The 144,179-nt window shown below is 36.2% G+C and overlaps 6 protein-coding genes across 7 annotated transcripts; 5 read left to right on the forward strand and 1 right to left on the reverse strand.

Moving 5' to 3' along the window:
- Positions 1-10,157: 10,157 nt before the first annotated feature.
- LOC138323236 (MICAL-like protein 2) lies at positions 10,158-26,569 on the forward strand. The gene is made up of 13 exons (XM_069267666.1): positions 10,158-10,231; positions 10,631-10,735; positions 11,210-11,462; positions 14,184-14,232; positions 15,021-15,162; positions 15,691-15,806; positions 16,298-18,415; positions 18,667-18,781; positions 19,259-19,352; positions 20,119-20,192; positions 20,530-20,644; positions 21,156-21,202; positions 22,153-26,569. Exons 3-13 carry the CDS (start codon positions 11,314-11,316, stop codon positions 22,173-22,175), a joined length of 3,042 nt encoding a protein of 1,013 aa, XP_069123767.1. The 5' UTR covers positions 10,158-10,231; positions 10,631-10,735; positions 11,210-11,313; the 3' UTR covers positions 22,176-26,569.
- A 1,419-nt stretch (positions 26,570-27,988) lies between these two features.
- Positions 27,989-53,963, reverse strand: LOC138323238 (TBC1 domain family member 16-like). The gene is made up of 11 exons (XM_069267668.1): positions 53,865-53,963; positions 48,426-48,705; positions 46,298-47,501; positions 45,686-45,858; positions 44,879-45,046; positions 41,524-41,672; positions 38,822-38,956; positions 38,097-38,283; positions 37,681-37,778; positions 36,034-36,262; positions 27,989-35,767 (listed from the first exon to the last, which is right to left on the reverse strand). Exons 2-11 carry the CDS (start codon positions 48,627-48,629, stop codon positions 35,567-35,569), a joined length of 2,748 nt encoding a protein of 915 aa, XP_069123769.1. The 5' UTR covers positions 48,630-48,705; positions 53,865-53,963; the 3' UTR covers positions 27,989-35,566.
- A 118-nt stretch (positions 53,964-54,081) lies between these two features.
- On the forward strand, positions 54,082-66,231 carry LOC138323237 (coiled-coil domain-containing protein 40-like). Its single transcript, XM_069267667.1, has 21 exons — positions 54,082-54,134; positions 56,211-56,280; positions 56,504-56,618; positions 56,788-57,015; positions 57,155-57,259; positions 57,693-57,958; positions 58,307-58,390; positions 58,675-58,894; positions 59,224-59,381; positions 59,786-59,926; positions 60,145-60,248; positions 60,632-60,875; positions 61,354-61,536; positions 61,923-62,168; positions 62,627-62,840; positions 63,130-63,299; positions 63,566-63,657; positions 63,935-64,123; positions 64,456-64,576; positions 65,036-65,194; positions 65,435-66,231. The coding sequence occupies exons 1-21, from the start codon at positions 54,115-54,117 to the stop codon at positions 65,678-65,680; spliced, it is 3,375 nt and encodes a 1,124-aa protein (XP_069123768.1). The 5' UTR covers positions 54,082-54,114; the 3' UTR covers positions 65,681-66,231.
- Positions 66,232-70,830: 4,599 nt separating this feature from the next.
- LOC138323239 (cyclin-F-like) lies at positions 70,831-82,625 on the forward strand. 2 transcript variants are annotated; one of them, XM_069267671.1, is made up of 12 exons: positions 70,831-70,990; positions 73,903-74,078; positions 74,365-74,471; positions 74,749-74,816; positions 75,114-75,298; positions 75,609-76,165; positions 76,542-76,846; positions 77,188-77,275; positions 77,831-77,930; positions 78,218-78,354; positions 78,687-78,838; positions 79,333-82,625. In XM_069267671.1, the coding sequence occupies exons 1-12, from the start codon at positions 70,984-70,986 to the stop codon at positions 79,740-79,742; spliced, it is 2,292 nt and encodes a 763-aa protein (XP_069123772.1). In that variant the 5' UTR covers positions 70,831-70,983; the 3' UTR covers positions 79,743-82,625. The 2 variants fall into 2 exon arrangements, with proteins under 2 accessions (XP_069123772.1, XP_069123771.1); XM_069267670.1 differs by lacking the exon at positions 70,831-70,990 and adding an exon at positions 71,945-72,084.
- Positions 82,626-98,109: 15,484 nt separating this feature from the next.
- Positions 98,110-100,984, forward strand: LOC138323240 (tubulin alpha-1A chain-like). The gene is made up of 3 exons (XM_069267672.1): positions 98,110-98,244; positions 99,275-99,497; positions 99,695-100,984. Exons 1-3 carry the CDS (start codon positions 98,242-98,244, stop codon positions 100,822-100,824), a joined length of 1,356 nt encoding a protein of 451 aa, XP_069123773.1. The 5' UTR covers positions 98,110-98,241; the 3' UTR covers positions 100,825-100,984.
- Positions 100,985-107,941: 6,957 nt separating this feature from the next.
- On the forward strand, positions 107,942-114,255 carry LOC138323241 (tubulin alpha-1A chain-like). The gene is made up of 3 exons (XM_069267673.1): positions 107,942-108,101; positions 109,416-109,638; positions 113,009-114,255. The coding sequence occupies exons 1-3, from the start codon at positions 108,099-108,101 to the stop codon at positions 114,136-114,138; spliced, it is 1,356 nt and encodes a 451-aa protein (XP_069123774.1). The 5' UTR covers positions 107,942-108,098; the 3' UTR covers positions 114,139-114,255.
- The last annotated feature ends 29,924 nt before the right edge of the window (positions 114,256-144,179 follow it).

Consider the following 144,179-nt stretch of genomic DNA (forward strand, 5'->3'; position numbering starts at 1 on the left):
CTTAACATAACATATTCACCTTAACATAACACAATCCCCTTAACATAACATATTCCCCTTAACATAACATAATCCCCTTAACATAACATAATCCCCTTAAGGATGTACACCTCTGAGAAGTCAAAATTTTCTTGTATTAAACTTTTTTTCTCATATAGATTTTTGGAAAAAGGAGTTCATACCATACAAGAAAATGGAAGAAAAAAACATATGTCGGTGTGCTTGTTTTTGAGCTATTGTCATTCAAAGATACCAAGTTGACAAAATCTTAGATTTTTTTGGATTTTTGCCGTTTTTACCATATACATCAGAGTTTAAAGCCATAATTTCCTAATGAGATGTTTGATATGTATGGAAGTTTGAAGAATTTATTTTCCTGTAGTCTTCTTTAAAAATATACAAGTTTTGATTAATAAGACTCATATTTGTTCTCAGAATAACAACATATGCTACCCCTACCCCTTAAATTTGAGCTACAAAATACACTATTTTCAGCCATTTTTGCCAAATTTAACCCTTTATAGATACAGTTGTGGTATTAAACTTTTGTTAATATTTTGCATATCAATAGGGAATGGGTTGTTCTTTCTAAATTAGGCAGAAAAATGGGGGGTCAGTGTGCTTACTTTTTGCCCTATTTGAATATGTGTTATTTTTCAGTATTTTAGAGTAAAAAATAAATGTGCTCAAATTACCATGAAATGTAAAAATAAAGTGACAAAAGCGTATCACTTCACGCAATAATGCTCAATATTTTAATAACCACGAACCTAGTAAAGATTAACAGCAAAAATTAGCTCGATAAAGCTAAAAATGCTGGTGCAGTGATGATTTAAGTAAAAACAATTTCAGTAAAAAATGGTAAAACTATGGCTCTACTCAAAGAGGAAAAAGACACAATTTCAAAATGGCCGCCAAATGGGCCATTTCTTAAAATCCCTGTATAAAAAAATCTACTGAAAATAGAAATGTAATTTTTGACAAAATTTGCATCTTGCAACTTGCTACAGATATTGATAAAATATATTTGAAAATCTCATAACTTCTTTGATCTCTGTCGACTTTAAGACTTCAACGGGACTGAAACCTCAGAAGAATACATCCTTAACATAACATATTCCCCTTAACATAACATATTCCCCTTAACATAACACTTTCCCCTTAACAGAACATATTCCCCTTAACATAACATAATCCCCTTCAAGACCAATCAGGATTACATGGCCACGAACGGGACTGAATCCCCCATTGTGTGCAGTCAGCCATGGAAACAAATGCTGTAAGAGAGGGGAGATAATCATTTCTCATCTTGTTTTAATGATTATCTAGATTAAACAATAGACCAACTAACCAATGCTGACACTTTTTTTAAAAATACAATGCAATAAGACAATCACATTTATTTAAATAAACTTCATTAGTTATTATTTCGATTAATTATCATATGATATCAACTTCGTATTGTAAGGAAAAGTGTTAACTCCTTAGGAACCTTTATATCAACAAATGATATGCCTTGGAATTGATATATATACATTCTATCTATTAAAGGCACAGGATCAACTTTATCAATAAAATACTTACATCTAAAGTTTCCGACAATTTCTCTTTTTCATTTACTTATTTTTCTTGCAATCGCTGAACAGAGCTTGATAATAATCCAATTGTTTCATACTGTACATATCCCCTAAAATATTTTGATGCAGCAATTAGCAGAGTCAAAGTTTTTATTTCTACATATGGCGAAATCCTTGTGCTTCTTACGATGGACAAGGAGCTGTGAACTGTCTTTTCCCTACCCTGGTTAAAGACACAGTTATCTTTTCCCTAGCAACCGCGGGATAACACTGTCGAGTATGGAAGAAGAACTGATCATGATGTATTAACATTGAGCTTAGAACCCCTAATACTGAGAAGCGCTCTCAAGTATAATACGTACAGGTAAATCAAAACAGAGAACAATAGGAGAGTGGGGTATAGCGATGGCAAGATGTGCATTTTCCAATCAACCTGTCTTTTTGTTCGAGATTAAGAAGCATGCAGTAAGTCAGTTATTGCATGAGTTCTCGTCACTCAGGACTTATTACCCCCTCGTTTCGCTCGAGTGTAATATATCCCTTATTACTCGTAAGCCATGCAACAACCTTTAGTTACTGCATACTTCCAAACTCTCACAAAGGAAAAGTGTGGTCAATAAAATTTATTGCTACCACAGTTTAGTCCAAACACAACAGGTCTTTCATGGGCAATCGGGATGTGAATACAAGTCAAAAGGGAAAATCCATCACCTCCCTCGTCTATGTTTCCGAGGAAACAAGAGAACTGCCTGCTGGCGTCAACTTATCGGTCACGCCAATTATCCCACGCCATGTACAGAACATACCAAAACTCGAACCAAATAGTTTCTTGTGCTTAATTTTCTAAAATGTCCACACAGCAACTAATTTTTAATTTTCGTTCTCAAAATCCAGAGATCAACCAAACATCAGACATCAACTGAAAAACGTCTCGTGCATATTTTTCAGACATGCACCAAATAACTTTGTTTTCGTTCTCAATATTCAAACATGAACTTACGGCACAGATATCAACCGTACTTGTCGTGTACAATTAATGGCCAGACTTCAGTCAAATAAGTGAATTATTAATATATCTCATGATCCTTTTTCAAGCCAAATTATTCTCTAAACAAACTTCAGTCAAAAACAGATTTAAGTACAAAGCATTACATGAGATACATATGAAGTGGCTTTCGCTTCTAACTTCTGTGCTTTTGTTCCGAGATATCGGGGCCTGATCCCAAACAAGGGCCTCACTTCAGTACAGTGTAGTGTATAGCGTATTTAACTTTAATGCCCCGATCACACACCGAATTCGCGTTTTGATTGTCGGATAAAGCTTCGCGGCGATGTGTCAACGGAATGAGTCTACGAATTCGAATATACTGAGGATGGTTAACGAAAACAGACATTTGGCAACAAAAGTGCACTGAACATTACTTGTTTGTGATTCAGAACTGAGAGAGGAGCTATTGTCGTTGGCAAGACCATTCTGTAGGAAGTCTTAAGAAACCAAGATCTCCTACGTGCGTCGTAAATTTTAAAGTAGGTTTGTCATCTGGGGTGCTGTTGGCATGCTGAATAATCCATTTTCGAAGTCTTTCGCCAAGACGATCTGGAAGTTACCAAATAAGCGTCTTGTGGCATTAAATAATCATTTATGTAATGTATATTGCAAAAATATATAATGGCTTATCAATCAAGCAACGTCTCCAGCGCTACGTTATCCCAAATATCAAGTAACTTTCTTCGTGAGCAATAATGCTTATAAGGCAAAAAAAATAATATGTCTGTTTAAGGGTACCCTACCGACCCTATTTTTTGCCAATGTAACCTTAAACAGACATATTATTTTTGGCCTAATATGACCACTCCGCGCAATGTCTAATATTGAGACAAACGATGTCTATTTAATCATTTCTTCAGATTATATTTTTTATCTCGTGAAGGTTAGAGTTTATTTTTACGCACTTTTATGTACTTACTTACGAATATATCAATATGTACTATATATAGTGAGAAATACCCCCGACAACGTTTTGGGGTTAATTGGCATTACCATCATCAGAATACGAAATGTCGTTACACAAGTATAGTGCCGAATTAGTTAGTTAAAAAAGCCTTTCGAGTATGTTATCACGATACAGCTGTATTACATATTATAAACGTGTTACCATATCAGAGTAATGGGCCTAATAAAAGCGGCCTTTCCGCAGATAGGTTGGGGTTAGGTCGAGTTATAACCGAGTCTGGTGCTCACACCTCGTGTGACGAGGTATCTTTACAATTAGAATTTCGAAATGTCATTATCAGATCACTAAATTGTTATTGCGGTATGCAATAAAGCTATTAACTTATGAAACCCGGACATGGTTTATGATGCTCAAGAGACTCAAGCGTTTACATAGGGTTAGATGTTATATACAGTATATAGGGGAGGAGGATCCCTTCTCCTCAAGTCGTACACATTGAAAATTGTAAGAAAAAATAGCAAGACATTGCATTATTATTTCGCTAAATTTTTACATCTATCTAAATTCAAAGAAATAATCTATGTATAGCGGGTTTCCATATTTCGCCGGGGTTCAAATTTCGCCATTTTTATAATAACAAGTCATATTTTGGCAATCATGACATTGGATGAGCAGCATAGTTCAGTAATAAATAGAAGTTATCTTCATAACAATATTTGAACAAAATAATTTCATTCCACATATGTAGTCAGACCTTTTTTTCTAGTACGGTTCTTGGGAAGGGTGACAACATCCTGTGTGGATATCAAAGAGATTGACTTGATAGAAAATGTTGTTTAATTGTTGTTTATTGTGTCTGATTCCACATTGTGTTGAGTGAGTAGCTTTGATAATCAAATGACAGTGCATGCAGGACATACATTTACATATTATAATTTTTATATCTACATTTAAATCGTCTTTATTTACCAAAATGGCGAAATATGGAAACCTTACGGGAAAACGTATCTGAATTTGGGAGGTATTGTAACCTTTCCATACAAAAAATATAGTATTCACACTTTTGTAAGTATTTGAATTTTGTAAGAAAATGAGTAACCTTTCTATTAGACTGTTGCTTGTATCTCTTATACAAACAATAAAAATCTGTCCTGGTAAAAACAAATAAAAAACGGCGTATATGGACACCCGCTCTACATGATGGTAACAAAACTTGCTCTCGAATTGCTCTGAAAATTGCGTAGTGAAGAGTGCATGACAAAGTCTTGTCAAGATAAGGCGTCATGTATGGATATTTGATTTTTGTTCACAATAAAAGATTCGAAAATAACTCTTTGTGATAATGAGAAATAAGAAACTTCGCAATTTCAAATAAACAGAAAGAATAATAACAAATTGACAATAATGATTTCATATTTTAGATACCGCTTTCTAAATCTCTTCTTTCGTTATGAAATTATAATTAAGAAAAAACAAAACTTTTTTTGAAGTAACTATAGGCCTAGTTACCTGATAGAACTGTAATTGATCAGTTTATCGCCATCAAGGTTTTAGGATTCCTAGATCATCGTCATTACGTTACTGTTAGTGGAGCGGTTAATATCGATTTTTCGGCAAAATCATTCAAAATTTGAAGAAAGCATGAAACTTTGCATATGGCTTCCTTGGGAACATCTGGATTCAGGAAAAAAATGGACCCCAAAAAATCACGGCCTCTGGCGGCCGCCATATTGGTTTTAAAAATGGCCGCCAAAAGCACCATCTGCGACCCAGAACTCGCGTTCTATACCAGCTAGACCCAAACTTTAAACGTGTACACCCATATCATATATACTTTGGAACATTCTGGCAGTATTAAACGTCACGTAAAAGGACCGCCATTTTGTATTTTAAACACTCTTAAAATGTTCATACGTATGACATGCCTTGGATGATATTGGAATAAATTCCTGTATTGCAACTCTACGTGCGTCATCAGAGGATCATCTTTATGACCTTTATCGACTCCTCAACTGGAACTTCAAGTCGCAAGTCAACAGCGATTGTACAAATCACTGCCCATTTGCAGATAACACCCAACGCATACCTTGTCACTTCTACTACGATCGATCAGGTGCCTTTTCTCCTGTTTTTTAGAGTAAATTAACAGTTGATTTGTTATCACTAACCACTACTTCCAATGTTGGCAATAGCTTTTAAGTTCAACATTCAGGAAACATGAACACACATTCCTACATTCTAGGGTATTGATATCTTATACCAAACCTTAATACTTCGTCTTCCTCCTTTAAAATTCTTCATCACAGCGTAATTCCTAGTATGGAACTGTCAAATCATCCATAACCACTTGAGAACATCTAGACACACCTTTCACCTTATGGTGTATGAGAACACAATCCACCTTACTAACATGTGTATGTATGAATTCCTTCTTTAGATCATACAGACGTCTGTCATCCCTATTTGCCTTTAGCAAAGTTGATGAAAGTATTTTCTTTTAGAGTCTAAGGGTTTTTTTATTTTTCTTTTCAAGATGTCTGCCAATTTATTAGCATCTTCTCAGGGCAACTGAAATAGTTTTTAAGAAAACGCGCAAGAGTTTCTGTTGGCACAATCAGCAGCCTGCACTATCAGTCCCACTTTTTGTCATAAAATTGTATATTGACGTCAACAGAACTAAATTCGGTAAGGTTCCAGATGACCAATATCTGACTAAGTTAGTTTGCTGGTTATGTGGTCGCAATCTTGTTTATACTCTCTATTTTCTCCATTGTTTGCTCTTAGTTTGAAGGCGGCGTACTGTTCTTCTGTCCTCCATCGCTGCAATTCATTTTCTCCCAGTCCTTGGTGCTGTATGCATGTTTTACTGATGGTGGCTATGTGTTCTAAGTGGATTTAGTTTACATATACTGCACTGCTAGCATAGTGCTTCATATCTATTCTTAATACAACACATCATCTGTCATGTCTTCGCCATCTTTATCTCCTAATCCAGAAATGAGATTGGGAGTTCTCAGAGGCTCAGCTAACATTTGCAAAGTTTTGACATAGAGGTACTCATGGCCATCTTCGCAAGGACCTGTATGTGGTCAATTCTAGTGTCACTACCGTCAAATTGATAGACGTCAGATGAGGTAGACATCCAAGCTTTGGCAGCAAAACCGTGCTTTGAACTTACTCGAAGTCCTTCCTTTAGTGGCGTCTTCTGATGTTGTTGGAGTCGCTCACGATTTCATCGAACCAATTTTCCTGACATTATATCTTATTATTAACAACCAGGGGAATATCTTCCCCTGAATCCACATCAAACTTATTGAGATGCAGTTGACGGCCGGACATGAACGTGCTTTTTCAATAGAAATGCGGCCATCTCATCCATGGAGCGTCCTTTGTAAGACGAATTCCAAATGATATCCTTGCATTTAGTAGGTCTAATATTGGATGACTGTTAAAGTGATTTTGTTTAGATATTTCCTGATAATTTCCTTGTAGTGGTCAGGAATAGGAATAGTAGATATCATATAATCCATATGCATTAAATAGTTGCAGTCATAATAAACAATTTAAAGCCTTGAATGCCTTCTTGCTTTAGCCAAAATGTTGTCGTCAGCCGTCATGAATATTTCCATTCTTCTGGCAAATAATATCTTACATTTCACATTCAAAAAAGGAGATGATCCTCAATTGGTTTTTGTTGTCTACAATTTGTATCTTAAACACCTCCTCTGCTCTCTACAGTTTTTCAGATATCCTATCTTTCTTCCAAATGATATTTCTGAGTTTCTACAGTATCCTTTATAAGGTGTTGGCACATCTTACATTTGTAGATAGTGTAAGGTCATTGTGCTGATGTAGTGAAGATCTCCTTCAGGATAGGGCATTTCCAATTACATGATATAGACAATTTCGCAGAGCAACTTGTGATTTTGCATTGAATATGAATTTACATTTTGTGTTCAAAAGTCTCTACCAAAGCCTCTTTTTAGAGTTAAAGCATTAATACTGAATTCTTGTATGCATGTTCTTTCCAGAATGACAGATACTCCTATTGTGGAAAACTTGATTATAGAACTATACAATGCAATTATCTTTTAGGCATGAAAATGGATGTTAAACATTTATGTTTTTCAAGCTAGTATAGACTGAAAGGGTTAAAGGTCCGATACCTGTCCGAAAGGATGAAATGAATAAAAGTTTACTAAAAAAAACAGTGAAAGCCAACCACGGTGTGTTTATAAGGACGACGTCGGGGATCATAAACGACCCGCTTTATTACAATTAACGTGTGTATTTAATTTATCTATTCTGATTGGTTCAGAGAATAATGCTAAGTGTATAAAATTACAGAAGTTAATAATATTTCGGACTCAAGTTTTAAAGTAATGTTTCAGAAATTATCACCCGTTTTGGTTAATTTATTTACATTGTCAAGCCAAGTTACTTTTTATTCCAATTTCCGATATCGGAAATTCTAATTTCCGATATCAGAAATTATCAGAAATTCTAATTTCCGATATCGGGAATTCAATTTCCGATATCGAGAAATCAATTGCCGATATCGGGAATTCATATTAATTTTTGATATCGGAAATTCTAATTCCGATATCGGAAATTCTAATTCCCATATCGGAAATATGAAAACAAATTCTGATATGGGTAATTCTATTTCCGATATCGGTATTTCAATTTCCGATATCGGTATTTCAAATTCCGATATCGAGAATTCAATTTCCGATATCGGAAATGAAGTATAATCTGCAATGCAAATAATGAGTAGAGAGAATTTCCGATATCGGAAATTGTTTTCTAATTCCCGATATCGAAATTAGAACTTTCAATATCGGAATTAGAATTTCCGATATCGGAATTAGAATTTCTGATATCAAGATTTTTTGTTCTAATTCCGATATCAGAATTAGAATTTCCGATATCGGAATTGAATTTCTGATATCGAGAATTCTAATTCCGATATCGGAAATGAATTTCTGATATCGGAAATCGGAATAAAAGAATAAAAAGTAACTTGGCTTGCCATAGTTTCTGGTGGCCATTTTGAAAACCAATTAGGCGGCCGCCAGAGGCCGTGATTTTTTGGGGTCCATTTTTTCATGTTTCATGCTTTCTTTAAAATTTGAACGATTTTTATGCTTAGCTGCTCCACTAACGTCATTGTACCCAAATTGATACCAATACACACAGATATCTCTTATATGACATTTGTTGCCTGGTGTGTTTCATTTTTTCTGATTTGTTTTTAAGAAGAACGTACAATTTTTATTTTGATGCTTTGTTTTTGATATTACATTGCTTATGTTTACTGTTAGAACGATTAATAGCTTCTTTCGAAATTTCTAGTTTTGTCACATTATGTGTACCGAAATTGATACCCAGCAAGAAAAAATGTATTAAAGTAAGAAAAATCAATATATATAGATTTTTGTGATTTTACTACATAAATGGGGTGTGGTTGCGTTTATTTAACTGACTTATACTGAATGCAGTGATACATTTTACTGTAAAAATTGTGGTTTCACAACAGTACCTGCGCTAATTCAGTACCCCTGTAAGACCAGGTAATGACTTATGTTATATTTCAATTATCTAAATTCAGTTTTCTGTGGCATTCACCAAAGCCTATATTGTTCCAATATGGTATATATGTAATAAGAACACTATCAATTATTTTTAATGATTGTAAAAAAAATCAATGTAAAAATACTGCAAGCATAATTATGGATCAATCAAGTAAAGATACTAGAATCTAGGAACAGTTTTAGTAAGAATCAAGATGGAGAAATAACGCTATACAGAGAGCAATATGCACTCAAGGACGTATATGAGAAGTCCTTGATGCACTTGATTAATTAAAAATAACGTAAGACAACTACGTATTTTTTCTATATCCGTTGAGTGTTTACATCTTAAATTTCATAATTTAATAAAATTTTCTTTGAGGAGGCTTTACGCTTTGAAAAAAAACATGATTGAAAAAAACATGATTATAGTACAAATAGTAGGCCTACATGTAATTGTCGCACGACCACATTTCTAGGGATTAACACATTTCAGACCAAGTTATCAATTTCAAAGTTATATTCAGGGAAATAACCGAATTAGTTGCATGAAACGAAGCGTAATTATCAATAAATAATGCATATTTTGTATCAACACTGAAAAATGAGCTAAAATTTAACAAAAAATTGTTTCATCTTTTTTCTCAATTAGGGTATCAATTTGGGTACAGTATCGGGTACAATGACGTTATGTACTGTAGCAGAAACGTATAGGCTAACGCACAGGGACCTTGGCACGAAAATTTTTTAACATATGGTATCGATACTATGTGTATATAATACTGTTAGTAAAAAAAATCGTGCCAGGTCCCTGTGGGCTGACATTACATGTACATTTAGGTCTATGTTAGGCCTACATACAATAATATGTTTCTGACTAACTTGATTAAGTAATACCGTTTGCACTATTTGTCAATTTATCTCTAATCAACGATTAATGAAATCCATAACGGTTTACTGACTAGCTAAGTTCCCTTGTGTTGATGTATCGCCTATCCCTAGGTAGTTTTATCATTATATCAGGTCAGTCTACCCGATAAACAACCGCTTAACACAAGACTACCAACTTCCGGTTTTAAAGTGACCGGGCTTCCTGATTCACGCAATTGAAGTTGATTTAGAACAGGTAAAACGTCATTTTTGTAAAGTTGTCACACCTAAATTTGTCAGAAAAGGGGGAGAATATCAGTCTCTTGTTTAAATAGACTAACAAATGTATAAGATAAAAGTTTGTAAAAAGTAAAAACGTGTACGTGTGTATTTGACATCATTTAGACATCTTGTTTTCATTTTGATGTAACTCTTAACAGTCAGATGTAACTGTGTATATTTTATATAGGCCTAAGTCACGCATAGCATACATGCTTCTTTTCACGTCGTTGACCTGACGACCCCTTGGTTATCAGCAGCCAGCCATGGTGTAAAGACCTGACTGGTGTTTGTACTCACTTATTATCTTTTACAAGAGTAACGTTATAAGATACCTACAGTGTAACGTTATACGTATATGTATTTCACTTTCTAGCACAATAGTGACAACATTAATACATCACCACAGTTGTGAGGAATCACGAATACATGGTCGTAAATGAAATTCCAGCAAGTGATATGTTGAGGTACAACGTACATTGTAAGTATCAGTGAAAGTTTTATTGATAAATAAACTGATAAACTTTATAATCTACACGTATATAAGTGGATAAGGCCTATATTCAGTCTGATAACCTATAATGTGTAATTATTTAAAGATACAAAATGCTTGATAAAAGTATGTGTAATATTTACTAAATTAGATGTAGATCTAGCTACCACCTTGTATTAGATAATTTAAACAGATTTTATTTGGAAATTACATGTATGTAACTACAATTTTTCTGTCTCAGCTATGTTTTGAATACTCAATGGATCATGCTATATAATGCTACAACCACTCCCGACCATGAGTGATATAAACCAGTATTTTTGTTTATGAACTGTGATACCTGTATGGTACAGGAATTTGTACCAGATGTGTATGATCACTTTTCAAACCAAACTTGCTATCAGCATACTTTAAACTTATGATTCATATTGTAATACAGGTACATGATATTCTATTTTCCAGATACATTTCAAAACAAGAATGTGATCCAGATGATAACATGCAGTTTTACTGCTAGAACAGTTTTGTGTTAACCCATATAGTGAAGATATATTCACAAACTCAACATGGCGATGACGAAAGTAAAGAAACTGCAGATGTGGTGTAAAACCATTGTGGATGGGTATCGTGATGTTTCAGTGACTGACATGACGTCATCCTGGAAGGATGGACTAGCATGCTGTGCTATCATCCATCGATATAGACCAGACCTAATGTAAGTAGCTTAGGTCATAACTCTTAACAAAGAAGTGAAGTCCTGAGTCAAAATGTGAAGGTTGGATTCCTGGGTCAAAAGGTGAAGGTCAGAGTTGTTAGTTAAAAGGTTGCCATAGTCCTTAGTTAATAGGGGAAGGTCAGAGTCCTGAGAAAAAAGGTGAAGGTCAGAGTTCTTAGTGAAAAGGTGAAGATCAGAGTCCTGAATAAAAAAAGTGAAGGTCAGAGTCCTGAATAAAAAAGGTGAAGGTCAGAGTCCTAAGTAAAAAGATGAAGGTCAGAGTCATGAGTAAAAAGATGAAGATCAGAGTCCTGAGTGAAATGGTGAAGGTCAGTGTCATGAGTAAAAAGGTGAAGGTCAGAGTCATGAGTGAAATTGTGAAGGTTAGAGTCCTGAGTAAAAAGGTGAAGGTCAGAGTCCTGAGTAAAAAGATGAAGGTCAGAGTCATGAGTGAAATGGTGACTAGGTCAGAGTCATGAGTGAAATGGTTAAGGTCAGAGTCATGAGTAAAAAGGTGAAGGTCAGAGTCATGAGTACAAAGGTGAAGGTCAGAGTCATGAGTGAAATGGTGAAGGTCAGAGTCATGAGTAAAAAGGTGAGGTCAGAGTCCTGAGTGAAATCGTGAAAGTCGGAGTCCTGAGTAAAAAGGTGAAGGTCAGAGTCCTAAGTGAAATGGTGAAAGTCGGAGTCCTGAGTAAAAAGGTGAAGGTCAGAGTCCTGAGTGAAATGGTGAAAGTTGGAGTCCTGAGTATAAAGATGAAGGTCAGAGTCATGAGTGAAAAGGTGAAGGTCAGAGTCATGAATAAACAGATCATAACTCTCTAGGAAAAGAAATGAATATCTGATCCATGATTCAAAAGGTGAAAGCCACTGAATTGCATGCATAAAAAGTCAAGGTCAAAGCCTAATGTGTGAGGTCATAAACAAAATGCTTGATAAAAGTATGTGTAATATTTGCTAAATTAGATGTAGATCTAGCTACCACCTTGTATTAGATAATTTAAACAGATTTTATTTGGAAATTACATGTATGTAACTACAATTTTCCTGTCTCAGCTATGTTTTGAATACTCCTTACTTACACCACTTGTGATGTTTTGGTTTGAATTTTATATAATTAAGACCAGCAGATAGGATAACGAGTACGTGACTAAGTGACTGTAAGTCTAAAAAATACAATCTAATGATTGTTAGATTGCACAGGCACTTATGAAGTAAGTTTGAAAGTGGCTTCTTTTATACAGGAATATCCATAGCATACAGTAAAAGGATATATATCACTGCATATACATAAATACACAAATAGATATCAGAAAAGATATCACACTCCTGACGCTGTAACAATAGCTACATGTATATCGTACATAACACTGAAGAATGCGATCATCTTTTAGGGAAATGCGTATAATACGACTCTATGTATGCTTCTGTTGTAATCCAAGATTAAATCTGTTATATGTTCCCCAATTTATCAACACTTTTCCTGATTTCTAATCTCTATTTCAGTATGGTACCAATTCCAAAAAGCAACCAAACACTTATACATGTAGAATATAGCTTTTACCCCTTCGGGGCCCCACTCACCTTATAGAGACGAAGCGAAGTCAGTCTATGTGGTTTTGGTAGATCATTCACAAATCATAGTTGTTGTCATAGCTCGAATTCGTTTCCATATAATATTCTCAGCAATTCACAACATTTTAAAGTTTAAATAATTTCCTTATTCACTTCTAATCAGCAGTTGATTCTCAGCCGGCGAGCTTTCACTGCAAATCTTGCTTCATTGCGGTAAACAACTTTTATTTCCGGACATGCGCAAGGTAGCATTTCTAAGCTTTGGAGGCGGTAACTTTTGACTTTCTGTCGGACCGCTCATAAGTCTAAAATAAAATTTTGCATATTTATATCTTTGGACCTCTTAACTTTCTAGACTTGTAATTTGTGGAAAGTTCATAACTTTTTAGGGCTATTTCACCATATCTAGTCATTGTTTGTTTCACGGACCCTGAAAGATACGGATTATGCAGCTTTAAACATGATGCAGGTTATGCTGAAATAGGAAATATAAAACCTGTGGATACAGTGAGGTAGAAGATCACTTACCTCTGATGAAAATTTCATTTAAAAACACTTCAATAGAAGTTTTGGGAACAGCAAGGAGATCAGGGCATTGTTTTAATCAAAACGGCAGAGATAAAGTTGCAAAATCAAGCTAGCATTCGATTATGTCTGGTACTCAATGACATATATTCAAATTTACTATTGTTCAGTTTGAGTTAACAAAATTGACATTGTATCAGTTCATCTACCGGCATTTGGCTATTTGTCCAACTAATTATCCCACCAGTCTATCTCTAGCTAGAGTTAGACAATTTATCCTCATTTTTACATATGCTTTACTCTAATGCTTTGATTGACTGTGGCTGTCAGTGCTCTTTTTCTAGTTGTTGTGAGGTTCATTTGTGATTCTTATGTAGGTATATACTGACCTCCACAAAAATGAAAATCTTTTGGAAAAAAGAAATGTTCAATTTTCAAATGCAAAATTAAAAAGATGTTTTACAATTCATTCTTCAATGAAATGCAAAGTTTGTTAGCACTGTTACTTATGAATAAGACTGTCTGATGTTGTGTGGTGTATCAAATGGAGAACTTGGATTGTATTTTTTGTGTTTTGAGTTTGCATGCTGTTTATACTGGAATTATTCTAATTTTTTTCAGAGATTTTGATTCATTATCAAAGGAAAATGTTTTGGAGAACAACCGCTTGGTAAGAACTAAAATATTTTTTTCCCAAACCAAAATAAATTTTTGATATATGTATAAATATATATATCATTAGGTCATCTGACCTGAAGGTTCAGGATGACCTATAGTCATCATGTTTTGCCCATGGTCATGCACCATGCGTAAACTTTTTACATTTTGAACTTCTTCTCAAGTTCTCAAGTTTTACCAGTGTGATTTAGCTGAAACTTCCATGAAATGATCCGGACATGGACCTGATGACCATGTGTTGTTATTTTTTTTTATTTTTTTCGGGTCAATCTGAAATCCAAGATGGCAACCACAGCCCCCATCTTGAAAACATATTTTGAACTTCTCAAGTTCTACTAATGCAATTTGGCTTAAACTTGCCAGAAATGATCCCCGACATGGTCCTGACAGAGTGTTGTTATTTTTCGGGTCAATCAAAAATCCAAGGTGGCCGCCACAGCTGCCTTCTTGAAAACATATTTTGAACTACTTTTCAAGTTCTACAGGTGTGATTTGGCTGAAACTCGCCTGAAATGATCCTGATATGATCTTGACAAAGTGTTCTTACATCTCTGGTTGATCCCAAATTGAAGATGGCTACCATGACACCCTATCTAATTAATTTCCTATATGACTATTGCCAAGGTTGTCAGATGACCACTAAGGCCGTTGGGCCTCTTGCTATATGTATATTTATGACAAGCTGGCTGATCAATTGATGAGGGTTTTATTTTAAATGTATTTACGATACATGTAGCTATTGTCTATTTGTATAATAGTTATAAGGGATTTGTTTTACAGGCATTCGAGATAGCTGAGAATGAGTTAGGGATTCCAGCACTACTTGAAGCTGAGGATATGGTAGCGATCCGAGTACCAGACAGACTTAGTGTGGTGACCTATGTCTCCCAGTATTACAACTATTTCCATGATAAACCACAGTGTAAGATAGTCATACATCAAGCTTATTGGTGTATGTTAGTCTGCATTTACTTAATTATACTCCCCAGAGTTGGTCATGTCATCCCAAATTGTCATAGGTTGTCATGATTTACTTACAGTAACTAAAAGTATTTTATTGACATACAATTTAAGATATTGATTTTTTTTTAAGTTTGTGTAGAGAAAATTTCATAATTTACAGTTTTATAAAAATACTAGGAGAGTGTTTAGCATATTGTTAACTTTTAACAATAGTAAGTCATACAGATACATGTATATATATATGTTTATTGTCAATTTCTCCATTTTATTCACGGATATTAAAGTTTATATAAGTTAACTTGATTGCTAAAATAGCAAAAAAAATTCCCTGCAACTAAAAAATAGTTAGTATTGTGCCCTGTAACATGCATGATTGTATATGAAAGGGAAATTATGCAGTAGTAGGTGTAATATTCACAGAATTAGTTTACGTTAGATATTAAATTATATATAATCATAGTATAATTATAGACCTATGTTTTTATAGTAGGAGGTCCAGGGGTGAGGAAGACTACTTTGAAGAGACAACAAAGTCCTGTGGATTTGGCAGCCCCTAAACCCAAACGCCTTACAAAGCAAACAGAAAATATAGACCAAAAAACAGTAAGGATATTATATTTTGTCAATATTACATGTATATCTGATTGATAATTACTTCTTATGAACCTATTTACCCTTCAATTTCCATGTTGAGTTGCCCCAATAGCCCTAAAGTAAGGAGGTTTCAAATTAGAGTTGGTGAATGGTTTAACACTTCAGTTCAACCTATGATCACTCTTTTTAGATCTTTGTCATAACAAATCTAACATGGTCATAGAGGTGAAGAATTTATTATTCGGAGTGAAACTTGTGTTTATATGTGTATTGCCATAAAGCTTACAAGACTTCAATATATGAAACATTAATTTGTTTTAATTATAATGATGCTGTATCATGCACGTTAAGTCTTTGAACTGATCACTTTACAGAATATTTTTGTGTTTATAACTCTTAATTGAACACAATAACAAAAATAGTAAAAAATTTGAAGTTTGAGAGAAAAAATTTGAAGTTTGAGAGAGAGTAACAGACATTTTGTTTTAATTCTATAACAGGAGAAGAAGGGCTCTATTGGTGACAAGTGTACAATCTGCCATGAGAAAGTTTACTTAATGGAGCGCTTGATGGACGATAACAAACTCTACCATCGTGCATGTTTTCGACAGAGTGACCTATCACACACTAGTAAGATGTATTCTCGCCCCTGTCCAGGATCGCCGGATCAAACAAGTTACTTGAAGCAAAGATCCAAAGGTAGCGAAAAAGCTACAAATCTTGCTGCTAGATTAAATGAGTTAAAAAAAGTAACCGCTTCCCCTAAACCATCTGTTGCTCCTACTTACAATAAGATGGACACTGAAGACTATACACAACAAAAACAGTTACCATCTAAATCAGACGTAGGATCTCGCAGGACTGATGTAAAAGGAGGTGAAGAGTTCAATGTGTCACCAAAGCAACAAAATGAAACTCGATTGATGGACACATCACCTGTATCATCACGGGTTAAGTCTCCTGTGATCTCACATGTCAAATCTCCCCGCTCCCCCCGCGATAAGCCCTTGATATCCCCAAGGAATAAGTCCCCAGAGACCACACGGAGTGAGTCTCCAGAGTCAGGAGGGAAGCTCAAACCTAGAGCAGCTCCAAGAGGCAGTCTTAAATCTAAAGATAGTTCCAAACCAGTTGTCAAGGAGACGGAATCTGTTGCTGCTCCTCCAAGGAAAAAGTTTCCTAAGTCGTCGGTTGCATCATCTGGATCTCCACCTCCCTTACCAAAGTCTACACCACCCTCCTTAGCAGGGAGTTCTCTTGTTCCTACTGCTAACATAAAAGATTCACCAATGGAAACGCATCCATCTACAACGATCACGTCTAATAGATCACCTCCAGCCTCCAAGTTCAGGTTTCCTTCTGACACTGACACTCGTAAGGAAAGCTCAAAACCTCAGATAAATATGAAAAGTGAGAGAAATGGAACAAATTTGCCAACAAATTCAAAGTCTTCTAATGATCTTAATTCTAAAAACAGCACTGTTGTATCTTCCAAGATACAAATACATGGCCCATCTGTAGATGATATGCCGCCCCAGAAGCCACCGAGATCACTTCCAAGGGGAACAACTCCCAAAGATATGGAGCAAGCTGTAAAATTATCAGATCCTGAACAAGGGAATACAGGGAGCACACAACCAAAGGAAGGCAAAAATGTACTCAAAGGACTCCTCAAAAATCTAGCAAATGTACGAAACAAGGGTGACAACGCCTTGAACCAGAAGGACCAATTGGCTGATGATTCTAATTTTCATGGTGATAGACAGACCAATGACAAGTCACATGCTGATAGGCCAACCAATGACATATTAAGTACTGATAGGCCGACCAATGGCACATCACATGCTGATAAGCCGATCAGTGATACTTCACATGCTGATCGACCAACTCAGCCTCGTATTCTGAGAAAAGCAGTAATACCACCCAGTAAACCAGAGACAGCAAAATCTGCAGAAATAAACAATACAAAAGTTTGGCCTCCTAAACAAACTAATGAAAACAAAAGAGAGACGGAAGTAAAATCATCTGATAAAGATCCTCCATGGAAGAATCTGAAGCTCAAGAAAGTTAATGAAGATGGAAAAAAGCAAGATCTCTGGAGGGATGACGACAAAACAAACAAAATTACAGACAATAAAGATTCTGATATAAAGACAAAAGATAAAATAGGTATTAAAATGGAACGACCACCACGGCCAAAGACTCCAGAGATTGTGTCAAGGAAACAGGTGAAAGACGATGTGAAAAAGTGGTACGGGGAGAAAACTGTGCCGGATACAGACACACAGACAGGGGCAGATAAATCTGTGGTAAAGCAAACAGACAAACAAAAACCCACTGAGAAACAGGTAGAGAAAGAGGAGAGGAAGGCACCTCCAATTAAAAACAGAATTTATCCTCCATCAGACACTGATAAAACAGAAACAGGGTATAGGAAAAAGAAGATAGCTGTAAATATTAAGTTTGATTTTGAAGATCCTGGCTTTAAGGAAGGGTCCAAATCTCCACCGCCTCGTCCTCCACAGCCCTCACCTAATGACATCAAAGAACCAAGGAGGTCCATCAAGAAACATAAAGGCAAAAGTGTTCCAGGCTCACCTGGCAGTTGGGTCAAGGATGTAAGTGTTTGATCTTTTATAAGGTGTTTTAAAAAGGGTTTAAAGTAAACAAGAGACTGTACATTATCAATGAACTTCAACATAATTGCTTGGAGTTACTTTTTATCAATTAGAAAATAATATCAGATTTCAACATGATTGCTTATTATTGTTATATTCAATTGCTTTCGGTTACATGACACAAAGTCTCAATTAATTTATAGAAGTTGTTCCTGATAAATAGTTACATTTTTTAGCTTTCAATCTTCCAGGGAGATTTCCGAAAGATGTCGCCACTTGAAATCCAAACTCAGCTTGCCCATATTGATACAAAGCTTACTGATCTTGAAGTACGAGGAAGGCGTTTGGAGGACTCCATTAGAAAAGGTAATTAATGTATCTCTTTTTCAGAGGTTCAGTTTATAATATAAGAAAACAAAGTTTCTTAAGTGCCATCAAGCTGTTCTTATCACTAAGACTCTTTTATTAAAATACACTGATTTCCCTTGATACATAAATTGTGTATACATTTTCTAAACAAAAATTGCAATTTTCTTCTAGTTCAATAGACTGATATTTTGGTTTTTGTCTTGGGTGGTGCATCACTTGATCAGTATAGACAAATTATATCAACAAATTGAATCTTAAAAACAGAAAAAAATAAAGTGTTGCCAATTATAAAGGGCTTCCAAGTTTGTTCAAATGAAGGTCATAGACTTATAGGGATGTCAAACAGTCTATTTCTTTAAACGGTAAAACCAAGCTGCCTACTAGTATAATGGTAAAATTCTTGTTGCTCATTTACCCTAATTAGACTGATTCATTGGTTTCCTTCTTTACTAATATTCCCCATTTCTATTTCAGCGGTGGATGAGGATGAGACCATGATGATGGAGTGGTTCCAGATGGTCAATGAGAAAAATGAACTTGTGAGGAAAGAAGCTGACCTGATATATGCGTAAGATTTAGTTTATGTTAATTGTCGTAGATTAATGCATGACATTCCTATGGAATTACAAGATGGCTGACAGGCAATCATCTTGGATTTTGATGGTTGAAGTTGTTGCCACAATTTCTTAGAAAATGCTAGAGAAATCCGTCTAAATTTCAATTTTTTGTACCTGGTAGGTGCCTTTTAGATGCATTGAAGGACTGATTAGCAAACAAAATGGTTGATATTTAAGATTGTTATCACTAGTTCAAGTACTGAATGGATCTCAGATTTAGGTTATTCATGATCCCTTAATTGCTTTTTTTAAATGAACAGGAAACTACATGGCTGATCAGCAGCCATCTTGGATTTTGACACTTTCTCAAAAACTACTGAAGAATTCTTCATAAAACTAAATCCATAAAGTCTGCTTTGAGTTTTCTTCTGTTAATTTCTCTGTATTCATGTTGAAACAATTAATTGAAGTACAACATGGCAGACAGTGCCATACTAAATTTGACAATTGATGAGTCATGGTGCTATAAGCAAACTTTATGTCAAGTTTTCCCTATGCGTATGCAATATTTCAAAGGAAAAGTGCAAAGTAGATCGAGACAAGCAGAGAAATGATTCCTCTTTCCATTGTCTGCCATAGATCATTCTAGGGGTCCTGTCAATATCTCTCAAGGTTCTCTTGTAATATGGTATCCTTACATCTTACTTACATGTGATTAAGGTTAATTTGGGAAATGGAACACCGATCCTAAAACTATGATCAATCTGTTATTTTCAGATCAAGGACACAGGAACTTGAAGATGAACAGCAGGATATTGACAGACAGATCAGGGAACTGTTGGAAAAACCAGGTACACATAATGTACTCGTTATAATCTCATTGATTAAGAACAAAACTAAAAAAAATAATTAATAAGCTGCTACAGAATTTTGACTTGAAGGTTTGTTATCTTTTGTTTTCATCATACAATGTTAATGATAAAGGCCTATTGAGTGCTTGGATATTGTGACATTTAACCATTAGTCTTCCATCACCGGATTTTGAGTTTGAAATCAGGCAGCTGTCAGGCATTACAGGACATTGATTTTTTCTCCGTTTCCAACTGAAGCAAATAAAAAAGTTGTCGTATAGAAAAAATGAGAGGTCTCTGAAGACTGAACATTACATCTGCACTGTTGTGTTGACAGATGGAGAGAAGACAGAAGAAGAGAGACAAGAGGAAGAATTATTGCTACAGAAGCTGATCGATGTTGTAAACCAACGCAGCATCATAGTGGACAGTCAGGACGATGACAGAATCAGGTTAGTAAGACATACACACTCTGATTTCTGGATTGCACTCTCCAACAGGATGTCATCATCACCGGCTCTTGGTAACCAAACCATGTCCTTTTACATGAGTCAGTCCAGTTTAAGGTTATCTATGAAGATATCATTGTGTAAAAGGTGCACTTTGATTCTCCATGTTTGTTGGAATTCTTTGAGACTTGCCTTTTTACCACTGTTGGTTATTGAAGGTGATTACTATGGCAAATCTAGTGATGGTCAAGTTAAATAAAAAATGTCCACCATTTTATAAATGTGATGATGTATGTTGATACCATTGAAGAAAAATATCCATCATTTTATATCATCAAAAGTTTGTCAAAATTATCTACTGTAACCCTTTTTCAATCCTCTTTATCATATGATTAAAAGATTTGATTTTCTTTCATCATCCTCCAGTATATTCATACAGAAAAAAACAAATAAGCGAGTACAATCATCTTTTAATAAAATCAGAAATATTATTTTCATTAATAATTTTTTTCAGATATTTGGAAGAAGATCGGGATATAGCAGTGGTGCTGGAATCCAAAGGTAAGTTATTTTACCTGTAAGGCAAAAAGTTCTAATAAATGGAGAAAAAATAGTTCTGAAGATCCAGACATGATAGAATCAGATTCTCTCAATAGATGGACTTTACCCTTTCCAAAATTATCGTTTAGGCATGCACACCCAACACCCATTACTGCCTGTTTGAGTTACAACCCTTTATTAACTCTCTCAGAATATTGTTGCAGCTAGTTACCTACGTATGCCTAGCATTAGATTCACTGATACCATACCATCTCTTGTTTATAAAAATAAAAGCTACAGGCCGGCAGGATAAGAAAGGAAACAATTACTAAATTGTGCCTTTATGTCAAATGTGTACTAAAACACACATATATGATACCACATATTTGTACCTGTGATTTAGTGTTTAAAGATGCTCCACCACCGACAGAGTATAAATGATACCCGTCATTTGAACAATAGTTGGTGTTTAATCGTGTATATATATGTCTAATAAACACAGAAAATAATATGAAATGCATGAACTTTATTTTGCTTTCGGTGCATGCTTAATCAGTACTCCATTCCATATAAAATATAATACCACCGCCAGGAAATTATTTCGGAATGCAATAATTTATTTTCAATATTTTTATCTAGAAGTAAAATTAGAAGCTCAAAATTTTTAAAGGTATTAATGGTGCAAAGTAAGCAACTTTTGTAACTGAAGAAAAATACTTATTCGCCTGCTCCTGTTTTTGATGGAGAAGAAATACCGTTTCTCAGCAGTGGAGCATCTTTAAATAATTTCTTCCTAAGACCTTAACATTTGGTAACCAAACTTGAAATATACCTTTAATCTAATGAGCAGAATTTGAATGTTACCATGGTGTGATTTACTAATGTTATATATTTGTACTTGTTCAAATAAATCATTTATCAAAACTAGCTTATGTGTGGTCGACCAATGATAAAGATTCTTTATACCATAGGTTATGCAAAGAAAGTGGACTAAGATATGGAGACCCAAATACAGGGACTAAATGGATGTGTTCAGGATCTTACCTATCTGGATCTGTGTTTGAATCTCTATAGATCTACGTGGAAATCTGTTTACCAGAATGTTGATCTCTGTGAGTCGGTACAGATTTCTCAATAGCAAAAGATATTTCCTGTAGTGATAAGAGTAAAGTGTACAGATTGTTACTGTATCACTTTCTTGAAATGCACTCAACATTCCTCTGATTTGATTTATTTTGTTACACGTGTAATATTTTCTACAGTATAAGGGACTGAATTGTTTGGATTCCTTTGTACGTTATAAATTATGAACAACACTGCTAGAATCAAATCTGCTCTTCCAGAGTGGACAATACGGTGCTTTAACTGTGTGCTGTTCTCCCGCTGGAAGGGATATCATTGTTATTAATATATAAGTTTGTTATGGTTGATAGGAAATGATAATCATTATATAGGTGACTGTTGTTAAGACATTTAAGTGTCTGTTTGATTGTATAACTTGTTAAAGAGTCTGAGTTGATCAAAAGCATGCATCTCCAAGTATTATACATTCCATAGTTATCACTATTTAATCTTGAAGAATTATTGATAACAGAGTCAGTACCTCAAGTGCCATCCATCCTACCATGAGACCAAGGCCAGAAAATGTTTTGTTGATAACATTCAATCTCAATCATTGTACATCCCTGGCCTAATGAATTCATTTTTGGATTTTTTTCCTAAAGTTTGTTTTATTTAGAATTATGAATTCTATAATTATCCCTGGTGCAAGGACGATTTGTCAAAAAAGGTGTCATTTTAAGTATCATACATATTACTTAATGATAATCACTTAATATTAACTGGTGCACTTGAAATGCAACACTTGCCATCTACGCAAAATATGAAACAATGAATTATTTTCTTTTGTGATATTCATACTTAATTTCATGAACTAGACTTTTAGTGCTTGTATTATTGCCTGCCTTTCTGTTGTAATTTCCTACACTAAGTGAATTCTGTTCTATGTGATATTCATACTTGACTTCATTGACTAGTGCTTGGTATTTTTGCCAGTCATTCTGTTGTATATTCCTACACTAAGTGAATTCTGTTCTATGTGATATTCATACTCGACTTCGAATTCATTGACTTGTGCTTTGTATTTTTGCCAGTCATTCTGTTGTATATTCCTACATATAGCGATCAGAACTGATCGCACTATGATTGTATCTTCCTACACTTAGTGATCATAACTGATCTGACTGTGATTGTATCTCCCTACACTTAGTGATCAGACCTGATCTGACTGTGATTGTATTTCCCTACACTTAGTGATCAGAACTGATCCAACTGTGATTGTATCTTCCTTCACTAAGTAATCAGAACTGATCAGACTGTGATTGTATCTTCCTACACTAAGTGATCAGAACTGATCAGACTGTGATTGTATCTTCCTACACTAAGTGATCAGAACTGATCTGACTGTGATTGTATCTCCCTACACTTAGTGATCAGAACTGATCTGACTGTGATTGTATCTTCTGACTGTGATTGTATCTTCTGACTGTGAATGTATCTTCTGACTGTGAATGTATCTTCCTACACTTAGTGATCAGAACTGATCTGACTGTGAATGTATCTTCTGACTGTGATTGTATCTTCCTACACTAAGTGATCAGACCTGATCTGACTGTGATTGTATCTTCCTACACTTAGTGATCAGAACTGATCTGACTGTGATTGTATTTCCCTACACTTAGTGATCAGAACTGATCCAACTGTGATTGTATCTTCCTTCACTAAGTAATCAGAACTGATCAGACTGTGATTGTATCTTCCTACACTAAGTGATCAGAACTGATCAGACTGTGATTGTATCTTCCTACACTTAGTGATCAGAACTGATCTGACTATGATTGTATCTCCCTACACTAAGTGATCAGAACTGATCTGACTGTGATTGTATCTTCCTTCACTAAGTGATCAGAACTGAACTGATCTGATTGTATCTTCCTACACTAAGTGATCAGAACTGATCTGACTATGATCGTATCTTCCTACACTTAGTGATCAGAACTGATCTGACTGTGATTGTATCTTCCTACACTAAGTGATCAGAACTGATCTGACTGTGATTGTATCTTCCTACACTAAGTGATCAGAACTGATCTGACTGTGATTGTATCTTCCTACACTAAGTGATCAGAACTGATCTGATTGTGTATCTTCCTTCACTAAGTGATCAGAACTGATCTGACTGTGATTGTATCTCCCTACACTAAGTGATCAGAACTGATCTGACTGTGATTGTATCTTCCTTCACTAAGTGATCAGAACTGATCAGACTGTGATTGTATCTTCCTACACTAAGTGATCAGAACTGATCTGACTGTGATTGTATCTTCCTACACTTAGTGATCAGAACTGATCTGACTGTGATTGTATCTTCCTACACTAAGTGATCAGAACTGATCTGACTGTGATTGTATCTTCCTTCACTAAGTGATCAGAACTGATCTGACTGTGATTGTATCTCCCTACACTAAGTGATCAGAACTGATCTGACTGTGATTGTATCTTCCGTCACTAAGTGATCAGAACTGATCTGACTGTGATTGTATCTTCCTACACTAAGTGATCAGACCTGATCTGACTGTGATTGTATCTTCCTTCACTAAGTGATCAGAACTGATCTGACTGTGATTGTATCTTCCTTCACTAAGTGATCAGAACTGATCTGACTGTGATTGTATCTCCCTACACTTAGTGATCAGAACTGATCTGACTGTGATTGTATCTTCCTACACTAAGTGATCAGAACTGATCTGATTGTATCTTCCTTCACTAAGTGATCAGAACTGATCTGACTGTGATTGTATCTTCCTACACTAAGCGATCAGAACTGATCTGATTGTATCTTCCTTCACTAAGTGATCAGAACTGATCTGACTGTGATTGTATCTCCCTACACTAAGTGATCAGAACTGATCTGACTGTGATTGTATCTTCCGTCACTAAGTGATCAGAACTGATCTGACTGTGATTGTATCTTCCTACACTAAGTGATCAGAACTGATCAGACTGTGATTGTATCTTCCTACACTTAGTGATCAGAACTGATCAGACTGTGATTGTATCTTCCTACACTTAGTAATCAGAACTGAACTGACTGTGATTGTATCTCCCTACACTAAGTGATCAGACCTGATTTGACTGTGATTGTATCTTCCTACACTTAGTGATCAGAACTGATCTGACTGTGATTGTATCTTCCTACACTAAGTGATCAGAACTGATCTGATTGTATCTTCCTACACTAAGTGATCAGAACTGATCTGACTGTGATTGTATCTCCCTACACTTAGTGATCAGAACTGATCTGACTGTGATTGTATCTTCCTACACTAAGTGATCAGAACTGATCTGATTGTATCTTCCTTCACTAAGTGATCAGAACTGATCTGACTGTGATTGTATTTCCCTACACTAAGTGATCAGAACTGATCTGATTGTATCTTCCTACACTAAGTGATCAGAACTGATCTGACTGTGATTGTATCTTCCTTCACTAAGTGATCAGAACTGATCAGACTGTGATTGTATCTCCCTACACTTAGTAATCAGAACTGATCTGACTGTGATTGTATCTCCCTACACTAAGTGATCAGAACTGATCTGACTGTGATTGTATCTTCCTACACTAAGTGATCAGAACTGATCTGATTGTATCTTCCTTCACAAAGTGATCAGAACTGATCAGACTGTGATTGTATCTCCCTACACTAAGTGATCAGACCTGATCTGACTGTGATTGTATCTTCCTTCACTAAGTGATCAGAACTGAACTGATCTGATTGTATCTTCCTACACTAAGTGATCAGAACTGATCTGACTGTGATTGTATCCTGTTCCGTTTGTTTACATACTGTAAATTCACTTCCTGCCGACTACCTACGCATTTCATGCCTAATAACTTTTTCAATCTAATCTAATTTCATGATTTCAGAATCTCGATTAGGTGTCTACTGTACCTGCCCTATGTTTGACACATACTTTTATATGCAACAATTTTGCAATGTCTCTTTTTACACGAACTTACAGGAAATTTAATTGTATTCACAATTACCATATTCGACCCAATAAGCGCCCAGGGTAGATAAAAAAAATGAAGGAGACTTAAAAGAAGCTAATTTGGGCTAACATTTCATGAAATTATTACACAGAGTAAGTCTTTAATCAATTTACAACAGAAAACAAATAAAGATATTTAAGTCAAGTAAGTGAAATAGAGGCCTTAAAAAAAGAGGAGGGGAAAGGGCATTTAAGGGATTGGGGTGCTTATTGAGTTGAATATTGTAATGTGGTACAGTGTCTGCTACATGTTGTCAATTCTCTAGTGGCCATATTTCTATACATATCACTGTTCAAATGCAGCAAACAAATGCAGGATAGTACAACATTTAGGTAGTTAGGGTAGATTTAAGGGGCATTGTACCTGGTGGTAGTTACTGAGATATCGGTCATTCTGTAGTATAGTAGGATAGTATTGCTGTTTTGTTTTATACATTAAGTTTCCATGTTTTTAAAAGTATATTGATAGATCTGATGTTTTTTTATATGAATAAAAAAGTTAATTATTTGACCTAGTTATTAATTACTCCTCATTGCATTTGTTCCATATGGATGCCATTTGGAAATATTCATTTTTTGTTACTGGTGTTCCATTTTCAGTGTTTATCCACAAGTTTTTGGCTCTATAGATATTTTTCTCTATATACATTTAAGCATTGATATCACTATTTTTTTTTATTTCATGTATGAAATTTTTTTTGTTACACATGGTCTATGAAAAAAATAGTGAAATCATGCTTGTAATTAATTTTATAATCTATTTGATAAAATAAAGTTTGTAAAATATACCATTCTCATGATTTTTCAAGGGATTCTTTTTCTGAAACAAAACACATCATCAATGTCTCTATTGAGACGTCACGATAACGTTGAGGTTTCGTGGTATTCTCGGATTTTATTTATTAGGTATGCAAAAAAATATTGGCCAAACAGAAAGCCACATTTATTTTGAAAACAAAGAAAAATTAATTAATACTGACTTACATGAAAAAGAATAATATCTATAGAGCCAAACACCTGTAGTTTATCTGATGAAAAGCATTCTGTAATGGCTAAAGTACTCTGCTAAAATGGCAAGATAAGACATTGACTTAAGTCGCCAAGGAGGTCTCAGACATCTGAAACAAAAGGCAAACTATTTGAGTTACATACACACCAAAGTGGCACTGATTGCAATGTCATAGGATGTATTTTTGTATCTGCAATTATATCGGACTTACATATAATCCACAATGAAACCTTCCACCTTTGTGACAAATCTAGTGATCCCAAGGCTGGAGCATTACTTGTCAGATAAGATTGTCCAACCACTGTTGTCAGAGAAATGGATGCTTGTCTGGGATACTAATAACATTAATCTCTACCCCAAACAAAATCTGAATGTTAAGGGGTATGTGTTGTACCAGAAGTAAAATTTGACCAAAATTAATGGAAAGATATCATTTCTTTCAGACACGAGTTGTACAGTAAATCATGTTTATAATGAACGTCTGAGGACCAACAAAATAAATTCATCAATAATCAATCATAATTCGTTATACACATAATATTATTAGGAACCCTGATGGGAAATGACAATTACTATGTTAAAACCATCAATTGGTTGTACAGTAAGTGTGTTTGTTCGTTATATAGGTGTTTTTAATGGACAATTACTCCAATCACACCAATTTGATAAGAAACAATGCCAGAGTATAATTTCTTACAACCAACTTTAATAAATAAAACTAATGAAATCATTGATAACATAATAATGTAGACTATTGCACCTTCTTTATCAGCATAAAGACGTCCATAACGCCAGTGTAAATTCTGTCACACCCGGGGAATATCATACAAAGAAACAGTGTGTCCAAGTAATACAGATTTGTACAATAACATATAACAATCTACATATTGATATCATTCACAATGTATCTGTACAATTCGTTCCGAAAAAAGGATATTTATTTATAGATACTCATGATTGTACAGAAAAAACAATTACGCAATGTGAACGCACATAATACAAACGTAAAATTCAGTAAATTATGCAGGAGTCTTTGATATACGAATTTCATTATATGATATAATAAAGACTTCAAAGGGACAATCTAGTGTTATTTGCCTTTACAAATGTATGAATGCAAGTCACAAACTAAAACTACATTGTGTATGTCATTATATCACTCAAAATCGATCAATTTTTATTATATTTTTAAATGTCAGATAGATCTATATGTATCAATACTTAGCTTTTATGGATATTTTGATTGGAAATTTCAGATGATGAGTTACTCAGTCTGTGATAATCTGCTGATATCTCAATAACCTGGTTTAATCAAATATGTAATGTAAATATAAAACTAATGTTTTGATGTTAATTACATATTTTTCTTGCATTTTGACCAATAACAATTCAAAAGGCTAAATTAATACAGTGGTGTAGTCACCATAGAATACTGATCAAGATGTAACACAAATAGTTTGCCTTCTGATTCTTACTAGCAGAGTTACTCCCCTTTGTGTCACTCCCATTAGATGATTTAGCATTTTTAGAATTGATCAAAATTAATTGATTTAATTAATTCCAGAGTTAAAATTTCAAGCCCAAGGATCTTAAACTCATTTTTATTGACTGATTAAATTTGGCTTAACGTTTTAAAAGTCACATTTATGGGATAAACTGAAACTTCCTTACAATTTCAATATCAAGGGTTAAAAAGTATACATCAAGATGCAATTTGATTGATGAATTAAAAAGATATACATTAATTATGTATTATGCACCACTTAATGTTTTTTGAAGACACATAATGATTTTAAATTTTCCCAACTTTGATTTGGAGTAGCACCATACTAACATCAAACTTGACTAAATTGTCCCTTTAATCTACAATTGTGTAAAGGCGCTAAGGGCTGTTCCAGTAAAACATATATGGTAGGGGGGGAAGGCACTTTGAAATTGGGAGACCCACCGATAGAAGTGATTTTCTATTTTGTTGACCCACACACATATCTATTTTTTTGTAAACGAGACCATGGCATAGAAGCAATTTAATTTTTTATTTCACTCTGATTTGTTTTTGGATTTACACATTTTGATTTCTAGCATCACCAAAGAGTCCTAGGACAAAATTGCACTGTAAATGGTGTCAGTGAACTTTTGTTTGATATGCTGCATCTATTACTAAATTTGTATAAGGGTACAATCCTCGTAGAACCAGGGTAAAATCTACTAAACATACTGAAGTGTTTCACAAGCATAATGCAAAAGTAGACATCTGAACATTCACACTTAAGCTTGTGAACTGCAACTTTTTCCTCGACTTAATACCAGTGAATTTAAATAAAGATCTGTTATTTTGCCAAAACTAATCTATTGTTTCTTTGTACCATTGTCAAGTTTGAATGAATATAATATGTTTTAGATAAATAGTCTATCATTATTATATCAAAACACTCAGAAAATAAAATAATTGTTCTTTATTGAAGATGAATTAAATATTGTCAGAAATTAACATTTTTTTTCAATATTTATTTTTGTATTTTTGTAGTCAGGATGACTGAGCAACATTATAAAACATAAAATTTACATTTTATTTCAAAAGGTTACAAATGCTTCAGATAGACCCACCCACAGAAGGGATTTTATTGAAACGCCACTCTGGCACAGAAGTGATTTTATTTTGAACCCACCATGGCACATGCTATTTTTTAAAGTGCCTTCCCTGGGTGCCATATATGTTTTCCTGGAACAGCCCTAACAGCATTTATGGTGTTAAAGCTAAATAAATACATAGTTTAATAGTATTCTAAATACTTGTTTGACAGAGCTGGTGACAAGCCTATAACATCATATTCAACTATAAATTATACATGATGTGATGTTTAACACATACAATCATGATTATGCCTATAACATTATTCACAAACAGCAATCAGGAATGTCTTTAATATCATTTTTACCTATATATTAAAATGTGTGATGTCATGTTTGATAAACTATAATGAACAGATGTGTATACAAGTACAGTGAACATGTTTTTCCTAACTTACACTTTGTTAACAGCCATGGTCATTTAAGGATGTGTTGGGTTCATGAGGTGGAGAAAGCAGAATTAACCAGAGGAAATCCACCAACCTACATTCAGTACAAGGGCCCAGTTCCATTAACATTCCTTAACTTTAAGGAATTCCTTAACTTCAAATTCTTCATAGGAAAGTATTACAAGAGTTAAGGAAAAATCTTAAGTGAATGACCTTCCAAAAAATCTGTTAGGCTTTCCTGTGGAGAATTTTAATTTTAGGGATTCCTTAAAGTTCATGGAACTGGGACCTGGAAACACTGTCCCATGGAAGTTTCAAACTTGAAACTCTGAGATGGAGAGTTATTGGTAATATGTCAGGAATACCTTCACCATTTTGACATCTTATACAGTTTATCTATCATGTAAGTGTGTCTATAGTGTTTCAATCAGAAATCTAAACTAAACTGTTGTGTCTGGTCTAACATTGGACACAAGGATAATGATAATATATGACCCTAAATGATTTTTAATTAATTAAATAACAGCTACATATCTTAATTTATTTATAAACAGCTTTGAGATGACATACATTTCAATGTCATCTAAATAACATTATGTTTTATTGACATATAAATATATGATTTGTTCAATCTAGCAACAAACAAATATTAATATCTCTACCACCTGGGTATGTAAACAAATGCTCTTGGCATGGAGTATTGAAACAACACAACTACTGTAACAGTAAATAAATGTTCAGTAAAACATATCAAAATACAATGTACTGCAAAAAACAACAGAAAATATTACACAAGTACTGTAAAACACAAATGAACAATTTCACTTGAAAAAATATTGCAAGAAATAAAAAATGCTACATTTCCATAAAACTCTAGGAAACTGAATGTTTTATTATTATAAGACATCCATGTAGTTACAATGCCATGGTTTCTATTGCATTAAAAGCTTTACATTGGTATAATTCGGAGTGTAGATATATGGAATGTTTTGCTTGGATAAAGATTACCGGTAGACATTACTAGATTACTAAGTCAGAAAAGAATTTCAATGAGATACAGACAGATCGACACAAAGACATACACTTATTACAAGTTATATCTTTTATATAGATTCCAAAATAAAATAAGTTTCATCTCCAAAACATTTTTGTAATGCACCACAACCTTTTTGTGATTTCAGTAGTTTTGATCATACAGCTAATATCTTAAGTTATGAGTAATGAAACAATCTAACAAGCAATATTTGTCATGAGGAAATCAAGGGAGGTAAATCTATTGCAGCTTACAGAACAAAACATGGGAAATATTTCTGCACAACTTTGGGTATTCTAGTACAAGTCAAGCGACTTTGGTTGCAGTTTGGTTACATTAAATTCATGCATGTAGAGAAATAAGAATTTATAATGAGCATGTTTAAATTGGGGAAAAAAATACAATACAGCTACACTTCTAGGCTGAGTTTCTACAATAGATTTCGTTTCCACATGCATACATAAGAAAAATGGGGAGATAACTACAAAAACACAACCATCTACATTAACAACAGTGTATATATAATGTCATCACAAAATGTAAATATGTAAACTCTGCTGTTTGGTAATGTATACTAGGTAAAAACTATATCACTATCATATTTCATCCAGTGTTTTAAAATATAAGGTGTCCTCTAAAGTGCCATTTATTGATGTGGTCCAGTAACACTTTAACTCTTACAGTCAACTCCCACAAAAGTTCAGTATATTGGGGTTGCTATAGTAATGGTTCAGTGGGATTGGGGTACCAAGGTTGCTATAGTGATGGTCCAGTGGGATTGGGGTAACGGAGTTGCTATTGTGATGGTCCAGTGAGATTGGGGTACCAAGGTTGCTATAGTGATGGTCCAGTGGGATTGGGGTAACGGAGTTGCTATAGGAGATTTCAGAAAAGATGGCGATGACGTCACACAAAGGTACATCCGGGCGCTCAAAGGTACAACTCTGTATATCTGTACACATTAACATGGTGGGAACACAGCCGCTTCGATTTTTGTTTACGTTTTATTGTAATAAATAGTACGACCATCCGAGAATTGTTACTTTATCTTAATTTCAAAAGGTGTAAATAAAAATATGTAACAATAATATACAGATATAAATATATGGTATTCATATATTTTACGATGTTCATACTCCATTTTCGGCCGCCACGAGAAAAACACGATCGCCATTATGTGTAAACATTGACAGAATATTGCAAATATCAGCTTGAAATTACAAATTAAATTCCAAGTTCCGCAAATATAGTACTGAAATTTTAATAAGCGATCACTGTTTTCTTAGTCTTACTTTGTAAAACACCTTAAGATGTGTGATTGTCACCAAATTAAAGTTTGCTTTCGTAGATCACCCCAAGCGCACGGCAGCCATTACGTACAGTACTGCCGAGATCTCGAATTTCGCCCTTTTTTAGAGTCACAAAATTACGTATTCTAGATAATTTGTTCGTCAGAAATTTTGGATTTTAGCTCATGACATACAAATGAGTCAGTTTATAGTTACTTTTTATCGTATTTTTAAACAAACTTTTAGTATTTTAGGATTTTCGAAGCCGTGCGCAATGTGTCCTGGTCGGCATTTACAGTATTACGATCTGTATTCATAAATCTAAATGTAGTCTATCTAACATGCATTCAAATTATTTTAAAGTAATATCACTTCAATTTGAGACTTCACTAGCAGTCCATGGAATAAAAGCGACTGACATTAAAAAATAAACTCTACAGCATTAAAACTGAACGATTTCACCATTTTAATTTTCGAGATCTCGGCAGCCATACGTTTACGTAAACATGTACATTGCGAAGATCTGCATATAAGTGTAGCACAGTGGTTTATAGCATTCCTTTAAAGGAAGATATACACGGAAAAGAACGAAATATATATCTTTTACAAGTACTTATTGAGATATGTGTTGGTAATTACGTATTTATATTATTAAATTCCCAACTATGGGCTGTGTCCTGAGGTGATCTACCAGCGAAGGCTCCATGCACGAGCGGCCGTGGTCTGGCAATGTGGTTCACATTTCGTTATATTTAATAGTATTGTGAACAAGTTTTTCATGTATAACAGAAACGTTACACAATAAAATCAATGATCTATTCATAACTTTTCACAACAAGGATTTCTACCTGTGAAGAAAAAACGGGTACTGTGACGGCCCGACACCGCTTGGCAAGCTGGCTTCAACACTCTATCTACACAAATTAATATATTCAGCAATAAACAATTGTAAATACAAAAATATAAATGTCTGTAACCTCTGAAACAATAAGAAACAATTTTAAAATCGGAATTTGCAAGTATGAAAGTGTATACTTTTGTCAAAGTATCAATTGTGTAGCAGCGATATACGTATCTGTTATTGTTTTTATTAGTCGCCATACTGTGTTTGTACCTTTGAGGACCCGGATGTAAACTTTCTGTGACGTCACGCCATCTTTTCTGAAATCTCCTATTGTGATGGTCCAGTGAGATTGGGGTACCAAGGTTGATATATTGATTATCCAGTGAGATAGGGATACTGAGGTTGCAATAGCAACAGTCCAGTGAGATTGGGGTACTGAAATTGCTATAATTATGGTCCAGCGAGACTGGGATACTGAGATTGCTATAGTGATTTTAATTTAATTTCAACAAATTTAATTTCAAATATTATTTGAAAAGGGATTGAACAACAGGCATAGCCTTTATAAGTTCTCTACCTAAACTCTCTCTATATATCGCTATAGTGATGGTACAGAGAAATCGGGGTACTAAGATTGCTAAAATGATGGTCCAGTGAGACTGCGGTACTGAAATTGCTATATATGCATATATAATAATGGTCCAGATAGATTGGGGTACTGAGATTGCTATAGTATGGTACAGAGAGATTGGGGCACTGAGGTTGCTATAGTGATGGTACAGAGAGATTGGGTACTGAGGTTGCTATAGTATGGTACAGAGAGATTGGGTACTGAGGTTACTATAGTATGGTACAGAGAGATTGGGTACTGAAGTTGCTATAGTAATGGTATAGATAGATTGGGATACTGAGGTTGCTATAGTGATGGTACAGAGAGATTGGGTACTGAAGTTGCTATAGTAATGGTATAGATAGATTTGGGTACTGAGGTTGCTATAGTGATGGTACAGAGAGATTGGGTACTGAGGTTGCTATAGTAATGGTATAGATAGATTTGGGTTCTGAGGTTGCTATAGTGATGGTACAGAGAGATTGGGTACTGAGGTTGCTATAGTATGGTACAGAGAGATTGGGTACTGAGGTTACTATAGTATGGTACAGAGAGATTGGGTACTGAAGTTGCTATAGTAATGGTATAGATAGATTTGGGTTCTGAGGTTGCTATAGTGATGGTACAGAGAGATTGGGTACTGAAGTTGCTATAGTAATGGTATAGATAGATTTGGGTTCTGAGGTTGCTATAGTGATGGTACAGAGAGATTGGGTACTGAGGTTGCTATAGTAATGGTATAGATAGATTTGGGTTCTGAGGTTGCTATAGTGATGGTACAGAGAGATTGGGGTACTGAGGTTGCTATAGTGATGGTACAGAGAGATTGGGGTACTGAGGTTGCTATAGTGATGGTACAGAGAGATTGGGGTACTGAGGTTGCTATAGTGATGGTACAGAGAGATTGGGTACTGAGGTTGCTATAGTAATGGTATAGATAGATTTGGGTTCTGAGGTTGCTATAGTGATGGTACAGAGAGATTGGGGTACTGAGGTTGCTATAGTGATGGTACAGAGAGATTGGGGTACTGAGGTTGCTATAGTGATGGTACAGAGAGATTGGGGTACTGAGGTTGCTATAGTGATGGTACAGAGAGATTGGGGTACTGAGGTTGCTATAGTGATGGTACAGAGAGATTGGGGTACTGAGGTTGCTATAGTGATGGTACAGAGAGATTGGGGTACTGAGGTTGCTAAAGTGATGGTACAGAGATTGGAATGCTATAGTGATGTTCCAATGAGAGTAAGATACTGAGATTACTATGGTTGAAGACAATATGGTAAGTTTTGGATACTTGAGTAGCTTTAAGGTATAACTGAATTTGATAGTGAGGTTGGATTACAAATGTTGATGGTTTGGTGAGATGGTACTGGGGCTGCTGAAGTAGTTGATGGCTTGGTGAAATTGGAGGTGCTATGATTGTTCATGATTTTGTGAGCTTTGAGTTGCTTCAATGTTGATGGTAAGCTATGATTCTTGATGGTCCGGTGAGTTAGGGGTACTCGGGTTGCTATGGTAAGGACAAACCCCATCAGGATGATTTCCAACACAGGCGACTATTGGGACATGGCCACTATCCCACATACCAGGTCCACACAGGGTACACAGACCATGTAGTGTACACGGAATCTTTGGTATCCTTCTGTACTGGTGTAATAAACCTCGTGCCTTAAAACAAAGAAAATATCACATATAACAAGACTTCACAATTTGATGGCAAAACAATTACAAGTACTGCAAGGCTAAAAGGAAAGGTTTAACTAGAAATGTCTGCAATACACAAATGTCCCTGCCTCTACCAAACATGTATGAAATCAGAACAGAACCTGACAGGATGGACATAGGTAATTAACATGCCCCCATGTTATGGCAGGCAGTTGATGAGAGACATAGAAAAATGTCTTCATAGGAATTATTAACAGAAATGGCTGTACCTTTCTGAGCACCATGTCACCGTTCATATGCATGGCAAGGCTACTGAAGTGGAGTAAAATTTCATCAGCTGGAAGGCCCTGGTCGATGACATCATCGCCATAGATACTGACAATGGCAACACATATAAACAGATGGAAATAGTCAGTCTGATAATGGGCCCAGCACGACTCCCAAATCTTCAGGGCATCACCTTCAGGGAATTCTCGTTTAAAGCAGAGCAGGATCCACCTGTACAAAGATAAGAACAAAATGAAAAACCTTTTGTATGGCTTGATCTACAAACCTGTTAAGACCTCATACAGTAACCAAGTTCCTACAGACCTATTAAAAAATATTTTGTTTGTTGAATAGTTTCTACAAATCTTTTCAATGTCTTTAAACTTTCCAATATCTATACAGTCCAATCTGTCCATGCGACCATCTCTATTAAGCAACCCTCTACACTCAGCGACCATTTAAATTCCCCCAGAGCGTTTTTATTTTAACTCTTTCAAACAACAAGTTCTTTTAAGAGACCAGCGACCACATTTTTCCTTCCCTGTGAGTGCCAAAATCTGTATTCGGCAACCAAATATTTCCAAAATGACCCCATTCTATCGTTTTGCCATATACTAAAGGAACCTAAGCAAATATTGGGAAGATATCATTTGTATTTTTCAAAAATTAGGAAAATATCATCAGCATAATTTTAGATAGTATCAAAGTGGAGAAATAAAAATAACAAAAAAGGCTTAGCTTTTTCTTTAAATGATATTTAAATAGTCTTTAACTTATTCAAGATATTAATTTTACTGATGCCTCAGGTTATTAATATGAAGATATCATTTGGGGTTTTAAGTCAATTTAAATGTGATTGGGAAAATACTGACTGAATTTGGGAAAATAAAGTGCTATTTTTTAATTGAGATGCGTCCTTCTACCGGACCCTATAAAGGCCTGGCAAAAACCCTGAATGTATATATACAACATCACAACCTTAAGTCAACCTTTACACATGGTACAGTATGATAGATTCCAGATTTTAGCGCTCACCATCACTATCAATCAAAACACATCGCTCTCCTTTCAGTTATTCTTCAAAATATTTCTTTAAATTAAATCACAGTAATAACAAATTACTGGGGACCAAAAGGATTACTATGTATTACAGCACAGTCTTAAATAAATATTGGACTTGATTCTAAGAGCTCCATTCTATAGAGTTAATAGTAATGTAAGTCTTTGGGCTAATTCATGAAAGGGTTTGCTGTGGCCGAATAGTTAAGATGTCCAGCCATATTATCATGCACAAACCCATCACCTCTGTTTTTCCCCCGTGCATTCCAGCTTTTCTCCAACAACAAACCTGAAACGGCATAGCCGGTTATTTATGCAAGTAAAATTTTTCACTATTTCAGTTAAAACGAGAAAATCAAATAGAATTTTCTAGCTTTCAGGATATAAATGATTAAACTGTTTCTCAATGTTTAAAGGACTAAATAGTCTTGATCATAGCCAAATTAAATACCATCCCTGCGAAAATAACTAGCTATACTGTATATCCTTAAATGACCTTGGCTGTTAATATGAGTAAAAGTAATCAAACCAATCATGTTAGGTCAGAAAATTAAAGGTGACCTAGATGTTGGCTAAAGATGTCCACATACCTGTGACAGAACAGCAGTTCCATGGCGTCCTGTCCAAGTCTCTTGAGATGCATGTAGAAATCTGGTATCATAATGCGTATTAACTCCCGCAAGTAATTCTGTCAGAAATAACCATAGATACAGGGTAATAAACACAAATTGTCCTATCCAGGTAAACAATAGGATAGCCATTCTTCTTTCATCTGAAATGAGTATGACTTTCAACATTGATGTCAAAGGTTTACAAACAGAATCAGAATAAGTAGATAAGAGTCTGTGATTCAGATCATAACATTGAGTATTGTGCTACTTAAATTTTATTCCATATCTTTGACCATCCACAAGCTGTGCTTGAGAAAGTGTCTGGAAATTTAATAACTTGAGACAGAGACCTTGGATAGATCCTACAAGACTTGCAGTTGTACTTGAACACCTACCAACTGTTTATCCATGTCTGAATCTTTGGGTGAACTGACAAATAGTGTACGCTGCATGAGTCCGGTGAAGCACCAATAAGCATCAGCCTCGTTCTGGATCTCTGCGAGGACCGGCGCCAGCAGGTCGGACATTCCCTGTGTGTATCCCATATGGGGGTTTGCCATTGCATAGTTCAGCAAAATATTTCTAGTAAACAAGTAAAAAATGTCAAATACAAAATTCCAAGACCTCTGGAAATGCTCAGATGTTTAAATGAATTCTCAATACCATATTCAACTCAATAAGCCGTCCCTCCCACCCTACATCCCTATAAGCCCCCCTCCCCTCCTTTTATGGCTTTAACTTCACTTACCTTACCAGGTAAATTAATTGTAGACTGAAGACATGAAAACTATGCAAGTTTCTTCATTGATTTCTATTGCAAATAATTTATGGCTTACTTTATGCAATAATTATATGAAAGACGAGTGCAACTTTGGTTCTATATGTTAAGTGTCCTTTATTTAATTCAATTGTTTAAGTGACCTGTGTGCTCAATTGGTCGAATATGTCTGAACTAGAAAATATGCTGATTATTTAATCACGTTCATTCTATACCAGTTAATTTGAAATATAATTTATGTACAATAATGTACATTGTATATGAAAACTTACACTTGGCTAAATTCATTGTTGTCCTAAAGGAAGTAAAGTAGGCTATGCTAATCTGAATATCTGTACTTACTTAAGCACCTCGATGTTTGGATTGTCTTCTCCACGAAAATACGGATGTGTTCGATCAGTTCTCACCACGTCTTTCTCTACAATCGACTGAATCTTACGCCAAAACTCATCTTGTTCTTCCTCTGTCATTAATTCCCTAGAAACCAGAAAAAGTTATTACAAATATATGTTGATATCAATCAGTTATTTCTTACCATATTGATCAAAGATAGGAGCAGTTTTATTGTATCCGACCCACACCCATTAGTTAACTATTTTCTTGCATAAAAATCTTACCTCATTGGCAAATTTAGTGTTGACACTTGAACTTGTAAACTCAAAAAACAATGTAAAACAGACGCACGGCCCAGTCTTAATTAACACAAGTGTTAGGAATCAGTTGAAATTTTATGATCGATAATCAGTTTTCAATAACCAATCGATGATCAATTAAAATCGATTATATTTGACGGCATACCTTTTCCAGGAAAATTGTACAAACTTTCTTCTTCATATTCATGTAATGCCATGTTCTCAGGTCGCTTATGTTTTCACAAATGAACGTTTACATTACTAGGTAGTGCTTATGTGTTCTTCAATTCGTTTAGACGCTTGATATTTGAAATGATATGAGCGACAACACACACAAGTGATTGATTGTGACAAGTTTTATAAGGCATTTTTTGCATGTTTCACTGACCAGCTAATTATACACTTTCGTTTATCATGACGCCGGGCAATTCTGACGAAACCTAATTACAGAGTTCTTCCTCAATTAATTGATCAAACACCCCAAACCAACAATACTCGACGAACTTGATTAATTCAGAACACAACCACTTAACACACTCATATTTCTCCTAACTCATGTCCTCACGTTAAATGTAAAACCAAAACAAGAGGCCCAGAGGGCCTGTATCGCTCACCTGGTTTGTAATGCCAAGTAATGTTCTGAAAACAGGTTCATTGTTTCTTTTCTGAAGTAATTTTAATATTAACCTCTAAACCCCCTATTGCGCCCCACCACTCCTGCCCCCAGGGGGTCAGAGCCAAAATTTATACAAGTTCTGTTCCCCCTCCCCCAAGGATGTTTATGGCCAAATTTGGTCACAATCCATGCAGAACTCTATGACAAGTAGCGATTTATAGGATTTACCTCTATTTCCCCTATTGGGCCCCATCCGTCCTGCCCCCAGGGGGCCAGAGCCAAAATTTATACAAGTTCTGTTCCCCTTCCCCCAAGGATGTTTGTGGCCAAATTTGGTTACAATCCATGCAGAACTCTAGGACAAGTAGCGATTTATAGGATTTACCTCTATTTCCCCTATTGGACCCCGCCCCTCCTGCCCCCGGGGGGTCAGAGCCAAAATTTATACAAGTTCTGTTCCCCCTCCCCCAAGGATGTTTGTGGCCAAATTTGGTTACAATCCATGCAGAACTCTAGGACATGTAGCGATTTATAGGATTTACCTCTATTTCCCCTATTGAGCCCCGCCCCTCCTGCCCCTGGGGGGGTCAGAGCCAAAATTTATACAAGTTCTGTTCCCCCTCCCCCAAGGATGTTTGTGGCCAAATTAGGTTACAATCCATACAGAACTCTATGACAAGTAGCGATTTAAAGGAAATGTTGACGGACGGACGGACAGACGGACGACGGACGGACGGACAGACGGACGACGGACGACGGACGGACGGACGGACGCCGCGCCATGATATAAGCTCACCGGCCCTTCGGGCCAGGTGAGCTAAAAAGAGTTCTTAGAGATGCTCCATCGCCGACAGAGCATAAATGATATTCATCATTTGAACAATAATTGGTGTGTAATCGCGTATATATCTGTCTAATTAACACAAAAAGTAATATAAAATAATAATTTATTTTGCCTTTGGTGCATGCGCAATCAGTACTTCATTCCATATAGGATATAGTGCCACGGAATTTTTTCGGGATGCAATTAATTATTTTTCACATTTTTACCTTGAAGTAAAATTAGAAACTCAAACTTTTTAATGGTGGTAATGGTGTAAAGAACATAACTTTTGTAACTGAAGAAAAATACTTAATCTTCTGCTCCTGTTTTTGATAGTGAAAAAATATCATTTGTCAGCGGTGGAGCATCTTTAATCATCCAAATACGATTATGTTAATATGGATTCATACATAGAAACTCACTGATGTCAAGGAAGGGAGATAAGTTGATTCACATCTACCACAAAAAATTGTTACAAGGAGCTAATCTACAACACAGCATACCACACAGAAAATGTGCTTTTGATATGCTTTTAAATATTAAACCATTATATGGAAACAAATTCTCACCAAGAATTTCAAGAACTAGACATAAGTTCTGCAAAAGAGCCAAAATAAAAACATTAGGTCATGAGCCACACTATATAAGGATAGATTGAGTATATACAAAATCTACATAACATCAAAATACCTGAATTTGAATTGTATTTTTATGAAAACTTTTGTGTGGGCTAGTAAACAAACAATACATTAACAATAGATTAAAACATTTGACTAAATCTGCCAATCTTCTTGAATACTATACTCACCTAATCTTTCTGATGTTCTGGTACTCGATGTAGCGATCTTGAATACTATACTCACCTAATCTTTCTGATGTTCTGGTACTCGATGTAGCGATCTTGAATACTATACTCACCTAATCTTTCTGATGTTCTGGTACTCGATGTAGCGATCCTGAATACTATACTCACCTAATCTTTCTGATGTTCTGGTACTCGATGTAGCGATCATTACGAATATGTTCACGTTCTTCATAAGTTGATCGATATGGGTAATAATGTAACAGGAAAGGCCATGTTTCATGTCGCAGTGAAGGTTCCAAACCACCAAAGAAAATACTCTGTAACCATGACAACAGATTACCTTATAGTAAAATTACTTTGAAGTGACTCTAATATTAAAATAATAATATAAATAAAAAAATTTAAACTGGATCTAGCCTTTGAATCCTTGATTGGATAGTTAATATGTATTATAATATTATCATAATTTCTCTAAAATTTCTTCGATGATCACACATTTTTATTCCATGTTTGCATATTACAGACTTATCTTTCCTGCGGTAAGGTAATAATTGTAATGCCATTATTTTGTGAGTAATTTCATGTCATTTTTTATGAAAAATATGACATTGCGCTTGCAATCACATGTTGTCACAATCAATATATACCATTCTAGGGTTAGATAACTCTGTATTATACAAAGACAGAATTTAAAGATGCTCCACCGCTGACAAATAGTATTTTTTCTCTATCAAAAGCAGGAACAGACGATTTAGTATTTTTCTTCAGTTACAAAAGTTACTTACTTTACACCATTACCACCATTGAAAAGTTTGAGCTTCTAATTTTACTTCAAGTTAAAATATGCAAAATAATTAATTGCATCCCAAAAAAAATCTGTGGTACTATATCTTATATTGAATGAAGTACTGATTGCGCATTCACCAAAGGCAAAAATAATTATTTCATATTATTTTTTGTGTTAATTAGACATACATGTACACGATTAAACGCTAATTATTGTTCAAATGATGAATATCATTTATGCTCTGTCGGCGGTGGAGCATCTTTAAAAGGCTATCCCATTAAAACTTTTGTGTCTAACAATCTCCCATAACCAAAATTTTAACACATCATCAAAAACAGCACAGGAGCATTGGAGATGTGTATACTGCATTTGTAACCTCGGTAAATACTAGCCGCAATATACCGCTTAGCTAGAGAGAACTTCTCTTTAGCTTGAACAGTTGAGTGTCATACAAGTAACCCAGAGGTCCCGAGTTTGAATCCTGGCAGAGGCAGTGATTATGTTTATATCAAATCTTGCCCTCTGTTACACATATACCAAGGGCTGCCACTAACCTTACGGAGCTGGAAATCTTCCTCTATAATCCCATCCACAGTCATATGGCGTTTCCACATCTCATCACAAACAACCCCATACACACCTTCCTCTGGGTGGCATTGCTCATCTGTTACCTGTGGTCGTACTATCAGAAACTGACTATAGTTTCGGTCAGTCTCCTTGTTCTAGGATAGAAATAAAGCAAACAATAAGAAATTGACAAAATAGTTTAAGTCAATTTTCTTTGTTGAAGGAAACAAATATACTGAAAAGTGAAAATAGTTTAGTCTCCTTATTGTGTGGTAAAAATATATGACAGATTATATATAGCTATCAGAATGTAATTATAGTTTTAGTTCGGCTCCTTGTTATGGGATAAAAGACAGTCAGAAATATAAGTATATTAGCGGATGGTAACCAGCTGCAAGCCCCAGTTTTCAAGAGCTGTTTTTTCTTTTCCTTTCACGACAAGAAACTTTTGAAACAACTTAAATGTGTTTTGTAGTAACATATTGCTGAGTTATCTGCTATAGTAGGTCGTTATTGCTTGTTTACTACAAGTGTTTGTGGACTCAAGCATATCTTTTTGTTCCATAGGCTAATGACGTGATAATCAATATCTAACATGAAAAATGTGTCAGAGCCAAAATGTATACAAACTCTATTCCTCTTCATCCATGGATGGTTTGTGGTCAAATTTGGTTTCCAATCCTACTGCAGAACTCTAGGACAAGTAGCGATTTATCAGATTTACTCTCTATTGGGCCCATATTGGGCCCCAACCCCCCCTGCCAACAGGGGGGAGTCAGAGTCAAAATTTATACAAGTTCTGTTCCCCTTCCCCCAAGGATATTTCTGGCCAAATTTGGTTACAAATCCATGCAGAACTCTAGGACAACTAGCGATTTTATAGGATTTACCTCTATTTCCCCTATTGGGCCCCACCCCTCCTGCCCCCGGGGGGTCAGAACCAAAATTTATACAATTCTGTTCCCCTTCCCCCAAGGATGTTTCTGGCCAAATTTGGTTACAATTCATGCAGAACTCTAGGACAAGTAGCGATTTATAGGATTTACCTCTATTTTCCCTATTGGGCCCCACCGCTCCTTCCCCCATGTGTCAGAGACAAAAATTTATACAAGTTCTGTTCCCCTTCCCCAAGGATCGAAGGATGTTTCTGGCAAATTTGGTTACAATCCAGCAGAACTCTTAGGACAACTAGCGATTTATATTCTGGATTTACATAGGAAAAAAAAATTTAAACTTGGATCTAGCCTTTGAATCCTTGATTGGATAGTTAATATGTATTATAATATTATCATAATTTCTCTAAAATTTCTTCGATGATCACACATTTTTATTCCATGTTTGCATATTACAGACTTATCTTTCCTGCGGTAAGGTAATAATTGTAATGCCATTATTTTGTGAGTAATTTCATGTCATTTTTTATGAAAAATATGACATTGCGCTTGCAATCACATGTTGTCACAATCAATATATACCATTCTAGGGTTAGATAACTCTGTATTATACAAAGACAGAATTTAAAGATGCTCCACCGCTGACAAATAGTATTTTTTCTCTATCAAAAGCAGGAACAGACGATTTAGTATTTTTCTTCAGTTACAAAAGTTACTTACTTTACACCATTACCACCATTGAAAAGTTTGAGCTTCTAATTTTACTTCAAGTTAAAATATGCAAAATAATTAATTGCATCCCAAAAAAAATCTGTGGTACTATATCTTATATTGAATGAAGTACTGATTGCGCATTCACCAAAGGCAAAAATAATTATTTCATATTATTTTTTGTGTTAATTAGACATACATGTACACGATTAAACGCTAATTATTGTTCAAATGATGAATATCATTTATGCTCTGTCGGCGGTGGAGCATCTTTAAAAGGCTATCCCATTAAAACTTTTGTGTCTAACAATCTCCCATAACCAAAATTTTAACACATCATCAAAAACAGCACAGGAGCATTGGAGATGTGTATACTGCATTTGTAACCTCGGTAAATACTAGCCGCAATATACCGCTTAGCTAGAGAGAACTTCTCTTTAGCTTGAACAGTTGAGTGTCATACAAGTAACCCAGAGGTCCCGAGTTTGAATCCTGGCAGAGGCAGTGATTATGTTTATATCAAATCTTGCCCTCTGTTACACATATACCAAGGGCTGCCACTAACCTTACGGAGCTGGAAATCTTCCTCTATAATCCCATCCACAGTCATATGGCGTTTCCACATCTCATCACAAACAACCCCATACACACCTTCCTCTGGGTGGCATTGCTCATCTGTTACCTGTGGTCGTACTATCAGAAACTGACTATAGTTTCGGTCAGTCTCCTTGTTCTAGGATAGAAATAAAGCAAACAATAAGAAATTGACAAAATAGTTTAAGTCAATTTTCTTTGTTGAAGGAAACAAATATACTGAAAAGTGAAAATAGTTTAGTCTCCTTATTGTGTGGTAAAAATATATGACAGATTATATATAGCTATCAGAATGTAATTATAGTTTTAGTTCGGCTCCTTGTTATGGGATAAAAGACAGTCAGAAATATAAGTATATTAGCGGATGGTAACCAGCTGCAAGCCCCAGTTTTCAAGAGCTGTTTTTTCTTTTCCTTTCACGACAAGAAACTTTTGAAACAACTTAAATGTGTTTTGTAGTAACATATTGCTGAGTTATCTGCTATAGTAGGTCGTTATTGCTTGTTTACTACAAGTGTTTGTGGACTCAAGCATATCTTTTTGTCCATAGGCTAATGACGTGATAATCAATATCTAACATGAAAAACAGATAACTCAGTATTAAATATGGAAAGACAAAATCAGTACCTGGCAATAATATAGACTTAATTACAGAAGCTTTACTGTATTGATATGGAATGAGCATAAAATACATTTTGTTAGAGAGTAATTTAAAGAATATTAAAGTTTATTTAGAACCTAGAATTCAAACGAATATTGAAAAATCTGAGTTAGGTACCTTTTCTTGTGTTTTGGCAAATAAGTTCCAATCATCGAAGATTTCAGCAAGTTTATCAAGGCCTCCGTGATGGAAATGAAGAATTTTATATTGGCTCTCTCTGCTGGCGATGACGACTTGTCCTTTACTGCAGCCCCGATCACTGTAGAACAGGCGCAAGGACCGCATCTGTCCTGTAATAATAAAACTACTTATTAGTATGGTTATCACTGCTTCTTGGTGTTTAATGGATTGATTCATCTACCAGTCAATAGCTCAAGTCATTTTCAGATTGGATTTCATTTAAGTAGATATTGGCTATGTTACAGTACTTTGTTTGTATACTGAATTTGCATTAAATAACATTTCAAGAGAATTAAATTTCTAGTTTTTAACAAAAAGTTTACAGTGTTAAGACAATAACGTATAAAACGTAAAGTCACAGGTGAGGTATGACTTATAATATAAGGCAAACCTTTAGTCTACCTATGGTTAAGTTTGAATGTTTGTCACAAGAGATAGCCTTCAAAATGCCATGAAATGTGTTTTGATGTGTTAAAGAAATGAAATTTACAGTCTAAGCCTACTCAGACATCTTAAAGAGCCCTATATACTTCATACCATGCTACCTACCTAAGTCAACAGAGAACACCCCGCATACTTGGTCCTTGGCACACTTGTGATCTTTTCGTACTCCACCTATACCTAATGAGTTGTTAGGGAAGGTGAGGTTGTGTGCACCTGACTCACAGCTTGAGGGTGTATCGGGGGGCTGTTCCCAGTCCGGGGACGAGATGAGCGACGGACTAGGGGGACCAGAATCGGGACCAGATGTACTGGTGGAGGAGGAAGACAAACGATACCTTGTTACACTGATGTCTGGTGTTGTCAGATCATGCTGGTAAGTTTGATTGTCTGTGACAAGGTTCAAGTCAGTAGGAACATTTGGGCCTGCCTTTGGTGAGTCTGTAGTTCTGTTGGCACCAATATCGTCATGGAGCCCCTGGGCCATATTACCATAGCGGCCAGCTGACGGACTTGGATGAGTTGAGTCTGAACTTAGACTATTTTGTTCTGCATCGGTAGAACTGCTGCTGTCAAATTTGCTGTCATTTTTGTTGATGTTACAGTCCTGGAAGTCATACTTTTCCGCCCTGTCCACCTCCTCTGTCACCACCACTAAATTGTCACCGTTCATTTCAATACTGACAGACTTATTGGAGTCAATACGTTCGCGAGTTGGCTTTGCACGGAGTTTATTCCTATTGAGCATAGCAGCCAGTTGCTCCTCAGGGGTTAGGCCATCACTTGTATCTGGAGAAGACGAATCACGACAGGGCGTCATCTTTCCGTTTGTGTTGCCCTCTTTCTGACAATGAAGATTATTGACAGTGAGTCCTACGCGGACCCCTTTACTGGGAACAGGTAACTCATTATTCTGTAAAACTTCATCAGGGCCTATCCCCGAGTCTGTTTGTGACTTGTTACTGGTACTAAGTTTGCGTCCGAGGTCTTCATGAGGGCCCCAATTATCTCCATAATCTTCACGAGAACACTCAGACACAACACTTCCATTGTCAATACTGATACGTTTGTGCACTTTTGAGCTGGCCATATCACCAACGTCACTACTAACAGACACACACGACCCTCTGGGAGAACTGCTGGGGGAGGGTGTTGGCTGGTCAGACCGGGCAAAGTCTGGCCTTGGAGGGCGGCGAGGGCTAACTTTAGGGGTGGAAACATCAGTACGGTTAGGACTGTTCTCTATGCTGCGAGGATTTTTCTTCAGAGAAGAGTTAGGTATCCATGTCAGAATTAGTGTTGGACCATTGTTCTGAAAGAAAAGGTAATTCATAACTTTCATAATGTTGAATGAATTTCTAGAGAAGATAGGAAAGTACAGGTTTGTTTGTTTGTTTGTTTGTTTAAGTTTTACGGCCCATCGACAACTAAGGTCATTTAGGGCCAAACTACAAGTCATGCATTAATATCAGGATAAAAGATCAGGGTAAGAAAAGGCAGGTAAGGACTAAAACACAGATTGTAAACGTTTATTTGATAAAAAAAAGGTTTGCATTGGATAAAATAGTTTTGGCTAAAACACATGAGAAAACTCATGTACAAAGTTGATGAAACGATGAAATGTTGAGTTGATACGATGATATGATGAGAAAACGTTTATATTTTGTTTAAAATACCGGTAAAGGTTAATCAAATGAGCAAGGCCCTCATTGAGATTTTTCATTTCTAGCTGTTTTATCTAATAATAATATTTAATAATAAATTGTTATACAGTATTTAATACATTTGAATCAACAGACTATGTTCCGTTAAGCAATATATTGTTCCTGCTGTCCAGTCAGCCTAGTTATATTTATAAACATAACGAGCGCCAACTCTCCCCACCTAACATATACAACTCTCCAGCAAATCTGTGCAGATAGCTTCACAGTTAATATTTTGTTACACTTTCATCTTAATGACTGTGATATCAACTCTACATCAACCTAAACAAGTATCAATGACATTTCAATAAAATCTCCACCTGCCAAGTCGGGCATGTCACAGACATATCTTCTAACTTGCCTGACAAGAGGTCTGACCTGCCCCGGGCAATCTGGCAATGGTTATATAATGTCAAGCCCTTTACTTTGTCTCAAGTCTTAAATGTTACCTAGAAACTAAGTTGCAGTGGTCTTTTATGCTACCTATGTTAATCATACACCTGTGACATTTAACCTTGTACTTATGATCTTACCTCTTCGTTTTGTGACCGCAGAGTGAGGTAGCCAGGGTGGTGTTCTGTATCCATTGTCATCGGAGCTGGAGGATGAACACACACATTATTCTTACAGTATATTATCTCGCCATCAAGTGGTGGGTGTTTGGGCGAGTCAGACCCAATCCCCAGAAAGTTAGAGGCTTTCTTAAAAATGGTGCTGAATGCCATCACTGGATCCATGAAGATGTGTGTTGGTTATATCTTCCTGACCATACACTATATGGCTGGTAACCCTGAGAGATCAAATAGCTACTTTCTGGAAAAAAAAAAGTTTTGATGTTTTGGATGACTTAATGAAATATGTCAAGGGGATCAATGACAACATATATACAACAAAGTCTGTAACCATATAAGGACATAGTCATTCAGATCCCCCGCCAATGGAAATATCAAAGCTGAAGTAAGTTTGATTGTGGAGACTTATGTGTATGAAAAAAAAACAGGAAAAAGGAAGTTGAGCTAAAGAAAGTTGGAGTATAATTCAAGTACAGCGGGGCTGCAATTGTTGAATCAGGTATACAGCCTTGACATTTATATTAGACTATATACACAAAGATGGGTGGAGTTTTGTAAAGTAACATTTACCATTTACCATGATATTTTCAGCAACGTTTCCATGGTAACGGAAAAAGTGCAAAAAATGAAAACCTAAAAATAGCAAAAGGTACTACTAGACCATAAAAAGAATGTGTCTATGAAGTTTAGTGGAAATATCTCTGCTGGTTTTAGAGTTGTGCTCCGGAAACGATTCTTACACAAAATCTGCCATTTTCAGCAATGTTTCCATGGTTACAGAAAAAAGTACAAAAAGTGAAAACCTTAAAATAGCAAAAGGCACTACAAGACCATAAGACCAATGTGTCTATGAAGTTTCGTGGAAATATCTCTTCTGGTTTTAGAGTTATGCTCCGGAAACGAACCTGGTACAAAAATATGATATTTTCAGCAATGTTTCCATGGTTACGGAAAAAATGCAAAAAATGAAAACCTAAAAATAGCAAAAGGCACTACTAGACTATAAGACCAATGTGTGTATGAAGTTTCGTGGAAATATCTCTACTGGTTTTAGAGTTATGACGGACGGACGGACGGACGGACGGACGGACTGAACCCATTTGTATATAATAATCTTGAAAACTTTGATCATATGTATCATTAAAAATTGATCGTATACACAGACGGTTACGTGCAAGGGTGCATGGGCCTAACTTTTAGTTGCAACTTATTTACCAGTGTGACTTATATGTGAACGACAACTGAAAAAAAAAAAAAAGGCCTTTGCGACTTATACACAGGTGTGACTTATTGTCCGGAAATACGGTATTCTGGTACATGACAAATCTGGTCTCAAAAATAACTTTGCAAATATAATTTTAGCAATATATGATACTACTGTATATATCAAGTTTAATTACCATCTATGATATCTAAGAATTCCAGTACAATTTACTTTCCTGATAACATTTATCAGTACCGAAACGTTTTCTTTAAGTGCCAAAACAACTTTCAGATTTAAGTACTGAAAAGTTCTTTATTTTGAAGTACCAAAACTACTCAGGGCCGAAACTACTGTGCCCCATATCTACATTTAACTACAGTATGGTTTTTTTCTTCTTTTTTTTCAAAATTTACAACAGTCATTGCTTTTTTAATGGTTTTTTTTATCGCCAATGCATGTGCGTGAATGATGAATAAAATCACCTTGTACTTTGATGGAGGTATAATAAGAGGTTTCCACAAAATATTCTTGAAAATTTGTGTATAATCATGCAAATACACAAACGATGACAAGAATGGGTATTTGACAGAATTGGTTGCTGACCAGTAAGGGGGAGAGGGGGATTTCGAGTATTAATGCATACAGGATAGGACCATGAACTTGCACGGCACATGATCTTGTACACTTGTGAATTCAGCTAATTTGAATTAAGCAACAAATTTATTCAGACATAAAAAGTACAGAATTATAGTGTAAATTTTAATACAATCTCAGTTTTACAGGGACAATTCATTCTAAGAGAACATTAAAATTTGTACATATATCAAAAAAAAACCAAGTTCTAATGGAAATTAGATCAGTCAGTTTTACTGTGATAAGCATGAAAAGCCCATAGTGGTGACATATGTGTGAAATGTTCAAACTCGCTCGCTGTCCGCCATTACACACTGTGGTCAAACTTCTTGTATATATATATGCTGAACCCTGTCCCTTGCTCGTAGAGTAATGCAACTTTTGTCTAAAATTAAATCGCTCTGACAATAGTGTGTTTACCTTATTAGGTGAATTGTCTTGCCTAAAATCATTTTATCACCTTCTCAGTGGTTATGTAGTTCATTTGTTTAACGTGCGTTACTTTGGCTCCGGTATGGGTACAGCGTCCATATTGTACCTGCTTATTCGTATTGATCAACGATTCGATATTTCAACGATATTAATTAAAATACTTAACAATGTCGAGGAATTTGTCAATGTTTTACGTTATATGTTTCATAAGAAATGTAGAACAATACATTTATGCTATATTTGGCTTCTTGGTTATGTAAAAGAATTAGCCTGAGTGAATTGTATCTTTAAGTCTAAGATGCAGACGTACCATGTTACAATGGGGCGAATGTCGATAGTGGAAGAATGGCAGAAAGTGCCGTCTGATTTGAAAAGTCCCCAACATTTTTTGTTTGATACTTATTAAAATTACAAACTGATTTATAATTCTATTTTTTTTTAGTTTTTCATTGAAATTTAAATGGCCAGCTAACTAAATTTAATATCATAATATGATTAAAATTGGATTATATAGTGTATTGCACTAGATAATGAGCCGTGTTTAATTCCAGTTCTAACATGGTGTAAGGTCAATTTTTGGTAAACTGAAAAAATACCATTTATTTTTGTAAGATACTGAAAAACAAATGTTTGGTCCTTGCTGTCACTATGATATAACAATAAATAAATACTTAATTAATTATCTATTGGCTGTGCCGGCATTGTATTAATACATATTCTTCCATATTCAGATAGACAGAAAAAATTACGCCTTCCAACCCTAGCCTATAGAAGAACCAGAGGTGATATGATAGACTAACAAAATTTTCAACAAATATGATCAATCAGTCACCATCAACCTGCAACGTAACCACAGCTCTACTATATAGCTACTAGAGGTTTCACAACTATAAATTATCTCTAAAAAGATCTCAAAGAGACACTGGAAAATACTGTTTTAGTTTCCGCATTGTATCTCTATGGAATAATCTACCACCCGAAGTTGTTAACTCACCAAATTATCAAAACTTTTGAAGCACGTCTTAACAATTACTAGAAAAATGAAACATGCTTATTGACTAACCCCACCCCCCTCCCCACCAGGAAAGATGCTAAAGAAGAAGCTGAATATAGAGGCTTAAGCCTGTGTTCAGAAATCATCCTAAGGTATAACGATGCATAACATTATTTGATAGCCTGTTTTAGTACAGTATACATTAGCCCGAGATACTCTGACCCTCTGGTTTAGGGCCAGAGCGCAGTAGTACTCGAAAACCTGGAATAAGCCGACACCGTTTGGTATCGGGCCAGGTACTCTCCGATTCAGACTACTTACAAAATATTACCACCGGGAATCGCCACTTACCTTGGTTTTTTAAACAAATGAATAATATTTCTACACATAGCCATCCATTTCATCACGCATGCACGTTCTATTGTGTCAACACACAGTAGTTTCTTTTCCCACAATTTTTTCTCGTAGTATGCAAATCATCTTTAATCTCGACAGATTGCTATATTTGGGTAGATAAGATATTCATTTGTTGTATAGAATAAGGTTAGTGGTGCTTCTCGGTGGTCAGTCTGAATCGGAGAGTACCTGGCCCGATACCAAACGGTGTCGGCTTATTCCAGGTTTTCGAGTACTACTGAGCTCTGGCCCTAAACCAGACATCTATCTGTCATAATGTCTAAGTCTGGTGTCAGGGCCAGAGTATCTCGGGCTAAGTATACATAAATTGCTGTACATATTAAAGGTAGGTTTCGCCCAACCAAATAAATATTTTTTTTGTGAATTGCGATTAGCGGAAGAAAAGATGAAAAAACATATTAAAATATCTCAATTTAATTTCTTTATGTGTTTGAGATTCAACAAATGTGTCTTGAATACAAAATTGAAGGAAATCCTTGATTTATAACGGTGTCCGTCAGACAAAATAATATGCAAATGAAGCTGCGATGGATTGTGTTGTCGAAGTTTGGCGCATGCGCATTGTCACGCACTAAAAGTAAACAAAATGGCTGAACGAAAGTGTGTGCGATGAAAAAAATATATCTGAATCGGCAACAAAGTGGAGGAAAATATAATGGATTCGGTAGCACCCTAGGATATCTATAGGGAATTAAATTCAGAGATGGCATGTAGCATAGAAGAAACAGAAGCCACATCTCAAGCGGAACTTGCCGGGATCTGTTGGGACTTGTGTAACGGCATTGCACGTGGTGAGTTAAATTTCAACACATATGCCAGCGCACAAACAGCCGCAGACTAACTACATGTATATTTGGTGTACAAAGTTAGCGAGCGTATGTAAGTAACATAAAGTGTTTTAGATTATATGATATGTATAAACAGTCCCTCGCACTTCGATTTGTTGTTGTTGTTTTTTAACTAAACATGCCGTGGCAATACTGTCACTTCTATCTGACATATTGTTGCACGCATCCGTTTGTTGCTGCGGCCTCGTTTTGGAAAAAATACGTCATGTTCTATGTAAAGCTTGACTTCGCTCTATTTTTAGAGGAGTATTTTCTTGGTCAAGCTAGGCAACTGACCACCCATATTGTTCGCTGTATGCATTGAAAATGATCTGAAGATTATATCTATGTATAGGATAAATTTCAATTTCGTAGTCTTTATATTTCATTGGGCGAAACCTACCTTTAATGAAGGTCTTGTTTAAGAAAATAAGAAAATAATGTCATGCTCTCAGAGACTTATTCATATCTCTGATGCTATGAATGGGTCATCTTCTTACTACTTTGGCTGTTGTCATCATGCTAGCTTGTCCTTCGTACATCATAGATGGCTGTGCTTGCATGGTCAGATCATCAAATTCTCGATCAATATGCCTATATACAGTTCGTAAAAACTTTCCAGATGGTCAAAATTAATAGACCTCTTTTATAAAAACTCCCACCCATCTTATTCAATCGATATTACAGACAATCGCAAAATCAGCACGCACCACTGTTGTCTCTACAGTTGACCTAAGCTTACATGATTATTGACGAATTTGTATCGATCGACTGCTACATCATCAACTTCTGACGTTGTGACTTTCTGTTTTGTTATGATTGTTTAATGGTCCAATAGTCGTATCAACAGAAAGGATATGGAAGAATAAAGTTCTTCGCTGCAAAAGGCTTACCAAGCGTTTCTCCATTCTTACAGAAACATCACCATAAATTAATGGCATGCTGATGAAAATGTGGTGTTATTTTGTTTCGGAAAGGCATCTAATTATATCTACTGATGTAACACATTATTTGATTGGCTGATATTTACTGTTCGAACTTTTCTGAGAGCATTAAGTAAAACATATGTAAGATCTAGAGAAGATCGAATGAAAAATACCCACAATACCCTGTAATGTTATTTCCTGCTTAGCAACAAACAACATGGCAGACCAAGAAGAGAGGTAAATAATATTTAGCTATGTGAAATTATAAAGTTTTCGGCACGCAATCGTCATTGCATTACAGATTTCAATAATGTATTCGCTGTGTTTCACTGAAAAGAAATACATTCTCGTCATAAATCTTATTTTATTTAGCCGTTAATGGAACCGTCTTAAAATTCCTCAGTGAACAAAGAATAATTTTCAACTTTCGCTCTTTAGCAGTTATCCACTGAATATTTTATACTCCATTCGACCTGTCCTACGCTGTGTACTAAATGTAATAAACGAAGACGAGACGGTAACCAACCTTATCTGTGACTCTGTCTGCCCCCCACCCCTCTCCCACTATAAGAGGGTTGCAGAACAGCAATGGTAGTTGCATGTATATGATTGTATGAGATTAAAAGCTAACGTTATACTCAGCACTCTGTAATACATATATAGCTACATATGAATGTCATTTTAGTAAACTCAAAAAATTAATGGGAGTAATTCATGTACCCTTGGAGGACCAATATTGGTCAGGGTAATCAAATATATACCCTCGGATATCAACAAACCACCAAGAAATAAAATGTACCAGTTTTATCAACACAAATATATAATATTTTACCTTATCTTTGTACAACAAGTTGTCTATCAATTCGTTATTTACCTATCGCGGTACAGAAGATTTCTAACCACCGGTCACTAGGTGATGGCCGACACAATAGGGACCTATTTTCGTCAGGGGGGCTGCTTCGCTTACTACGCAAATTGAGGTCATTCCAAATAAATGATGAGCAGCAGGCACATGTGAGATCGTATTACAGCTGAAAATTTCTTGTAGTTACATCGATTTTAAATCTTTAAACCTATTGGTTATGGAAAGTGGCGAAAACCTCTATTTGCATAGAATAACGTTATGTTCACAACAGTACCGCACCAAAAATTTCAGGTAAGTTGAATCGTCAATATAATTTGTAATAACCCAAAAATTGGGCAATGAATCTTATGATCAGAAACGTGACTTCCGGTACTTTGTTGACATGCTGCTGATCAGTGCACACGGACAGTCAAATGCTGACAGTATTGTTTTGAAGTTTCATTTAAAATTGACTTAAGAAAATAGCTTCATTTTGGGGTATATTGCTACATTCACATTGTATTTATAAAATCACTTGGTTATAATACACACTCACTTTTAAGCAAGACCAATCTTCCTTGATCAAATCTGCTTTGGCAGACGACACTCTTTATGAAATCACGCAACAGTTCATGAGATATTAGCAAAATTGTAAACATGACGAAAACAGGTCCCTGACAAATTTAGGGCACTTGACCATACCATATGATACCTCATAACGTTTGTGCGGGACTAGTATCTCCAGTGGTGATGGAACGTAACTCTTTGTAATCTTCCCGCTGAAATAACGTTCTCCCACGATAACGTCATTTGACGCCATTCCATCTCCAATAGAAACAATAGTCCCGCACAAACGTTATCGGGTATCACGAGGTACATGTATGAGTCCCATTGTAAACCTGATATAATACTACTAGCAGTCGACCAGTTCTCGCAGAGTACCAATTCTCACCATTGCCTGTGTATCTACGTTTACCATGCAATTAACCTCAATAAAGTAAATTTTCAGATAAAAGATACTTCCATGTGGAACTCCACAAAAAAAATCTTAAAATTCATGTGTGTTTACACAAATTTATTCATGTGCTGGCGAGAATTGGTACTTGGCGAGATCTGGTTGCCTGCCAGTAGAGTAGCTGCACTTTATCACTTTGCTGGAGAATACTGGCAGGTTTTCAATTCCTACCTTATTGTGTATTGTATACATAAATTTCAATGATAAAGTCATCTTCTGTTTGAAAGCACTAAGTACCATGTAAGTCTCCACTTAACAACTAGTTTGAAAATTTCCAGGTAATCTTACAAATACACAATGTAACACATATGTGATGGAAAGAATTGTTATTGGGCAAGAATCCGTCGCTGACCAGCAGCTTGGTAGAGATAATTTATCAAACAGTTACACTCTGTTACTTTTTATAATCATTATTAAAAAAAACATATAATAAATCTTACTTTTTTCACAACAGACCACCTTCTGGGGAAAAACCTGGCCTCGAAAATGTTGTGTCCGATGCAACAGTAAAAGCTTTGCAAGAGGTGAGTACCATAAAGATTGTCAACACACACAATGTCATATTAACTGAAAAATTGGTAAGTGTTTACATTAATTGGCCTCTGAATTTGCAAAATGCTTTTTAAAATTTCCGACCAAAGGATTTGTTAGGTTGTATAGAATACAATAAAACTGAGAACATTCAATATTGTAATAACATCATGTTTGGTGTCTCACTCAATGATATTATGATTCGTCTATTGACAGTTTGACACTGGTGACATGGAACAGACAGCGGCTCCCGCTACACAACAAGAAACAACAGAGCCAGTCCGGCCTGCCTCAGGGAAGCCGGGATCTCGCCCCACTTCAGCCAGGCCAGGTATTGATAGATGACTTTTTATTGCATATATATATATTTGGGTCTAAATGGCACAAATAATGACACAAATAAAAATAAGCCAGAGATACCTCTTAATAGAATTTCACGGCCTTGTACTAGTGAATTAAAAGAGATATTTTTCATTCTGTTTTTGTTCTGCATTGTATAGGATCAAAAGCAGGTTCCCGTCCGACATCAGCCAAGCCTGCCTCTCCTGCTGGCAGCGGGAGAGCTTCAGCTACAGGAGAGAGACCACCTTCAGCCACACGGCCTGGTTCTGGACAGAAACCGCCATCTCAAATTGGCAGTCGTCCTACATCTGCTGCCAGACCGGCATCAAAGGCAGGGTCAAGGCCAACCAGTGCCAGATCTAAGTCACGACCAACTAGTGCTAAACGTAAGTTTATACAAGGAAATGTTTATGTGTTTTGTCAATTTTGTAAAGAGTATATTGTTTCCTTATCATTTTTGAATGGTGATATATCATTATAATTTGATGAAATTTTTAACTCTCCAGTATGATGTTTTGTTTACAGCTGAACCTGACCAGCAAGTAGAGACTGTTCAAGAACCACAAGTTCAAGGGGAAGAACTGGCTTCACCACAACATGGCCTTACAGCTCCTCCACAAACTGCAGAGGGTGAGAATCTTGTTTATGCCATGTATTATGAATTTGATTCATGTATATTTAGAATACAGATTTGAATTGGGATTAATATGAGTCCATCAGACAAAAGAATATTGACATGGTGAATTTTTGAACTTCTGTATTCAGGTGAAAATACTTGATTTTAATATTTTGAAAAGTAATTACTTCAGTTGGAACATTATTAAAATACATATGAATGGAACAAAACTTACCTATTATGTCAGTAAAACTGACATGAAGCCTAGTGGATGTCAATTATTAAAATACATATGAATGGAACAAAACTTACCTATTATGTCAGTAATATTGACATGAAGCCAAGTGGATGTCAATACCTTAGGGTATTAAGTGTGTATATACTGTATCAGGATATATGTACTGGTGATGGTTGGTATATAATATTTCATAATTGACATTTGATTAGGAGGACCTGGTGCCCCAGCTGAACCATTACCAACATACTCCTACGAGGCTCCAATGCCTCCATCACTACAGGCCCCAACCACAGACTATGGAGCTCTCACTCGCCATCCTATTGCTGCAGGTGGAGGTGACGGAGGTGATGGTGGCGATGGTGGGGGCGACAGTGATGGTGATGAGGATGATGAAGAAGAAATGGAGGATGTTGATGAAGGAGGATCTGAAGGAAGCGATGAGGAGGGAGATATGGTTGTCCTTGATCCTGACCATGTAAGCTTCAGTTAATATTGGTACATTTTGTATAATCAAATTAACCTGCCTTTATATAATAAGGTCAATTACAGACTCTTCACTCAAATGACCTTTTTTATACAGATGCAGTTCTGTTCCTGATTTTAATGTTTTGTTGGTCTTATCTATTGCTGGAGAAGTATCATACTATTTATTGGACACATCTGGAAAAAACCTGATGGCTCAAAAAGAAAATTTCAATAAAATATTTATCAAAATTGTTTTCATGGTTTTTAAACATGGAATGTATGTATTTACTTATGATAATTATAGCCTATACATTTTATAAAATTTGATTCTAATGACACGATTTGTACATTATTTCAGCCATTGATGCAAAGGTTCCAAAATGCTTTGAAATCCCACCTGAACAAACAAAATGAGAAAGTATCCTTGGAGCTGAGAGAACTGGTAAGTATTTATAACTTTGTCCATATTTCACTAATAAATCAAGAGCCTATCTTGAAATTCTTACTTTTGTGAAGTATAAAAAAAAACAATTTTCTAGGGACCCAGTAGGTGAAATAGAGTAAGTTTGATATTAAACCAATTCCAGCTAATGAAATATTCAGATGAATCATGCAGAATTCAATAAAATATTTTACATCTAAGTATAAGTTTACTTATCATGATGAAGGTAATTTGTAGTAGTTACTGGTTTGACACATACTAAGTGTTTGTGTTTTATTTTATAGGAAGAGGCATTAAGGAATCGTAAGAAAGAGAGAGAAGATCTTGGAGTGGAGTTGTATGGTGTCCAGCAGGAACTGGCACGTTACCAGATGATGTTGGAGAAAAACCATGATGAATACTCCCAACTAGCTCAAGCACGAATTCAGGAAGAGCAACAGCTCCTGGATGTTAGATCAATGTACAAAGATTCTCAGACAACCGTCAACAAGGAGAAAAAGAAATGTGTGTATTATGAATGATGTCTGATTTCTTTCCAATATTAAAACAACTTAATTCAAGAATAAAATCATATCAATGACATCTTTGTCCTCCACATATTCTGAGCTCCAGAATAAAATGAAAAATACTATCCATCTGTTTGTATTTAACTACCAGAAGTTTGTTTTGTTCTACACGTATTCTTAGCTATACAGAGTGTAAAAGTTTATAGCTGTATTGTCCATCTATTTTATTTGATATACCATCTAGTCTCCCATATATTCAGAGCTGCAGAGTATAAGGTTAATAAGTGTATTGTCTCTATATGATGATACATGTTTTGTCCTCCACAGATTCTGAACTCCAGAGTGAAGTGGAGAACCTAGCCCTTCGTCTGTTTTACATGCAAAATGCAAAGGAAGATGTGAGGTCTGATATTGCTATAATGAGAAGGGCAGCTGAGAAAGCAGAGACTGAAGTAGCCAAGTCAGAGATAGAAAAACAAAAACAGGTAAACAAAGATTCCGTATGTATGGAATAAAAACCTAAACATAGTCAATATTTATCAATATCACATTGTTATTGAAGATTTCTCACAGCAATGAAATATCAAATAAAAGTGATATAAAATGTTAATTATCTAGTTTTGATGCTAAAAATTAGGAAATTATTAGAAATACCTTGGACATATTTTTACAATCAATATATATGTTAGAATTTCCTGTACCATAATCGGCTAGTACATAATTAAAAGGTCCTGGACATGTATTCCTGTGACCCAGTTTAAGCTGTTACACCCAGGGGTTGAATTTTATGATTAATGATAACTATGATAAGGAAAACTCTTAGGATATCACTAACAGATAGAGTTCATTTTATCACTGATGGCGATAAATGGTTGTTTGACTGTTGTAGGATTTGTTTGTTGATCGTCTGGTAGAGAGAGTTGACAAACTGAAGGAGGAGATTGCCATGTACGAGGCTCAGATCACAGCACAGACTGAAGAAACATTGGCAGCCAAAGAGGCTCTTACTGAAGCTCATATGGAGATAGAGGTAATTATCGCAGAATATCGCGGATGTTATACAGTGTGGATAAGTATAATTTAGTAATACTTGCCAATTGTAAATTTTTGTTTAAAATATGTACGTTCAGTCTGAGGAATGTTCAGCTAAGTGTAGAACAGTGAAAATTCAGAATACAAGTGTTGAAAATTGTGGCACTGAGACTTGCACAGTGTGATAATTGTACATTTGATAACTATACATTACAGGCGATTGGTCTTGAGAAGAAGCAGCTTTTCCAACAGTGGAACAGTTCACTGATTGGGATGAGGAGGAGAGATGAAGCTCATTCTGCCATGCAGGAAGCTTTAGAGTAAGTTTGATCAATTACAATAGGGAAAGGGGAGATAATTCATATGCTAGAAATATTATGGAGCTATATCAAATCAGTGTAAAAAATGTTTAAAGTGCAAAAGGACTTTCTAACAATACGATACAATAAACCAAACACAAGATTCACTAATGATATTTTATCATTTTGCAACTCATCAGGGAAACTAAAATTTAATCATTTAAATTCAAAGGGTATTGAAAAGGCACATTTTTAGCAATCATTGATTTTTATTGTACATTCCTATAGCCAACTCTAGGTACAATATATCAATAATTCAAATACAAACTTTTAGCATTTTAATCATGTTTTTACATTTCTGTTAAATTTGAAATCATGTTTTCATGTCACTGTGTATCTTTCAGGCAACAACAACAAAAAGTATTATCTCTTGAAACTGAAATTGAAGGATATAAGAAGTCAATTTTCAAGGAACAAGAGCAGAATGAGAAATTAACTTTGATATTGAATAAGACAGAAAGAGACATTGAGACAGTGAGAAAACTACTCAGTCAGTCCCAGGCCAAACACGATGCTCTCAAGGCAGAATATGCGACATATACACGCATGTTACACGAGACTGAGCAGGCACTCAACCGTGCAGTTACGGTATGCAGATAACATTTGTTTTAACATTTTTCTTGCCATCTTTAATATTTACCTTGGAAAGCTGAAATAATGTTTTGAATTTTGTACAATGATAGGTTTTTAAAGACACGTGTTCACAAATAGATATTAATGCAAAATGAATGTGTAAATAGCAAATGTCTTTTTACTCTGCAAGTTTATTTACCAGTATTTTAGCATTTGTCTTTTTCCATTGGAAAAAAATGAGGTGTTAATTAATATACCAGTCTGAGATAGTTATGAATGCAATCTGCAATAAAAAGTAAACATGTCAGCTATTATATAAGTTATGGATTGGTACATGCTAGCTATCAAATATACTTGTATGGTATAATAATATTTTAAACTTCCTGTACAGGTATGCTGTTATTATGACATCACATCAGCTTTATCATATACACGTCTGTTTCAGTCCCAAATAATGTAACATTTTAATCAATATCTGATGTGAATTTTGTAGGACAAGACACTTCGTATGAATGAGCTGAACGCCCTCAGAAAGCAGATAGAACGAGAATACTTGGAGAAAGTTCAGCTAGAGGACGCCATTATGGAGAAGATGAGAAGTCAGCTGACCATGGACAAAGCTTCTCAGTACACTCGTAAACTCACCTCTAAAAAGAGGGAACTCACCAAACAACTTGTAAGTAAAAACAGGCCTTATTTACTGAAAAAGAATTACCTCCCCTTTATCTCAACATGCTTGCAATTAGAACATTAAAACCTTCTACATTTGAGCAATAATAAGTAGCTTTTTTTATTCTTTTCAAATACTTTTAAATCAATTTTATTACCATTCTTTGTCAATGCAGATGCTTTTGTTCTATATATTTTTCAGCATTTCAGTAACCAAAACACTTTTTTTTTTTATAAAATAAGTAAATATTTTAATGAAATGATAGTTAAGAATAAGTTTCAAATACATTTGAAGCTCATTGAGTCCAAATACTACTATATTATGTTTGTATCAGTTTGCGAAAGTTTTCTATAAAGTGAATTACTATTGATTTATGTCTTTTCTATTTGCAGGAGACACAAATGGCAGAAGTAGAAAACACAATATCATCAGAAACATTAGAAATTTCGAATGTCCAGACAAGAGTTGAAAGACTCGACAAAATCATGAGAGGGTTGGACGATGAAATCGGTGCTAAAAATGACATCATCAATCGAAGTGAGGCTGAGATTGTAAAACGAAATGCAATTATTGAAAGGAAGCAGAATATTATCGATCAGTACAACAAAAAACTGGAGGTTCTAATCAGCAATGCTGGGGTAAGTCAGGATCATAGCAGGTCTCAAATACTTCCTGTGCACACTTTTTGAAACAGTCTCATTCTTAGTGTTAAGCTAAGTATCTGATTTCAAGCAATTTAATACATTTTTCTTCCTCTGATGACTGTAGATCAGGAATAACAAAGGAATAATTTTTTTCAGTTATCCTGTCATAAATTTAATGTTGTAGGTCTCTCTGGTCAAAAATATTTGAATTATTGTAAATACATCTTTTGGAGGATATTGATGATCTTCCATCTCCTTGAATATTGATGTTTCTTTAATCTTATTGTACCCCTTTTCTAGGGTGTCGAGCTTGGACCACTGGAGATAAATTTCAAGGTCTCTCTGGTCAAAAATATTTGAATTAGCCTAAATACATCTTTTGGAGGATATTGATGATCTTCCATCTCCTTGAATATTGATGTTTCTTTAATCTTATTGTACCCCTTTTCTAGGGTGTCGAGCTTGGACCACTGGAGATCAACATCAATTCGCTACAGAAATCTATTGAGGCCCGTCTTCAAGAGATCGCGGAACTACAACAGCTTTGGCTCCGACAACAGACAGAACTAGTCCATCTAACCAAGGAGAAGGATAGCCAATCACAATCTGTTGAAAAACTGAAGAAACAGTTGACAATATTGTCTCAGAAAAAGATCAGAACACAAGGCAAGATTTGATACAATTTAGAATAATTCACCGCTGTTGTTTTCAGTACTCAATAGCATGTGGTTTAATATACAGATTTACATGAGAAAATGATCTATTGTACTAAAGATGTGACAAGGTCTAATTTTCTTTGAAATTTTTTGAAGTGATATTTTATTAATAGTTAGATGAATAAAAAAATTATTCAAAAACTAAAAAATATAAATATAAATAAATTTTTATGCATACTAATCAGTATTTACCATTGCCGAAGATTGTTTGATTAATGTTTAAATATCTTTTTTTACAGGAAATATAGACGAGGAAAGACGGGAGACCTATGATATCGAACGTAACATCACCAACATGCAAAACGACATGATTAAACTGAACCAACTGCTCCACAAGGAAACCAACATTCAGACCAACTTGCAACAGGATAATATCCTGCTGGAGCAAGACTTTATCAGGGCACTCAAGGTATGACCTCTCAATAGGCTTATTGGGTACTTCTCTACCAATAAGTCAGTATCATGTAATAAGCATTGAGCTTGCATAAAACCTATTAATATGTGTTATCCTTGTGCTTATTGCAGGATAATTACAGTTTCTCCAGTCTGGTAGAATGATGACTTCCTTCCATAGATTTGTTTAAAAGGTCCAGTTATTGATTTGTTTACTTATTATTTGTGATAAGGAGTATAACTGAAGGATAGATAAACAGTGTTTTTACCATTATGTTTCAGGAAGCTGAACTAGACTCAATTGAGAAACAGGCTAATCTGGACTCCATCAAGGAGGAGAAGGAAAGACTGCTAAACAGTCTTGTCGAGGCGGAGTATGTATTACATTTCACTATAATATCAATTCTTTCAACTCGGGTGATTCAAAGTTTATGCTTAACTATATGAATATAGATTTTTTTAAATGGATATTTAACAGTTCACCATGAGGCTGCAATCATCTGCAAAATAAGAATATTTCTTTTCGTGGTCCCAAGGAGAGATTCAAGATTTCTTCTTGCCCAAATAAATGATCCACCACTAACTCCATCTTTTAATTTGATAAACATTTTTGCAATGAAAGTCGTTAATTTTAACTTACCTCCTTTGTAGACGCCAGATAATGTTATGGGAGAAGAAAACCCAGTTGGCACGTGAGACTCGGGCAGCGGTGGACTCTGAGGTCGGACAAGGCGAGATCAAGGCTATGAATGCTGAGATTCACCGTATGACAGTACGTCACACACAGCTGATGAAACAACAAGAGAAAATGATCCAGGAAATGGAGAAAGCAGTATCACGGTAATCACTTTGTCATGTGTTTTATCTATTGTTTCTAGACTTAGTATTAAGGGGTATGAATCAGTGTAGTAGCTGAGAGCAACATCTCTAACAGCATATTGGAGACCTGTCAAATGGTGTCAAGAACAAAAAGAATAAATAAAGTCTTCTCAAAAAACACATCTATGACAATTTAAACCAGATATTGATTTGTTGAAATATCACAATTGTTTGGTAAATAAAGTCTTTACATGTGTGTACATAATGATAGATAAGAGAGAAAGATGAATCCATTCTCTGACTGTTTTTAAAATGATAATTTGATGGTGATAAAACACGATTGTGTTAAACAGGAGAGACACAATTGTCACACGAGGAGATGCTCAACAGAAAACAAATAAGAATGTGCTTACAAAAGGAACATTCGAACGACAGATGGCTGAACTGAGAAAGAAAATCAAACATACAATCCAGGTACATTGTTTGTTATATATTTGATGTATATGGAACAATGTTACTTTGAAATGGCAATAAAATAGTAATTAAATTGATAGAAATTTTATAGACTCTTGCATTTGAAGTTTTCTGGCATTCTCTCTTTTTGCCCATGTAAACATTTTGTTAATCTTATGTGTGAAATTTTGGGGCTGCGGTGGCTGAGTAGTTAGTGTCCCGACAGATTACCACTTGGCCTTCACCTCTGGGTTGTGAGTTGGAATCCCAAGTGAAGCATTTGCCAAATACTGACCACTATCAGTGGTTTTAGTTTTACTCTTGGTACTGACTTTACTCCACCACTTATACCAGGCACATTTTTTAATAACCCAGCATGGTGACAGTCATTGGAACATATCCGCTCTGGTCATTCACTGATCAATCCCACTTCTCGTCATTGCTCTAGACTAATTCAGTTTGAAATATCTGTTTCTCCAGGAGGCCAATTCATGTGATGGTGAAATCCAAGAGTTACGTGATCATCAGTTGGAGTTGAGTAGTCAGTTAGAACAGAATCAAGTCAATGTACAGCAACTCCAAGGAGCCTCAGACTCCATGGATGGGGAAATCGAAGGACTCCTCGAAGTCAAACAGAAGGTAAATATTTTTCATCAAAACTAATAATGTACCATTTGTCACGACAACCTATATCTAATAGTAGATTCACTTACTTGGTGTCATCAGTGAAACAAATAAATGCTGGTTCTTGAGAAACACCTGGTCTGATTCTCAATTTGGCTGGTATTCAGTTTGTAATATTAACAATATTTTGAGTTGGAATTTTGCTAACTATATGCATCGCTTACCTTTATTGATGTTGATGTATATCTGTTACAGAACATGACTGAGATTCTAGAGAAACAACAGAAAACAAAATACTTCCAGCAGGCCAAGGACGGGAAGTACACAATGTTGTGTAAGTCAGAATCATCACTGGAGAATGAGAGTACGAAGCAGGTGGACCGAATGCAAGCCCTTAGTGCTATAGTGGATAGACTGAACCAGGAGTTCCCTCATGTACAACCTGCCATGCGTCGGGTCACATTGGCCCTCAGTGCTCGCACAGAGAGTAACGAAGGCTAGGTGTGCATTATAGTCAATAAATTGGTTGATATCTCCTAATTTCATTCCAGTTGCTAAAATGTCTTTCATAATACATTCCACTCTCTTAGGTTTGGTGAGTTTCACTAATTATTATTGCTGAAATATATTTCATACATCTTCATGTTCATAAACAGTTCTCTGTATCTACTTAACAGGAAACTTAAAAAAGTTCTTCTTTTATTTTAAAAAGCAAAATAAATCATCTCTTTATATTTTAATCATAAATAGAAAACAAAATGAATATATAGAAGAGTATGCTATTTAGAATTATTGATACATATCGTATGTATAAGATATCAGCTGAGACATTTTACTGGGAAAGTTGTACCACTGAGCTGTATGTATTTCCCATTGGTTAAGAAATCCTTATGACTGTGATAAAAAAACCTCTAATTTTAAAATCACAAAAAATGTTAAAAGTTGTGAAATATTGTCGCTTTTTGTAAATGTATATATACTGTTTGTTGTAAATGTGAATTTTGTATAAAGCTTAACTTATGAAAATATATGAATTAAATCTTGTCTATGTATTTGAAGACTTTGAATTGTGTTTTGATAGAACATTGATTATTGAAGGCAAAACCATGTGACGAAATATAATAGACAACATTAACAATAATGTGTAACAATGCTCAAACATATGGCCAATCAATATACCGTATTCGACCCAATAAGCGCCCAGGGCGCTTAAAAAAATGATAAAAATGAAAAGGTGCTAATGAGTCAAAATTATTGCAAATTTATACCGTAGTTTTGGTCCTTATTTGTGCCTGAGCAATTGAAATTGAGGCCTCAAAAAGGGGGAGGAGCGCTTTTAGGGACATGGGCGCTTATTGGGTCGAATACGGTATGTCTTAATCAAAGTCTTGTTTTAGGAACTAAGGTCATTAAAGAATTTTTAATGACACAAACCTCCGACGTTGACGTCACATTAGAAACATTGACGTTGCTATTGATTAAAGAAAGAATCCCTTGAAAAATCACTAGAATTGTACATTTAAACACACTTTATTTTATCAAATAGATTATAAAATTAATTGTAAGCATTGATGTCACTATTTTTTTTTTAATTTTTTTTTTTAAATCGAGGTATGAAAAAGAAAAGAAAATGCAAACTTTGTGAAATTTCTCACAAAAGTCTCATAACCGATAAAATTTCAAATAGTGACATTGGTGGTGAGTGCATATGTTTTAGGGGACAGGTATATTCAGTTGCATTCTCGATACTCTAGGGGTTCCGATCTCTCATAGTAAAACTGGAGGCAACTGGAAAGAACAGGTAATTTAGTCCTTTGATGTACATCAAAAGAACCGTATAACGGCACACTGTGGTTGACTGTGTGGCTTTGAAGTTGGGCGTCGCTCTCTCTGTAGTCTTCAAAGGAAATCTTTGCAGGCCTGTGATTGGTCAGATATTTTCTTCTGAACTGCCTTCAGTTTTACTATGAGATAGTCCAGGGTGTAGAGATCGTATGTGATCGGAACCCCTGGAGTATCGAGGATGATTCAGTTGTAAACCCCTGTAAAAGTGGAATTTAGCTTGTGTACTAGTAAAACAAAACAAAAAATCTCCAGGTTTTGAATGTCTGATTTTCGAAAACCTGGTAAAATTGCTTAGTTTGATGTATATATGTTTCTGATATAGGGCCGTGTAGTAACAAACGCTGAAATATTTGACTACGGGATGGTAGCAAACATGTGACAAAAACAAAATGTCAGCATATATGATATTATTACGGTATGGAAACAATGGCTTTTAACCATAACAAGGTTATAGTACCACGTCATATCACAGGGATCTGAGAATTAGTTACATATTATATAATCATGGACCCACCAGAGTGTCCTAAGACCATTTCTAGACGTTTAAGAGGTCTAGAAAAAAAAACGGTAAAAATCATACTCTACATGGTACTATATACGAGAAGGATGGAAACTCACAGACTCAAAATTTCTAACCCGCCTACCTTTAGCGGCTATAAAAACACATTTCTAGCACATCGTCATAAAAACGGTTACTACCGTTGGAAAGAGCGATCATTTTCCTTTCAATCTAAACAAAGTGCCGTCATAAGCCCCATTATGACAAACATCTTGAAAATCATCTAATTAAAATTCATACTGTCTGTGTGTCCGATATAATATGTATGAGCTAGGCTTCGGCTGCAATTTCATTGGCATGAGAAGGTGTGGATCAGTACCAGAGTCGAGTTTCACGAACATTAGGTAATTCAATAACTCAACATCCTCCATACGGAAGCGTTACAGATGTCTCGGATTTCACTTTAACGTCTGTAACGCTTTCCCATGGAGAATTTTTAGTTATGCGTCCAGGATAAAACTGCGTAAAAAATGTCATTATCATTGCCATAGACGAAAATTTTGGTATGTTATTTTCTCTTCAGTTATCTATTGTAAACCAAAAGGTTTGGTGAATTAAGTCGTGAAAATCAGACAAATGGACAGACAAACGTGTCTGATGCCTGAACATAGATTTAATACAACACAGAACTTCTACACTGAAAAGTTCTTGTTGTATGCCTTATGTATATATGTTTAGAAGAAAACGTGTCTGCAGAAATTATTTTACAATTAATAATAAATGCTGGGAGAGGACATGAACAATAGAAAGTTATTGCATGCGACGCACGCATCATTACGTTCGCACGAAATAGATATTGCGTTCAAACGCAGCAACTCTGGTTGCAGTATAAATTCTGCTTCGTTATTATGATTTATATACCATAAAGCCCATTATTACCGTATGATTACATTTGTTACACATACCATTAGCTGTAACAGTTATACCTCAAGGCCATGAGACCTTTGAAGGCTTTGTATAATTGTAAATTTTGATTGATGGGCTATGTTGTCACGTCCTTGTTCCTGTTTCTTGCCCCAAACGGAAATATGGAGAGTCCAATATCCTGCTTAATTTTAGTACGACCCTCAGAAACGTAGATGGTGCACGTGTATAGACTATAGTACATATACACTTTCCGGTCCAATGTATATTTCCGCAAAATTTAATCTCCTTTAATACTATGCTTTCAACGCTTCCAATCAGCCACAGTGAGATTCATGAATACTGATGGTGTATTTATTGATCGCATTTAAACAACCAAAAAATTATCATGACTTATACAAAACGACTTTGACCATACATGTACATCTACACCTAATCCTTTGTTTGATTCTTTTTTTAATTAAATTCATTAGTCATCTGTTTAGTAAAAAAAAAATACTCAATAAAACAAGTTCTGAAAATTAGTTGAATAGGAACTGATTTCCTCTTGACAAAATTCAATATTGCTACGTTTCAATTACTCTAGGCGTCTGACTTTGGATTGCAATAATGGAGAGGACGTGTATGTCCCTATGCTATTTTTTCTCTACTGTTTTAAATAAACATGTGCGTGGTGTAATACTATATTAATAGCAAAACGACGCTATATCAACGAAATATCTTTATTATTATCACAACATATACGTACTTTAATTGCACAACACACACGTCAGCGTTACATTGATTTGAATAATTATATAGTTTCAGATCAGAGGATTCGAGGACATGAATAATGCATATCAATAATGAATTCCAATCGATTGATTGATTTCATTTAGTTATTGATACATTACAGTCTAGACACCTCATTGTTTGTATATAGATATTAGATATCCATCACGATTGTATAGAACTGAACACCTCAGTGTTGGGTACACCTGAGTCAGAGGTACCTGTCATTTCATGTCTGGTGGGATCGTGAAAACACTGATAAAACATGGCTCGACATTGTTGATTGATCTGTATTGACTAATGGCAGTTTGTACACAATGACCAGTACGGCCGCCACGTGTCCAGACTGACCGTTACCTGTGAAGCGGTTTGTAATGACGCCCCAGGCTGTGTTAGGGTGTTTCATTATCTAATCTGTACCCTCGGGGCACCTAACTGTCAGTAACGGTCAACATGTGTCCTGAGTGTTCAGTCAGGTGTGACCAACTTCGGAATGACCAACTACAGACGTGAAATATCCCTTTATAGTTTTAATTAACGAGTCATTACTGTGTTTTCTCGAGCTCTGTCGGGTGGTGTGAAAACACTCCAAATTATACCTTGATGACAGTACAAAAGACAAGTGATTAATTTTAAAACTAGAAAAAGAGGTTATTCTGGTCCTTTCTTTTAATGAATAACACCAAAATGTCGACTGAACTAGTTGTTATTATTCTTTAAATTTATTTTTAAGACAACATAATGTACATAAATAACCGGGGTTTTTTCCTCATCAACATTAGAATTTATAGAATGAATATATCTGCTATATCTTTCTTGTTTAGTTGCGTCTTATTATGATGTCTTGTTTTGTACTGATGAAGAATAGAGTAAACTGACATTAATGATATGATAGTTTCAGTGGCTTCACGCACTTTAAAAAGATCGATTGTATTCGAAGACCACGATCAAGTATCTGCCATTAATTCATGCAGAGATAGATAAATAATCGGTATATTCCCTTTCAATATCTTAATATCGTATAAAAAGTATATCCATTTTCTAACGATAATCTGCTATCATGTATATACCAATTGCTGAATTAGAGTACAAAGAACTTTCTTCTTTGAACCTAATTAGTCGTATACTGATGAAATTAACGCCTTCATGTAAACACATATGTTGCACAAAGTTTATAAAATAGCATACCCTATACGATAATCAGATATAGGCACGCTATCATTTTTCTCTGCTTCAACTACACAAAAACTTTCAAAATAGAAAAAATGGTTGGACAAAGATAGGAAATACCAAAATAAACATATGTTAGTTAACAGTCAATGTTAATTGTTGACGATCAGTCCCAAATGCAATATTACCCATATTAATTAACACATTAATTAGTTCGCATTTAAGTTTATTATTTTATCATAGAGAATACGTAACAAAAATTGCGCCGTATGTCATCCAAACTAGATTTCATGTGGACCTACAAAAAATCTGGAGTTCACTGTCTTCCTTCCCTGACACATAACAGATTAGATGCCTGGAAATCCTATTTCGGATGTTATTTGCGCTCAGACCGTTATCAATGACAAGGGAAGGTAACTCACTTCCTATCGTTTACAAACGACGAAACGATTGACCAATCAGCGCAGAGCATCCAGCATGGCTCAGTAGGCTCCACAACATTGGGCTCAGTTACCCCGGCCGGTTTGCCGTTGTCAATTTAATTAACGCTTCTCTAAATGAATTAGAAAAATTCAAAAACAACTGACGAACAACAATGAAAGGTATGTACACGTTTTAGGATGGCAATGTGGATTTGCTTGCCTTATTTTAGCTCTAATGTGGCAGCAGGGCCTAACGGTTTCAGACAAGATGATGGGTGGCGGTTTATTTGAAGTTTTCGAACTCATGTTTTTCTGTGTGCTCTTACGAACGAGTGGTCTTTTCTGTGAACTAAAATTTCAAATTGGCAATATAGTTAAACACAAGTAGTAAATTTATATCTGTACCCTCTCTATTATAGATAAAGTAGACTTTACTTCCATCCTAATTTTGAGTTGGTCACTGTCCCGCCTACGAACAGAACTGACAGCGGAATCTTAGATATTTCCAACTGATCTTTTCTAACGAACTGAAACAGACAAAAATGAATTGTTGTCTTTAACGTATTATTAATATTATTTTATTTCTATGTGCTCTGTGTTCTTTACTCGGTTTTATAGTACTTGATTGTTTGAAGTCCCATATTATAAACGGTTGGCTCGTTGAGCGTTGTAAAATTTTGAAAGCAAATGTCGTAGACTAAGTTCAAAATAAACCAATACTTACCTTATTATTTCAATCACTACTCCAAACACATCATTTTTCTCAAACTTAATAAAGAGAGGATAAAATTCAAATATAATTTATTGTTTCATATTATTTACTATATTTTTCAAACTATCGGCACAGATAAAATATGGGGAATCCCCGGAATCCCCTTCACCTGAAATTTTCTCGTGGCGTCTAGCGAGCATAAATTTACATATTGGATATTGATTAACATTCTTGTACGATAACAAAACTTTCGATTATAGGCATATATATGTTCAGACATGTAATTCTCAAATTAAATTAGTATGTTTGCTGGCATTTCGTAGACATGTTTTCGATACGGCATTTGATTGGTTTATCGGTTTGACATGTCGACGCTTGTTTACATTTTCAACCAATCATCGCCGGGAATACCCCTTCTGGCACTAAAAATAGAATAAGCATATGTTGTATCGAAGTGGTGTTGTTGGTATAGATCTCGGTTTGACATTTCTTCATTCTATCCGAGAATTAATTCATGGACAACACGAAGAAATTAAGAAAATCATGAGTTTAGTTTCTTTTCGTAAGTATGCCTTTTGAAATGTATTTTAACACTTTGCAGTCGAATTTTATCATATTATAGTTCCTTGAGAATGTGAACCTGTAACATGTTTAGACAGCTGTCATTCTACCGGCGTCACTTGTTTGATATTTTTGGTAAATGTGATGTACTACATAAGGCTAAGTGATCCTAAATCGGATCTGTAATAACATATATATTTTCAAATTGACATACAGTTTTGATGTTAGTTGCTAACCACAGTGTATTGTGAATCAAATCAATATAATTTTGATGAATTATTTTTTTAAATTCTATTTTTTGTGACAGTGATTATTAAAGTGTTGCATATTACGTATATTGAGATCATTGATTTTTAAATGATGTGTGTTGTAGATACATAGCCTTAGTGTGGGTGCACATGTCTTTATTATAAACAATCCTAAATAATTACATAGCTAACAGACAGTATCACATGATAATATAATTAATATTATTTCCATACATTAATTACCTGAAGCCATATATTTCTGAAACAACCTCACTTAAAATTTTGGATTTGTTTTACTACTAAACACCAAATACTAGTTAGGTTACATTTAAGTGATTTGTCAAATATTCATTAGCATTACCTTAAATTGTTCCTTATTCAGTAAATCCTAGATTTGATGGCTATTATTAATGGGCATAATTCACATACCACATGATACCTGATAACATTTGTGTGGGACTAATAGAATCTTTCACCCCCTTTGGGGTAAGACAGGAGAATCTCAACCTGAGGGGTAAGATTCTTAAGTTGTCAAACACGAGGCTCTGCCCCCCGTGTACCACTTTGTGTCTCTAATAAAAGTGTCACTTATGCAAGCGAGGTTGATGTAACCTCAATGAATCGTCGTCTTCGCCGTCTTTGTGACGTCATTTCATTGTTGTCGTGACGTTATGATACTATTGCAGCGACATCATGATACTGTTGTCTTGATGTCATACAATTGTTGAGCATGTGCAAAGATCTCGTGTAGCTTGTCTTTACCCTAAGGTGAGATAGAAAAATCTCACACCGGTAAAACTGTGGATATCCTTGTCTGGGGTAAGAGAATAATAGAATCTTACATGGATCTGTGAAGTGGATAGGAATATCTCAACCCGAGTGAAAGATTTTGGCCGGTTAACCCGAGGCTTGCCGAGGGTTGATGGCCAAAATCTTTCATGAGGGTTGAGATATCCCTGTCCACTTCAAAGACCCATGTAAGATTCTTTATTTCCATACTTAGTAGAAAAAATGATGAAATTCCACCTTTTCTTCTCAGCTTTTTCATCGCGCCATTATCACAGAAATGTCGCTATGAGTCAAAATTGATGACGTCCTCTACAATGTGCGCCGCAGTTACGCCGCATGTATTGATGACATCACATTATTTGTCTAGCGTGTGTGAGCTGTCTTACACCCTCCTATGTAAGATAGAGATATCTTTTCCCTAGCAACGGCGGGATATCCCTGTGAAGTATGGGAGAATATTGTGTCTATTGGTGATGGAATGACATCTAAAGATGATGTCCTGTCTTTTCAGCGGGAAGATAACAGAGTTACATTCCATCACTACTGGAGATACTAGTCCCATACAAACATTATCGGGTATCACATGGTACATGAATTATTCCCATTGTCAAACTAGATAGACATGCATTATTTGACTATGAACTAGATGCTGATGTTATACTTGTGCATCATAGATATAAGAAGCTTTATATATCTTGTCAATTTGATGTCGTATTAATTCCCAAAAGCATTTAATTTAATTATTGATAAAAATATGAACAAAAGATGTTTATTCCTTGCAGTGCTCTCCGCTCTCAGTAAACTTCAGAAGTCACCAAATACCTTCATACCTGTTCATATGCATATGCAGCTGCGTCCCCGTAAACACCACCAACTGACGATATGGAACCTCCCCGAGGAAGTCCTCCTTCTTATTCTCAAAGGTCTACATGTCAGGGACATCCTCAACATGAGGACGGTATGTATCCATAAAGAAAATGTTGGTGATCAAACATGTCTTCATAAAAGATAAGATAATTTTGTCTACAAAGTAATTTCTTGACATATGGTAACAATTAACAAAATATGAGACAGTTTATTATGTTGATATTTAAAGTCATTATCAGATATCATATTTATATTATGATGAAATATTTCACATCTATAAAGATTGTCATTTTATTGTCTATGACTTCATAAACCCAAAATATATTGTAAACAATGCTTATTAGTTCTGTATGTGACACTTTTGTTTCCGTTGATAGGTACATCCTTACTTTCGTGACATAATAGATGGAAACTCTCCTGTCTGGGCTATGGCAAGTTTCCAGGATAACTGGCCAATGTGTAACAATCTTCACCATTTCGAGCAGTAAGTACACAGTAGGTGCTAACGCTAACTGTGAGAAACACAATTATACTTCTAAATGTGCTGGTACACATAATGGTATGTCTATACAGTTACATCTTATAACCTCAAACCTATATAACTTGAATACCATGTTCAATTCAAAGTACATATACTATGTAAATATACTATTATGATCCTGACACAAAACCTTTTGCTATATAAATTAAGTAAACATTTATTTTATAGTTTGATCAACATTGTATGATGTAAACACTTTTGTATTTTTTTTTTTTTTCAGAGCTGCAAATTTTGGAAATATAGAAGCTCTAATCAAGCTAGCAATTGCCTATCTATACAACGAGGGATGTAAGTTCTCAATGATTTATCGTTTTTGTTCTTCACCACTTATATCTTATTATTTATACATAGGTAATGTTTTGGTTTTTCATTCTGGAGGAAAAGTCTTAGATAATAATGGAAAGTATCTGATTTAATCAACAAAAATATTCTTATTAAGTGATTGAAAACAATGGAATTATAGAATAATCTAATAGTGTAACACATTAAGAACAAACATGTCACAATATCTTGAACCATACTAGATATTTTGGGTAGAAGTTTTCATCTTTACACATTTATGATAATGCTTTTGTATGTTAACAGTACCTGAGGATGACCGTCACGTAACCAGCAATGGTGAGAAGGCTGCCGATATGTTCTGTAAGATCGAGAGCCTTACTCCTGGGACTGAACCATTTTCGTGGCTATTTATCCGTCCTCCGTGGTCACTTAACGGAGCGTGTTGTAAGGAGACCGTGTTCACTCACATGAAGAAATACTTAGAAAAGGTATATTTCATAACTGATGAATGTTTCAAATTACTTAATTACATTAGTTTTTCAGATAGTACTGAATTTAGGAATATAGTTATTGGTATGTTTTATAAATTGTTAATCACAGAAGATCTATCGAATTACCTTGGTCTCCTTTTACATTTAATAGTAACTTTCAGATTGTTTGCTATCTGGAATAGCAATATCTTGGTATCATTTCAGAAATATATTTATATATTGTAGCAAAACAAATAACATGAAATTTTTTATGTATGCTTTATGGTTTGTAACTTTATTTATCATGTCGTTTGGTTGTGTTTGACAGCATCCTGATAATGGTGATGTACAAGTGTGTGTAGCTAAGACTGTATCTCTACTGGAGGAGGAGGCGACAGGTGATCAGACACAACACTATCTCCAGCAGGCCGCCCAACACCAGTCGGGTGTGGGCGCATACCTTCACTGGCAACACCAGTGGCAGGACCGTGTGTGTGATCGCGCATGCAGACTCGAGAGTTTACGACAACTCCGCCAAGTGGCCAAACTAGGGAATATGGAAGCTAATTTAACTTTATGTAAATTCTATGCCAAAGAAATTTACTGTGGTGTAACTGCTAACCAAGCCGCCGTCACAGTTCGTGACTTTGTTCATTCTGTCTCATCAATCAATGTTCAGAGTTGTTTCAAAACGTCACATGAACTGACGCCTTCCATGAGATATATCCTGGTAGACTGGCTTGTAGAAGTGGCCGGAATGAAGGACTTTTCTAGTCAGACTCTCCATGTGGCTGTTAGTGTTGTTGATCGATACCTCAAAGTTCACAAGACAACACGCTCTAAACTACAACTCCTCGGGGTTGCTGCAATGGTGCTATGCTCCAGGTAAAAACCTTAATCTGAGATGATTACGTCCTCATTTAATACACTTTGATTTTAAAGAAAATTTGCGCTGAAATTAGACTGAACAATTATTTTAAATGTGTAAATTCATCAATGTGCTATATTGTTCAAAGCTAAATTGATCTTTTGCTAGAAATTTGATTGCACTTAAAAAGTATGTAGTACAGTATTTGAAAGACAAAGCTACAGTATCTATCATTTAGACATTGTTCTTAAAACCACAAGTTTGTATACAAGTTTGTCTTCTTTTTTACTGGCTTGTATCATTTCAGGTTTTCAAGAGTTGTGCTATTCTTGTTTTGGAGTTGGTTGTAGCTTGATGAAGTTTTTGAATTCTCACCTGCTGTTTTTTGTTTAGATTTTTAGGTAAAGACATTATCACCATTCGGGAGGCTGCCTGGCTTACTGACAACACCTACAAGTATGAGGATGTGGTACGCATGATGGGAGAGATTACTGCGACACTTCGTGGTAAAATCAGAGTCGCCAACAGTTTTGATTTTGTTGAACTGTTTTCGTTGTTGGCAAGTCTTGACAGGAAAAGTTCCTTCCTGGCAGAATACATCTGTGAGTTGTGTTTGCTTCAAGCCGAGATGGGCCAGTATAAACCAACAGAGATTGCTGCAGCGTCCGTCCTTTTAGCACGCATTCTTACAAGACTAGGTATGTTTTCAAACTTTTCGCACACATTTTGACTCTGAGTAATTAAAAGAGTAGTTTAAAGTTTAATTGAATTAAAGTTGCAGGCCTTTTTCATTTCTTCTATATAAAATTATAGAAATGAACATTTTTGTTGCATGTTTGGAAAAAGATTTTGAACAATAATTTAGGAATAAAATGTACTTTTGTGGAATTCGGGCAAAACTTCAGACAATTTTCATTGGGACTTTGTCCATTATTGGCCACAGAAAGCCTCAAGTGAATGCAATAGGCTGTGATTTGTAAAACCTACTGCCATTAGACATGAACATGATGCCTAACTGTATACATATTCTATCCTGTAGATGATCCTTGGCCAAAGCGTATGGTCCAGTTTACTGGCTTCACCATAGAAGACATCAGCAGATGTGCCTTCCATGTCCATGAAAAATGGTAAGTGTCAGTCAGCTACAACAAACAGGTCGGAGTTTGTCCCTTAAACACTAAACAATACTAGTGCTAAAAGGCCAATATCTTTAAATCTTATTTCTCATTATCCATTAAATGTAATAATTTAGATACAACTGTTAAATAAGGATTGCTGAAGTTTTTACCCAAACCTTTTAATACTTACCCAGTTTTAACTCAAAATAAATCTGCTGAATTAGATTTTCTTAGGAATTAATAGACATTTCAACTTTTCTGGCATCTTGCTTTGATTCCAGAACTTCAGGTTTTTTCCTTGCTGCTATCTGGGGGGGAAATCAAGTTCAATAAACAGATTATCTACATGTGTAGGGACAAGTAAAATATTTGAAAGACAGGATATAGGTAAAGTGTTGAATGATTTAGGGTTTTGTATAAAAATGGTTTTTATTTTATGGATGATGAAAAAAATAACCAATTGAGCAAAAATCGTTTTCATGTCAAAACAGTTCAAAAGATTGAAAACCGAGTTAACATTTTGGCCTGGATGGGTATCTGACCTAGAATTTGATTCTGTTTCAGTTTCCTGGAAGGTTCTGTTGTAGACCACCGCGATGTCACACTCCAAGCAGTGAAGCTACGCTACTCGGACAAAAAATTTATGGAAGTTAGTGAGATGGAGGTAAGATTTTCACTCAAATCTAATATCACTGAAATCTCTCCTTAAACTGATATTGTATTACATATGGTAAGACTACATAATTAAATATGTTGTTATATGAAATGAAATGGAGAAAAGATACTCTACGTAGTAGTACAGTGAAACACCTTGCTAGTTACCTGCAGTAATGACTGTACTTTGAAACATTTCTGAAAGACTTGCAGTAATAAAAGGAACAATAATCTTATAGACATATTGTGACATGAATTTTAAAGACTTCTCCTGACAAATGTATTTCCTGTTTTTAGATAATGAGTTACGAGGAGCTATGTACCATGCTCGGAGTCACAGATCACATCCAGCAAGGTCTCGACGTCTGTGTCAAGTTTAAGAATGACGATGAACTAATCCTGTCTCCTTCAAGGAAAAAGCGAAGGTGTGAAAGGTGAGTCACTGTAACAATCAAAAGTCCATGATTTAAGGCAATGGTTTACAGGATATTTGCCTTGAGAGTAAATGCTGCATTGTAAAATGTTCGCTTTTAGTTCAAATCCAAGAATAATGAATGAAGTTTACTGTCAAATTCAATCCCTACCCCCCTGCCTTTTTTTTTTTTTTTAATTGGTCTCAGGGTTAAAATTGCAAAATATATATACCTTGGAATAATTCAACATGTATTAAATATAATTTACTGACCTGTGCCGATACTGTACTATAGACATAGTCCTCTTTGTTCTCCAACAAGTAATTAATGATGTGATTTCCTTGCTTTTATAGGAAATTCCCCTGTTTCGAAGGCCGAGAGAATACGGCCACTCCTTCAATTGAGAAATGTGCTGAAATGGATGAGTCAATGTTGTCGGGCTATGATGGTGATAAGGAGGATGAGGAGAAAGATGACAGCGATGACTCCTTCCTCGAATATGATGGTAGGTGTATTATAGGATGTGCTCTCAGTAAATGTTATTCCTGCCTGACTGAGGTTATCTCCCTTAGACTGATTAGGATAATGATACATCATATACACCAAACAGACACTCAATGTCATGCAATTTCCTATCATATTATGGTGTGCTCTTGGCAAATGTTCTTCCTACTGGAATGAGATTATCTCCCTTAGACTGTGTGACATAATGGTATGCACCAAAAAGACGGTTTCAAGTAATCAGACTTTGTTTCATTTTAATGTGAAAGGCTTTTTTGAATTTTACCCTCCCTAACAATCAAATATGTGACTTGAAATTTTCAGTACTAATATTTTTTTTATACATTGAGATTGATTTGAAACATAATTTTGAAGCAAAAAAAATTTTTTTTTTTTAAATCGACAGTAGATTATCTTATGTTGTCAAAGCCATTTTAATTGAATCAAACTCATCACATTTCTTAGCTCATTTATTTAACTCTTTTTGTTATTTTTCAGATTCCAGTGAAAGTTTGAAATCTGACGAACTTTGTGATGGTGCTATGGGTTCTGATAGTGATCTTCCAAGTGAGGGTCAGTTGTCTGCCCTTGGTCTTGGCAGTCCGAACATTAGATCTTCGTCTGGTGTGTCCTCACCAGGGTCATCAGGTGGGGAGGCCAAACTAAGTCCCCTCCTTCCCCGCTCCTCTCTAGGTATATCTGGTCATGCCTCGCATGTGTTTGGAGGAGTTTGTATACAAAACAATCGTGTCAGTGAATCTGAAGGCAGCAGTTCTCATTTCTCTCCTCAAGCGTCACTGAGAGGTTTCGTCCAAGGAAATGTTTCAAGTTATATGACACTAAGGAAAACAACTAAGAGGAAAAGCAGACAGTTTCTCTTGGAGAATAGCCCTGTGCAAAAGCAGTGACACAGGAGTGTGTGAATGTTGAGCAGCTGTGTCTGATCTAGTATGAATGTGGTAAAACTTAGATTTGTATGAATAAGGTAATATTTTCAGGATAAACCATTTTCTTTGCATTAGCCACTGCATAGTAGAATGGAACTGCAATAATCATGTGGCCATTATTTTCCATTTTTATTTCCTCCACACTGTTTTATATGTATTTTAGACAGCATTTACAAAACGTTACGTGATAAGGATGTTAAGTGTTTGTATGACCATGATCAACATGTAAATTGTTTATATGACCATAATCAATATATGTTTGTAATGAATATGATATTAAGTTTTGGCATAACAGTTAATTTGTTAGTTATTATGAGGATTGTAGGTAAATTCTGAAATTACAAATTTTTGTTTAAAAACCAATCATGAATTTTCAATCGACATATTTGGTCAGGGCGTTAACAGGTCTATCATATTAAAGTGGTATGCAGATCTGTGCTGTATACTGTCCAGTCTGATAGACTTGACAAAAAATATTTATAGAATCACAGACAGTGCTATATTTATATATATTGAGATATATATTTGTGGGACACTAATATCTACTTCATTCTACCTTAGAGTCTATTTATATACTACTCTGGGAGTCCATCTATTTATATACTGGCCTTGGAGAGTTGGAGTAGAACCCCTGGTTAAAGCTTCCCGCATCACCTACCTCAACATTCACAGCTTCCACATTGGATCAGCCAATTAAGTGAAAGGAATGAGTTAACTTATCTGCCCAGTTTCTCATATCTGCCATAAATTTGTACAATTTTAAGGTAATGAAAATCTGTATATTAAACATCACATATAACAAAACCATTTAGTATGAGACGCCTCTACATTATTGTAAGCAGATGAAACTCTGGAAAAATTCTTTCTTTGGCTTTAGATTTGCTGTTGTCTGTTTCACAATCAATGATCAGCTGTATCAATGAAAAGTCAATCTTCTAGAATTTACTATATTTGATTTTCTACATAAACTTTCCTAAGGGACTTTTTTTGTCTTATACTTAACAAAATTTCAGAACATTTTTCAGAACATTTTTATCATCAATATTTGACCTAAATGGAGACAGCAATAACCCTATAGCCTTTACAGGTTTATGTCTGTACTGTATGTTAGTGAATACTTGTATACATGACCTGAAAATCTCATTCCTAGTTGTCAACCTTAAAGTGCCAACATATTATATTTTTGCCATTTTGTTTTTGCCTAAATGGAAATGTAGAGATTCAAGGTTTGTTGTGGCCCCTTGCTATTTGCATCAAATACAAGATTATTACAATTTGTTGTGTTTTCAAGTGTGTGTATGATCTGTCAGCTGAATGCTTGTTATCTAGGGAAGGCTATGTACACATTCATGTTCTCTTTGGTGTCTATGTTCCTTTCCCAGTAAAGCATGAACATCTGTTGTTAAATCTGATTTAAAGGCAGCTGTGACGTTATGTCCACACTTGTTATTGTCTCTCATGGTGCTCAAAGTATTTAACTAAATTATTACTTCACTTTCCCTGGCTATTGTCTCGTTAAGGTGAAAGTTCATGAGAAATATTTTAATTCAGTACCTGAAGAATTAGTTTCAAATTGTAACTACTTTGAAAATCTGAAAATTGTTTACTGACTAAGTTACTATGCAGATTCATTCAATTTGCAAACAAACCTTTTTTCATTACTCTATGAATTTAAAAAATAGTGACATCATTTCTGAAGTAGAAAAAAAATGGATATCTACTTCAAATATTTATTCAGAGATTTTTGTGTCGCCTGCAACGCAAGTGCAACACTTAGGTATCACTATGTCGGTGTCGGCATCCGGGAAACGGTTTCTGTGCTATAATTAATTATTTATTGTCCTATTTCAAATTTGGTATATCGCTTTATATCAAGGAGATCTCAGATGAGTTTGATAATGTTCAGAATTTGTCAATATTTGTAAGAGTTATGGGACTTTAAAATCGTCAAAACGGATTAATCCATGGTTTCCGCTTGATAACTTTAGTATTAATTTTTCCGATTTCAACCAAATTTGATATTTTGCATTATATCAACGAGGTCGTAGATGGTACTGATACTGGTAAAAATCTGTCAATATTTGCAAGAGTTACAGGACTTTAAATCATAAAAACATGGTTTCCACTCGATAACTTTAGTATTTATCATCAGATTTCAACCCAATTTGGTATATTGCTTTATATCAATGAGATCTTAGATGGGTTCGATACTGTAACTAACTATTTTTTGTGATGCTGTGCAGACGACACACCCACTTCCGTGGAATTCTTGTTCACTGAGAGACCTGATTGACTTTTGATTAAAGCAAGCTCAGATATTCATTCCATTTAATTGCTTAATTTGTGATTAACCAATTTAAGTTAACCTGAGCACATTTTATAGATCAAGAACAAAAACGGACAATTTTTTTTTAGTTCATTTAACAAATTTTACCAGGCTTACACAAAAACACAGGAAAAATGTAATAGATATTTTATGTTTAGTATATTTCAGTACAGATGTTTCTTTTTTATTCCTTACTGTTTTACTGAAGTAATACTTTGTTGCACTTAGAATTGGGCATTTGACTTTAGATCTCTGTAACCGATCTACTTTATTAAAGATAAGGACAATCTTGAAAAAAAAAAATATATATATACTCGTGATAACATGATGTTTTTGTGTACCTGGGGCCAGCATAAGGTAGATATGTGTCAGGTTGGTCACCTGTGTGCTGACTCGATCTGAAGTAGGATTTTGTGTTCTTCTGGGATCTTTTGTCCCTAAATCCCCAAGTCCATAGCATTAAAATTTATGTATATCATTTATATTTATATTTTTGTAACTAAAACAAAAGAAATGAATTTTATGTCTTTGTTGTTTTTAGTCTGCCAAACTTACCTTTATATGGTTTGTTTTAGGTCATCAAGTTTTGTCATCATCATCATCATCATCATCATCATCATCACATTTCACATTTTGATGTTCTACCATTGAAATGTGACTGAAACTTGCCTGAAATTAGTTGGACATGATCTAACCAAGTGATTTTATTTTTTGGGTTGATCCGAAATCCAAGATGGCTGCCATGTTAAAAACCCATTTTAAACTTCTGAAGTTCTACCTGTGCGATATGGGTGAAACTTAACTAGAATAATCCAGACAAAGTTCTTAACAAGTGGTTGATATTTGTCGACCCAATCTTAAATCCATGATGGTCGCCACAGACGCCATCTTTAAAACACATTTAGAACTTCTTCTGAGACACCATCATTGATAATCCAGCGGTTGTTCCTGTAAGAGACCATCATTGGTAACCCACCAGATTGTTCCTGAAGTGCGAGAGACCACCGTTGGTAACTCACCAGATTGTTCATGACCTGTGAGAGACCACCATTGGTAAGTCACCAGATTGTTCATGACCTGTGAGAGACCACCGTTGGTAACTCACCAGATTGTTCATGACCTGTGAGAGACCACCGTTGGTTACTCACCAGATTGTTCATGACCTGTGAGAGACCACCGTTGGTTACTCACCAGATTGTTCATGACCTGTGAGAGATCACAGTTGGTAACTCACCAGATTGTTCATGACCTGTGAGAGACTACCATTGCTTACTCACCAGATTGTTCATGACCTGTGAGAGACCACCATTGGTAACCCACCAGATTTTTCATATCCTGTGAGAGACCACTGTTGGTATCCCACCAGATTGTTCATGACCTGTGAGAGGTCACCGTTGGTAACCCATCAGATTGTCCCTTTGAGAGACCATCATTGGAAACCCACCACACTGTCCCTTTGAAAGACAATTCTTGGTAACCCACCAGATTGTTCCCTTGAGAGACCATCCTTGGTAACCCACCAGATTATTCATGTGAGAGACCATCATTGGTAACCCACCAGATTGTCCCTTTGAGAGACCATCATTGGTAACCCATCAGATTGTCCCTTTGAGAGACAATCCTTGGTAACCCACCAGATTGTCCCTTTGAGAGACAATCCTTGGTAACCCACCAGATTGTCCATTTGAGAGACCATCCTTGGTAACCCACCAGATTGTCCCTTTGAGAGACGATCCTTGGTAACCCACCAGATTGTCCCTTTGAGAGACCATCCTTGGTAACCCACCAGATTGTCCCTTTGAGAGACCATCCTTGGTAACCCACCAGATTGTCCCTTTGAGAGACAATCCTTGGTAACCCACTAGATTGTCCCTTTGAGAGACCATCCTTGGTAACCCACCAGATTGTCCCTTTGAGAGACCATCCTATCCTTCCTGACCCATCAGATTGTCCCTTTGAGAGACCATCCTTGGTAACCCACCAGATTGTCCCCTTGAGAGACCATCCTTGGTAACCCACCAGATTGTCCATTTGAGAGACCATCATTGGTAACCCACCAGATTGTCCCTTTGAGAGACCATCCTTGGTAACCCACCAGATTGTCCCTTTGAGAGACCATCCTTGGTAACCCACCAGATTGTCCCTTTGAGAGACCATCCTTGGTAACCCACCAGATTGTCCCTTTGAGAGACCATCATTGGTAACCCACCAGATTGTCCCCTTGAGAGACCATCCTTGGTAACCCACCAGATTGTCCCCTTGAGAGACCATCATTGGTAACCCACCAGATTGTCCCCTTGAGAGACCATCCTTGGTAACCCACCAGATTGTCCCTTTGAGAGACCATCCTTGGTAACCCATCAGATTGTCCCTTTGAGAGACCATCCTTGGTAACCCACCAGATTGTCCCTTTGAGAGACAATCCTTGGTAACCCACCAGATTGTCCATTTGAGAGACCATCCTTGGTAACCCACCAGATTGTCCCTTTGAGAGACCATCCTTGGTAACCCACCAGATTGTCCCTTTGAGAGACCATCCTTGGTAACCCACCAGATTGTCCCTTTGAGAGACCATCCTTGGTAACCCACCAGATTGTCCCTTTGAGAGACCATCCTTGGTAACCCACCAGATTGTCCCTTTGAGAGACCATCCTTGGTAACCCACCAGATTGTCCCTTTGAGAGACCATCCTTGGTAACCCACTAGATTGTCCCTTTGAGAGACCATCATTGGTAACTCACCAGATTGTCCCTTTGAGAGACCATCCTATCCTTCCTGACCCATCAGATTGTCCCTTTGAGAGACCATCCTTGGTAACCCACCAGATTGTCCCCTTGAGAGACCATCCTTGGTAACCCACCAGATTGTCCATTTGAGAGACCATCATTGGTAACCCACCAGATTGTCCCTTTGAGAGACCATCCTTGGTAACCCACCAGATTGTCCCTTTGAGAGACCATCCTTGGTAACCCACCAGATTGTCCCTTTGAGAGACCATCCTTGGTAACCCACCAGATTGTCCCTTTGAGAGACCATCATTGGTAACCCACCAGATTGTCCCCTTGAGAGACCATCATTGGTAACCCACCAGATTGTCCCCTTGAGAGACCATCCTTGGTAACCCACCAGAATGTCCCTTTGAGAGACCATCCTTGGTAACCCACCAGATTGTCCCTTTGAGTGACCATCCTTGGTAACCCACCAGATTGTCCCTTTGAGAGACCATCCTTGGTAACCCACCAGATTGTCCCCTTGAGAGACCATCCTTGGTAACCCACCAGATTGTCCCTTTGAGAGACCATCCTTGGTAACCCACCAGATTGTCCCTTTGAGAGACCATCCTTGGTAACCCACCAGATTATTCATGTGAGAGACCATCATTGGTAACCCACCAGATTGTCCATTTGAGAGACCATCCTTGGTAACCCACAAGATTATTCATGTGAGAGACCATCATTGGTAACCCACCAGATTGTCCCTTTGAGAGACCATCCTTGGTAACGCCCCAGATAGTTCATGACCTATGACAGACCTGTGACAGTTCTCCTTTGCTATATTGAAGGGAGATATGTGACTATTCTCCTTTTTTATGTAGAAAAGAAATATGTGACTGTTCTCCTTTGCTATATTGAAGGGAGATATGTGACTATTCTCCTTTTGTATGTAGAAGGGAGATATGTGACTGTTCTCCTTTGCTATATTGAGGGAGATATGTGAGTATTCTACTTTGTTGTGTAGAAGAGAGATATTTAACTATTCTCCTTTGTTGTATAGATGGGAGATAAGTGACTATTCTCCAATGTAATGTGGAAGAGAGATATGTGACTATTCTCCTCTGGTATGTAGAAGGGAGATATATGACTATTCTCCTTTGTTGTGCAGAAGGGAGATATGTGAATATTCTCCTTTGTTGTGTAGAAGGGAGATATGTAACTATTCTCCTTTGTTGTGTAGAAGAGAGATATGTGACTGTTCTCCTTTGTTGTGTAGAAGAGAGATATGTGACTGTTCTCCTTTGTTGTGCAGAAGGGAGATATGTGACTGTTCTCCTTTGTTGTGTAGAAGGGAGATATGTGATTATTCTACTTTGTTGTGTAGAAGGGAGATATGTGACTGTTCTCCCATGTTATGTAGAAGGGATATATGTGACTATTCTCGTTTGGTATGTAGAAGGGAGATATGTGACTATTCCCCTTTGTTATATAGAAGGGAGATATTTGTCTATTCTAGTTTGTTGTGTACAAGGGAGATATGTGAATTTCCTCTCATGTTATGTGGAAGGTACATATGTGACCTTTCTCCTTTGGTATGTAGATGGGAGATATATGACCATTCTACTTTGTTGTGTAGAAGGAAGATATGGGACTATTCCCCTTTGTTATATAGAAGGGAGATATTTGTCTACTCTAGTTTGTTGTGTAGAAAGGAGACATGTGAATATCCTCTCATTTAATGTGGAAGGTGCATGTGTGACTTTTCTCCTTTGATATGTAGATTGGAGATATGTGTCTATTCTCCTTTGGTATGTAGAAGAAAGATATGTGTCTATTCTCCTTTGGTATGTAGAAGAAAGATATGTGTCTATTCTCCTTTGCTATATAGATGGAAGATGTGTGACTATTCTACTTTGTTGTGTAGAAGGGGGATATGTGACTATTCTCCTGTGGTAAGTAGATGGGAGATATGTGACTATTCTCCTTTGATATGTAGAAGAGAGATATGTTTTTATTCTCCTTTGCTATATAGATGGAAGATGTGTGACTATTCTACTTTGTTGTGTAGAAGGGGGATATGTGACTATTCTACTTTGTTGTGTAGAAGAGAGATATGTGACTATTCTCCAATGTAATATGGAAGGGAGATATGTGGCTGTTCTCCCTTGTTGTGTAGAAGGTAGATATGTGACTATTCTCCTGTGGTAAGTAGATGGGAGATATTTGACTATTCTCCTTTGCTATATAGAAGGAAGATATGTGACTATTATCCTTTGGTATATAGGAGGGAGATAAGTGACTGTTCTCCTTTGCTATATAGAAAGGAGATATGTGACTGTTCTCCTTTGTTGTGTAGAAGGGAGATATGTGACTGTTCCACTTTGTTGTGTAGAAAGGAGATATGTGACCTTTCTACTTTGGTATATAGAAAGGAGATATGCGACTGTTCTCCTTTGTTGTGTAGAAAGGAGATATGTGACTGTTCCACTTTGTTGAGTAGAAGGGAGATATGTGACCGTTCTCCTTTGTTGTGTAGAAAGGAGATATGTGACTGTTCCACTTTGTTGTGTAGAAGGGAGATATGTGACTATTCTACTTTGGTATATAGGAGGGAGATAAGTGACTGTTCTCCTTTGCTATATAGAAAGGAGATATGTGACTGTTCTCCTTTGTTGTGTAGAAGAGAGATATGTGACTGTTCCACTTTATTGTGAAGAAGGGAGATATGTGACTGTTCCACTTTGTTGTGTAGAAGGGAGATATGTGACTGTTCCACTTTGTTGTGTAGAAAGGAGATATGTGACTGTTCCACTTTGTTGTGTAGAAGGGAGATATGTGACTGTTCCACTTTGTTGTGTAGAAGGGAGATATGTGACTGTTCCAATTTGTTGTGTAGAAAGGAGATATGTGACTGTTCTCCTTTGGTATGTAGAAAGGAGATATGTGGCTGTTCTCCTTTGGTATATAGAAAGGAGTTGTGTGACTGTTCTCCTTTGTTGTGTAGAAGGGAAATATGTGACTTTTCCACTTTGTTGTGTAGAAGGGAGATATGTGACTATTCTACTTTGTTGTGTAGAAGGGAGATATGTGACTATTCTACTTTGGTATATAGGAGGGAGATAAGTGACTGTTCTCCTTTGCTATATAGAAAGGAGATATGTGACTGTTCTCCTTTGTTGTGTAGAAGGGAGATATGTGAATATTCTACTTTGGTATATAGGAGGGAGATAAGTGACTGTTCTCCTTTGTTGTGTAGAAGGGAGATAAGTGACTGTTCTCCTTTGGTATATAGGAGGGAGATAAGTGACTGTTCTCCTTTGCTATATAGAAAGGAGATATGTGACTGTTCTCCTTTGGTATATAGAAAGAAGATGTGTGACTGTTCTCCTTTGTTGTGTAGAAGGGAGATATGTGACTATTCTACTTTGGTATATAGGAGGGAGATAAGTGACTGTTCTCCTTTGCTATATAGAAAGGAGATATGTGACTGTTCTCCTTTGTTGTGTAGAAAGGAGATATGTGACTGTTCCACTTTGTTGAGTAGAAGGGAGATATGTGAATATTCTACTTTGGTGTATAGGAGGGAGATAAGTGACTGTTCTCCTTTGTTGTGTAGAAGGGAGATAAGTGACTGTTCTCCTTTGGTATATAGGAGGGAGATAAGTGACTGTTCTCCTTTGCTATATAGAAAGGAGATATGTGACTGTTCTCCTTTGGTATATAGAAAGAAGATGTGTGACTGTTCTCCTTTGTTGTTTAGAAGGAAAATATGTGACTATTCTACTTTGGTATATAGGAGGGAGATAAGTGACTGTTCTCCTTTGCTATATAGAAAGGAGATATGTGACTGTTCTCCTTTGTTGTGTAGAAAGGAGATAAGTGACTGTTCCACTTTGTTGAGTAGAAGGGAGATATGTGAATATTCTACTTTGGTATATAGGAGGGAGATAAGTGACTGTTCTCCTTTGTTGTGTAGAAGGGAGATAAGTGACTGTTCTCCTTTGGTATATAGGAGGGAGATAAGTGACTATTCTCCTTTGCTATATAGAAAGGAGATATGTGACTGTTCTCCTTTGTTGTGTAGAAGGGAAATATGTGACTGTGCTCCTTTGTTGTGTAGAAGGGAGATATGTGACTGTTCCACTTTGTTGTGTAGAAAGGAGATATGTGACTGTTCCACTTTGTTGTGTAGAAGGGAGATAAGTGACTGTTCTCCTTTGCTATATAGGAGGGAGATAAGTGACTGTTCTCATTTGCTATATAGAAAGGAGATATGTGACTGTTCTCCTTTGGTATATAGAAAGAAGATGTGTGACTGTTCTCCTTTGTTGTTTAGAAGGAAAATATGTGACTATTCTACTTTGGTATATAGGAGGGAGATAAGTGACTGTTCTCCTTTGCTATATAGAAAGGAGATATGTGACTGTGCTCCTTTGCTATATAGAAAGGAGATATGTGACTGTGCTCCTTTGTTGTGTAGAAGGGAGATATGTGACTGTTCCACTTTGTTGTGTAGAAAGGAGATATGTGACTGTTCCACTTTGTTGTGTAGAAGGGAGATAAGTGACTGTTCTCCTTTGCTATATAGGAGCGAGATAAGTGACTGTTCTCCTTTGCTATATAGAAAGGAGATATGTGACTGTGCTCCTTTGCTATATAGAAAGGAGATATGTGACTGTGCTCCTTTGTTGTGTAGAAGGGAGATATGTGACTGTTCCACTTTGTTGTGTAGAAAGGAGATATGTGACTGTTCCACTTTGTTGTGTAGAAGGGAGATAAGTGACTGTTCTCCTTTGCTATATAGGAGGGAGATAAGTGACTGTTCTCATTTGCTATATAGAAAGGAGATATGTGACTGTTCTCCTTTGTTGTGTAGAAAGGAGATATGTGACTGTTCCACTTTGTTGAGTAGAAGGGAGATATGTGAATATTCTACTTTGGTATATAGGAGGGAGATAAGTGACTGTTCTCCTTTGTTGTGTAGAAGGGAGATAAGTGACTGTTCTCCTTTTGTATATAGGAGGGAGATAAGTGACTGTTCTCCTTTGCTATATAGAAAGGAGATATGTGACTGTTCTCCTTTGTTGTGTAGAAGGGAAATATGTGACTGTGCTCCTTTGTTGTGTAGAAGGGAGATATGTGACTGTTCCACTTTGTTGTGTAGAAAGGAGATATGTGACTGTTCCACTTTGTTGTGTAGAAGGGAGATAAGTGACTGTTCTCCTTTGCTATATAGGAGGGAGATAAGTGACTGTTCTCCTTTGCTATATAGAAAGGAGATATGTGACTGTGCTCCTTTGCTATATAGAAAGGAGATATGTGACTGTGCTCCTTTGTTGTGTAGAAGGGAGATATGTGACTGTTCCACTTTGTTGTGTAGAAAGGAGATATGTGACTGTTCCACTTTGTTGTGTAGAAGGGAGATAAGTGACTGTTCTCCTTTGCTATATAGAAAGGAGATATGTGACTGTTCTCCTTTGGTATATAGAAAGAAGATGTGTGACTGTTCTCCTTTGTTGTGTAGAAGGGAAATATGTGACTATTCTACTTTGGTATATAGGAGGGAGATAAGTGACTGTTCTGCTTTGCTATATAGAAAGGAGATATGTGTCTGTTCTCCTTTGTTGTGTAGAAAGGAGATATGTGACTGTTCCACTTTGTTGAGTAGAAGGGAGATATGTGAATATTCTACTTTGGTATATAGGAGGGAGATAAGTGACTGTTCTCCTTTGTTGTGTAGAAGGGAGATAAGTGACTGTTCTCCTTTGGTATATAGGAGGGAGATAAGTGACTGTTCTCCTTTGCTATATAGAAAGGAGATATGTGACTGTTCTCCTTTGTTGTGTAGAAGGGAGATATGTGACTGTTCCACTTTGTTGTGTAGAAAGGAGATATGTGACTGTTCCACTTTGTTGTGTAGAAGGGAGATAAGTGACTGTTCTCCTTTGCTATATAGGAGGGAGATAAGTGACTGTTCTCCTTTGCTATATAGAAAGGAGATATGTGACTGTGCTCCTTTGCTATATAGAAAGGAGATATGTGACTGTGCTCCTTTGTTGTGTAGAAGGGAGATATGTGACTGTTCCACTTTGTTGTGTAGAAAGGAGATATGTGACTGTTCCACTTTGTTGTGTAGAAGGGAGATAAGTGACTGTTCTCCTTTGCTATATAGGAGGGAGATAAGTGACTGTTCTCCTTTGCTATATAGAAAGGAGATATGTGACTGTGCTCCTTTGCTATATAGAAAGGAGATATGTGACTGTGCTCCTTTGTTGTGTGTAGAAGTGAGATATGTGACTGTTCCACTTTGTTGTGTAGAAAGGAGATATGTGACTGTTCCACTTTGTTGTGTAGAAGGGAGATAAGTGACTGTTCTCCTTTGCTATATAGGAGGGAGATAAGTGACTGTTCTCCTTTGCTATATAGAAAGGAGATATGTGACTGTGCTCCTTTGCTATATAGAAAGGAGATATGTGACTGTGCTCCTTTGTTGTGTAGAAGGGAGATATGTGACTGTTCCACTTTGTTGTGTAGAAAGGAGATATGTGACTGTTCCACTTTGTTGTGTAGAAGGGAGATAAGTGACTGTTCTCCTTTGCTATATAGGAGGGAGATAAGTGACTGTTCTCCTTTGCTATATAGAAAGGAGATATGTGACTGTGCTCCTTTGCTATATAGAAAGGAGATATGTGACTGTGCTCCTTTGTTGTGTAGAAGGGAGATATGTGACTGTTCCACTTTGTTGTGTAGAAAGGAGATATGTGACTGTTCCACTTTGTTGTGTAGAAGGGAGATAAGTGACTGTTCTCCTTTGCTATATAGGAGGGAGATAAGTGACTGTTCTCATTTGCTATATAGAAAGGAGATATGTGACTGTTCTCCTTTGTTGTGTAGAAAGGAGATATGTGACTGTTCCACTTTGTTGAGTAGAAGGGAGATATGTGAATATTCTACTTTGGTATATAGGAGGGAGATAAGTGACTGTTCTCCTTTGTTGTGTAGAAGGGAGATAAGTGACTGTTCTCCTTTTGTATATAGGAGGGAGATAAGTGACTGTTCTCCTTTGCTATATAGAAAGGAGATATGTGACTGTTCTCCTTTGTTGTGTAGAAGGGAAATATGTGACTGTGCTCCTTTGTTGTGTAGAAGGGAGATATGTGACTGTTCCACTTTGTTGTGTAGAAAGGAGATATGTGACTGTTCCACTTTGTTGTGTAGAAGGGAGATAAGTGACTGTTCTCCTTTGCTATATAGGAGGGAGATAAGTGACTGTTCTCCTTTGCTATATAGAAAGGAGATATGTGACTGTGCTCCTTTGCTATATAGAAAGGAGATATGTGACTGTGCTCCTTTGTTGTGTAGAAGGGAGATATGTGACTGTTCCACTTTGTTGTGTAGAAGGGAGATAAGTGACTGTTCTCCTTTGCTATATAGAAAGGAGATATGTGACTGTTCTCCTTTGTTGTGTAGAAAGGAGATATGTGACTGTTCTCCTTTGGTATATAGAAAGAAGATGTGTGACTGTTCTCCTTTGTTGTGTAGAAGGGAAATATGTGACTATTCTACTTTGGTATATAGGAGGGAGATAAGTGACTGTTCTGCTTTGCTATATAGAAAGGAGATATGTGTCTGTTCTCCTTTGTTGTGTAGAAAGGAGATATGTGACTGTTCCACTTTGTTGAGTAGAAGGGAGATATGTGAATATTCTACTTTGGTATATAGGAGGGAGATAAGTGACTGTTCTCCTTTGTTGTGTAGAAGGGAGATAAGTGACTGTTCTCCTTTGGTATATAGGAGGGAGATAAGTGACTGTTCTCCTTTGCTATATAGAAAGGAGATATGTGACTGTTCTCCTTTGTTGTGTAGAAGGGAGATATGTGACTGTTCCACTTTGTTGTGTAGAAAGGAGATATGTGACTGTTCCACTTTGTTGTGTAGAAGGGAGATAAGTGACTGTTCTCCTTTGCTATATAGGAGGGAGATAAGTGACTGTTCTCCTTTGCTATATAGAAAGGAGATATGTGACTGTGCTCCTTTGCTATATAGAAAGGAGATATGTGACTGTGCTCCTTTGTTGTGTAGAAGGGAGATATGTGACTGTTCCACTTTGTTGTGTAGAAAGGAGATATGTGACTGTTCCACTTTGTTGTGTAGAAGGGAGATAAGTGACTGTTCTCCTTTGCTATATAGGAGGGAGATAAGTGACTGTTCTCCTTTGCTATATAGAAAGGAGATATGTGACTGTTCTCCTTTGTTGTGTAGAAAGGAGATATGTGACTGTTCTACTTTGTTGTGTAGAAGGGGGATATGTGACTATTCTCCTTTGTTGTGTAGAAGGGAGATATGTGACTGTTCTCCTTTGGTATGTAGAAGGGAGATATGTGACTGTTCTCCTTTGGTATGTAGAAGGGAGATGTGTGACTTTTCTACTTTGTTGTGTAGAAGGGAGATATGTGACTGTTCTCCTTTGCTATATAGGAGGGAGATAAGTGACTGTTCTCCTTTGCTATATAGAAAGGAGATATGTGACTGTTCTCCTTTGTTGTGTAGAAAGGAGATATGTGACTGTTCTACTTTGTTGTGTAGAAGGGGGATATGTGACTATTCTCCTTTGTTATGTAGAAGGGAGATATGTGACTATTCTCCTTTGGTATGTAGAAGGGGGATAAGTGACTATTCTACTTTGTTGTGTAGAAGAGAGATATGTGACTATTCTCCAATGTAATATGGAAGGGAGATATGTGGCTGTTCTCCCTTGTTGTGTAGAAGGTAGATATGTGACTATTCTCCTGTGGTAAGTAGATGGGAGATATTTGACTATTCTCCTTTGATATGTAGAAGAGAGATATGTGACTATTCTCCTTTGGTATATAGGAGGGAGATAAGTGACTGTTCTCCTTTGCTATATAGAAAGGAGATATGTGACTGTTCTCCTTTGTTGTGTAGAAGAGAGATATGTGACTGTTCCACTTTGTTGTGTAGAAAGGAGATATGTGACCTTTCTACTTTGGTATATAGAAAGGAGATATGTGACTGTTCCACTTTGTTGTGTAGAAGGGAGATATGTGACTGTTCTCCTTTGGTATGTAGAAAGGAGATATGTGACTTTTCCACTTTGTTGTGTAGAAGGGAGATATGTGACTATTCTACTTTGGTATATAGGAGGGAGATAAGTGATTGTTCTCCTTTGCTATATAGAAAGGAGATATGTGACTGTTCTCCTTTGTTGTGTAGAAAGGAGATATGTGACTATTCCACTTTGTTGTGTAGAAGGGAGATATGTGACTATTCTACTTTGGTATATAGGAGGGAGATAAGTGACTGTTCTCCTTTGCTATATAGAAAGGAGATATGTGACTGTTCTTCTTTGTTGTGTAGAAGGGAGATATGTGACTGTTCCACTTTGTTGTGTAGAAGGGAGATATGTGACTATTCTACTTTGGTATGTAGGAGGGAGATAAGTGACTGTTCTCCTTTGCTATATAGAAAGGAGATATGTGACTGTTCCACTTTGTTGTGTAGAAGGGAGATATGTGACTGTTCCACTTTGTTGTGTAGAAGGGAGATATGTGACTATTCTACTTTGTTGTGTAGAAGGGAGATATGTGACTGTTCTCCCAAGTTATGTAAAAGGGAGATATTTATTCTCCTCTGGTATGTAGAAGGGAGATATGTGACTATTCTCCAATGTAATGTGGAAGGGAGATATGTGACTATTCTCCTCTTGTATGTAGAAGGGATATATGTGACTGTTCTCCTCTGGTATGTAGAAGGGAGATATGTGACTATTCTCCATTGTTGTGAAGAAGAGAGATATGTGACTATTCTCCAATGTAATGTGGAAGGGGGAAGGGAGATATGTGGCTGTTCTCCCTTGTTGTGTAGATGGTAGATATGTGACTATTCTCCTGTGGTAAGGAGATGGGAGATATGTGACTGTTCTCCTTTGTTGTGTAGAAGGGAGATATGTGACTATTCTCCTTTGTTGTGTAGAAGGGAGATATGTGAGTATTCTTCAATGTAATATGGAAGGGAGATATGTGACTATTCTCCTTGGATATGGAGAAGATATGTGAATATTCTCCTTTGGAATGTAGAACGGATATGTGTGACTATTTTCCTTTGTTGTGTAGAAGGGAGATATGTGACTGTTCTCCTTTCTTATGTAGAAGGGAGATATGTGACTGTTCTCCTTTCTTATGTAGAAGGGAGATATGTGACTGTTCTCCTTTCTTATGTAGAAGGGAGATATGTGACTGTGAAGGAGATACATTGGAGTGACTATTCGCATTTGGTAGGTAGATGCAAGATATATGACTATTCCCCTTTGATATGTAGAAAGGATATACGTGACTATTTTCCTTTGTTGTGTAGAAGGGAGATACGTGACTGTTCTCCTTTCTTATGTAGAAGAGAGATACATACGTTTTTTTGTTAGACTGTTACGGAATCTTAGCAGCAGTATACTGTTTATTTTTTTATTTATTCATTCATTTATTTTTTTTTTTTTTGGGGGGGGGGGGGGGGGGGGGGGTGGGGGTGAAGATCGGTCTTTGCATAGTCTATTATGCAAGAACTGAGACAAGTGTTTCGTTTGCCGTTTTCTTACTGAGACTTTCCAGGTTCGGTCTGATGGAGATTGTTAACGTTATATGTAATTAAAAGATATTGAAACTGTTATGTCTGCTGTTGAAAAAATTCCTTATTAATATTTGCTGTTCAGGAGCTAATCTGGAACTACCTGGTCCGATGTCATATTTGCCCGATGGACACCTCTTCCCTCACCCCCCCTCCCTCTTCCTTCATACACGTGTTGTATGTTGTGCGGATTCAAACTTGTACAAATTACCACCTCCCCGCTCCGCCTACCAAACACCCATACACAGAGTGGTAATTTGAAATAGTTCTAATAGTTCAAATGATCCCATAGGCCACACATACGAGGCCAAACCGGATTTATTTTACTATATCAGTATTGATCCAAGACTTCCCCAACATACAGAGCATCCATAGGGACGGGAGTGATTCACAGTTATATTTACATGTGACTTCATTGGCTAAAATAGTATACATTATTTATACATAGGCTAGTGGTAAGATACCTGTTTTAGATTTCAAATATACATGATATGAAAACGATTAATTTATATGAATATTTGGAAAATGTGGGTTTTTTTAATATTGTGAAGATTGGCCAAGAGAGATCTCAAACTATTTTTTTAAGATTTCTTTAGACAAAGTCTGTAACAACTTTAGATTATTTCTCTCTTAGTAACCAAAAAAACACATAAACCAATTCTATTTGTAAATCAATTTTAGTATTCAAGAGACATGTGACTGGTCGAACTCTACACCAGTGGTATACGTATGTTCTAAATATACATGTAAGTGGATCTAGCTTACGAAAGGACAGCAGTATTTGAATAATAATTTACCATACAAAGGTAGTGAAGCGTAAGCTACGTCTGTCAATAAGGTTTATCTTTCAGTGTATACCCGTGTACCTGGCCTGGCGCACCTGAATACAGGTATGTGTAGGCTCCGCTAACCCAGAACAGTTAGGGCTTTTAACGGGATCGCGGTATGCCTGCACAATGACTCTATTGAACACTTGATTACAATATTACAAACAATCCATGTTTGTGAATATACTTATATATGGTCGAACCTGTCTACACATGTAAACTCCGGTACATAGAAACATCGACCTTCTCAACACATATAGCATAACAGTTTTATGTATGGCCATCTTGTGGTCCTTTATTCAGTTTAGACGATAAAAACTTATAGTGCAACATAAAAATGCCATAAATAAGGCATTCTCTTTCTTAGTCAAATCTCAGGCTGGTGTGTATTGCCTTTTTTGAGCGAGTCATTCATAACATTATCATTTATTATTATCTGAAATGTTTAGTGCAATTTTTTTAATACTGGTAATGGGTACGTGGGTGAAAATGTGGACCTCGTTTGAGTTATCATCATCGTCATCACCATCATCATTTTTTTTTAAATATTTTTAATATCTTGTACATATGAGAGCGTTTCCTTATTTAATTGATATTTCGTTTCCTTAAATCATCTTTTTATGATCTCGTTATAATGAGTTTAATCGTTTCAATGAGTTAGACCATTCTTCTTATGAGTAACCGATCTCAACGGGACCATGGGTTAATGAGTCAATATCTCCCATGAAATAAAATTTCTTTATCTCTCTTACACACACACACACACACACACACACATATATATATATATATAACTTATTCTCGGCCATTGAGTTAATATATTGTGAGTTACTATATCGTTTTCATACGCCTAATTATCTAAATATTATATACCATTACATGATTATTCGGCTTGAATCTATTTTGTACAGTTTACATATAAAAGTACACCAGGTAACGGTATCTGTCACATAAACAAATACACACGAGTATCACATACAATGAATTATTGGTTGTTATGATTTTGCTATGCAACGACTCGGTTTGTTTGTTAAATAACTTGACATTCCATATACCGGGTCACAGATCAGTACACTAAAAGGAAGCGCTTTCATCTACACATCGTCTGCAATACATGTATGCTATATATTTACTTAATCCAACCTTACAAACAAATTTAGATATTGTGAATATTTAATCCAAATTAATGGTCCTTTGAGTCACATATTAGCCTAGGGTGTTATCGTATTATAGTTTTTATGTATATTTCGGGAACTGTTAATGCGCTGACCTGGAATGCACCCCTACAATATGGATCTTCACTAGGTCTATATAAAATGTTTTCTTGTTACCAAAAAGTGATTAACATTTTTCAAAAATTTCATGAAGTGGGAAATAATCACTAAATCACAAAAGAACTTTTTTTCGTAATAAGTTATTGCAATATAGTTTGTCCGCAGTTCTTTTATATAATTATCTACCGTGACAACTGACTGAAGTGACAATTGCTTTTTATATTGTTTTAAAACATGTAAAGGTATCGAGGTGTTGAAATATCTACAATACCTACAAGCAGTTTATGACAGGCGTTAAGACACTATCTCGTCTTATAGATTTTATCTGCAGTAGAGAAGATCGATCCTCCTGTCACGTGACAGTTGCTACAACAAAGCTAGCGTCACACCTTGGCTACAGGTAATTATTGCCGCCAAAGCCAGAACAGGTCAGCGAGGCGAAAATATCACTTACAAGTTCTTCCTGAGATTAACCAATGGAAACACACCTGATGGCAGATGACATCAGAAACAACCAATCAACTCACAGGTCAAGGGTCAAAGTTAAAAATTGTGTATATATACCGAGAAACCCGCAACTGCGCCATTCAAATTTCTCACTAGCGGATCATCGAACTCCCCGTGAGGATTTACAGACCGTTTTCTTACTCCTTTCAACTTGTTTGAAACCAACTCGTCAACATGGTAAGTTCATTATTGATACTCGAAGAACATTTTTACAAGTTTGTATACTCATTTGGTTACGCCGTTGACGGCAATTTTGTGCGTAATTCATTGCTGTCCATTCTAACCGGTCTCTCTAAAAATAGTCACACTTTCAACCACCGGGTTGGGCGCGATGACGAGGCGACCGTTAGGTATATTCTATTGTTATTAGCTTTTGAAGTCTAGTAAGTTTAAAAAAAAATCTCTCAAATTACGATATGGATAGTATTTGTTAGAATAAACGTGGAAGCTGATTTAATTGATCGGAATAATTTATTTTTGATGAATCACATGTGCGCGTTTCTATGGTGATATTGATTGTTATGCTAAACTCGAAGCTCACGTGTTCAACAATAAGTAACGATCCACTGTCGCCTGCAGCTGGTGACTAGTTGTAAAGCGAGACAAAACAAACTCCAGTGATCTAAATGTTCAAAATTTTTACGATTTTGAACGTTAAATTGCAAGATCGATCGACGAAAGTTTTATGTACACGTGTTCACAACACGGTAACCCCGGGTCACAACGAAATCGTTTAACATGTCACGTGGTCATTTGAATTTTTTTTAACTTCACAATTTTAATTTACGGAAAAAATATTGAGAAAGTTTATAAATTTATCAAAATATTCACCACTCTACATCATTAAAATTTTCAATAGAAAATACTTTAGAAATGTTAATGTTATTTCCTGTTCAAATTCGGGCACCTGTTTGTAAACGGGACATTTTTGAAATCATGGGTACCTAATGAAACTAATAGTGAAATGAGATCAAGTGCATATAAATAATGCGATAATATCGGTAATATGTTTACACTTTGTAGTCGGATATTGTTGCGAACCATCAATTTTAATACCTATGATTGAGCAAATTATTTCCTTATTATGTACATACATTAACACAATGTGTCTATTGACTTCTGAAGTCTTTACATATTGTAGTATACAATATTATTTTTAGTAGAAAAAAATGACAAAAAGTAAGACTTCATACTTTCATAATTACAGAGGGAATGTATCAGCGTCCATGTCGGCCAGGCCGGAGTCCAGATGGGCAATGCCTGCTGGGAGTTGTACTGTCTGGAGCACGGTATCCAGCCTGATGGTCAGATGCCCTCAGACAAGACAATCGGAGGTGGTGATGACTCCTTCAACACCTTCTTCAGCGAGACTGGAGCTGGCAAGCACGTACCCAGGGCTGTTTTTGTAGATCTGGAGCCCACTGTTGTTGGTAGGTATCTCTTTGATTAAAAAAAATCGACTAACAATTGATATTAAGAAAAAGATTTTCTGACTCCTGAGTAATATAGTTCAAGATTACATGATTACAAAACTTTGTTAGAATTGTTATCAATTTCACATACCCTTGTCAAATCTTTAGCGTTAAAAAAAATTTCCGTGTATTTATTGTCTATCTTTGTTTTCCAGATGAGGTCCGTACCGGTACATACAGACAGCTTTTCCACCCAGAGCAGCTCATCACCGGCAAGGAAGATGCTGCCAACAACTACGCAAGAGGTCACTACACCATTGGAAAGGAAATCGTCGACTTGGTCCTTGACCGTATCAGGAAGCTCGCTGATCAGTGTACTGGTCTCCAGGGATTCCTCATCTTCCACAGCTTCGGTGGTGGTACCGGATCCGGATTCACCTCCCTCCTCATGGAACGTCTCAGTGTTGACTACGGAAAGAAATCTAAGCTCGAGTTCGCCATCTACCCAGCTCCCCAGGTCTCCACCGCCGTCGTTGAGCCATACAACTCCATCCTGACCACCCACACCACCCTTGAGCACTCAGACTGCGCCTTCATGGTCGACAACGAGGCTATCTACGATATCTGCCGCCGTAACTTGGACATTGAGAGACCAACATACACCAACTTGAACCGTCTCATCGGCCAGATTGTCAGCTCCATCACTGCCTCTCTCAGATTCGACGGTGCCCTGAACGTTGACTTGACTGAGTTCCAGACCAACTTGGTGCCATACCCACGTATCCATTTCCCTCTGGCCACATATGCCCCAGTTATCTCCGCCGAGAAGGCCTACCACGAGCAGCTCTCTGTTGCTGAGATCACCAACGCCTGCTTTGAGCCCGCCAACCAGATGGTGAAATGTGATCCCCGTCACGGCAAATACATGGCCTGCTGTATGTTGTACAGAGGTGATGTTGTCCCCAAGGATGTCAATGCTGCCATCGCCACCATCAAGACCAAGAGGACCATCCAATTCGTTGACTGGTGTCCAACTGGTTTCAAGGTCGGAATCAACTACCAGCCACCAACTGTTGTGCCAGGAGGTGATTTGGCCAAGGTCCAGCGTGCCGTGTGCATGTTGAGCAACACCACCGCCATTGCCGAGGCCTGGGCTCGTCTTGACCACAAGTTCGATCTTATGTACGCCAAGCGTGCTTTCGTCCACTGGTACGTAGGAGAGGGTATGGAAGAAGGTGAGTTCTCTGAGGCTCGTGAGGATTTGGCTGCCCTTGAGAAGGATTACGAAGAGGTCGGTGTCGACTCTGTTGAGGGTGAGGGAGAAGAGGAGGGTGAGGAGTATTAAACTTCTTACCAAAATGAGACTTTTAAACTGTCCTGATGAACGTTGTCTGTGAACTTTAACCTCATTGTTTACTTTCAAAACACCTTATGTATACAATGTTGTTGTGTTTATAAGATATATTTCATGTTGGGTGGTTATTAAACCAGATCTGAAACATTAATCATGAGTCTTTTATTTTTGAAATTTATACCTGAAGCTTGTAAGGAAGACTTGCTTTTACACTTGTTATGTGCTTTGTTCCTGAATTCAAGAAAATTCTTAACAGTAACTTTTTGCAAATAAAGTTACTTTTACTGTTTGTCAAAGTTCTGTTAATCTATCTATTTATGCTACCAAGATCTAGTTGATTTTACAATGAAAGCATAAATATATGAGAAAATTGATCTCTAAATATTTCATTTAGATATTTAGTCCAAGAGCAAGTCTTTCTAGAAAAGTACTCTTCTAACAATTTCTTCTAATGACCTTTTCTACAATGATACGACTTTCACAAAATTTTCCTTGGTTCCAAGTCGAACATAAATTGTACCTGTACATTATGGGAGTGACTAGTTTGCAAGATGGCAGACAATATAATATATATGGGTAGACTATTTGATGTTTTGTAGGAGCGATTAGAAAACAAGCGATATAATGGGAAGCAAAAAATAATTATTGGAAAACAAAAACAACGCGATAGACTCGTACTTTTATGAAAACTGAACTGATGTTGACCAAATTGTTCTTTAGGCCCATCTCTCCTCGATTTATCCTTGGTTATCATGAAGAGTCTGGGTTCACGTCAGGAGATATAAAAGTTTAAAGTTAATATATAGTTGGACCGAGCCGAGTGACTAGGTCATTTTAAAACGTTCACCTCCAAAAGAGCTATGTACAACATGTAGTATTTTAAGAAGTTCAGATAGAGAGGATCTTGCACGAGTGGCTATGTGATATGAAATTTATCAAATAAGTACAATAATTTGATATGCCACGAACCTTTTGGCGATTGGCATATCAGATTATCTAACGAATTCGATAACTTTCATATCACAAGTATAAGATTTTATTTATCACAACTTTTGAAAATAGAAAAATAAGAAAAACTTTAGATTTCGTCTCTGTGTGAAACCCGACTTGGATGTGACGTTTCCGTCTAGAGACAAACATGCGACGTCATATGTACATTTATAGATTATTATCATTGTCTTTATTTCCTCCAAAATTGACGTCAAAACTTCCTGTGACGTGACATTAGTATTATTACACACGTGTCTTGCGATATCTATGACATGGCTGGACGGGCTAGTTATGTGAAAAAAATTCTCAAATGTGCTTTAATGAAAACAACATATATATAGTAGAGATCACCATTTGAAGAAGTACAGATAAAAAAATCTCCAGAGCTCCTATGAACACAACATACATTGTATGATGTAGTGGAGATATGCGTTTTCTACAGTGAACGAACGCGATGTTGCCTAGTGTACATGTACGTTCCTCCACACCTTGTTTTTGTATACTCCCATAACATGGGAGTCGACTGGTCAGCCGTTTTTTTATCTGACGTTATTTTGCTGACTGACACGACGTAATGTTCCAAAAGTGTCTCGTCGTGCTATACCTCTAACATTGTTGGAGTAGTTTTTGTACTAATGTTATATTGATAAATATTAAATGATCACCAAAAATACTAAAATAGATATGACATATAGTAGCGGTTATTACATAGACGTCATTTTTCTTGTCATTTGTTCGTGATTTCATCACCAAAACGTTTTATTTTCGGACTGATTTGATGTACAATCGAAATGAAAGTATTACAAGGATAAAGATCTTCCTGGCATCGTTTATAAGTACACGTATAAGTTTTAATGAATGGTTCTATCTTAATAACATACACACATGTATGTCTAGATTTAACTTACGATATTCACATAATCAGAGATTTAAATAGTTAATTATTAAAGTGAACAGTCGGGCAAGGATGGCTAAGTCAGTAAAAATGGTGTGAATGTATCCAGTATAATTTCTTATGAAATGGAAAAATAAAATCTCTCGTCAAGATCTGTCTGCGTACGAAGAAATTAATTTAAAGTATGGGAATTCTAAAACGTCCTCCCGGCTAACTATGTCCGTGGTTACATTTCCACGCAGCCTCGCTTTCAATGCTTTCAACTTTTCTTTACTTTAATGGTCAGAACTGGGAAACTAAGCAGAACTTGACCGTCGTATTAATATGTGAGAACTTTTGGAAGGCCAATGAACGCATTTAGACTGGTTTTCTTTGCCCGACTATTCACTTTAACTATATAAATCGCTGATATAATGCTGAAAATTAAAAAAAAATATGTATAAAATATAAATATATAACCTAACGTGAAACTATACATGACAAAGATTGAAATATTTTGATGGTAGGAAGATGTTGTACAGGACTTCAGGAAACTCGAGGAAGGACTATCGTCTAGACTTCTAGAAATGAAAGTCACACTTCTCCCCACCCCCATGAATATATATGAGCATATCGTCAAAGGGTTCGTCTTCGATGGAAGGGAAACAACTCTTAAAATTACCATAATCGCAGATTGTAAGACCCCGACAGTAGACCGATCTCTACCGTGTCTTATTCAAATAGCCTTTCGTCCGTCCACCCGTTAACAATTCTTGCTATCATTACGTCCTTCTAAGAAATTCAGTGCCGGAAGGATCTCTGTCACATAAAGTTATAAAACACAAGCCAGAATTAGCTGACATCAGCTAATTAAAGGGCCACTACCTTTCCGAAACGGCTTTTAATTTTTAAAATAGGAATTTAAAACGAGATCGATAATTTTGTAGAGTCGCAAAAGTTATTAACTTACCGTTAATACTACACGTATCATCATCTTCTGAACAATTTGATTAAAATAAATAAAATGTTATTTTTCATAACGCGGGTCGTCTTATGTTTCCCACCGTCGTCCTAAATACTGCGCAGTAGTTGACTATCACTACGCCAGACGGCAAAATAGCGAGATGACTCTCCACTGTTATCATATGTTACGCAGGAAGTTTTGCATACATATTGTATCTGTGGTGTTGTAACCTCATCTTAGGCCATCTGTATATATTTTCGTATGTTATTAATGTTTCTAAGAAACCTTTATGTTTTGCTCCGGAAAGGTAGTGGGCCTTTAAGCATTGACATCTAAGACGTGGTATCGGGTATACTAGTAAGAAACATGTTTTAGAATGGAAAAATAATGTGATAAAGTAACTTCCCTAGCTGATTGTGTAGGCGAGAAACAGTATAAATATAGGGTTGAATGACATTGGACGAACAATTTCCCCATATAATGTTTATCTTACGTTTGATCGTTAGTTATTTTTCAAATTCGAAAATTGATTAACTCCAGTGTGATAAGCCTGATAAACAGCAGTCACTTCTTGGGGAACCTCTGCCGTTTCCCTTAATGCGTATTCTATTTTGGGACCGAGTAAAGTCTGTAAGGACTGACAAAAAAAAAAAAAAAATGGCAGACAGGCAGCCATCTTGGAATTTAAAAATTGTAGTTTCTTATTGCTAGCTTGATATTTCTCAGAAAGCATCAAAGAAGTCTTTCTCAAATTACCTGTGTATGTTCTTTTTTGTGCCTTGTTATGTATATTGCACAATCAGAAAACAAGATGGCCGATCAAATACATTTACCATGACTAGTGTAACATGAAGTGTCGGTTATGGCTAAATAGTGATATATGAAATGCAAGATGACACGATGGCTAAATAGTGATATATGAAATGCATGATGACACGATGGCTAAATTGTGATATATGAAATGCATGATGACACGATGGCTAAATTGTGATATATGAAATACACGGTGACACGATGGCTAAATAGTGATATATGAAATACATGATGACACGATGGATCAGTTGTTTCAACACTCAAAATGGAAGAAGACTGGAATACATGATGTCACACAACATCAACCGGGACACAGATATCAAATATGACACAGAAACTAGTCTATTTTGTCACAGGAAATACACAATGACACATTGAATACATGATATATAGCATACATGGCGACACGTCGAATACATAGTGACACATATATATAGCATGCATATGACACGTTGAATGCATGATGTCATATAGCATACATGATGACACATCGGAGACATTTTGTTTGGTTTGTTTTGTTTTACATCATATTTTAAGAGCTAGGGTCAAGTTAGAATGTGTCAGGTTTGATAGTCGAGTAAAACCGGAGTACCTAGAGAAGAACTACCGAACAGCGGTCTGTACCTGGCAACTGCGCACACTGGATCACCTCAGAGGTGGAGGACTTGTATGACTGTGCATTAATCGGATACATGACACGTCGAATGCATCATTACACATCAAATAAACAATGACACATCGGATACGTGATGTAGAATTGAAAACACAATGACAAATTGAATACATGATAACATATCGAATACACAATGGCACATCGATTGCACATTGACGCATCTAATACATATATAGTGATGCATCGAGAACGTAGTGACACATCGAATGCACAATGACTAGTTAATACACAACGACACATTGAATACAAAATGACACGTTGAATACACGATGACACCACAAATGCATAATGACCCACCGCATGAACAATGGCACAATGAATACCTATTGACATATCGCATACTTCATGAAAAATAGCATATATAATGACACATCGAATGCACACAGAACACCGAATACTCAATGACACGTCCAATAGAGGTGGATATTACGCCAGTAATAGTAAACCTTGGACTATCGAGGATGATTGAATACATGATGATACATCAAATACGCGATAGCACTTCGAATACACAATGACACATCGAATATATGATAACACATCGAATACGTAATAACACATTGAATACTTGATAACACATCGAATACGTGATAACATATTGAATACATGATGACACATCGAATACACAACGATACATCAAATGCATAAAGCCACAGCAAATACGTGATAACACATCGAATACACGATGAACAATCGAATACACAACGACACCTCGAATGCATAACGACACGTCGAATACATGATGACACATCGAGTACATAATGATATGTATCGAATACACAATGACAGTTCGAATGCATAAAGCCACATCAAATACATGATAACACATCGAATACACGATGACAAATCGAATACACAACGGCACCTCGAATGCATAACGATACATCGAATACATGATGACACATTAAATAAACAATAACATATCGACTATATTGTGACTCATCGATTACATGGTGATACATCGAATTGAAACGATGCATCGGATATATGGTGACACATTGTAATACATGATGGAACATCGAATACAAAATGACACGTCGAATACATGATGATACATCGGATACATGATGACACTTCCTATGCACAATGACACATCGAATACACAATGACAAATCGAATACACAATGACACATCGTATACATAACGACACATCGGATATATGGTAACACATCGAATACATCTTGACACATATAATTCATGTTGCAACATCGAATGCTTTATAACACACCATTTAATTGAAAGGTAACCAGTTGAATACATGGTGACGCATCAAATGGATATCAACCATAACAAGAAAAAAAGCTGAATGCATAATGGTACAAGGATCTAAAAGATGGCAGGTCGAAAGGGCGGCGACATATCAAATGGCCAATGATACAATGCCATTATGTTTATAATGATATGACATAATCTAAAAGAAGACGAAAGAGCAACCAATTATTTGAGGTTTTCCTTGTTAAAATTGTTATATAATGTGATTTACGGACATAAATGTCACCATTTTGAAACTAACATATAACTTTAAAAAATGCTTCATGTTAGCTTTCTGTCGTGTGTAGCATCTATAAAACAGTGCTCCAGATAATTTTGGAGGGTTGTGTAATCGTACTCGCACTTTTTGAAGGAGAGGGGAACAACTCTTGACTTCTATGCGGACCCAAAACTTAAAGTGAACAGTCGGGCAAGGATGGCTAAAGTCGGTAAAAATGATGTGAGTGTATCCAGTAGAATTTCTTATGAAATAGAAAAATAAAATATCTCGTCAGAATCTGTCTGCGTACGAAGAAATTAATTTAAAGTAAGCTCTCATATTATTTGGGTCGAGTGAAACAAATATTCGTAGGGACAATTTGTAGAGGTTAATACAATTAACACGGTTTAACCTTGAAGTTCTAGAGATTTGCCCTTCACGGAGTCTAGACTGCTGCAGAGAGCCAGCGATCCTATACAAGTTATATAGACATATACGTTTGATTTTTTGTAAGACAGTACGTCACACTGACAGCATTGTCGGTGTGAAGGATAAACACGTACTTTTAATTATACTTTTTGTTTTACTAAACATATCTTAATTATCCTCCCCAGGGATTTGCCTATAAGTCATTGCCACTGGGCTAAAGGACCTAGTCTTTGTGAAGTGACGTTTCCGGTTTTAGATGTCAATCATTGTTAAATTCCCTGCAGGATGTGCGATTAAGCAAAATATGAATACCAGTTATAAGAATTAATAAAAATACTAAATGTAACGATGATTCGATGGTTAGATGCATAGGATTATATATACAGAAGGAATATTTGAAGAAACATCTAATGAAAAATAAGATCAAGAAAATTTATGAAGGAGAATGGAAACTGTCTTGAAATAATGAGATTTTTTTTTAGCGGTTTGATTATTTAAATAACTAACTGTCCTTCAATAAACACGTTAGGGGGGGGGGGGTGTTGTTAAATCTACATGTATAAGTTGATTAGCTTTTGACATTATGCTCTACTTCAGATTCCGCTTTCTATGTGTCATACTGAATGTATTATTTGTGTGCAACAAGCAGAATGGGGATGTGCACGCATACTATCATACATTACGTCATTTTACGGTATTTCTTTGAAACTGAATAAGAGAGAAATGGATAGTGTGCGGTAAGCTGTTTCTACACACGTGTAGCTCGTGCGCGATGCACAGTGACTCGGCCACTGCAGTAAAACAGTGAATCATACTAACCAATCATATTATAAAGCGCATTATGAATGGAGCATCGCATGCTCGCTCAGGGCCTACAGGTCGTGTAAAGCGGCCCCAGACGATGTACTGACGTGAAGACTATAAAACCAGCAGAAATTTCAGCAGAGTCACACTCCGCACAGAAAACCTCTAGACTCTTTGACGGTCAATCCGAGGTTGAGCGTGTATTAATTTCCTTTGTTCCAACAACTCTTCATCTTAAAACAGCAAAATGGTAAGTAAAATAATTCATCTAATCTATCTTAAAATGTATTTTATTACTTAGTTACATGTATTGTAAAATATCAGCTGTTTTATACAAGCCGACCGGCCGGCTACTGGACTAATGTGTTAGTCATCTCTAAATATTATTTGAACACGGAAGGCGCCTTATCTTGATATTGCTACTTGGATATATTTTTCTAATAAACATTTAGACTCATTTTTCTGCTACTAGAGACATAGATAGACGAATATTACATACGATATATACATGAGTTGTGGATGGGTGTGGTACTATACATGTGACTGGCGGGAGCGGTGGAGTGGTGGGGGAGCGTCCTGAGAAGTCTGGGAAGCGGGATTTAGACTCGTCATCATTGATAGCTTCTGTAGCCCATGTAACAATTGTTTATTATACGTTGAGGTTGACAGATATTCGTTTAAATGGCCCCATCCCTCGGTCACGCTCTGATGACTCACGACTATTCCGCCTATGTAAAATGATTCCCACTAGTGAGAAGTAGGCTGTACCGTGATTTATGTTGAAAGTATGTGAAACAAAGTAGATTTGGGAACCTGAGGGCTAATATTTCGAGGCATGTATCTATCATATATATATATATATATATATATAAACAGACAAGGAAGAAATGCGTATGTGTCATCAGACAGATGCTAAATCAATAAAATGACGTCATCCCTGCAGCCGCTGTAGCTGTCCTGCATCTCATTATACTGAACGATTCGCGCCCGCCGGCTGGGGTGGGGTCGCCATGTGTTCTGTTCAGCTTCCACGTGTATTAAATTGTTGAACCACGCAGTTTCCGTTTTAAACATTTATTTTTCGCATTTAAGTGGTTGTATCCTATGTTTTACAATAGCCACTCTGGTTTATTCTATTCTATTGAATTATTCTCGAGATTGCCTTTCTATATAATCTGAAGAAGGACGTATTTGAATACAAATGTAAGCGATACCAGATATACGTGTGAAGTAGCTGTTTCACACATGTCTTTCGACTCGTGTGTACATATAGTAGCTGTGTGAACTGAACAAATGTTTAGTTTTAACTTATAAACTATAAATACAATTTCTCTTCAGTTATAAACTTGGCATCTCTTAACCTGTTTTACGTTGGAGTTATGAAATATTTTAGTCAGATATCATTGTGTATAAGTAATTTTGATACAATTATTTGGAAAGTCCAAATATGTACATACATTAACACAATGCGTCTATTGACTTCTGAAGTCTTTACGTATTGGATACGTAGTATACACTATTTTAATTAAAAAAATGTTACGAGTCAATACTTTCATCATTAAAGAGGGAATGTATCAGCGTCCATGTCGGCCAGGCCGGAGTCCAGATGGGCAATGCCTGCTGGGAGTTGTACTGTCTGGAGCACGGTATCCAGCCTGATGGTCAGATGCCCTCAGACAAGACCATCGGAGGTGGTGATGACTCCTTCAACACCTTCTTCAGCGAGACTGGAGCTGGCAAGCACGTACCCAGGGCTGTTTTTGTAGATCTGGAGCCCACTGTTGTTGGTAGGTATCTATTGCTTTCTACTAGGCGTCTTACGTTGCAAAACATATACATATGTCGTCTGTCTGTTAAAACATACACATATGTCGTCTGTCTGTTAAAACATACACATATGTCGTCTGTCTGTTAAAACATACACATGTGTCGTCTGTATGTTAAAATATACTTGTGTCGTCTGTCTGTTGAAAAGTACATCCTAACATGATCTCGCTTTCCTTTGTTACTAAAACACTTCTTGTTATGTTCCATTGTTTCTCCTTGTTTCTGATATCATACGTGTCTTATCATTATTAGTCTGTCTCTCTGGTGCGTGTCTTCTCTCTGGTAATGTCTTATTGTTAGTCTGTATCTAGTACGCATCTTATCATTAGTCTGTGTCTTTGGTACATGTCTTATTGTTTGTCTGTCTCTCCGGTACATGTCTTACTGTTTGTCCCTTTCTCTGGTACATGTCTTATTGTTAGACTGTCTCTCTGGTACGTATCTTATTGTTTTTCATATCTCTCTGGTACATGTCTTACTGTTTGTCCCTTTCTCTGGTACATGTCTTATTGTTTGTCTGTCTCTCCAGTACATGTCTTACTGTTTGTCCCTTTCTCTGGTACATGTCTTATTGTTTGTCTGTCTCTCCAGTACATGTCTTACTGTTAGTCCCTTTCTCTGGTACATGTCTTATTGTTAGACTGTCTCTCTGGCACGTGTCTTATTGTTTTTCTTATCTCTCTGGTACATGTCTTATTGTTAGTCTGTCTCTCTGGTACGTATCTTATTAGCCTGTCTCTTTGGTACATTTCTTATTGTAAGACTGTCTCTCTGGTACGTGTCTTATTGTTTTTCTTATCTCTCTGGTACATGTCTTATTGTTAGTCTGTCTCTCTGGTACGTATCTTATTAGCCTGTCTCTTTGGTACATGTCTTATTGTTAGTCTGTCTCTCCGGTACATGTCTTATTGTTAGACTGTCTCTCTGGTACACTGATGATGTCTTATTGTTTGTCTCTCTCTCTGGTACGTGTCTTATTGTTAGTCTGTCTCTCTGGTACGTATCTTATTATTAGTCTGTGATGTCTTATTGTTAGTCTGTCTCTTTGGTACATGTCTTATTGTTAGTCTGTCTCTCTGGTACATGTCCTATTGTTAGTCTGTCTCTCTGGTACACTGATGATGTCTTATTGTTTGTCTCTCTCTCTGGTACGTGTCTTATTATTAGTCTGTGATGTCTTATTGTTAGTCTGTCTCTTTGGTACATGTCTTATTATTAGTCTGTGTCTATGGTACATGTCTTATTGTTAGTCTGTCTCTCTGGTACGTATCTTATTAGCCTGTCTCTTTGGTACATTTCTTATTGTAAGACTGTCTCTCTGGTTCGTGTCTTATTGTTTTTCTTATCTCTCTGGTACATGTCTTATTGTTAGTCTGTCTCTCTGGTACGTATCTTATTAGCCTGTCTCTTTGGTACATGTCTTATTGTTAGTCTGTCTCTCCGGTACATGTCTTATTGTTAGACTGTCTCTCTGGTACACTGATGATGTCTTATTGTTTGTCTCTCTCTCTGGTACGTGTCTTATTGTTAGTCTGTCTCTCTGGTACGTATCTTATTATTAGTCTGTGATGTCTTATTGTTAGTCTGTCTCTTTGGTACATGTCTTATTGTTAGTCTGTCTCTCTGGTACATGTCCTATTGTTAGTCTGTCTCTCTGGTACACTGATGATGTCTTATTGTTTGTCTCTCTCTCTGGTACGTGTCTTATTATTAGTCTGTGATGTCTTATTGTTAGTCTGTCTCTTTGGTACATGTCTTATTATTAGTCTGTGTCTATGGTACATGTCTTACTGTTTGTCTGTCTCTCTTGTACATGTCCTATTGTTAGTCTGTCTCTCTGGTACATGTCCTATTGTTAGTCTCTCTCTCTGGTACGTGTCTTATTGTTTGTCTCTCTCTCTGGTACATGTCCTATTGTTAGTCTGTCTCTTTGGTACATGTCCTATTGTTAGTCTGTCTCTCTGGTACATGTCCTATTGTTAGTCTGTCTCTCTGGTACATGTCCTATTGTTAGTCTGTCTCTCTGGTACATGTCCTATTGTTAGTCTGTCTCTCTGGTACATGTCCTATTGTTAGTCTGTCTCTCTGGTACACTGATGATGTCTTATTGTTTGTCTCTCTCTCTGGTACGTGTCTTATTATTAGTCTGTGATGTCTTATTGTTAGTCTGTCTCTTTGGTACATGTCTTATTATTAGTCTGTCTCTTTGGTACATGTCTTACTGTTTGTCTGTCTCTCTGGTACATGTCCTATTGTTAGTCTGTCTCTCTGGTACATGTCCTATTGTTAGTCTGTCTCTCTGGTACATGTCCTATTGTTTGTCTCTCTCTCTGGTACGTGTCTTATTGTTAGTCTGTCTCTTTGGTACATGTCCTATTGTTAGTCTGTCTCTCTGGTACATGTCCTATTGTTAGTCTGTCTCTCTGGTACATGTCCTATTGTTTGTCTCTCTCTCTGGTACGTGTCTTATTGTTAGTCTGTCTCTTTGGTACATGTCCTATTGTTAGTCTGTCTCTCTGGTACATGTCTTATTGTTTGTCTCTCTCTCTGGTACATGTCCTATTGTTAGTCTCTCTCTCTGGTACATGTCCTATTGTTAGTCTGTCTCTCTGGTACATGTCCTATTGTTAGTCTGTCTCTCTGGTACATGTCCTATTGTTAGTTTGTCTCTTTGGTACATGTCTTATTGTTAGTCTGTCTCTCTGGTACATGTCCTATTGTTAGTCTGTCTCTCTGGTACATGTCCTATTGTTTGTCTCTCTCTCTGGTACGTGTCTTATTGTTAGTCTGTCTCTTTGGTACATGTCCTATTGTTAGTCTGTCTCTCTGGTACATGTCCTATTGTTTGTCTCTCTCTCTGGTACGTGTCTTATTGTTAGTTTGTCTCTCTACTACATGTCTTATGGTTTGTCTCTCTGGTCTGATACATGTCTTATTGGTAGTCTTGTCTCTCCCTCTGGTATGTCTTATTGTTTTTGTCTCTCTTGTACGTGTCTTACTGTTAGTCTGTCTTTCTGGTACATGTCTTATTGTGATTGTATTTATTGTTACCATGACCATGGCAAACAAATGTGTAAGAACATCGCTTATACAGACGTATGATTAATTCAAGGTCAACTTACCTCTATAACTCTAGTTATGTATGGTAATTTGACGTTTTACAACTTTGTGTTACGAGTTATGTCCCTTAGACTTATCATGAATGGTAGCACTGTATCTATCGTCGGTCGATGGTTCGTTAACATGCTAAAACACTGGTCTATAACATCTCCGTTACATCTAATGAGCGATCTTCTCTTACTAAATATTTGATACTGTTTTATATTACAGATGAAGTAAGAACTGGAATTTACAGACAGCTTTTCCACCCCGAACAACTAGTAACAGGAAAAGAAGATGCTGCCAACAACTACGCAAGAGGTCACTACACCATTGGAAAGGAAATCGTCGACTTGGTTCTTGACCGTATCAGGAAGCTCGCTGATCAGTGTACTGGTCTCCAAGGATTCCTCATCTTCCACAGCTTCGGTGGTGGTACCGGATCCGGATTCACCTCCCTCCTCATGGAACGTCTCAGTGTTGACTACGGAAAGAAATCCAAGCTAGAATTTTCTATCTACCCAGCTCCCCAGGTCTCCACTGCCGTCGTTGAGCCATACAACTCCATCCTGACCACACACACCACCCTTGAGCACTCAGACTGCGCCTTCATGGTCGACAACGAGGCTATCTATGATATCTGCCGCCGTAACTTGGACATTGAGAGACCATCATACACCAACTTGAACCGTCTCATCGGCCAGATTGTCAGCTCCATCACTGCCTCTCTCAGATTCGACGGTGCCCTGAACGTTGACTTGACTGAGTTCCAGACCAACTTGGTGCCATACCCACGTATCCATTTCCCTCTGGCCACATATGCCCCAGTCATCTCTGCCGAGAAGGCCTACCACGAGCAGCTCTCTGTTGCTGAGATCACCAACGCCTGCTTCGAGCCCGCCAACCAACTGGTGAAATGTGATCCCCGTCACGGCAAATACATGGCTTGCTGCATGTTGTACAGAGGAGATGTTGTCCCCAAGGATGTCAACGCTGCCATCGCCACCATCAAGACCAAGAGGACCATCCAATTCGTTGACTGGTGTCCAACTGGTTTCAAGGTCGGAATCAACTACCAGCCACCAACTGTTGTGCCAGGTGGTGATTTGGCCAAGGTCCAGCGTGCCGTGTGCATGTTGAGCAACACCACCGCCATCGCCGAGGCCTGGGCTCGTCTTGACCACAAGTTCGATCTTATGTACGCCAAGCGTGCTTTCGTCCACTGGTACGTCGGAGAGGGTATGGAAGAAGGTGAGTTCTCTGAGGCTCGTGAGGATTTGGCTGCCCTTGAGAAAGATTACGAAGAGGTCGGTGTCGACTCCCTGGAGGAGGGTGCTGAAGAAGACGGAGAGGAATATTAAACTTATCAAAATTAGACATCAGTGCTTCCACAAACTGTTAGGATTCTGTAGACATAATGTCCCGGTCCTTACAATACGCGACCAAGAGAAACAATCAATATAAAAAAATTGCAATAACATCTGTCTTCTGTTTTGTTTACACGCATTGATGTCGGTATTTTATAAGACATCCAAATTATAGGAACAAGCGCATTACATAATGTACGTACGCGGACACTGATAATTTAGGCAAGATCATAGTTTTGTTTATAATATTTTATGACAATTGAAAGTCGTACAGTTGATGATACAAAATCAAACTGCATATAATTCGCATCCGTGTCCGCGTACGTATTTATATTAGCCAGTATCGGGCCATGCATCAATATTTGTCGTCCATTCACCCAAGGCTTTTTACATTGACGAATCCATCGTTAACTAGACTGACATGAAACCATTATAATATCGAACAGACTTTCCTCGTGTTTTCCCAGATAGTAGTTGCGTTCTGGTAAACGCTTTTTGAATGAGTTAAATTAATGTATATGTAAGTTAAATTAATGTATATGTAGGATAGTCAGTGGCGTAGGAAGATGAAACGTAATTTTTTCATATTACATAATCGTTGTACACATATATAGGCCGTGGCGTCGCTAACAGGAAATTAATAAATACGCAAATTAGCATGCGAGTTTTGGGGTCTGGGGGTATCCTAAAGGAAAAATACCACGAGATGAGTTTTACGATGTATTTTGATGATTTTAAAGCGTTCTTGACATGGTAATTTTTCAATTGAGTTACCTGCATTTCGAAATAATAATTGTGAATGTCGTCATACCATTATGCTTCCTACGCCCCTGATTTTGTGACATTTCTTAATATCCGGTTAAGTTACGAGAAAGTCCATCACAAAACAGTGGAAATTCAGACTATCTATATACGAAATAAGAAATGTCAAGAGCACAATACGAATGAAAACACCTTTTGAAAATGAATTTGCGTGAATCTAAAATGAAAAGATTGTGCTTGAAAATCTCATTTGGTCGAATACAAAGCATTTATTCTACAAGACTATTGAATTCTGAAACTTTCTGCGTTGTTGCCAAATCGATTTCATCTACATCTCTGATTTATGTGCATTCTTTCCTGCAAGCGAGAAAAATCTACAGTAATTTGATTATCGTTATAATATTGGTTTATGTAGAATAGAGCGTTTCAATTTGATTAATCCTTTTTCTAGACTCCCATGTAAACCCTAGGTCTTGGGCTTATGAGTAGAGACAAATACAGCTTAAGATTAACAGTGGTTATGTTCTGAAAGCCTATTTCTGTTATCGAATTGATACATATCAATGCTACACAGAAATCGCATCTCATTTTTGCATCTTCATGCCCATCAAAGCATTTCTAAATGTGCTAAAGGAAAAGGACATGCAAATAAAAAGAAATGCTGGAATCTAAGCCACCATGGAGTTCTCATCATTCTAATGCTTATATTTCTGATGTACTACGCGGTATGTTAAACTTTTTAACTATGAATTAAATATTTCATTACCGATAATCTTGCGAGTCGATATAGGGCCATTCCAATCCTGTGAGAACAACATAAATCTCTTATTTTGATGTAAAAGTATGCCGATAGGATTTATATTGGTATTCCAATATCGACTCACCAAAATTGGATTCTAAAATAACTTTATAGTGATTTTTAAACTCCATTAACAAGTGAAAAGACGAGTAAGAAGTTGGTGGAAGCCAGAGTATCAGGAGAGAATTAGCCAACCTGCTGCCTGTACCTGGCAACTCATTGTCACAAGTGGGTTTCGAAATCGTATCCGATAGATGGAGGGCTAATAGCAATGTGTCGGGGAACCTACTCGGCCAGCCATCCGAGCACTAGTCCTAACCACTAACACGAAATAATGATATGAAAAGAAGGTTTCGTTTTCCGCGATTTTGTAAAGAAATAATATAGAATTATAACATCCATTTAATTCTTCTTATTCCAATTAGACTTCATATTGGTTTGAGATCAATTATCCTGTTCTTTTTATTAACATTCTCTGGAGTCATTTCGGAAACTACAAATGCATACATATGTATACATTGTCCCTGGTGTCTGTAGTGAAACAACTTTCTATTTTAGTCAGCCAATGAGATAATGTGCCACAGAAATTTCGTTTCGTTATATTTTAACTATAAGGTGTCGGGTAGATGTATGTGTAAGGCATGTGCAGTACGTGTGTTTGTAAGGTTCATGCCATCGACGAGATTGCTATCGATCTATACGGACGTGTTTCATTCAGAATGTTTGTTTTACAGGATGTTGCAAGTGTTCGAATCAATTTCAATTTTAAAACAAACTTTATTATTAAATATCAAAGGGATTAGACAGAAGACATTGCCTATATAGGCATTCTCTGTGTCAGTTACTATTATGAAGCGAATTTTTGTTTATTTGTACTAGAAACTAATGACGAATTCCAATGTTGTTGCAAAAGAACTAAAATAATTTATTTACGGATGAGGAACGATTTCAAAACCCTAACTGAGGACATTCTTGTGCCATTTATGTTGAAGCCGGACTGCTAGTGATGGCACGTTATATAGTTGTGTAGGGTGGACTATTGAAAGGAAAATGATCGCTCTTTCTAACGGTAGTAATTTTTTTGTGAAGACTTGCTAGAAATATAATTTTTCAGCTGCTAAATCTAGGCTGGGTAGACCTTACCTTGAAAATGGGCTATGGACACTCTGGTTTTAAAGTAAACTGTTTCCCTGTGATCTCACAGAACCAAGCGAAGTAACTCCGAATGATCAAGATTGATACTGTAGTCGTGTAGCAGTTATCCCTCTTGCGTTGCAGAGTTCAAGAGCAAGAGCTTTTTTACACTTATGATATTACATTATATCATACTTATCGCATGTTTCTTTTTTATCCAAAGATTAGAACATTTTGAATAAATGTGTTTACATAATCTATTTATTCATATCTTAATTTTGATAAACAACGAGTGCTTTTTTGAAGAATACCATTATATAGTCTGAATGTTCAAGAATTTTACTCTATAACTATTACTCTGTTTTAATCATAACATGTTGTTGGGGTATAAATATAAGACTTAATAGCCGAGAACAATATCAGCAGAGAAAAGGTTCATCAAATTGGTCTCCGTTACACGCACTTGTTTTAAAACAAAATATTAGGATGAATACAACATGACATTTACAGTGTTATACAAAGCTTTCTGTGGAAGGTACCAGGACAGTTAGTCATTGATCTATTGCCGTTGGTGATTTTTCATATTCTCTAAGGCACGTGATAAAATCGTTATATTAAATCCATTATGGAAATGTTGAATTCTGCATGCCTATTTTATCTGTTGATGACAATTTAGAACCGTCAGCGACATTTTACGGCCTATTTTATCTGACCCATCATGCAAATCGTCCTAAAATTACGTGGAAAACATGCTAATGTCAGTTTAAAGGTCGACAAATTTCTTAAGAATTGTCTTGTTCGTTTAAATGTGAATGTCGAGGCAATACCATTACCACAAACGTCTTGTGGAATTTCATCTGTAAATCTCAGTGGAGTTGTTTGACGTTAACATTCATAGACATGCGCAATACACGTCACGAGATTAGCGAGCCGATGTGTCCCTTCTCTCTCGGACAGTCTCCGGGCAGAGCATCCGAGCGATTTCCTGGTCCGTACAACCGCCATGATTACACGTTTCCCTTGGTAATAGTATGATTTCTCTCATACATGGCGAAATTACATAACGGTAAAGTATTTTTAGTATTATCGGAGACCTCATGGAATCTTTGTTTTACAGGTCATAGGCTTGTGTGTTATGTTATGAGGTGAATGTCCCAACAGAAATATCATGTCTTCAAAAACTGTGGAGTGAATCACCAATGTGTCTAATAAACTGTTGTCTCCATGTCACATATAATACAACATCTGGCGTCAATAAAAACTTGTCACTGATTTAATAAGATACACTCGAAAACTGTCTGTATGATATCCTTATTAAATTGCGATACAATTATGATGAAACTCATATACATATATATAGTTTTATCAATGTTGTTAAAGGAAACCTATGGATAAACCCCAATTATGTTTACATTAATCAAAATTAATGAAGTTAGTATCACATAAGTTGCGTGATATTTAATTTTATCTTCTGGCAACATCGTTACCACTTCTCTCGTTTTAAATAAAGAAAACTCACAAATGCTGCAAAGATGCAGTGCCAAATCACACCTTAGCTTCTCCGACATGCTGTCTTCAACGAACTCTAAATATGATTATACAAACTCCATTAATCTTGGTTTATTATCAGATGAAGTTCTAAATAATATTTTAAATCCGTTCTAATATACATTTTGTTTTATTGTCGTGCATAGCCATTTGTCGTCAAGACCACGGGCGTTTTATAAGAGACTATGATCAAACGATCTCAAGAGGGATGGAGAGATCGGGAAAGATCGAGGGAGAGGAGAATGGACGAGAAGTCTCATTGATATATTGCTGACGCCAGAGGGCCTGGTCCTAGACTTCCACATCCGTCAGTTAAATTGGTCGTTGTAACTGAATAATATGTTCAGCCCAATACCAGAAGCATGTTCTCGTGTCTGCATTCTGTTGTAAATGATTCCAATGCACTTAAATACACTCCAAGGATACGATGCAGGCACAAAACCAAACGATTTAGCCGACAATGGCCGTGAGATGAGGCCTTACAGTACATAATGATTTACATACCCGATGGGTACAGTCTTTCCTGTCACGTGAGACTGTCAACAGCTCTATTGTTATACTATATTCAAAGTATTCAGTTAGAATAACAAGTGGCCCAAGAGGCCTTGACGGTCACCTGAGTGCCGATACAGATAGAGCATTACAAAGTTGGTTCAAATCTGTAAAAAAGTATTTACTGATTAAAATAAACTTTAAAGTTGAACCTTCCTATTAGAATTTTTATTTTTTGTTTTTCATTTTGATGGTAAGTGTATTATGTTACCAAACCTTATGCTTTAAATTCCAATTTGCTTTGCCAGTGTTCAACAACAAATCTAGAAGACATTCAGTGATTTTATAAATTTCACTTTTTAATCTTTGAAGAATATTTGGTTCCATCAAACCTGTGAATTCAGAAGAAGAGTTTTGAAATTTTAGCCAATTTGACGCTTTTTGGCCCCGCAATTCTGGTCTCTGGGGGTCGGCCAGGACCAATATGAATATGATGTTAAAATGCTTTCTCAGGCTAATTATTCTAACCCAGTTTTACTGATTTCCCATGAAAACAAAACATATAATGTTCATAAATTTGTTTTTCCGATATAAACTATGGTAAATGTGAACCCTCCCCAGGGGAAAATCTGAGATCCCAGAGCCATGAAATTCACAATTTTTGTAAAGGGCCTTAAGATCTTCAAATCTATGAAGAGTATCTGGTTCCATCAATTCTGTGAATTCAGAAGAAGTTTTTTGAAGTTTTAGCCTATTTGACCCTTTCTGGCCCCGCCCCTACGGCCCCTGGGGGTCGCCCAGGACCAATATGGATATGACGATAAAATGCTATTTCAGGTTAATAATTCTTACCCAGTTTGACTAATTTCCTATGAAAAATAAGCAAATAACGTTCATAAATGTTTTTCCCTATATAAACTAGAGTAAACTTGACCCCTTCCCCAGGGGGAAACATGAGACCCCAGGGTCATATAATTCACAATTTTTGTAAAGGACCTTAAGACCTTTCCATCTATGAAGGGTATTTGATTCTACCACATCTGTGAGTGGAGAAGATTTTTGAACTTTTAGTTAATGTTGGGGGGGGGGGGGGGGTCACATAATTCACAATTTTAATTGTCCTTATGTCTGAGAAGATTTGTGCAAAATTTCATTGAAATTGCTTCAGCGGTTTTTGAGAAGAAGTCGAAAATGTAAATTGTTAACGAACACACGACGCACGACGCTCGACGCACGACGCACGACGACGGACAAAAGGCGATTAGAATAGGTCACTTGAGACTTCGTCTCAGGTGACCTAAAACGGACATTTGATGAAGACTGCCTATGTTATAAACGGCTTATTTACACAATGTCTTCATACGTAACTATATACTCAGTCTATTTACCAAGGAGTTAGTGTTATGAACGGCTTATTTACACAATGTCTGCATACGTAACTATTCCGTTCAGACATTAATTGTCCAAACATTATGGTTTTCTTGTTGTATTCATTGACGGACAGGAATTGAAACCTCTTTTGATACACACAGGTATGTAGATATACATTTATGAAGTGAATACATCGAGATGTGCAGTGATGTATAGACTTAGATATAGATATTTTTCTCTATATAATGTAATACGTACGGTGTCGCGGCATTTTATAGAACCAAATGCCTGTGCATGTACATTCTATTAGTCTGATTATAATAAAATTTGTAAATCTAATGTATATAAAAATTAAATGTTTTAATCCAAGTACATAAAATTTCAATGACTTCTCTTCGACTGTTTATCTATAACAATAAAAACAGATTTTTAAGGTTTATTCTGAGGTTTTACACTTTCGAAAACAACACATCTTAAAGTTGTAATGAATCGTTTTCGTCAAACACATGTAATTCAGAGTGTAACATAAGAAAATAGATTTATATGTACAGTATTATACCTACATGTACATTGTAAATACATAATTAAGAAATAATGCTCAAAAGTGAATATGATTGTACGGGCATTGTTAATGCCTATGTCAAGACATGAGAAAAGGAATTCTACTGGTGACATGTAGTAAGAAATAAATTAATAAAATAGTTTACATAAAGTAATTTAAACCCAGTTTATTAAGATAACTCATGCTTTACTAATCGGTGCTTCAGCGATCTGTTTAATTTTAGTAAGAACAAATAATGATTGGCGTGTGGCCCAATGCAAGGAGCGACAGTGCTTGGAGCGACAAAAATGCCCTGCCGATAACACGCGACTGTGCGATAAAACAATCATGTCGCTCTGTCGCATTAGCGAGAAAATAAGATTTGTCGCACCGACAGTGTATTTTTGTAACGTTGCAGTGTCACTCCGCGCATTATCTCACTATTGCTTCGCGTATTGTCTTGTGATGTGTAATTAAATTTCAAGCTGTAATGCTAGAACATTATCTCATATTATATGTATGTAATTCTACAATATAAACTACAATGCACAATACATTACATCAAATGTGCATTACAACAGGAACGCGCGGAGCGATTATGTGAACGACAATGCGACATGGCAGATATAGGCCACCATACATGTATATATTTTCTATTTCATAAGAAACTTCAACACAAGAGATTAATGTAGTATGATGCAATTTCTTATATTTGTTCTTTTGGAATAAAACAGCATACACGTGTATCATGCACGATGAAGAAAAATGAGAATGGAGGGGTTGTTCATTTTCCAAAAGGCGAAACAACAACATGACATTATCCAGTCACGGTATCCTATTGATATTATACTCTAATTATTTATGAATTTCTTAAAGTTCTTGGTCCGGAATTGAAGCAATATCGTTTTTTTCCAAATACACATTCTATTATTAACTCTACCATTACTATCTGAAAAACAATCACTCATTTATTATGAAACAGAGACAACCACGCACATGCGTCGACTATTTAATCGATTTTAATTTGTCTAATATAAAAGTTGTAAACGTACAAGTAGAAAATATTTGTCTTACTCGTGCCTACGGTAATTTTAGCGTAATAAAAGTTTACCATAATATTATATTAACCAAATTAGAATACCATGCTAGCTATTAGATCAACTTGAATTCAGTCGTTGATTATGTTTGATGCAAAAATCAAAATGTTACTAAAGCAATACGCCGGTTATGTTTGTTTTGCTAGATCGTCCGGTCGTCGCCTGGTCACGTGACCGGCGTACGCCGGTATGCCGCTTTTCGTTATAAACGGCTTATTTACACAATGTCTTCATACGTAACTGTATACTCAGTCTATTTACCAAGGAGTTAAAAGGACTCATGTTGATAATCAGAAATAGATCATATAACTTCAGTACCAATCTTGCATCACTGAGAGATTTCGTGTATGATATAAAAGTGCTTCTTTTGTTGATTTGTATCCTTACTTCAGTGCTACAAGCTGTAAGAGAACTGGCGAATGTCAAGAATCTGTACAACAGATATTGGATTGGTCTAGTTTGTTTGCTACTGTATGACTAAACAATCGTTTTCTCCCTCTTTTCATTTCCTAATGAACTTAACCATTTTTTATTGAATTAATATGACTTTATTTGTTGTTAATTTCAACTAAATTTTGGCAAATTGCAGTTACGAAACGAAAAAACTCAACACGTGTTTTTTGTTATTAGAAATTAAACAATGATATCTTTGAAATGTACTTGAATGTGATATTCATGGCAAATAATTCGATATTATCTAAAAATAGAAATATTTTGGCGGTTCTCAGATAAACTTTTTTTTACTATTGTTTTTTCCAGCATTAGCTATTTGGACACATTTAGCTTTACATGCATAGTGAGCACGAACGCAATTAGTCTTTATAATTAACACTAACCGAATCAGGAGGATTTGAGCGTTGCTTTTCGATGCGGACAGTATCTGTAGCATTTCCAGATGAATGGTGTACAATGCATGTTGTAGGTCTCGTTTACGATAATCAAGATTATGGTGATATCACGGAATAGGTCTAGTCTGTGGACGGCCTAAACAATTTTGATTTAATCTTGTTTTTATTGACTTCTACCGTAAATATTAAGATAGCTGGTTTAACCTCCGTCTTATCCGTATGGTGATTCTAAAGCTATTGGGATTAATAGGGCAGGCGGTAAAAGATCGATACCGAAAATTCTTGCCATTGTTACAGGTCTAGTATCATAAACGGTTTTCCAATATTTCCGGATTACAGAGAATTGAAACTTCATACTGGAATACCTTTACACGTTGATTGCATTGGGAAGATAGGCATGGTTGCCTATATAATACCGAAATGAAGAAAACACTATGGATTGGGCAAATGAAGAATTGCGCAAAATTTTAAAATGTTTTTACAATGTCATCTAGCTTCAACTCATTACATACGCATTGCCGTCATGATCACTCGCAGAACAGCTCCGCTAGTTCTACGAAGGGTACAGAAATGTCGAACGCAGACAATTTCGCAACTTCGCAAGCCAATTCAAGGGTATTCAGTACGATACTCTCAAACAGATGCATGATTGACATAAATGATGTCGCCATAACTACTACTTTGTGACCTTGACCTAAATTGAGGTTAAACAGATTATTTGATTTGATTGGTCTGTGACGCGCACGTCCTTGTTTTTGTCCGAGTCATGTTATTGACTGTTAGCACTCTAAATTATTCTCAATCCAGCTCCATCCGAATCGATCAAAGTATCCTCATTAATTCTCTAAGCTGCATCATTACTCTGGCCGTAAAATTAAATACGCAATCATTGGAATGGTCCTAACCCAGATAAGTCCGGAACATTTCACCGATAAAAGTTTCCGACTCGTCTATTTAGATTATTCCTAATCTGGACACAAGCGAGTCTGTTTACGAGTGTTTTTTTTAACGACAACATACAATTACTTAAACGTAAGCAATGTTTTCACAGTACCAAACTTCACGACGACTTTCACAATGGCATTTTACAACATACAATGTATTTTTTTTCTTTGATGTCAAATAAAGGTAATATATAATGTAACAGATATATTTTATCAACACGAAAAAAAAACCACATCTTAATCTAAATTGTATACTTTATTAGATGGTTTTAACACACACAAATCAACTAGCTCATCATTAATAACACTGTAAATGTATATTGTTATATTTTTATATGGTATTGTAATGGAAAGAATGATTTCCATACACAAAATATGAAGAGTACGTTGAACAAACTTAATTCAAGCACATAGTCGTGAAAAATCGCTAAAACAGGAAGGTATTTAATTATTTCATGCTCTGTAATGAAATCACCGCAAGCTCTATTTGTCACTTAATCTTAATTTCTCTGACTTTAGTGGCCCACGTTAATTCGGGAATTCTTCTTGCCGTTAAGTGATCGTAAAACTTTGGTTGTAACATCGTTCTCCATACCACGAGTGACAATAGTAGTTATCCATTTATAAACCGCCCATCCGATTCATTTCATCGAGTCATAATTACTCATTAACACAAGACAAAGACGCCAATTCTGAAACCTTTACAAGTTTAATTTATCAACCTTAATTACCAATTACAATGTGTCCACATGATGGAACTGCATGGCCAAAGCTCAGTTTATAAGATCTGGGGGTTCTCTAAGGCGATGTATCCGAACATTGAGAATAGAGACGTTTTATGTTACATAAATTGTAGAATTATGTTCCCTCTGAAACAATTAGGCCAAATTATAACTGCAAGGTTCGCTCAAAATATGTAAAACCGAACTAACCAAGAAAAGGCCACTAACCCAAACACAATTTTAATTCAATTCATTGTCTAAATGTTACTTAAGCATGACATGTAGAAATGTGCTTTAATCAAACCCACGTAAATCATAATAGGGAAATCTTAATATAACAAATCACGTTATTTGAAGAGTAATTTCATTACATATAACCGGTAACTTTGTAATTCCCGTATCAATAGAATAAAGCGGGAGTATTGACAAGTTGCGATAGTGATTACGTGGATCACAGGAAACAGATTCACGGTTTGGAGTTTCTCTACTACTGATCAAAGGATTAAAAGCTGATCCGAGATTCCATTTTAGATTCCATACTGGTGGGTATTTTTAAACATATAGAAAAGCGGCTTTCGGGGATAAAACAGACTTTCAAATGGTATGGTTGTTGTGACGGCCTCTTTTCAGTCAAATTTTAGATGTCCTATGTTTCATTTCCAAACCAGACCGGCAAAAATCACATACCTTTCATAAATTAGATACTGAAATATTATTTGCTGTCGGGATCCCTTTAGATGCTAAAATGTCGCTTTAATTACCGCATTTCTGAAGTAATTTCCCTTTAGCATGCCTATACGAATATCCATTTAACAGCCAGGGTCATAAAAGGACGGCCTCACATGTATGCAATATTTAGCGTGTATGAAGTACTAGTGCGTGTTTTGGGAGACTGTGGTCTGTGTTGTGTCTTCCGGAACTCTTGTCCTTTTTATAGTGCTATATCACTGATGCATACCACCGACAAACCAAGCAATACGCTACACTCGTTCACATTATACTTACAACGGGCGAACCAGTCGACCCACTTCCTTAGTGCTGAGTGCTAAGCAGGAGCTGAAACTACCACTTATATAGACTACGAGAGATGTTCCAAAAGTAAAAATATTCGTCTCTTGCTGATAGAGTGATCTATGGAGCATAACACAGATCAGAATCTTGTTCATAACCTGACTGACCTTGCTACAGTGCACATGGCTTTATAACGCATTCATTACACTATACGCAATATGCCTGCGAGCAGAACTTTAAAGGGACAATTCAGTCTAAGAGAACATTAAAATTTGTAAATATTTCGGAAAAAAACAGTTCTAATGGAAATTAGATTATTCGGTTTTACTGTGATATGCCTGAAAAGCCCATGGTTGTGACATGTGTGTAGATGTTCAAACTCGCTCGCTGTCCGCCATTACACATTGTGGTCGAACTTCTTGTATGCCGAACCCTGTCCCTTGCTCGTAGAGTAATGCAACTTTTGTCTAGAACTGCTCAAATCGCTCTGACAGTAGTGTGTTTACCTTATTAGGTGAATTGTCTTGCCTAAAAACCATTTCATCACCTTCTCAGTGGTTAAGTAGTTTATTTGCTTAACGTGCGTGACTTTGGCTCATGCATGGGTACAGCGGCCATATTGTACCTACTTAATCGTATTGATCAACGATTTGATATTTCAACGATAATAATTGAAATACTAAAAAATGACGTGGAATTTGTCAATATTTTATGTTATATGTTTCATAAGAAATGTAGAACAATACATTTATGCCATATTTTGCTTCTTGGCTATGTAAAAGAATTAGCCTGAGCGAATTGTCACTTTAACATGTGATTGAAATAGAGCTTACGTATAAAGTAGGTCGCAAATCAACGTAGTCCGCTAAACCTGCCTATATTATTAGGCTTTTTATCTTTATATATTAGGCAAAAAAACATTCAATTAAAAAAGCCTAATAATATAGGCAGGTTTAGCGGACTAAAATCAACGTAAAACCGATAGATATCCACGGTAAAGTGTGCTGTATTTATGGGGAAGGAATGTTTCTTCGGTCTATTTGTAGGTGGGTAGCTAAATTTAGCTGGATAACAGTAGCTTAGAGATGATGCTTGTCCCGGTCGTCCTGCCACAAGTACAACAATTAACAGCAGCAGAGATCCCGGGTCGCAAACACAAAAAACCTCTGAAAATGTATCCAATATATAACTAATAGGCTTTCGACAACTTAGTTACTGGTGATGAGACATGATTTTACTATTTCGAACCGAAACGGAAATGTTCTAACCGAATGTGCAACCAAGAATGCAAGGGCTGCCAAGCGACAACGTACCACAAGAAAGTTTTGTATTTAGTTTTTCGATAATAAGGGTTCAATTATGCAAATACCTGTACCAAAGGGCAGAACGGTCACAGCACCATTCTATATAAAATGTTGTTTTGAAAAATAGAAGACTTGCTCCATGAGTCTTCACCCAAAACAGGACTCAAGTATCTCCGGCGTTTGCATGATAACCGATAATGCCCTTGCTCATAAGACACGCCTTTTGACGGAGTTTTTAGAGTCGGAAAAAGTCACCGTCATCCTTATTTACTCAACTTGGCCCCATGCAATTACTTTCTGAAAATGCTATCACAATTGGATTGGCTTTCTGAAAAGGTGTATTAAGGCAGCTGGGGAGTATTTTAAATCACAGAGAAAATGAAAATGATCAAAACACTAAAACTTTTGGAGAAATAAGGCAAGTAACATAACTTTGAAGGACACCCCTCGTACGATGTGTCGCGCGGCCAGAGGACAGAACCCAGAGCCTACCGCACAGGGGCGAGCGCTCAACTGAAAGCCAAAAGCGAGGTGGTGTCAAGGTAGACGTTAGGAAGAAGAAAGTAAGGTAGGAAGAAAGAAAAAATAAGATCCCAAATATGTCCCTTAACATACCGCAATGTTCCAATACCGATTGGGACATCCGTATAATCTCCTTATGTTTTATAAAGCACAACATTAGCTATATGATACACAGATGGGGAAGAAGATGTCTCATATACGACATCATTTGATAGTGGTATAATGGATCTGGAATCTACTTTAGTTCCCTGGGGAATACGAGTTTGCTTCCTCTGTTTTTTTCTGTGAGATTTCTCCTGTTTTAGATAGACTTTAATGGTAAAATCAGACATGTTGTATGGATCTTGATTTTGATGGCGGAGGAAGTGTCTATAAAGATTTGGGTAATATCTAGCGTGAGGACTCCTCTTTGGCTGATTACAGTTTTATCACTTTAGGATATAAAAACAAAACAGAACAAATGTAGAACTGCTTTTACATTATAAGCAACATATGACTTTGTAAGGTTTGTGCCTAATTAGACCTCCCGAATTCGTCAAAATTTAAAACGTTACATTAATACATTTCAAATGTCGAGTACATCCCGGATACATTTGGCATGATATTTTTGTATTATTGCTGCTATAGTTTATGTATAAATTATGTACATTTGTAAATGTGAATTATTTCTTGATATAGAATCTAGGTCATTTTAGCTCTGTTTTTTTATTTGGAAATCATAGATTGCATATGTGAACAAGCTTTTTCTTTTTAAAAGAGATGTTTCTGATGTACCTACATATTTTCAGTAAATATTAACTTGTTCAATATTGCGCCTCCGTTGTTTCCAAGTTCAAAACTACAATGTATCAAAACAATAAAATTAAATCCCTTGACACTACCTCACTTTTGACTTTCAATTGAGCGTTCGCTGTGAAGAAGACTTTTCTCTGGTCAAGACGCAACATATAAATGGGGTAGTTTCTGCTTTTGTTTAGCATTCAGCACACATGACCGGATGGCATGTGGTTGTTTGCACTATGAAAAGGGGTAGAGTTCCATTATACAAGGAAACTACTCAAATATACCGCAGTCTCCCAAAACACACATCACGCACTTCATACACGAAACACACCGCATGGGAGGCCGTCCTTATATGACACTGGCTGTTAATTGGACGTTATTCTAATCAAACAAACAGTCAAAAGTAAGACAATATTTAATAAAATTTAATCAAGTCTTATATTAATAACTGTTGCATGCAATGTGCTGTTTGTGGGAATGTCGATAAAATCAATATAACAAATCGAAAAGTAAATATCAATAAAAACAATGAGACATGAGTCTGAGAGAAATTTAAATGATGACGAAAAATACAATGACTGAGTTTTGAGTTTGGTTGGCAATGATCATTGAAGAACGGTCTCGCCTGTATGTAGTGTGTTGTGTCTCTTTGCAAATTATGGAAATTCTTTATAGTGCAGAGGCATACCACCAGGGACACCGGACACCCTACCTCACCCTGTCACATTATAATGATAACGAACGAACTTTCGTTCTGCTGAGCGCTAAACAGGATCAGAAAGTACCACTTTTATCTTCACAGGGCCCAACAAGAGTGTATAGGTGTGTTAAGCGTCATTTGTTAATGGTTAGCGTACAACAATGAGACAATACAAACGAACTTTAGAATCACAAAGTGTAACTAGCAATTAATTTAAACTTCTTCTTAACATATTTTAGGTCCCCAGAGACAAATTCAGAAGCGGTCCGCAATGGCTTTAATTCGAGAATTGGAAATTGTTCTTAGGGAGGAATTATCCGTAGAACTCTTCAAAATGTCAGTAGACTTTACTGTACCGTTAGTTATACTTCAAGGTGACAGTGCAAGTGTGGGGTTTGTCATTGCAAGAGAAAGTGGCAGTGTAAGCTGTCTTTTTTTTTTAAATGTTTCTCAAAATCAAATTTCCAAAAGTAACTTAAAAGTAACGAAATAGCCCAAGTGATAATCCACCTATATCTCCACATGTGTCATATGGAAAAGTATCATAGCCAGAGGTGTCTCAGAAAAGTGTAATAACCAGAGGTGTCGCCGAAACGTAGTATAACCAGAGGTGTCTCAGAAACGTGTTATAACCAGAGGTGTCTCAGAAACGTGTCATAACCAGAGGTGTCTCAGAAACGTGTCATAACCAGAGGTGTCTCAGAAACTTCTCATAACCAGAGGTGTCTCAGAAACGTGTTATAACCAGAGGTGTCTCAGAAACGTGTCATAACCAGAGGTGTCTCAGAAACGTGTCATAACCAGAGGTGTCTCAGAAACGTGTCATAACCAGGTGTCTCAGAAAAGTGTCATAATTACAGGTGTCTCAGAAACGTGTCATAAGCAGAGGTGTCTCAGAAACGTGTCATAACCAGAGATGTCTCAGAAACGTGTCATAACCAGGTGTCTAAGAAAAGTGTCATAATCAGAGGTGTCTTAGAGACGCATAATAACCAGATGTCTCTCAGAGACGTGTCATAACCAGAGGTGTCTCAGAAACGTGTTATAACCAGGTGTCTCAAAAAGTGTCATTACTAGAGGTGTCGCAGTTATGTTGGTCCTGCAGGTAGGCCGTTAGAATTGTAGCTGCTGTTCCTATTGTAGTCAATGCAAAAGGCGACTAATTTTTGCAGATTATTATTCTCTTCTTCCTTACTAATTTTATGTTTTCCTTCTCTCGCCCCTGTGAGGTAGGCTCTGGGTTCTGTCCCATGGTCGAAACAAATCTAATTCTATACAAATTGTAGTTTCTGCTACTGCTTTGTGTTCAGCATGCAGTTGTATATAATGTGACCGGATAGGGCGACAGTGTTGCTTTGTGACTTCGGCAGCATGCCTAGGTGGTATAGCATTATGAAAAGTGCAACACGTCTAATATACAGGAAGACACAACAAAGATATACCACAGTCTTCCATATCATACACAACACACTGCATACACTCTACACAACGGATACACGGGTTTCTTACATCACCATGGATGTTAATTGGACGTTAATTAATCATACCAACAAATCTCAGAAACGTGTCATAACCAGGGAGTGACTTAGATTACATTCAATCTGAAATTAATGATTTTTAACTTGTCATCTTGTTAAGAAAGTTTACATTACATTTAGGTCATTTTAGCGATATTTGGTTTAACACTACATAGGAATGCTTTATATCTAGAGTCTTGTGGGTCTGAAATCTCCAATAGAATTTTTTTTATGAAATAAGCATATCATCACTATTTAAATGTTCGTTGATATTCTCTGCTGATGACAACTTCTGATTTCTGAGGATGTATTATATATTGATACATTAATTATTTCAAAACCTCTGGCCATTCTATCAACATCCTGTTAATGTACAGTTGGAATGCTTCATTTTTATGTAAAGTTACGCGAACAGTTGCTGCATGATAATTGGAATTAATTTGTTTTTGTATCCTTCCACGACGGATATACAATGACATGTCATTTGAATAACAAATATGAAAGCATTACAAATGGCTCTCAGATTTCACTTAATAATTTTGTTGATTTCTCTTCTTTCATCTGTTCAGTCTCTGTAAATTGCAGTTCGACTCCAGTAACGTTATCATTTTTGAAGAAACAAACCAACTTTGGTATTTCTAAAAACTTAAGTCACGTCGTTTTGGAAATGAATTTATATACAAGGGCTGAAACAAGTATGTGATTTTCTATATAATCGCGACAGACGCCATCATTTTGTAATATAAGACGCCGGTAGTCGATGGACAACTTTGACACATAGCGAAGCAGTCTTATTATGAACATGTAGGTGGGTGATTAATTGCCTGTTATGTGTTAGAATGGTCGTTCATCATAAACTAATTCTAAAAATAATATCTAGAGACAAATATAGATAAGAAAAATATGTTATAAACCATAACAAAGGCAAGTACATCATCTATTGAACAGTCACTGTACTGATTTATGTTTTTTGAGGCCTACAATATGCTCCCACTGTTGTACAATTGTGGATATTTTGGTTTGGTTAATTAAATTAACGTCCTATTAATTAATATCCACAGTCACATGACAATTCTGACTGAGTATGTTGATATCAATATGACATCTTAGGTTTAAATCTTTCTAGTTACAGATACTTTGATAGATTTTTTATGTTATGGATAACGTGACGCTACCCAAATTGGTACATTTTTGAAGATAATTGTTCAAATTTTCTATCGCATGCTTAAATCCAAAATTTTCTTTTAACATTCAACAAATATATGCCTTCAGTTTTGATTTCATGATTTGTTTATTTGTGCAGTATATTCACAGTGCATATATTCATAAATAGAGAGCTTTGAAGCATGTCTGGTCCAGCCCTGTATTTCAGCAAATTTGAGTACCAAAAATGGTAACCTCCTAATATTTTGAGTAATAAATGTCTACACATTATAAAAAATGTCTTAATTCATTTAAGGAAGGTTTAAACATTTTTTAAATTAAACTCACATATTTGTCAAAAATATCTCATTAAGAAATAGTTTTCCTTGTTTTAAAATGGTGTTTTTAGGATTGTCGTACGACGTCGTTTCCCGTATTCTTTCACAATTTCATTATTTTCATGTTTAGAGATCATTAGCAACAGGAATGAATATGAGATATATGTCATAGTTACTATTTAGCACCTCAATATTTGTTCAGGGCAGACATTGTCAGTTTAGATTATAAATTGTTCATTCTGCTTCATAAATATAAAATGTGTAACAAGTTGGGTAGCGTCACGTTATCACACAAAGAACAATTTTTTTTAAAGTACTCGAAATCAAACCGCGGTGGAAGACTACGAAGAATTTTGTGTTTTATTTTCAAAACATGAAATGTATCTTCAAATTGATACTTCAACAATTCAATCTTCTATATTCTGTCCATTAGTCCAAATCCGTTTTGTTATGAAATAATTACGCCGTTGTATCAGCCAGCGGCGTTAAAAACGGCAATGTTAGTTTTTCCTTTATGGGTAAATAATTAAATCCATTGAATATATTCGTTACATGTAAAATTTCCTTATATATGCGCATTGAGCGGAGAGGTTAAATAGAGTCTTTATTTTGATAAACTCCAAAACTATTCTAAAACTATCTTTTGAAATTTAAGCATGGATGTATAGAAAACTCATTTGAGTAGACAGATTGAAAAATTTGTTTGGAAATAAAGTTTAGCAAGAATTCCATGGAAGTTGATGTGTCGCCTGCACAGCAGTTGAAACATCCCCTAAAACAGTTCTTTACAGTTGAAAATATTGTTGATGACTAACTGAAGGTATCAAGTCCCATAACTCTTGCAAATATTGACGGATTTTGACCAGTATCAAACCCACCTGAGATCTCATTAATATCAAGCAATATACATAATTGGTTGAAATTGGACGATAAATACTAAAGTTATAGAGCAGTATCAAACCAATCCAAGATCTCATAGATGTAAAGCAATATACTAAGTTTGGTTGAAATCGGACAACAAATAAAGTCAACGAGTGAAAACCATGGATTTATCTGTTTTGACAATTTTAAAGTCCCGTAACTCTTGCAAATATTGACGAATTTTAACCAGTATCGAACTCATTGATCTAAAGAAATATACCAAGTTTGGTTAAAATCGGACAATAAATACTTATCGCAGTTATCGCACGGAAACCGTTTTCCAGACGCCGACACCGACATGGACGCGGACAAAGTGATACCTATGTGTCGCACTTGCGTTGCAGGCGAAACGAAAATCTTTTTGGTTCCTAGCATCACAGAAAATAACAGCTATATATTATAGTCTAAATTTTGTTTGTGTGTTTTATAATTTTTTTTAGTTTTTAGTTTAGAGTTTTTTTTAAAATGTTTTTGAAAAGACATTTCAAGGTCTTCGATTTCTATTTTCGGCTGCTATATTCTTAATTGATCAACTATTTACGAGTACGATTCACATTTTCTGTTGAAGCAGATAGCTATAGGTGGCACCGGAGAGCCTAATTAGTGTCAAGTGTTTTAATTACCACAGATAAATATAGTGATTTTATGTGATAGTTAATAAGAGTGTTTAAAATAAAACCGGGGAGAGTAGTTCTAACTCCCGAGTGTCGCGTGATAAAGTTACACTTTTGACGGGCTTCTCTCTTGCCAACACTATTTAATTAGGTATCATTAATAATACTGTTATTTTCATGCCATCTGTAATTGACATTGTATTTATTTTGATGAACATATTTTTGAACAAATCATTCCTTTTGAAAAAAAAATCTTTCCACACATCAAATGTCGATCATGAGTGTTTTCTAAAAAGAAAACACAACATATTAAGCCAGCACTAAAGATGTAAGTGCGTGCACAAAAGCAGGTTAGTCAATTGTTCTAATACCCTTAAATTCCACTTGGAAATACATGGAAATTTAAAAAGCTCTAAAAGCTCATGGGTTCCATTAAACTTTACAGATACTACCGATACTAAAGTACATTAAGAATTGTTTTTATTTAGGCAGCAAAGCGTCGGTAGGAAAACTGGCTCCTACACTTCTGATACTGTCTGGTGCGCGTGTATACACGACCTAAATCGTGATACCAATTGATCATATATTGATTTAACTTATTATATTGAATTATATATAAAAACACCTTTCAGCACACTATTACTGAATACAATCGGACTACGTTAGAAACATCATGTCTAATATACATATATTGGTGGAGGTTTTTAATTTTCCAGATTTTTTAAACATTAGCTTCACTTCTTCAAAAGAATCGGAGATTTTCACATTTTCATCACAAACAACCAAAGATAGATACCTACAAATCCATAAATTGCAAATTTTAATGGTTAATTATGTCTATAAACTCACACCAAATTAAGGATGGGTCTTAAAGGACGACTCCACGTATGTGCAATGCATTGGTAGTGAAGAGTGCGCGTGACTTAAGAGAATACGGTATACGGACAAAATATCTTCGCGTGAATTTGTTTTTAGGGTGACGGTATAACTGAATTCCGAAAAATGCTGAAAAAAATATAGCAAAGTAAGAACATTGGATGCAAAATCATCACACTATATGTTCATGTTAAAAGGTAATATCTGTACACTATAAAATGAAATCGACCTGAAAGCTTTGCTGCAATATGTATTTTAGTTCACATTAATCTCCGTTTATTTAGTGGGGAATCCAATATTCCTTCGCAGACTTGATGGGCTATTACATTTTGTTGGCATTGTTGAAAGGAAGACGGATTACAAGCAATGAAGAGACGTACGTCGTCAATTAGGTAGTTTTCTCGTTAATTTGTCTTTGTTTCGGTTTAACGTTCCTAGTCCTAGATATGGACTTAATACGAAGTCCTTGATTTTAATAACAACCGGAGTAGCTTTCAGTTTTAACAGAATAAAAAAACGTCCTGAAATACACTGAATTATCCCTGTAAAAGCCATCTGGGATTCAGCTGTAAAATATAGATTTGTCTTCAATAATTCTTTATACAATTATACTTTTAAATATTAATGAGTGTCTATTTACTTATCAAGATATCACTACACCCTATTTGCATTTGTCGGTAAATAACGTTATCTTATTCTTGCCTTGTAGGTTATTTAATTGTAGCAGAAACGGGTTATGTGGGTTATTGGATATTGGATTTACTTCACATTCGTAACTTTATTTTAAAAAAAGTACAAAAGACACTAGTTAAAATTCGTGTCTTTTGTAACTTTTAGAAATATCTAAATAAAACTGAAATAAAAATCCCATACCCAGCAATCACACTTTGTGTAATCAATATTGTCTATCATGTTCTCTTCCTGACTTTCGTGACACCGCCTCAATTTTGGACCTGCACGCTTGCCCTTGTGAGGAAGGCTATGGGTTCTGTCCGCTTGCCGAGACAAATCATTGTATATAATAGTGTAGGTTCTGCTACGACGTAGCGCTCGGCAGACGGTTTGTTTTGTTTGTTAGACTAATAAGCGTCCTATTAACAACCATTTCCACCTAAGGAAATTTTAGGGAGATTGCGAACGATTCGTGTTGTGCCTTCTTGTATAGTAGAACTATTGCCCTTTTATTGTGCTACATCACTGAAGCATGCAACACGCGGTTACATTATACCGACAACGGGCGAACCAGTCATTCCACTCCTTTAACGCTGAGAGCAAAGCAGGAGCAGGTGTTATACAGGTAGTGCGATAGAATTGTTGCCCTTGTAAGGGTGTGACGGCTGCAGGTACAATTCTAACGCTTTGCTGGCAGGTCAAAACGGCCGAGGACTGATTGGGTGCCCGCTGTCAGTATAATATGATCGGATGGGGTGTACATGGCACTTAAAGAAGGGCTAGAGTCTCCCCACTATTACAAGGAGATACAGCATGAACATACCACAGACTCCCAAAACATAGATATTCACACGACACTTGGTATATATGGATGGGCGTCCTTAATAACTCTGGCTGTTAATAGGAAGTCTTACCTTATACACCAAACCATGAAGGTAGATTATAAGTTCCCTTTGTGTAATATCAAATTCTCCGAAACGGATTGAGAATGAAGATTTGTATTTAATCAATTTCCTACAAATTATTTGTCTTTCTAGGACTCATATTTAAAAAAGCTCATCATTCTGAGTGATCCTACATACAATTAACATCGTTCTACCTTTTTTTTAAAAACATGATGTAAAGAATTTATTGACACATGTCATTTGTTATTTGTTTAAATACAATTTGTCTATGTGCGGTAATTTAAATGAAATTCGTCATAAATTGTATCTAGTATTTCGTATTCAATAGCTAGTCGATTTAGAATATCAAAACTATAATGCTGGCATCCATATCCAACAATCATTCATTTTTTATGAACTGCATATAGCTTGTTGTACTCGTATGACTTGGAGGCATATATGACACTAGTATACAAACCGAAGGAATGTGATTCGACGTAAGTAGAATGTTAAAGAGGAACAAGGTTGGTGGTGAGGATTTTACGAAATCAGGATATACACGTATTCCCGACTCATAGCATAACTAATAGAAGAAGGTTAAAACAAAATTAATATGTAAGCATTTCTTATACCAATAGCCCATAGAATTATAAACATTTAATGGTGCGCCACGACCGACAGAGCTTTATATAAATGACACCCATCATTTGAACAATAACTGACGTATAATCGTATTTATATGTGTCTAATTAACATAAAATACATATGAATTGATTCGTTTTGCTTTTGGTACACGCGCAATCAGTACATAAATCCATATATGACATAATGCCGTGAATTTTTTTCGGGACGCAATTAATTATTTATAATATTTTCTTGAAGTAAAATAAGAAAATTTCAATGATTGTGGAAAGTAAGAATTATTTCTAATTTGAAGAAAAATACTAATTCGGCTGCTCCTGTTTTTGGAAGGGAAAAAATACTATTCGTTAGCAGTTGAGCATCTTTAAGAAGGAAGCATTTTTTATAAACAATTTCATGATGTGGAGATTGAACAACTAAGGAATTTCTTGGGATGAGATTCCCAGGTTTTATAATATTCTGAGTAGAGGACCATTGTACCGGAAGTACTTCACAAGATAATGTTCTCAATAACGATGATTGGCTAGCATGGATAACTTTATAAATTGTATAATTTAAACGTAATTTGGCCTTTTGTAATCCAGATACTTTAAAACAGGTCCTTAAATACTAAATTCCATTATCAGCACGTGAAGCATAATTAATATTCTTTATACTGACGATTCTATCATATATTTGATTAAATTAACGATTATTTGATTATAAGAACGGCCTCTCGTGTATGCAGTGTCTTTGGGAGTATGCCGTATATTCGTGTTGTCTTCTTGTATAATGGAACTTTGCCCTTTTTATAGTGCTATATCACTGAAGCATGCCGCCGACACATCAAGCAACACACCCCACCCGTTCACATAATACTGGCAACGGGCAAACCAGTCGCCCAACTCCCGTTTTACTAAGCGCTACAAAGGAGCAAAAACGACAACTTTTATAGACTATGGTTTGTCTCGGCCACCGGATAGAACCCAGAGCCTACCTCACAGTGGCGAGCGCTCAAGAGAAGGCCAAATGTGAAGCGGTGACAATGGAGACGCGGTGATATAATAGCTTGGTTATATTAAGAGGATCTTTAAGATTATGGAAAACGTATATATAAACCAAAAAAAAAATCAGGTGCTAGGTTAGTCAGCATCGGGCTTGCCAGACATGGCATGTTCCATGCACAAAATAATGATATTTGAAACGTTTCCGATAATATACAATAAGATGGGGAGACACTGTGGCAGTGCCCTTTGGAGATTTTGTAATATGATGGATGAGGCTGCACTTACATAAGTCTACAGCGGTACCATAATCATTCAAATAAACGATTCGTCTCCGATATTGCCGGACTGTGAATTCTGCGGATTATCGCGGGCTTATTTTATCATTTATGTTAAACTTTTACACAAAACTTGGACAGTTGACATTATAACAAAACCAACCCTCACTTTGATATTAAATCATTTTTTGAATTGCTTTAATCAATGTGTGATGGTTATTTGTTTGAACTTGTTTCAATATTAAATGTAAAGACGTACTACTTAAAGATGCTCCACCGCTGACAAATGGTATTTTTTCGCTATCAAAAACAGGAGCAGAAGATTAAGTATTTTTCTTTGGTTACAAAAGTTAGCTACTTTACACCATTATCACCATTGAAAAGTTTGAGGTTCTACTTTTTCTTCAAGTTGAAAATATGAAAAATAATTAATTGCATCCCGAAAAAAATCCGTTGCACTATATCCTATATGGAATAAAGTACTGATTACGCATGCACCAAAGGCAAAATTAATTATTTCATATTATTCATATCAAACACTTATTATTGTTCAAATGATGAATATCATTTATGCTCTGTCGGCGGTGGAGCATCTTTAAATATTACATCAGTGACATAGAATTATTTGGCTCTGTGTTTCTCTGAAACAGGATGCCTATAATTTAGTGACGTTGGAACTATGTAAACTAATATTTGTATTGTATTTTGCGATCGCTTTCTCTACTTTGTTTTGATAGGAAGAGTAAAATTTATAATAGCATGTTAGGACTGTTTGAACAAAAAAAAAAAAAAAAAAAAAAAAAACAAGAAAAGGCTGTGAATTAATATCCTCATTATTCCTCTAAACCACTAGAAGCATTTTTGCACTATTAATTATGGCGCATTGACGACTTTTGGTTATTAGTGATACGGTCCGAATCGCGACTGATCGATTGATTGATCATCTGACTGAAAACTCCAAACGGGAAATAAACAAAGGCAAATATTTGTCATATGATGAATAGAATTTGCCATTCGTTTCCCTTCATATTAAATTTATAATACTTGTTGCGAAATTTGTTTTGCTTTTCGAAGGCTCGGTAAAAAATTATAAATCTAATGTGAAAGGAAAAATAACGACATATCGTCTATATGTCCGACAAAAAAGTCATATCCGAAAATGTAGTCTATGTTTGTTTGATTAGAATAACGTCCTGTAAACAACCAGGATCATATAAGGACGGCCTCCTATGTATGAAGTGCGGATGTGTATTGTGGGAAACTGCGGTATATCCGTGTTGTGTAGTGAAACTTTTGCCTTTTATAGTACTATATCATTCAAACATACCGCCGAAGATACTCACCCGGTCACATTAGACTGACAACTGGCGAACCACTCACCCGGTCACATTAGACTGACAACTGGCGAACCACTCACCCGGTCACATTAGGCTGACAACTGGCGAACCACTCACCCGCTCACATTATACTGACAACTGGAGAACCACTCTTTTAATAATGAGCGCTAAGCAAGAGCAGAAACGACCTTTTTTATAGACTTTGATGTGACTTGGATAAAGGACAGGACCAAGAGCCGTTAGGAAGAAGAAAGTAAGGTTGAAAGAGAGAAAAAATACGATCCTTTTAGTCGCCTTTACGATCACGTAACAGGGGTAGCAGGTGCAATTCTTACGCCTTACCTGAAGGGCGGAATGTAGAAATGTAGAAGGATAATTGCTTGAATATCAATACAAGACCACTAGTAAATATGTTTATTAGTAACAAACATTTTAATTGTGAATTTTTACAAGTAAGTAGGTCAACAAGATTTCTAATCTAATTATACAAAGTTTCATTTGTAATGCTAATAGATATTAAAAGCCACAAAGTATCCACTTTCATATCAAGGTCTAATATTCATTGCTTGCACTGATTTCTGACATTTTATCCAATGAAATGGTGGTAAATAGAATGTTTGTGTAATCATTCCAGTGTGCTGAATCACTGCCTTGATCACATGAGACTTTGGTTTGGTTTATTAGATGTGCGTCCTATTAACAGCCAGGGTCATTTAGGGACCGCTTATCGGAGTCTTTAAATGATTTTCACGTATTAGTTCATCATAAATTATGATAAAAAGTGTAAGTTTTGTTAAAATAGCTATTTTAAACAAAATTTCTTATTTAAAATTTATAAAAAAATGACTCAGATTTAAAGTATACGAGCTACTTAAATGTTTAATGAATAAAAAAATTAGAATATTTAACAAATGATGACCTATTTTGACGTACATTTATTTGTGAAGGTAGTTTTATTGAAAACGAACTTGGAGATTTTAGGCCCTTTTGGGCCTTCTTAAAATCACTAAAGGAAAAGTAGTCGTATTTTAAAGGGGCAACTAGCAGTACTTTCGATATGTTAAGTATAAAGGAAATTGGGCTTTGGGCAGGTTCTATGGGATTTTTAACATTATCATGAGACCACCTTTAGGATATTTTCTTTACTCTAAGTATGGCCTGCAGTTGAACGCTTACCGCTGTGCGAAAGGCTCTGGGTTCTGGCCGAGACAGTTTCTACTTCTGCTTAGCGCGGAACATTTAACAAGGGTAAATGTTACGACACCAATATACCAGTCTCCCCAAAACACGTACCACGCATCTCACACAAACAACAAATCAGATTCGCTTACATTGGATGCCGTCCTTGAAACCAAAGCAATATTACTGCATTGATGAAGAGAATGTGTTTAGGATACGGATAACTTACCTGGAGTTCGGTTCAATCTGCCCTTAGTATTGCTAGCCCTGCAGGTAGTGCGTAAAATTGTACCTGCTGTCCTTATTGCATGATCGTATAAGGCGACTAAGTTTAGAAGCTTATGTTTTCTTCCTTCCTAATTTACTTTCTTCTTCCTAATGTCTCTCTTGACACCTTTCTCACTTTTGGCCTTCTGTTGAGCGCTCGTCCCTGTGAGGGTCCCCTGGCCGAGACACACCAAAGTCTCTTAAAGTGGTAGTTTCTGTTCCTGCTTGGCGTTCAGCAGAAGGGGAGTTGGGCGACTGGTCGCCCGTTTTCAGTATAATGTGAACGGGCAGTTGGTGTGTTGCTTGGTGTCTTCGGCGGCATCTAAGTGATATAGCACTATAAAAAGGCCAACATTTCCACTATACAAGAAGACACTACATAAATATACCGCAGTCTCCCAAAACACGCACAACATGCACGCAGAGTTCATGAGAGTCATTTGATGAATATTCCTGAACTTTTTTATGAACCACAATCTGCAAATATTCTTGAAAGTTCGTGAATCATTCATGAATATTCATGATGTCATGAATACCATCTCGCAGGGGATTCCGCATTTTAGAAGTGGGATAACTAGTTTGCTCTTTGTCAGTATAACATATATTTAAAACCAAAATATGTTTGTTTTCCTAGAATATACAAGACAAAACACGAATATACCAGTCTCCCAAAACACGAGAGATCGTCTTTAAATTAACCTGGCTGTTAATAGGACGTTAATATAATATAAACCTGTAAAATGCCATTTTTAAAATAAAATGGAAATTTTCAGCCAAACAGGAACCATCTTTTGTACACTGTCAGGCTGTACCCGGCTGTTTTTCTATTTGTTTTGGCAATTAATCCCAAGACAGCATCATGATCACTTGAATAAATTACGCACCACCTCTTATTGGATAAGTTCGGATCTTGATAAAAGATTGTGAAAATGAAGATCTGGATTTGAATAGGATTGACAATAGTAAATTATACCGTGTTACCAATAAACCTGAAACAGTCATGACGAAGTTACCTGTTGATGTTTTGTGTGAAATAAAGCACAAGTCACGCGCCATGAAAATGAGGTATGGATCAGAAAAAAATAACAACACCGAACAATTTTATTAAAAATCCATATTTATTCCATAGCAAGATGAAGTAGCGAACGTTGATGGCTTTGCAGAGATTTAAATATTGACTTTGATGTCATACATGTTATCTTTTTCATTAACCGTTGATCTACAGGCGCCTGGCCATGGCCTATCAGTTGGCATCCCATTACAGGATTTATAGCCGAATTCTGTCCACTTGTATCTCCTTTATTCATTTTCTGTGTTATTTATAATCAATAACTCACGAGCAGTTATCTAAAGGCTCTGATTGGTGTGGCCCGCCGATCACGTACTACACCACTTTGGTTTCCAATCTTGATCTCTCGGATGTTTGACTTGTTTGTTTTAGCGCCCACTGGCGGTTGGATGACACGGAGTTTCTGCTCACTTAAACGTTCATGTTCGATCACATATAATTGTATGTTATGACTGAGGTGTTGTAAAGCCTAGACATGTATTATATGCTATCTGTTGGGGATTGTTGGCGTCGTGGTTGATTTCCTAGTTAACTTTATCATCGCATTTGGTTGTACTTAATCGGAATCAAAATCAAAATAAACAATTAATTTAGAAGTGAAATTATTGCATCTTCTACATGCTAAATATTACAAAAGCCTCAATACCAATGTTCGTTTTTATCACATAATTTGCCTGATAAACAGGGATTTCGCCTGTGTAATATTTTTGCATATGTGTAATATGACCTGAAGCGATTTTCTTTGGCTCGAAATTCATTGTGACGTCAGACAGAAACAATAAAATGACATCCGGAAAAATGACATGATGTCAGGATTACGAGGAAGGCGGGGCAAATATGGCCGCTTTTGCTGGATTTTCGGAATACATTTTGACGTGAAATTCTTTGTTATGTAGGTATTTGGAGTCATGTGATAAAAAGTAATTTGTGATTTTAGATTTTAATATGACTGAAGGAAAGGCCTTAAATGAAGCGGCCAGATGATTCAGTACCTATTGATTATACAGTACAATGTTAAAAAGTGCAATTTATGGAATTAACTGAGCCGAATTTTCTGTTTATTTTTTATTCATACATTCACACTATATCCTTGTCCAAAATCCCTCATTTGAGATGGAAACCCCCATTAAAGAACAAAAAAAAATATATTCCCATTACGGATATTTCGATTTTGTTAGATGATTATATTGGAAGGTAGTCCTAATCACTTGAACGCTTACAAATAAAGAGCGGATAGCACTGAGCTTCTGCCGGATAAAGATTACGTTTGTCAGATCATAAGAGCGTTTGAACCACTCGATTATATAATGAGCTTACTTCAAAGCATCATATCCATGTTGATTACCCATGATTCCCCTCCCCATAGGTACAAAAAATGGCGGCAAACTGAAGTTGTCAAGTGTGTGGGATTGGATTTGGGGTTTTCCTTATAGTGCTTCGGACTTCGTGCCCTTCGGGCACGAACGGCTACGCCCTTATCAAACTCGTCTCAAAGTTTTAACTTTTGCTAGCCAAGGCTCGCAAATAAAAAAAAAACTTCTTTAGATTAGTTTTATTAAAATCTCATATGAAATGAGCACTCTGTAAAATCCTATATTACTCATTTACATTCATTTTAAAGAAAGTATCAATTTCATCATATTTATCTTTAACTTTTTTAGAACAAACAGTACTCTAAAAGTGTCAAATCTTAAATTTTCTTGTATTTCAAGACTGCTTAGACTAACAATCAACTTTACCTATACAACTGTATAAAATTTAAAGCTGGAGGCCTTGTTTTTTATGTAATTTACAGTTAGTGTAGTACGTTACTTACAAATTGTTTTATGGTATAATGCGTTTACATCTTATGTCTGCGTCTATTAGCCATTTCTGGCTTGGCCAATTTTTTGTAACAAATCCTTACGTTAACAGGTATGCTTGACACGTTAACGAATCTTGAAATTCAATTCAATCATAATGCTATCTAATCCTGAAATGATTAAGGCGGAGATCCCCATACAGTTTTGGGTTTATTGTTGCCAAAAGAATCTTACGGAATACATGGGAGAAAAATATGTAACGTCATTTAAAGTATTACTGTATATATTAATGGGTGGCTTAGCTCACTCATTACAATAAACTGGAAACGTTGAACGTCGAGTTCTTACGGACTATCGGCACTTGTTTATCATTTCAGTTACAAAAGTATTGGAATTTGAGCAAGACCAGACAATTAGTTGTCATCTGTATCATCACTGATTTAGTTATGCTTATATGTTTGATATGGTATCGGATTACAACGCGAGATGGACGTAAATGAATGTTCTCTCTTTACCAGACGTATCAAAACTATACTTGTAATATAAATAATCTTAAAGTACAAAATAGCATAAAAAAATTGTGTGTTTTAAATGAAACAAAACGAAATGTGCAAAAATATGTCGAAAAAAGTTTAAAAATCTATTGTATAGGCATCATCCACTTTTGGACACAAATGATAATTACCGCTTATAAACATATGAGCCATGTAGGTAGGGAATTATAATTTAAAGGCGACTAAATTTGGGATCTGATCTTTTTTTATCTACCTCATTTACTTAATTCGTCCTAAAGTCCGCCTCACTTTTGTCATTCACCCCTCCGAGAAAGGCTCTGGATTTTTGTCCCCTGGCCGCGACACACCAAAGTCTATAAAAGTGGTAGTTTCTGCTCCTGCTTAGCGCTCAGCATACATGGAGTAGGACGACTGGTTCGC

This window comes from Argopecten irradians, chromosome 5, assembly GCF_041381155.1.
Source record: "Argopecten irradians isolate NY chromosome 5, Ai_NY, whole genome shotgun sequence".
In the NCBI taxonomy this organism is placed as follows: Eukaryota; Metazoa; Mollusca; class Bivalvia; order Pectinida; family Pectinidae; genus Argopecten; species Argopecten irradians.

Excerpts from the sequence above, each read along its gene's own strand:
- LOC138323236 (XM_069267666.1), top strand. The coding sequence starts at position 11,314 with ATGGCGATGACGAAAGTAAAGAAACTGCAGATGTGGTGTAAAACCATT. Across the intron at positions 18,782-19,258 it reads GGAGGACTCCATTAGAAAAG|CGGTGGATGAGGATGAGACC; the intron begins GTAATTAATGTA and ends TTTCTATTTCAG. Across the intron at positions 20,645-21,155 it reads CAGGACGATGACAGAATCAG|ATATTTGGAAGAAGATCGGG; the intron begins GTTAGTAAGACA and ends AATTTTTTTCAG.
- LOC138323240 (XM_069267672.1), top strand. Across the intron at positions 99,498-99,694 it reads TCTGGAGCCCACTGTTGTTG|ATGAGGTCCGTACCGGTACA; the intron begins GTAGGTATCTCT and ends TTTGTTTTCCAG.
- LOC138323239 (XM_069267670.1), top strand. The coding sequence starts at position 71,964 with ATGTTGTATCGAAGTGGTGTTGTTGGTATAGATCTCGGTTTGACATTT. Across the intron at positions 72,085-73,902 it reads CATGAGTTTAGTTTCTTTTC|TGCTCTCCGCTCTCAGTAAA; the intron begins GTAAGTATGCCT and ends TATTCCTTGCAG. Across the intron at positions 77,931-78,217 it reads TGGAAGTTAGTGAGATGGAG|ATAATGAGTTACGAGGAGCT; the intron begins GTAAGATTTTCA and ends TCCTGTTTTTAG.
- LOC138323241 (XM_069267673.1), top strand. Across the intron at positions 109,639-113,008 it reads TCTGGAGCCCACTGTTGTTG|ATGAAGTAAGAACTGGAATT; the intron begins GTAGGTATCTAT and ends TTTATATTACAG.
- LOC138323238 (XM_069267668.1), bottom strand. The coding sequence starts at position 48,629 with ATGGATCCAGTGATGGCATTCAGCACCATTTTTAAGAAAGCCTCTAAC. Across the intron at positions 45,859-46,297 it reads GGTGTTCTCTGTTGACTTAG|GACAGATGCGGTCCTTGCGC; the intron begins GTAGGTAGCATG and ends TTATTATTACAG. Across the intron at positions 41,673-44,878 it reads AAGATTTCCAGCTCCGTAAG|AGTATTTTCTTTGGTGGTTT; the intron begins GTTAGTGGCAGC and ends TCATGGTTACAG.
- LOC138323237 (XM_069267667.1), top strand. The coding sequence starts at position 54,115 with ATGGCAGACCAAGAAGAGAG. Across the intron at positions 58,391-58,674 it reads CCTTGGAGCTGAGAGAACTG|GAAGAGGCATTAAGGAATCG; the intron begins GTAAGTATTTAT and ends TTTATTTTATAG. Across the intron at positions 64,124-64,455 it reads ATGGAGAAAGCAGTATCACG|GAGAGACACAATTGTCACAC; the intron begins GTAATCACTTTG and ends TGTGTTAAACAG.